The sequence below is a fragment of the Sinohyriopsis cumingii genome, chromosome 2 (assembly GCF_028554795.1).
Source record: "Sinohyriopsis cumingii isolate HCF-2022 chromosome 2, ASM2855479v2, whole genome shotgun sequence".
In the NCBI taxonomy this organism is placed as follows: Eukaryota; Metazoa; Mollusca; class Bivalvia; order Unionida; family Unionidae; genus Sinohyriopsis; species Sinohyriopsis cumingii.
In genome coordinates this window covers 112,758,573-112,902,751 of record NC_142962.1, presented here as the reverse complement: position 1 = coordinate 112,902,751, position 144,179 = coordinate 112,758,573, and the positions used below count along the sequence as shown (strand labels likewise).

The 144,179-nt window shown below is 36.1% G+C and overlaps 1 protein-coding gene across 1 annotated transcript; it reads right to left on the bottom strand.

Annotated features, from left to right (window-relative positions):
- Window positions 1–46,939: 46,939 nt before the first annotated feature.
- Window positions 46,940–104,746, bottom strand: LOC149805625 (uncharacterized). Its single transcript, XM_089950263.1, has 29 exons — window positions 104,631–104,746; window positions 103,958–104,200; window positions 83,375–83,530; window positions 82,701–82,895; window positions 81,993–82,241; window positions 81,443–81,647; window positions 80,623–80,795; window positions 79,688–79,852; window positions 79,034–79,156; window positions 76,515–76,640; window positions 75,791–75,922; window positions 75,307–75,423; window positions 73,513–73,767; window positions 73,130–73,258; window positions 72,206–72,331; window positions 71,106–71,231; window positions 69,069–69,194; window positions 68,390–68,638; window positions 67,316–67,435; window positions 66,417–66,665; window positions 64,405–64,683; window positions 64,106–64,141; window positions 63,510–63,622; window positions 62,849–62,913; window positions 62,025–62,185; window positions 61,190–61,301; window positions 60,883–60,899; window positions 60,239–60,375; window positions 46,940–47,276 (listed from the first exon to the last, which is right to left on the bottom strand). Exons 1-29 carry the CDS (start codon window positions 104,731–104,733, stop codon window positions 47,259–47,261), a joined length of 4,305 nt encoding a protein of 1,434 aa, XP_089806389.1. The 5' UTR covers window positions 104,734–104,746; the 3' UTR covers window positions 46,940–47,258.
- Window positions 104,747–144,179: the final 39,433 nt, after the last annotated feature.

The window sequence follows — 144,179 nt, the reverse complement described above, 5'->3', positions numbered from 1 at the left end:
TCAATAACTCGTCCCCTATTGTCCTGCTATGCCACGAAAAAGATATTCGTTAACAATAACCGATCCCTGATTGCCCTGCTATTCCTAGATATTCCTTATCAATAACTCGTCCCTGATTGTCCTGCTATGCCTAGAAATATACTCCTTATCAATAACGCGTCTCTGATTGTCTTGCTGATTGTTCTTCTATGCCTAGAAATATACCCATTATCAATAACTGCTCCCTGATTGCTCTGCCATGCTTAGAAAGATATTCCTTATCAATAACTCGTCCCTGATTGTCCTGTTATGCCTAGAAATATACTCCATATCAATAACGCATCCCTGATAGTCCTGCTATGCCTAGAAAGATACTCCTTATCAATAACTCGTCCCTGATAGTCCTGCTATGCCTAGAAAGATACTCCTTATCAATAACTCGTCCCTGATTGTCCTGCTATGCCTAGAAAGACACTCGTCATCAATAACTCGTCCCTGATTGTCCTGCTATGACTAGAAAGATAATCCTTATCAATAACTCGTCCCTGATTGTCCTGCTATGCCTAGAAATATACTCCATATCAATAACGCATCCCTGATAGTCCTGCTATGCCTAGAAAGATACTCCTTATCAATAACTCGTCCCTGATAGTCCTGCTATGCCTAGAAAGATACTCCTTATCAATAACTCGTCCCTGATTGTCCTGCTATGCCTAGAAAGACACTCGTCATCAATAACTCGTCCCTGATTGTCCTGCTGTGCCTAGAAAGATAATCCTTATCAATAACACGTCCCTGATTGTCCTGCTATGCCTAGAAAGATAGTCCTTATCAATAACACGTCCTGATTGTCCTGCTATGACTAGAAAGATAATCCTTATCAATAACTCGTCCCTGATTGTCTTGCTATGCCTAGAAAGATAGTCCTTATCAATAACACGTCCTGATTGTGCTGCTATGACTAGAAAGATAGTCCTTATCAATAACTCGTCCCTGATTGTCCTGCTATGACTAGAAAGATAATCCTTATCAATAACTCGTCCCTGATTGTCCTGCTATGCCTAGAAAGATAGTCCTTATTAATAACTCGTCCCTGATTGTCCTGCTATGACTAGAAAGATAATCCTTATCAATAACTCGTCCCTGATTGTCCTGCTATGCCTAGAAAGATAGTCCTTATCAATAACACGTCCTGATTGTCCTGCTATGACTAGAAAGATAGTCCTTATCAATAAGTCGTCCCTGATTGTCCTGCTGTGCCTAGAAAGATACTCGTTATCAATAACTCGTCCCTGATTGTGCTGCTATGCCTAGAAATATACTCCATATCAATAACGCGTCCCTGATTGTCCTGCTATGCCTAGAAATATACTCCATATCAATAACGCATCCCTGATAGTCCTGTTATGCCTAGAAAGATACTCCTTATCAATAACTCGTCCCTGATAGTCCTGCTATGCCTAGAAAGATACTCCTTATCAATAACTCGTCCCTGATTGTCCTGCTATTCCTAGAAAGACACTCGTCATCAATAACTCGTCCGCTATTGTCCTGCTATGCCACGAAAAAGATATTCCTTAACAATAACCGATCCCTGATTGCCCAGCTATGCCTAGAAAGATAGTCCTTATCAATAACACGTTCTGATAGTCCTGCTATGACTAGAAAGATAATCCTTATCAATAACTCGTCCCTGATTGTCCTGCTATGCCTAGAAAGATACTCCTTATCAATGACACGTCCTGATTGTCCTGCTATGACTAGAAAGATACTCCATATCAATAACGCGTCCCTGATTGTTCTGCTATGCCTAGAAATATACTCCATATCAATAACGCATCCCTGATAGTCCTGCTATGCCTAGAAAGATACTCCTTATCAATAACTCGTCCCTGATAGTCCTGCTATGCCTAGAAAGATACTCCTTATCAATAACACGTCCTGATTGTCCTGCTATGACTAGAAAGATAATCCTTATCAATAACTCGTCCCTGATTGTCCTGCCATGCCTAGAAAGATAGTCCTTATCAATAAGTCGTCCCTGATTGTCCTGCTGTTCCTAGAAATATACTCGTTATCAATAACTCGTCCCTGATTGTCCTGCTATGCCTAGAAAGATACTCCTTATCAATAAGTCGTCCCTGATTGTCCTGCTGTGCCTAGAAAGATACTCCATATCAATAACGCGTCCCTGATTGTCCTGCTATGCCTAGAAAGACACTTGTCATCAATAACAGGTCCCTGATTGTCCTGCTATGACTAGAAAGATACTCCTTATCAATAACTGGTCTCTGCTTGTCCTGCTTTGAAAAGAAAGATACCACATACACGCGTCTATTGAAGCGATTAGCAAGAAGGCCTAATGGTCTCTGTTAAAAATCAGTCCTTTACCATTCACTAACTGTTATCGAAGTTTACAATCTTTCAACATGTGATGGCATCTGACATCAGATTCCGCATGAAATACAGAATATGAATAAATAAGATAGATCACGCATTTGCGGAGCATACTCATGACCGCTAAGGTTATTGAATTCGAGCTTCTACTCGGGCGGGTAAAAAAATGGAAATAAAAAACTTTGTGGGCAATGATCATTATCTGTATTTGGGGGTGGGGAATATCTAAATAATTCGCATGCTGAAGTAAACGGCGACGATTTTACTAGTTATTGTCATATGCGAGTATTCAGCTGCAATGAAAGCTTTCAACTGTCCTCAGAAACAAACGATCAACACATATGCTATAAAGGTTACAAACATTGTTATAAATGACACATACGCTAGAAAGGTTAAAAACTTTATCATAGATGACACAAACGCTAGAAAAGTTACCTATTTTAACCTTCGATTATAAATTTATCAAGTAAAATATTTATCTAGTGACTTATTTCGCCTTGCTGTAAAGCTATGTTGAAGATCGGAAGAGTTTAAATTCTTAACATCTGCATATGTCTCATATTTTGGGAAAGCAGTTTGGGGGAGAAAGAGAGAGTACCAATTTAGCACATGCAGTGTCTCATACGTCTTTTATTTGTATCTTGTATCATCGAGTGTGTAATCGTTGACTTGATATCAATAAGACGACACTTATTTATGTGCCATTTTGTTTCTATACTGTATATTAGAGCGCGTTGCAAAAGTTTGCTCTTGAAACATTTTGTTTATTGGTTAGGTATGTTCGATGACTACGGATTGTGCTACACAAACTCCACTAGAATGCATATAAAGTCTGTGGTCCTTTAAGATCACCCTCATTCAGGCCAACAACTTTTTAGAGCACTGTCACACTGACTGGATTCTTCCCTCGTTTTCATATATAGTAATGAAATCAAACAAAAGAAAGAGGGAGAAAACACCAAATCAAACTAATATGTATAGCGGCTCGGATACTCTTCTTTGTGATGCTATTTGTATTTCGTGACATCTGGCGAATGATGTCTTATGACGGCCTCAGCCCTATGCCCCATCTCTGCAAATAAAGAATTCCTGATGAATCTTCACATTCTTCAATAAAGTCAACGTATAAGAGGTACAGCATGAAATGCATTATTAACTGAGAGCGTTGAAGCAATGAAAGTGTACAGTTGTAACCAAGTGGTATGCAACCATCACATTTACAGCGTCAGTTGCATTGTCATATAAAGGGAGGTTACCCACTTTGAGGAGCAAGCCTAATGTTAGGTTAGAGTATGATTTATTGGCCTTGAGCCACCCACAATCAATAGTAGTAATTTACTGGCAAAAACCAGTAAATGGTAGTTCTCTGAAGGACACACGTTACTAATGATATGGAAAAATGGGAACCAGCCTGGAAATGGGTGAACATAAAATTGAGTATATATGGGTTAGGCTGACCAGGATTGGTTAATAATGTAAGTTATGTTTTAGGAAAAAGAATATTTTGAGAGTCTATCCTAGCTGTAAGTGAAAAATAAATTAGAGACATTGTTTTATTGATGGAATTTCAGTCCTTTAATAGTCTTAAGTTTGGAACACTCATTACTAAAATTAGCACTTGACTCTTTGGTGCGGAATTGAAAGCACATGTTTCGAACACATACAGGTCCAGAAAATGCGTCGGCTCATATCCTTTCCTCAAAAAGAAGCTGGCATCCAGGTTTCATCTATACTAATAACTATAGGCTTGATCATGAGCATTCAAACATTTTAAGTTATTGATTTTTTAATATCATGGTGTTTGCATAGGTTTACTATGGGAACTGAATTAGTACCGTGAGTCATGAAGGATACATCATACTGAGATACCATTCGTCAACACATTCTGTGATCCTTTCCATTGTTTCTCGACTCTAAACTAGATTCTCTGATAACTTTAACATACTATTTCAGCACAATTGATACATCAAACACAACCTCGTCAAAATGGAACAAAATCTGTAACGTTTGTATCGTTGTGAGATTCCGTACGTATTTACTGTATAGAGGAAAAGTGAATATAAAGCATTTATCGGTGTGACTTAACGCGTACTTAATGTGAAACGAACAATAACTATAAGACGTGTATCGGTGTGAGATTTGCAGCGAACTTATTTTACAAAGGAATAATATCTATGAAGCATCTATCAGTGCCAGATTGGGGACGTGCGTACTGTAAAAAGTGGAATAACCAAACGATATAATTTCATAGCACCTAACCAAATCTCAAGTTGCATTCATGATTGCGGATCCCATACCGAAACTAAAGCGGGTTAAGTTGAATAGTTGAAAGTACTTTCTATTTTCCACTGAATAATCCAAGCAAGTCATTTTCCTCTCAAAAAATATCTAAGTACAACATAAAAGACGTCTACAGACTTGGCGTTACAAGAGGAACACAAGAAATAAGAATCAGAAAATTGTCTGGCCCTAGCTACTTATGATAGGGTAAAACATGCATATAATCACTAATTTTTACGTGACAAATCGCAAAGTTCCAACATCGTAGACGAACTCACTCGACTTAACCCATCCAATGAGAATTAACTTACGTCTTCTAAGACACCTTACCGACCTGTTCGATGGAAAAAAGGCCGAATCTTGTTAACATACTTACTAATAATGGAATTAATAGTAACTATAAACACATTTATAGATTCTATGCAATTTTACGTTCTTGATATCTTAAAAGAGACTATGCACGTACAGAAAAACCGGCTATATATAATCATCACAATTCCCAATTAGGAATGAAAATGACAAAATAATTATAGATATACATTTTTTTTCATCAAACGGAACAGAGATTTGCCGAGTTTGATTTCAATCATACAGCGTAATACTATACATACATTTTATTTTTTGGATATAAAATACACAAATTTGCATTTTAAACGGAGATAAGATTGATTACGGCAAACTGTGTTTTGAAGGAGGGAGTTTTAAACTCTTCATATACATGTTCAGCGTGTCCATTGCAAAATGTTGTTATACAAGAATTGCTACTGTTCACAGTCCTCTTTTTTGCAGATTGATAATTTCGTCCTTTTTTAGCTTCTATACCCACTCATATTGCGTAAATAAATAAATTGTACTCATGAAATTGGTTTAAATTAAGAAAGTAGAGTTGTACGAACATGGCATTGTAAGCTTCTCGAACAGCAAATGCACTGTCATTCAACCACTGGCGACAATATTGAGACGAGTCTTGAATAGATTAAACAAAATAACAGATCAATAAGAGGTAATTCATACATTTAAATTGATTTTCAGCTGATTTAAGTCATTAAGTTCCTCTCCGTGTCATTACTCCTTGCCACAAGATTGCGTTTATCATCCACATCTTTCTCTCATCGTTGGTCCGATTGTCTGTTGGTGTTACTGGCATTGATCCATAGGCATCGTGGCATGACGTAGGCAAAAAGATCCGCTACGCTCGTTATTCAGGCATTTTAGCCTGTAGCGTGCGATGATAGTCCTGAGATTATTTGATGGAAAACTGATATAGAAATTGACCAAACAACACAAGTATGCGGGAAAGGGACAACGAATGAGTCTGAGGTAATTTAAAACATTGCAATATTTAAAAATGATATGTTTTAGAACCTTTTTAAAGTTGAAAACACACATGTAAAACAAAGATACAAAACTCATTACGTTATGTGTGTGCCGCCTTAAACAAGGAATTTTTAGTACATGCTTCTTCCTCTTGACATGTTAAAAATGTACGCATACCACGAGACCGACTCTGGATCCTCTAGGCTACTTGGTGTAAATTCCTGCTTAAGGGTTTCATTCGACTCAGGCGCTTGTTTGCTCTCTCTCTCTCGACATTTTCCTTCACATTTCAATTCTTTATGGCATGTGTGTACGTCTGCATGCGTGTGTTGTGACAACTAATTGATATTAAAAAAAGGAATATAATACAATCGAAAACCAAGTTTAGTAAAGTGCAACAAAATAATTTAATGAAAATGTGAAAACACCTTACAGTTTTGTGAATTAAATTAAATATTCCTAAAAATTATGTCATAAATCGAAAAGTTAAGACTGTTCTGAATGAATTCCAGTATTGAAGCAGAGTTCCGAATGATGACGATGTGATAATTTTTTAATAGCTTTGCATTTGCCTATGTGTTAAATGTCTTGATATATCTTTGTGATATATTCTAGAATGCTTTTGTAAGTGAGTTAACAATAATCCCCAAATAGTCATTTAGTCGAAATATATCAGTGAGCAGTTTGTAATTCCGATGAATAATTTAAATAAAATAAAGCCTTTTCTTTACAAGACCTTAAATAAATTTTGCTGGCCGAAAATACAAAATTATGTTTCTAAATACTGTCGATCTTGACATATTTGTCACATACTAAGAAACCCAGTCCAAGCTCCTCGAGGCTAATCTGCAAACTATTCCTGCATTTCACTAACCATTTAGCAGAATAATGGTAGAATGAGTCAGGCAACCAATACTAGATGTCCAACCCACAATTATTTTTAAAGCTTACGCTAAAACTCTAAATCAGACAAACACACACACACACACACACACACACACACACACACACACACACACATATTCTTGTAAAACCTACAAAACGGATACGTATGGTTTTTACCATGTAAACGAGGAAATTTTTATTTTAACATATTATGAGCGATACAGATCTATTTTAATATGTATTTGATACAATAATGTCATTTCTAATTAACCTGTGGTTGATTTCCAAGAAACACTGTATGAGAATCTTTACCATCAGAATGGGGACACACACATATACACAGTGTTAGACATTATACAATCAAATAGGGGACATTCAATAAGTATGTGTTTTGATTCTAAATGGAAATCAATTCAATCTAAATACTGCAGTAATCTCACCTGATATATACAGTACCCATCCATATTAATAAACGAAATTAAAATTATCATGTTGAATCTTTATATAATGATTGTTTTATATATAAGTACAAATGGTGTCCAGGAGTTTGAAGAAGTTGAATTGTCAGAAATGTGTGAAAATACAACAATTCAGCTTCTTCAAACTCCTGGACACCATTTGTACTTATATATAAAACAATCATTATATAAAGATTCAACATGATAATTTTAATTTCGTTTATTAATATGGATGGAGCCAAAGAGTCCCTAATAAAATCTGATTGTCTGGATTGATCGTGTGACACCATGTGCATTATTCATGATAGAGACTGGTAAATCGTACAGTTGAATGATCGATAAGGGACTGTCCCGTTATCTGGAGACGCCTTTTTATTCTTACTATGATGGTAAATATGGTGTAGAGTTACAAGCGAAATGAGGCTTCAAAGTCATGATTTCACTCACTTATGGTAGCGTAGGAAAAATAGTTCCCGGTATTTGGTGTTTGTATTGTGATCTGTATTTTATTTTTAGTTAAGAACGGGCGCTACGTTGCGGACATGTATTCAGGAGAAACAATGCATTTAGGAGGCAGGCAGGCAATTGAGAAGTTGTGATGTAAATGTGTGTTGTGATATTGGTGGTCGTGCATTAATTAGAGGAACATTATTATAGTTTGTTTCATTCGTTCACTTAAGGGACCTCTTGTATGTAACATTATTAATGTTCTGCCTTTCGCTTAGTAAAGTTAGTTGCGAATTTAATTTTGCGTATGTGTGGTCATTGATTGATTAGAGAAAAACTGACGACTGTTAACATCGGGTCCTTAGAAAAAGAGGAAAACAAGGGACTTACGGCCAGAAAGAAATGAAACTAGAAAGAAGGAAGAACGACATACAGAAATAACGAAGCAGAGAGAGAGAGAGAGAGAGAGAGAGAGAGAGAGAGAGAGAGAGTATATAAAAAGGTACTGACTAAACGAGAACAGAATGTGAAATATTTGATAATTTACCTTTGCGTGAAACAAAATTGATCTGATTGTTTTCTTTCATATTATTAATACTCCAACCGGCATGCACATTGATATGGTACATCCAGAAACACTAAATTTGAGTATAAAAACTTGCATTTTCAGCCTAGTGACTGGTGCTATGTACAAGCACTTACAAAAGTTATTTTTATTTCCTACTGGCTCAATCTTAACTTGTCCGATTTACCTCTAATGCGATTAATTGTAAGAAAGAAATGGTATTATGTTTTGGTTACCATGTAGACTGTTCGTTATTATGCTTCTAACCACATTTGAATGAAATAAAATCTATGTTGATATTTTCCAGTGTATTTCTTATCTAAAAGTGCATGGCTCAGAGTTAAATAGAAGATAAAATTTTCAAGCACAGATGAATTGCTAGAATGTCTCGTCCATCGTAAAAACCGTGCATATTATATGCATGAAACATTATTCAGTTTTCTTGGTTCTCAATCTAATTTGGCGAAATGTATTACTTTGGACTACCCATCAATAAACATGTATATCGATATTGCTCTCTCTATAAATGATTTAAATCCTGTTAGCTCCTCTTGATACCATCTTCGGTCAGTAATTCGGAAGCAAAGTGCGCAAGCCGATGACACAACAGTGAATTTTTACCGCTTAAGCGGGGATGCAGTTTTCCTATTGATACACACGAGGTTTTGAGTCGAGTGGGACGTGTGTATTGTTGTGTATAGCATGACGTGAAAACAATACCAACAAAATAAGGACATGCTCAGATATGCGTATCTTAAGGTTGTATCATTAAATAAGGCCTTTTCCATGTAAGCCGACATTACAAAACGGGGACGTCCCCGTTTCGAGGTGTGTCCCCGGTCTGTTGGTGTGTATTCACAACGATATCCCCATTTCTCGCCTTTTACACACACACACACACACACACACACACACACACACACACACACACACACACACACTGTCTGTCTCTGTCTGTCTGTCTTTCTGTATCTATGTTTACTTCGGGTTGTCTTCGTTGTCTCATAAGAACCACGTGTTTTGCCAAAAAATGAAACAAGTACTTTCGTGGATTCATATAGCCCGCCGATAAAAAGAAGATCTCCGAATCTGGCTCCTGTTCGACAACAGGTGATTACCATTTGTTACCCCACTTAGAACAAAGAGAATACGAAGTAAAACGAGGATAACTGTGACCAGTTCCTCTTCATTGATCCATACCAGGAGCAAAGGCTCTCTCAACAAAAAGTCTGACCATTAAATATGTTAGATAAAGGAAAATGTACCTCATTAACATCATTCCTTAGACTTCGTTTTCCTACAGCTCAAGTAATTACACATGCGGGATATAAATCTGGGATTTTACTCTTAGCAGGAGCAACATGTTTACACAATTAAGGCTTGTTAGATACACGTGTGTTAAGGACAACCGTATATCCAGTAAGTACTGCCTGGTAATAAGTGAATACCCTATGTGGGTGAAGAAGTTACTGCTCCCTCTGTCACGGTTCCTGAATCCTATGACAAACTTACACAGTGTAGAGGAATACTAACAAAGCCGAATTCTGCTCCATGAATAAGAAAACATATACCACAGAAAGACTTCTCAGTCAATGACAATGTACCTGAAATAAACACTCTGAGAAGCTCGTAAGTACCTTACTATTTTCAAGGTGATTTGCATAGCTGAATTATCAACAATTGATAGAGTAAAATCTACATGACTGGTTCATTATTTGCCATAATGAAATCAAACTGGTTTCTTTTGACTCAACAAATATTTGTTTACAATACATAACCGTGAATTTGACCTCTTAGAACTAACAGCATTTGGAATATCTTTGCCTTTATTATGTTGCTTTTTTACCTGGCATCATCATCATCATCAGTCTCATGACCTAGTATGGTCGTTGAGGCACTGTGCTGCTGAACATCTGACCAGTTCCCTCCACTTGTCTCGATCATGTGCCAATGCCTGTGTCTCCGCAAAAATTTTCCTGGTCCATTCTGTGATGTTGTCAGTCCACTTTTTTCTGTCTACCTCTCCTTCTGCCATCCTGGACGCTGCCCTGCAGGACTGTTTTGGATAGACTGTTGGCTCTAGTGACATGGCCATACCATGTATTTTACCTGTATTAATGCGAAAAAAAGGTGAAATACTTTTATATAATGAGTACACTTAGAAATAAGGATTTCTTTTCAGTCGTAAAATAAGTTCGATTCCTAAAAGATTTGTCAGACTGAGATTGGAAATTGAGTCTCGTATGACACTGAGATAGTTTTATTCTTTAAGCAAATAACTGTGGAGAGGAAGACTTACTGACAACTGAATCGTTGTGAGAGAAGGAAAAATCATTAGCTGTACGAGCTGCATTTTCTAAAGTTTCGACCTCAGCAAAGTAGGCCTTGAAATCACTGGACATCATTCTTGAACTCGTCAGCTGATTATACCTCTCAGAATTTGATTAATCATTCCAGATCAGAAATTGTTCTTTTCCCCCTGCAAATTCTACATCGGTCTGATCAGTTTCTTTTGCACAGTTCCTGAACCTTTGTCGATATGCTTGTTATTGTATGGACAGTGAATTGGAAACATCACCAGCATTGCAAACACGTACATTCACTTAAAAGTGCAAATTTTCAGCAATATTAATCAAATTAAGAATGTATTGATCAATTCTTTTTCTTTATATTAACCTAACATTTTTGGTTACTTCAAAATCTCAACATGAGTGCAAAAGGGGAGGCATGCTTACTTCTTGACAGTTCTATTTCATTCAATTTCAGTTGCAGCTCTTTTTTCTCACTGGACCTCTATTTACCTCAATTCTTCGTTCTCTTTGCATCAGTATTTACACTTGTATCTCTTCTTTTTCCTGTTTCTTCTTTCTAATTTTGAATTTGAATTTGGATATATTTGCATTTCTTGTCTTTTTTCTTTCTGCAAATTTATTTATCGTTCTTCGTTCTTGAATAACTTTTCTTTTTCCTCTTTCTACTTTTGATTTCCATCGTTTGTTTTTGTAGTTAGCGTTTTCTTAACTCTATTTCCATCTGAGCTTTGATTTTCAATTATTTTAATTTCCTTTTAGAGCCAGATAGAGACTAACTAATCGAAGCAAACACTTTTTTACAAAATAATTTCTTTTCAACTAAATACTGTATCCAGATGTTTGTTATTTCTTATTTACCAAAGATGCATTTACTTCCAAAAAATAATAATGTCTAACAAATTTAAGCAATTTATCCCTTTACAAAGACTCTAACTCTCCCTTGGACAGATGAAGGATTGATAGTTTCACTAAGAATTTCTTAAATATGTGAAATATTAATACAAGGGATTAGGAAACAATGTGCAATTATATTTCAAAAACTAAATGAAATATTTTTAAAGAATTTGCATCGGGCATGGGGCCACGGTTTTCTGTTTAAACTCAGCATTCTTAAACTCAATAATAGAAAATTAAACGAAAACCAACACATTTTGTAAAAAAATAGCGAATAATGTATTTCCCGAGAAAGGAAAGTGGTATCTTAGCGCTAACTTACATTATTTTGAATAAATCCAAAAGTTGTCCGAAAAGTCCAAAATAAGTCGTGTTCCGTGTGAATTTCAGTCATGAATGTATAAACGTGCTTGATGTATGACAATGATGTAATCCAGATAAATGTTAAACGAATCTACTTTAATCACAAAATAGTTATCTAGTACAACTATATGATTTAGATCATGTAGATCACTGAGCAATTTCAATTTCGAATGAATAATTAAAATAAATAAATCCTCTCGAAATCAACTCAAAGACAGATTCTACTTCAGATGTTAAGATAAAAATACATGATTATGATGGAAACAACCTTAATATAAAAACCACGACCGCAATAAGAGGACCAGGATGAGGACCAAAATGTTACTTCAAAACATTCTACGTTGTAACCATGGCTAGGTTTTGTACTTAACGTTTAGTAAAGAATATCATGAAGACCGGTAATTTCCGAGGGTAAAACCAATGTCCTGAACTGAGATCAAAGGGAACATGTTTACAATAATTAATATTAGTCTGGTAAACCCAAACTGATATCCTCAATTATAAGCAAATCTCAATCACACAATACAAGTTAAATATATACAACAGTGTGTGCATGTGTGTGTATGTGTGTTTGACAGAGAGAGCCAGAGCGAGAGAGAGAGAGAGAGAGAGGACAAAAAGAGATATTTCGACCAAACGGAATTACCTCAGGTGATCTCAATTTCAAACGATCAGGGTGCACATAAAAAATGATACATTGTTTGACGGTACTTAATAAAAGTCAAATTCGTTGCGAAAGCAATCATATTTAATCCATATCAGTGAACTACTTGTTGCTAAATCCAGCTACCTATTTTTGTTTATTAAAACAAATCTTGGGCTAAAATGATTTCATTAGCTGAGTTTGCATTCATCACTGCAAAGGTATTTCTAACTGTCTTGATTTTATAATAGAAGTTACTGACTTTGATAAGGTCAATATGTGGTTCCATGGACCTTAGCAAAAGCGATATCGATCTCAGACCTTGTCCTCAATATTGATGGAAACACATTTTAATAACATGCACATGCGTACGGACCGCCCCGGTTGACTAGTGGTTAGGGCGTCCGTCTCGTATGCGGGAGGCCCTGGGTTCGATCCAAGGTCGAGACATACCAAAGACTTATTCAAATGGTATTAACAGTTGCCTGGTGTCAGGATAATGTACCTGGGTGGGTTATTATGCTACATGTTTGCGGCATGATGCCCCAGTGCAAGACAGCACTATAAACTGCCACACTGCAGACATCGTAGCGATATGACTGAAAAAGTGTTAAAACGACTCACTCACATACTTGCACAAGCGTATTGTTTGGCACACCACCTAATGGAGTCATCTATACAAACGATACATCTGGTAATTTATGATATCATGGTTGTAGGATTGGACATTTTTGTACTGGTTGCTTACATTTGTTCTCAAGTTTAAACAATTAAATGGCACACTATGTCCAGTCGAAGCATTATCTGCATATTCACCATCGCAAACTTCCAACTGCTATAGCTGTGATCCCCTCATCATTTTCTAAAGTTTTCAGTTACAAAAAATGATATATATGTCACAATAATCCAAACTTCCAACTTCGAAAACTGTTATCCAATGATCACAATATAAAATCACTTGCACGCACCATCTTCCTTAATATGACTGGGTAGAAAACGGTGATAAAATTAATATTCAGGAATGCCTCATGAGGAAGCAGGTACACATGTTTGTCACGCGTATCTATATTTCGATGCGTGATCGCATTGAGACTGGTGATGTTCGTGTCCTGATACTCTACGTACTCGTACTCGGTCGTGGAATCCTCGACGGGAGTATCATCGTTCAGACGAAATTAGTCGGGAATGCATGAGTCCCTATAAAATTATCCACGCCGTTAAATAAAATAAAGCCTCTTATTAAAGTGTCATTCAATTATTTTGAAAATTCTTACCATAATCTTTTTAATCAATAACCAGACATGATGACGCCAACAGGTGCAGTACTGGACCTGTCTCTCAAGATCCTGTAAAATCTTTTCTGATTATGCACTGAGAACCACCGCCTTTTTTTGAAGACCTTGATTTGCTTACTTGTAGAGATTGGACAGCTGCTTTGACTGTGATGTTGTGATCACTGTTAATGAAGGTGTGGGCAACGATGTTGTCGGTGGCATCATTTGCTGCCTATTTTTTTCCCAACGGCATTTTCAACGGCATAGGCAGCTCCAGTAGGTCCAGCTTCGGCTTCTTTGAGAGTAACCGGCGCTGCTTTTGCGGAATAAAACAGCATGAAAAAAAATCCACTCACGATTTTGCGTCGTTGCACTCATGTTTACTATACTATCTGTGGACATTTTTTGATCACGTGTTTGTCGCAGATAATAAGTAATTTTCGTTATTATTATCGACAGAATTTCCGGACTGATAGGTAAGTCGCATGATGATATTCGAGATCGCGTACGTGTTTAGAATGGGACAGTAAGTGAAGGGATTGTGACGAATCAGCATGAGTGAGTCTGGGGGAACGTTAATCGACGTGTAATAAATTACGTTGGTAGCCGATCCTATCGACGACAGTGAACCTTGAACTATCAAGCAACTGATGAGAATACTGTTTACGTGTGCTATGTTCACGGGAAGATCTCCATGGTACATTCCATTTAAAGTTAGGTGGTACCAATAATAAATTCAAGGATCCGATGAAGTTATTGATGTCAAATCGCACGAGGTAATTTCCCCATAGTATGATTCTAGTTCTCAGGGTGAAGTAATTGGGTTCAATTTTTATGTTTGCGGAGACGTCCCCGTTGTCAGTGATTAGTCTGGACATTTCGGCGCCGAAGTTTGTCATGTTTTTACCCCCTGGCAGATCGTGATCGTTTTTCGCTGATTATACAGCACGAGGTCACGTACGAGAACCGATTTTTGTTTGCGGTGACGTTAAAGAAGCTGTTCCAGATTACATCAGAGACGAAAGCGATCTCGTAATACATCTGCTGATCTAATTCCAACCTCAGCGTGTAAGTGACCGAATATGAATCAAACAGCAATATGGTATCGTCGAGAGCCATGTCGGAAAACTTTGTTTTCTATATCAGGTCCTCGTAGAAAATCCTAGACTAATCGGACGTCAACAGCTTGTTGTCCAGAAGATGATTGAGCATCTCCACTATGTCGTTATCGATATCCATACCGACATTTTCCGCTTGTTTAGAAGTAATCAGCAGCTTGAGTCGCGAGACGATCTCTGTCGAGTTATGATAGTAGCGGATTCCACTTCCTTCTATTTCAACCTCTTCTTTTGATCCTGAAAGCCATGATCTTATTCAGACAATTAATCCTGGCCGGTGCGATGTTTGCGCAGTCTATTTTTGCTGTTTTTTCTGTTTCTTCTCTCGCTTTTTACAACTTGGGTACAAAGATCCTTGTTTAAAATTTTCAACTTTACAATTATTTCACTCATCATAATCGCTTCCTCCTCCTCCACATCCGAAAGATTCTTAATAACTTTTCAATAGGTATTGTTTACTTTTCCTATTATGTTGCGTGAGACTACAATGTCGAAAAAAGACTCTTCCAAAGTTGCCCTCCTAGATAAATATTTTTTGCATGGCTGGAATTTTTCATTATCAAAATCAACTAACCATTTTAATGTCGAATTTGGTTCTGAATAATTAATATCTTTGGTTAGTTTCCTCATAAACTGATTAGGCCTTGCAGCCTCATACTCACCACGTTTAGCAACTTTTGCTTCCTCCTCATACTGCTTTTCTAATCTATCTTTGGTCTCTGACTCCTTTTGTCGCACCTCCGCTAACTTTGATTTCATAAATTCGTCTTTCATCTTCTCCAGCATGGCTTCTTCCTTTACATCCTTAGTTTCAGCCTTTTTCCCAAGTAGTTTTAGGAGTTTATTTTGGAATGGCTTGTGAAGATTCTTTCCGCATTAACTCCTCCAACAAATGTGAGCGTGTCCAAAAACTGACCTTGCTTGATATCCTATGTCGTTTTGGCCTGGTCGATTTTTGCCAGTATCAGCTCAGATATCTCGCTGGCAATATCCCGCAGCAATGACTGATGGTCTACCTTGTCATCGTATACACTCTGACGTAATGCTGCCCGCTGGTGGATAAACATTTTGAGAACATCCTCTCGCTGCTGATATGTGCTGACCTTTTCAAATGGCATGTGGACAACACAGTTGGTATTATACTAATCAGGTATGCAAAATTCGTCAAAACCTTTTCAATAACATTCCAGAATCGTGCATCACGATGAAAGGTCAAAAATCGTGCTTTGAACTCGAAGTCACCTCAACATAACAGTCTTTGAATTGTTTGACGGTGATGCCACCGCAGTGATCTCTCGTGATCGCTTCGACGTCGAGTTCGGTAAAGAATACAAATTATCCTATGTTCCGTCGAAAGTATTTAGGCACATCGAGGTACTACTGAGCGAGATAAATACTGCTACAGCGCTTGTGTGTCGACAACAAAAAATACTCGGAGATTTTACTGTCATTAAACACGATGGTCTTATGCTTGTCAGAATCCAGTTCTTCTACGGGTTGAATTTAGTCCGGATCTGCTATGGTGAACGAATCGTCAGCAACTCAGTTGTCGAACTCGTGCAGGGTGCTGTATTGGTCCTGATGAGGATTGGTGTATAAATGATCACGCGATCGTATTATCAGCATGCATGTTATTTGAGGAGCATGTTCATGAGAACATTTGTTTTGCTACAGCCGATGCGACCCACAACCATGTAAAAGAAATTCGGTTACAAAAAATGATGCGGATGCCCTTTCGTTTTGTGCCGCGTGTCGAAGTTAATGGTGTTCGTTTTCTATATATAATTTCTCTTGCGAAATGATTCGTTTTGTGAATCACGTGTTACACGTCCTTTGTAACGCTAATACGGTCTGGAGGTAATTCATCGACGAGTCAAAATGTGCTGGATAAAAAAGGCAACCGAGCCGAGGGTTCCATGTCGGATCATCTCAACTTGAGCGAGAATGGCCTCACCATTCTAGAAGACGTGAGTTATCCACCACCGAACGCCACTGCTTCACGATGGTCTCATGGAAGTAGACTCACGCAGACCAAATTGTCGCTGACAGGTGGAAGTCTCTTGCAGCACCGACCGGACAATCTCTGGTATCGTCACAGGCCATATCGCTAGCGGATTTCGAGGTGAATAAGTATGATTAAACGGGTGGAACTGTCACCAGCAACTCAAACAAGCGTGAAAATCCTTTAATCGGGTTCTCAGCGACATGGCTGATCACCAATAACACCCAGGTGATTTCGTACTCGCAGTTGAACTCATTTGGTGGCACGAAATTATGAACGACGGGAGGAACACTCACAGGAAATCTCATCGAGGCATATGGGGCTAAAATTGCAGTAAGGGATTATCTGCCCACGATTATAAAAAGAAGTGTCCACCGAAAAGTACGTGGACATTGAACACATCAGAAATATTGTAGGGTACATTCCAACTCTCACAGAAAATATGGAAATCAATGTGGCGTAGTCGTATCAGCGTTAACAGAATTTTCTACAGCTTTTAAAGTGTATAATGTATTTGCTTATCACACCAACAACCACGAGAGGCAAGTGGGCGACTGCAGGAATCACATCAATTTTTGGGCTGAAAATACAGTTACCACAGGCAGTGCCACTCTGAAAATTTCAGGTGCGTGGTACAGAGAGAATTTCCACGTATAGACTCGATGGCATTAGACCTCACATCATCGCAGATGTGTTTTACAACGGTATAGCAGCGGTCGGGCAACACTTGAAATTGACATCGTCAGCACTTACACATAGTATCCCTCATTTAAGTTTACAACGCTCATAGCAGAAAAACCCAATCAAGAGTTGAGTTCTGTTCAGATTTCTACTTTGGATGAACTAATTTAGTCAATCATGCCGGAAATGTTTCGAGTGGCCATCGAACTTTACCAGCTGTTGTTCGATGATACTTATAGACAGGATGCGTCGTATGCTGGAAATGCTAATCACATGCTCAAGCATACTAAAGGAGTTCATGCCGATCCCAACCAGGTGCGAAACGCGAGTAAATCATTGCTGAAAACGGCTCACGAACGATGGAAGCACGATGAGGTGAAATAGTCTCATATTTCCGAGGAGAGCTTGCGTCAGCAGCATCTTAGAAAAGCCATTGATATATATTTTGCCGTGTTCAAATTTTGTAAAGATCGAGGATCGGTGCGACTGGTCAAAACCATCAAGGGCATCATTCACGAGATCATTAACGAATTGTATCTAAACTTCTTGGATGCGATTATAAAAACAGGATAGGTCAAACGAAGACGGTTTAGTCGAAAGAAAGACGATTACGCACACACAAAAGATCATGACTGCAAGGATAAAGTGGTATCACGAAAACTCTTTCGCGATAATCGAAAACTTTCTGATGCTAATGACAAACAGAAAAGGAATCTGTCGTTTATGATACCGATTAAGCATGGCCTCACCAACGAGTTCGACGATAGAACCATGAAAGTGGATCAAACGCATATTAAAGTCCTCAAAGATTACCTGTCACAACTTGAAACGCTATTTAAGAGTTCAGGAGCATGAAGCCCATCACTAACTTCAACCACATCGCCGAGAATTTGTCGGCGGAGCAGCGTCGCGAACTAGAATTGTATTACCGCTAATATCACTGAAGGGTCTACGTGGATAAACATGCGTATGGACGTTACAAAGGCATACTGAGATTCATATCCATGATTCCGCTTGTCGTAACAGCCACTGGGGTCATTTCCACGATATCACTCCGATGGCTAATCCGCTGATGCTCATTGTGTCCGGTGATGGACTGACCATGCAGACCGTGATGAAAAATCCACAACTGGAGGCACTAAAAAATGATTCACCAAGAAGGTCATGTTGTCGTATTAAAAAATGATCAATAAAATCCGATCGTATCTACGAGGAGCTCAACTTGACTTGCCATGGCTCATTTCTGAGAACCGTCGACGATGTCATCGTGGACATGGTGAGCAACAAATGCGGTTGACGCAACTAAGCCGTTTCGAAAAGTATTATGACCAGAAATATGAGACCTACTCCTATAAAACATTGTCTGACGACGGGTTCTTTGTCTTCGACATTATCTTGCATCATCACAATGATCTCCATGAAGCCATCGCGACATATTACGAACAAACGTTCCTGTAGTGCTCGAGCTGATTCTGAAAAAAAAAAAAAAAACAAAGAACAACGCGTGGAAAGATGTTACTCACGCGAGCTCAAAGTGTGGAGTTATTCAGAAACCGTGTCTTCAAAATCTATTTCAATGAAAATCTGATCAGACAGCATTGCATGAAATGTATGAGTGCAAAAACGCTAGAAAATATCTTAAAATTATCTAAGTATATAATACCATGGATGACGTGGACATGGCTGACGGAGTAGACCAGAGCGACAAAGCGAATCATACTCGATACATCACGTACGTTATGCTGGAAAATCGAAAAGATCTCGAGGATGTTTACGTGAACGCTCTCCATCTCAACATAGACATCAACGTGGCTCTTGCGACCACCGAAATTGCTGGGATAGGAAACTGTCTCGTATTGCTCACGGCGGCAGAGCAGAAAGAGCTCTACGACAATGGAATGCTCAACATCTTCTACGATACAGAACTCCTTTTCAAGCATCGCATCTCTTGCACGCATCGAGAAGAGCTCCTCAAGTTGTTTTATATAGCCAGCTATGCGTAGATGACACACAAAACAATTGTGAAAACATGGTGTTCTGAAATATTTTCTTGCTATCCATCAGGTCTTATCTCCAAGTTGCACAGACTGTTATCAAAGTTTTCTCTGTTGTGATGAACTATTGAATATCCGATGGGAACAAATCCTGGGTGAGTCAAGCACAAAACGATGACGGTACATCGTAGCCCTGATCCCACCTGCAAATAGATTAACAATCGAGTATCCGGTGGTGCTGAACCTAACTTCTATTTCCACGTTAGCGTCGTAACGACTAAACACGAGATCAACTTTCCACGACTTTGTTAACTGTGTCATGCTTAATTTTTAGTCAAAAATTCGTCCAACACCGCTGAATTTTGTTTGGATCTCTCGGTAGTTCTCGATATTTCGTAGCAATATTTAATCGCCCTGATGATTCGACCACTGCAGCGCTGACACACTTGGAGCTGACCTAGAATACTTTCCTGACAACCCGGGCAGGGTGTCATCCCTGGACTTCCAAGCTTGATAAGGGTATTGTGCTGAGCGCAGTACACTCTCATGCATGCCTTGTTGCACTTTTCCCTGCTGCCCTGTTGTAACCTCGCACACTAATTTGTTCCACGAAGAAGCATTTTGCTATATAATAAATTCTATTTTACCAATAATAAGCAATTAAAGAAATAACCAATGAACAAGCAATTAAAAAAATTAAAGACGGAACTATGCTTTATTGCATCGTTATCATCGCAAGGATAAACTATAAGTTTGCCAAATATAAATGTAATCACGTAAAGCAGATCTAGGAAACGATTTTATTCATCGACATGATATTGCTCACGTACTCAGTCCTGGATAAAATGTTGCTCTACACGAGTAAATTGAACGAGTCAGAGGAAACCTCAAGACAATGCCGACAAGATAAACCTCCCGTCGCAAGCTCATCAATGAATACAAAGCACTGGCGGGACGAGAAATCCTTACCACGCAGCAGTACATTAAGCAACTGCGAAGCAAGTACAAAGCACTCACGGGAAAAACAGCTAAGCCTTCCAAACTTCTTCGACTTCAGCATGAAATCATGAGTCGATCACGACGAGCTGATATCGAGAAAAAAAAACCCTACCTAAAATTGATCTACGAGCCCTTCAACTACAATATGATATGATTACGCTTCGACATGACACAACGACCCAGCGCCACTACTACTTTCGACAAAGACTTCTTCAAACTAATGAACAATATAGTTTTCGGAAAAAACATAGAAAACATTCAACATCGAAAGAAAATCGAAATCGTCAATGACGTTCGACGAGATGATAAACTCGTGGCCAACGATGCCTTTCTCCACATTAAAATCTTCAATGAAGAACTCGTCGCCAATGGATCTAGAAAAAACAACCTCAAGCTAGACAAACCCACATACGTTGGGGCTCCCATATTTTCCAAAATGCTCCTGCTTGAATTTCATTACGACTTCATCAATGACACCTACGGAGACAAAGCCACGCTACTCTTGACCGATCCAGACTCGCTCGTTTATGAAATTCATAGATACGCAGATCTATATCAATACAAGCACCTTTTCGGTCTTAGCAATTATCCACAAAAACGGTCCATTCCACTGTGACGACAATAAAAAAGTACTCGAAAAGTTCAAAGATGGAACTCATGGGATACCCAACACGGAATTCGTAGGACTTCGAGCTGAAATGAACTTCATTACTCTTGACGATGGAAGCGTCATGAAAAAGGCGAAAGGAGTAATAAAACCCGTCACTGCCAAATTAACTACCCACCAACATTACACATAGGCAATACACGGACATACGCATTACTATTCATTGAGAACTTTCCGATCACAGCATCACGAACTATCTAGAATGCTCATCCACAAAAAAGGATTCTGTCCTTTTCATGATAAACGTCACTCCATCGCTGTAATTCACACACGTGTCCAGATACACAAAATGACGAAAAAATAGTGAGCCTCAACCCATGGGAAATAGATGAGCAAGAAATAAGTGAGCAAGAATCCCCACAACCGAATAGTATAGTTACACGGGGGTCTTCTGTTCACTATTTTATAACGCAGTGATACAAACTGAGCGAAAACCCCATTTTTCAATACTACTTTTATACCTTTAGTAAATTGACTTTTGTCGTCCGTTAAATACCCACGGTTCAGTATCAATGAAGGAACAATCTTGTAGATGGCAGCCATAATGCACAGGTATATATTAAGTTTCTTGAGTTTCCATCTAACTTTCATTAGAACAGGTAACAAACAGTAGAATTGTTTAAAAAATATTCCCGCTTTGATGGTTTGGTTTCGGGGTTTTACAATATTGCAAAGACAGAACGCGTTTTAGTGTAGAGGGAAGTGGAGAAAAGTACGTTGCAAATGGACACACCACTGTAGCCGGTCAAGAATGATCAGATTCAAACCCACAACCCTCATTTGCGAGTCGTATACACTAACCTCTTCGCTACTCGGGCTACTGCTTTATTAGTCACATCCTACTACATACAGGAGGTGCATGTGATCTATTCAACATCACCAAGCACATAGAAGGAATCAGTCCCCACTGAATGCAAGTTGCAAATGCTACAATAGCTGGGATTCAAGATGATCGTTCATGAACAGCCTTGGCATTGAACTGTCTCAAAGTTGATATTTGTGCATAATGTAAGATCCATATAATCCAAAATTAATGACGATATATAGGTTGGTGCACATTTTCATGCACTAATCCTCGATAAATATACAAATGTAATGGTCACTGCGCTGGAAAGTATGGTTTAAAAAACCCACCTTGTTAGTTATTTTCCATATAATAATAACTCAATGAATATTTAAAATTCATAACGTTTTCACTAGTTGAAAGTGATAGACAAAGCAATCAGATATATAATGCCAGACGTGCATGGACGAATTAATTTTGATTTTAGAATCAATGCAGTATCACTTCCATAGATTTCCTTATTAGATACATGAAATGTTGGTTTGCAAGTCGAGAAATATGAGTATTTTTCCACAGTGTATGTCTCCGCCCGCCATCCTCTACCCCCTCCAGTTTTTTAAAGTATTTTATGATGAAGACAAGACAATTTGTATTTCATATTGTACAGATTGTGATGATTATGTTTAAGAGTATTCAATCTGTACAGATTGTAATGATCATTGTTACGGGTATTCAGTCTGTACAGATTGTGATGATTATTGTTAAGGGTATTCAGTCTGTACAGATTGTGATGATTATTGTTAAGGGCATTCAGTCTTTATAGATTGTGATGATTATTGTTAAGTATTCAGTCTGTACAGATTGTGATGATTATTGTTAAGTATTCAGTCTGTACAGATTGTGATGATTATTGTTAAGTATTCAGTCTGTACAGATTGTGATGATTGTTTGTAAGGGTATTCAGTCTGTACAGATTGTAATGATTATTTGTAAGGTTATTCAGTCTGTACAGATTGCGATGATTATTCAGTCTGTACAGATTGTGATGATTATTGTTAAGGGTATTCAGTCTTTATAGATTGTGATGATTATTGTTAAGTATTCAGTCTGTACAGATTGTGATGATTATTGTTAAGTATTCAGTCTGTACAGATTGTGATGATTGTTTGTAAGGGTATTCAGTCTGTACAGATTGTGATGATTATTTGTAAGGGTATTCAGTCTGTACAGATTGTGATGATTATTGTTACGGGTATTCAGTCTTTACAGATTGTGATGATTAGTGTTACGGGTATTCAGTCTGTACAGATTGTGATGATTATTTGTAAGGATATTCAGTCTATAGAGCTACACAACAGCTGAACATGTTAATATTAATGATTCATAAAATTATGGTTCTTTTTCTTGAATTTATTATGGAAAAAAATTAATTCGTATAAAGTTCAACCTTTACTGCTTATCATTATAAAATTGTTTTGCTACTGTTCTTAATACTATTTTACATAGTTTATGAACACAGGATTGACGATTATCATTTATTCTATATGTAGCCTCTTTTTCACCTCTCCATCTTTACTCCCCTCTCCTTTTAAATAAGAAGTTTACAATAACGAAGTTAACTCGATATGACGTCTTTAAATACAACGTTGTAGAAATGAGGGTTATAGATTTTGTATAATTTTGATAAGCCATACCATGCATGCTTATTCTATTAAATGTAATTGGTGAATTTGTTTTATTGGCCTTTTTTAAAAATAAAAATATATGTCCTATCCTCTAAATATATCTAGAAGAGTATTTTATGCTATGCCATGAATTTCAACAGTTCCCCCGAAATTTACAACCCATTTTCTCGGCAAGCTCTGTAACAGCAAAGATAAATAAGCATTTGATAAAAAATATCTACCTATGTGGCGATGTCCACATTATGAATTAAAACTGTATATGATCTAATTATTGGTACATGAGATATCTCTTAATCCGATGGACAACTCAACTTCGCACTTTCGGGCCCAAAAATTACGGGCAAGGGAGGTCATAAAAAGTTGATTAAATATTCTGCAAGAGTATTGTCCCGTCATTAGCATGCAGTTCTTTGACTCGTGGAGCGAAATAGTTATCAATGATTTCTTCCCCCATATCTTACGTCTCTAGTTATTTATTAGCAATAAATGAAAATCGAATCTGATGAAATTCAGTCAGTGTGTAGCTTTGTCTCCTCACAGTACGTATGCATAGGATTAATTAAAATAAGAGTGCATTGACCCGGATTTAAAACTTTGTTTATTTCGGTTCATACCTCACTGAACTGAAACAATAACAAATACATTCTTAAGTGGACCAATGCAAAGTGTAATTCTTGAAGAATTACATAATGTAATTAAGAAATTTTTTAACATTAGTTACCTTCAGGATCTCTACAATTAGACACCAAGGAGTTCTCTAAAATAGACACCAATCAGTTCTCTAAAATTAGTCATTAAGAAGTTTTCCAAATTTAGACACTAAAACGTTTTCTAAAAATAGACATTAAAAGTTCTTTAAAATTAGAAATTGAACACTAATTTGCACATACTTCCATATTCAAGTTATTTTGTCAACATACAAAGAACTAGAAATAAAAAAATATAAGTTGATTTATTATAGTACCTGAATTAAGTCGAATGTACCCAATGTCGCCTCAACATTTTCTTTTCGAACTCCATCTTTATCATGTTAATAAGCTTTGTTTCAAATTGTCCCATTTGGAATGTAACCGCTCTACTCCAGTCTCCCTTATGTAAAGTAGCCGACGAGTTCCAACCATTTGTATTTCATTGTTGACACTGTTAAAACCGTAAGTATTTTATGTGAGTAAACATCCATCATGACTACGTCATATATTTTATGATTCAACAAAAACAGAAATATAATTTATGAAGAAGAAAGTAGGTCACGATCATTTAGTATACGAGCTTAGTAGAGCCAACACTGTGAATGGCCAAATTTGACTTAAGTTAGGAATCAGTGATACAACTGAAATCATCAAATAAACGTCGCAGAGAAGAAATGCCGCTTGAAAAGATTGAAAAATAACAGTATTACAGATGGTTTTAGAATTATTATGAAAGATCTGTAGCACACACTCATATCAATCGTATTAAATCAAACAAGGCAAAATGAGTACAAAATACAAGTACGTTGAATTGAAAATATGTTTAACCAGACTGTATACCTACATGTTAAACAAGCATGAGTTTAAAAGATTTCCCTACAAAATTATTTATGTTAGCCACTGGTAGGATGAGAAAGTTGACATGCAGGCATATGAAAAAGACAACAAAAGAGACAAATACAGTGATATATACTGTCTTGAAATACCCTGGGATTGACAAGTGGAAAGAAGAATAGACTAGCACATACACAATTATATCTGGGAAATCTTCAAAAGAAACGAAAACCTTTGAAAGATATTCTTTGATGAATGAAAAGAGAATTTCACCTACAAAGTTAAGGATTTGTTGTAACAAGAACTACCTGAATACGTTTGCACTTGGTCAGAAAAAGAACGCAGTGCAAAAGTTTAAAAGCACCTTAAAACATATAATGTGGTTGTATTTCACTCAAATTGAAATTAAAAATGGATTGGCGTTTTATCAAATGATATAATCAAACTTATCACAGATCAAAACACATGACTCCAACTGATGCTTTATATCGGAGAGAAAGAAAATTGAAAGATAAACATATACTAGAGAATGGAAACTATTCAAGCTGAAAGAAAATCTATTATGTCTAGGCTGTTTAAATTTTGCTTATACGAATTTTTATCGCTAAATAAATAAAGTAATATTTGTAGAGCAGAATGGAAAGCTATATTACATTCGACGGTCTCCTCGAGAAATAGAACTATTTTAGCAAATGAAAAACTACATTACAATTGACGATCTCTTTGAAAAATAAAATAACTTTATCAAATGGAAAGCCATATTAATATCGACGGCCTCCTGAAAAACAAAACTACTTTATTAAATGGAAAGACATATTACCACCTTTTATTAAATGGAGGCTATATTATAATCAACGGTCTCGAAGAGAAATAAAACATCGCTATCAAATGGAACGCTATATTACAAACGACGGTATCCCTGAGAAATTAAACTACATTATCAATTTAGTTGATAACATAAATGTCATACTATCCATATTATTTCAGATAATAAATTCAATTAGTTAGAATTTACACTATTTTATTCCGACTATATGGTCTTAAATTTAGTAACAGACAAAACAAAACTAACCAGTTTTATAAAATTCAACAAATAATTTAATTCTCAAGGTTACAAAGCGAACTTTTAAGAGAAACGTATAGTATTTTGAATTAAATTCCAAAGTTTTGATAAGCGATTCCATTGACTGTTGAGATGAGGCGCGACGTATACATTGATGTAGTTCTAGACAAATTTTATTCGAGTCACTGTGCACTTACAAAATAAGAAACATTAGCACATTAGATACATTTTATTAAACAACATAACAGTTGACCTTAACAATCATCCATCCATCTCCCTACATACATACATACATACACACACACACACACACACACACACATACATACATACATACATACATACATACATACATACATACATATTGTAGTAAATTTAGAGTATGTGCACTTGGTTGTAGTGCCCCGTTTTAAGCAATTCTTAGATTTGTGTGATTACTTGTTTGATTATTGGAATTAGGCGCCATGGAAACATTCCTGGCCCGAACTAATGAGCTAATTAATAGGAGCAAACGTCACAGAGTGAAGTGTTAGTGTGTTTCTATGATGTCCTGGTTCACTAGTAGTGAATTCCGACCAAAACCGAATGAATGTCCCAGTCGTAAAATAGTCCATATTAAAATCTAGTGGTATACATTGGTAGCGTGACTGCAAGGACAGTACTTACGGTATTAAACAGGTAAATTACACAATGGAATAAATAAAAAGGGACTTGACAGACACCGTTGATGTCGCCATGTGGGCGAATATGGTGCAGTTATATCGGCGAAATGTGCCTGGAAAACGTACATTGACTGGCCTAAGGTGGCGGAGTTAAAATAGTTCCCATTGTTAGGGAGTACTCATATATGTTCTAAGGCGTGAACGGTTGGTGGTACGGAAACATAATGAAGCCAAAACACACAGATGTACGGTTGATAGATAGTTGGCAGTTTGGTTTATCTGTGGTCTTGCATTAATTAGAGGAAAATTTAGGTATAGAATGGACACGTCGGGCTTTCTGATTTACAACTGAGGTTGTATGGAAGTCTTTGGAAAGTCGGGGTAAACTTATGACTTCTAGCGAGAATCGCGCCAGGGTTTGACAACCGCTCGGTCAAGTAAATACCCGTGTGCGTGTAACAATACATACATACATACATACATACATACATACAGACACACATACATACATATATACATACACACGCATACATGCATACATACATGCATGCATGCATACATACATACATACATACATACATATATACACATGCATACATACATACATACACAAAAACATATATACAAACATACATACATACATACACACACACACATCCATACATACATACATACATACATACATTTTAAATATTTAAGCAGTTAGCACAAATCATGTATCTAGACTAAAAATGCATACCCCTTCTGTCCCCTCTCTTTATACCATATCCTTCCCCCACACACCCATCCACCCATGCACAAAATGTGAAATTTGTATTTAATGATTCAAGGAAGAGAGATCAGTTTAGATGAATGTATTTTACTCTAAAATTACACGTAGTGTTAAGATATGAATATGTAATGGCTAGATACCTTATAACATTAAAATATGAATATGTAATGGCTAGATGCCTTATAACATAAATATGAATATGTAATGACTAGATGCATTATAACATTAAAATATGAATATGTCATGACTAGATGCATTATAACATTAAAATATGAATATGTCATGACTAGATGCATTATAACATTAAAATATGAATATGTAATGGCTAGATGCCTTATAACATTAAAATATCAATATGTAATGCCTTATAACATTAAAATATGAATATGTAATGGACAGATGCCTTATAACATTAAGATATGAATATGCAATGACTAGATGCCTTATAACATTAAAATATGAATATGTAATGGCTAGATGCCTTATAACATTAAAATATGAATATGTAATGACTAGATGCCTTATAACATTAAAATATGAATATGTAATGGCTAGATGCCTTATAACATTAAAATATGAATATGTAATGACTAGATGCCTTATAACATTAAAATATGAATATGTAATGGCTAGATGCCTTATAACATTAAAATATGAATATGTAATGACTAGATGCCTTATAACATTAAAATATCAATATGTAATGCCTTATAACATTAAAATATGAATATGTAATGGATAGATGCCTTATAACATTAAAATATGAATATGTCATGACTAGATGCATTATAACATTAAAATATGAATATGTCATGACTAGATGCATTATAACATTAAAATATGAATATGTAATGGCTAGATGCCTTATAACATTAAAATATCAATATGTAATGCCTTATAACATTAAAATATGAATATGTAATGGACAGATGCCTTATAACATTAAGATATGAATATGCAATGACTAGATGCCTTATAACATTAAAATATCAATATGTAATGCCTTATAACATTAAAATATGAATATGTAATGGATAGATGCCTTATAACATTAAACTATGAATATGTAATGGCTAGATACCTTATAACATTAAGATATGAATGTGTAATGGCTAGATGTCTTAGAACATTAAAATATCAATATGTAATGCCTTATAACATTAAAATATGAATATGTAATGACTAGATGCCATATAACATTAAGATATGAATATGCAATGACTAGATGCCGTATAACATTAAACTATGAATATGTAATGGCTAGATACCTTATAACATTAAGATATGAATATGTAATGGCTAGATGCCTTATAACATTAAAATATGTATATGTAATGGCTAGATGCCTTATAACATTAAGATATGAATATGTAATGGCTAGATGCATTATCACATTAAAATATGCATATGTCATGGCTAGATTCCTTATAACATTAAAATATGAATATGTCATGACTAGATGCCTTATAACATTAAAATATGAATATGTAATGGATAGATGCCGTATAACATTAAAATATGAATATGTAATGACTAGATACCTTATAACATTAAAATATCAATATGTAATGCCTTATGACATTAAAACATGAATGTGTAATGGCTAGATGCATTATAACATTAAAATATGTATATGTAATGGCTAGATGCCTTATAACATTAAAATATCAATATGTAATGCCTTATAACATTAAAATATGATTGTGTAATGGCTAGATGCCGTATAACATTAAAATATGTATATGTCATGACTAGATGCCTTATAACATTAAAATATGAATATGTAATGACTAGATGCCTTATAATATTAAAATATCAATATGTAATGCCTTATAACATTAAAATATGAATGTGTAATGGCTAGATGCCGTATAACATTAAAATATGTATATGTCATGACTAGATGCCTTATAACATTAAAATATGAATATGTAATGGCTAGATGCATTATAACATTAAAATATGAATATGTAATGGATAGATGCCGTATAACATTAAAATATGAATATGTAATGACTAGATGCCTTATAATATTAAGATATGAATATGTAATGGCTAGATGCATTATAACATTAAAATATGAATATGTAATGGATAGATGCCGTATAACATTAAAATATGAATATGTAATGACTAGATGCATTATAACATTAAAATATCAATATGTAATGCCTTATAACATTAAAATATGAATGTGTAATGGCTAGATGCCGTATAACATTAAAATATGTATATGTAATGGCTAGATGCCTTATAACATTAAAATATCAATATGTAATGCCTTATAACATTAAAATATGATTGTGTAATGGCTAGATGCCGTATAACATTAAAATATGTATATGTCATGACTAGATGCCTTATTACATTAAAATATGAATATGTAATGACTAGATGCCTTATAACATTAAAATATCAATATGTAATGCCTTATAACATTAAAATATGAATATGTAATGGATAGATGCCTTATAACATTAAACTATGAATATGTAATGGCTAGATACCTTATAACATTAAGATATGAATGTGTAATGGCTAGATGTCTTAGAACATTAAAATATCAATATGTAATGCCTTATAACATTAAAATATGAATATGTAATGACTAGATGCCATATAACATTAAGATATGAATATGCAATGACTAGATGCCGTATAACATTAAACTATGAATATGTAATGGCTAGATACCTTATAACATTAAGATATGAATATGTAATGGCTAGATGCCTTATAACATTAAAATATGTATATGTAATGGCTAGATGCCTTATAACATTAAGATATGAATATGTAATGGCTAGATGCATTATCACATTAAAATATGCATATGTCATGGCTAGATTCCTTATAACATTAAAATATGAATATGTCATGACTAGATGCCTTATAACATTAAAATATGAATATGTAATGGATAGATGCCGTATAACATTAAAATATGAATATGTAATGACTAGATACCTTATAACATTAAAATATCAATATGTAATGCCTTATGACATTAAAACATGAATGTGTAATGGCTAGATGCATTATAACATTAAAATATGTATATGTAATGGCTAGATGCCTTATAACATTAAAATATCAATATGTAATGCCTTATAACATTAAAATATGATTGTGTAATGGCTAGATGCCGTATAACATTAAAATATGTATATGTCATGACTAGATGCCTTATAACATTAAAATATGAATATGTAATGACTAGATGCCTTATAATATTAAAATATCAATATGTAATGCCTTATAACATTAAAATATGAATGTGTAATGGCTAGATGCCGTATAACATTAAAATATGTATATGTCATGACTAGATGCCTTATAACATTAAAATATGAATATGTAATGGCTAGATGCATTATAACATTAAAATATGAATATGTAATGGATAGATGCCGTATAACATTAAAATATGAATATGTAATGACTAGATGCCTTATAATATTAAGATATGAATATGTAATGGCTAGATGCATTATAACATTAAAATATGAATATGTAATGGATAGATGCCGTATAACATTAAAATATGAATATGTAATGACTAGATGCATTATAACATTAAAATATCAATATGTAATGCCTTATAACATTAAAATATGAATGTGTAATGGCTAGATGCCGTATAACATTAAAATATGTATATGTAATGGCTAGATGCCTTATAACATTAAAATATCATTATGTAATGGCTAGATGCCTTATAACATTAAGATATGAATATGTAATGGCTAGATTCCTTATAACATTAAAATATGAATATGAAATGACTAGATGCCGTAAAACATTAAACTATGAATATGTAATGACTAGATGCCTTATAACATTAGGATATGAATATGTAATGGCTAGATGCATTATAACATTAAAATATCAATATGTAATGCCTTATAACATTAAAATATGAATATGTAATGGCTAGATGCCTTATAACATTAAAATATGTATATGTAATGGCTAGATTCCTTATAACATTAAAATATCAATATGTAATGACTAGATGCCGTATAACATTAAACTATGAATATGTAATGACTAGATGCCTTATAACATTAAGATATGAATATGTAATGGCTAGATGCATTATAACATTAAAATATGAATATGTAATGACTAGATGCCTTATAACATTAAAATATCAATATGTAATGCCTTATAACATTAAAATATGAATATGTAATGCCTAGATGCCGTATAACATTAAAATATGAATATGTAATGGCTAGATGCCTTATAACATTAAAATATGTATATGTAATGGCTAGATGCCTTATAACATTAAAATATGAATATGTAATGGCTAGATGCCTTATAACATTAAAATATGAATATGTAATGGCTAGATGCATTATAACATTAAAATATGAATATGTAATGGATAGATGCCGTATAACATTAAAATATGAATATGTAATGGCTAGATGCCGTATAACATTAAAATATGAATATATAATGGCTAGATGCCTTATGACATTAAACTATGAATGTGTAATGGCTAGATGCATTATAACATTAAAATATGAATATGTAATGACTAGATGCCTTATAACATTAAAATATCAATATGTAATGCCTTATAACATTAAAATATGAATATGTAATGACTAGATGCCTTATAACATTAAACTATGAATGTGTAATGGCTAGATGCATTATAACATTAAAATATGAATATGTAATGACTAGATGCCTTATAACATTAAAATATCAATATGTAATGCCTTATAACATTAAAATATGAATATGTAATGACTAGATGCCGTATAACATTAAAATATGTATATGTAATGGCTAGATGCCTTATAACATTAAAATATGTATATGTAATGGCTAGATGCATTATAACATTAAGATATGAATATGTAATGGCTAGATTCCTTATAACATTAAAATATGAATATGTAATGCCTTATAACATTGAAATATGAATATGTAATGACTAGAGGCCTTATAACATTAAAATATCAATATGTAATGCCTTATAACATTAAAATATGAATATGTAATGGCTAGATGCCTTATAACATTAAAATATGTATATGTAATGGCTAGATGCCTTATAACATTAAAATATGAATATGTAATGGCTAGATGCATTATAACATTAAAATATGAATATGTAATGGCTAGATGCATTATAACATTAAAATATGAATATGTAATGGATAGATGCCGTATAACATTAAAATATGAATATGTAATGGCTAGATGCCTTATAACATTAAACTAGGAATGTGTAATGGCTAGATGCATTATAACATTAAAATATGAATATGTAATGACTAGATGCCTTATAACATTAAAATATCAATATGTAATGCCTTATAACATTAAAATATGAATGTGTAATGGCTAGATGCCTTATAACATTAAAATATGTATATGTAATGGCTAGATGCCTTATAACATTAAAATATGAATATGTAATGGCTAGATGCCTTATAACATTAAAATATGTATATGTAATGGCTAGATGCCTTATAACATTAAGATATGAATATGTAATGGCTAGATGCCTTATAACATTAAGATATGAATATGTAATGACTAGATGCCTTATAACATTAAGATATGAATATGTAATGGCTAGATGCATTATAACATTAAACTATGAATATGTAATGACTAGATGCCGTATAACATTAAACTATGAATATGTAATGGCTAGATGCCTTATAACATTAAAATATGAATATATAATGACTAGATGCCTTATAACATTAGGATATGAATATGTAATGACTTATATCATTAAAATATGAATATGTAATGGCTAGATGCCTTATAACATTAAAATATGAATATGTAATGACCAGATGCCGTATAACATTAAAATATCAATATGTAATGCCTTATAACATTAAACTATGAATATGTAATGGCTAGATGCCTTATAGCATTAAACTATGAATATGTAATGACTAGATGCCTTATAACATTAGGATATGAATATGTAATGGCTAGATGCCCAATAACATTAAAATATGAATATGTAATGACTAGATGCCTTATAACATTAAAATATGAATATGTAATGACTAGATGCCTTATAACATTAAAATATGAATATGTCATGACTAGATGCCTTATAACATTAGGATATGAATATGTAATGACTTATAACATTAAAATATGAATATGTAATGGCTAGATGCCTTATAACATTAAAATATGAATATGTAATGACTAGATGCCTTATAACATTAAAATATGTATATGTAATGGCTAGATGCCTTATAACATTAAAATATGTATATGTAATGGCTAGATGCATTATAACATTAAGATATGAATATGTAATGGCTAGATTCCTTATAACATTAAAATATGAATATGTAATGCCTTATAACATTGAAATATGAATATGTAATGACTAGAGGCCTTATAACATTAAAATATCAATATGTAATGCCTTATAACATTAAAATATGAATATGTAATGGCTAGATGCCTTATAACATTAAAATATGTATATGTAATGGCTAGATGCCTTATAACATTAAAATATGAATATGTAATGGCTAGATGCATTATAACATTAAAATATGAATATGTAATGGCTAGATGCATTATAACATTAAAATATGAATATGTAATGGATAGATGCCGTATAACATTAAAATATGAATATGTAATGGCTAGATGCCTTATAACATTAAACTAGGAATGTGTAATGGCTAGATGCATTATAACATTAAAATATGAATATGTAATGACTAGATGCCTTATAACATTAAAATATCAATATGTAATGCCTTATAACATTAAAATATGAATGTGTAATGGCTAGATGCCTTATAACATTAAAATATGTATATGTAATGGCTAGATGCCTTATAACATTAAAATATGAATATGTAATGGCTAGATGCCTTATAACATTAAAATATGTATATGTAATGGCTAGATGCCTTATAACATTAAGATATGAATATGTAATGGCTAGATGCCTTATAACATTAAGATATGAATATGAAATGACTAGATGCCTTATAACATTAAGATATGAATATGTAATGGCTAGATGCATTATAACATTAAACTATGAATATGTAATGACTAGATGCCGTATAACATTAAACTATGAATATGTAATGGCTAGATGCCTTATAACATTAAAATATGAATATATAATGACTAGATGCCTTATAACATTAGGATATGAATATGTAATGACTTATATCATTAAAATATGAATATGTAATGGCTAGATGCCTTATAACATTAAAATATGAATATGTAATGACCAGATGCCGTATAACATTAAAATATCAATATGTAATGCCTTATAACATTAAACTATGAATATGTAATGGCTAGATGCCTTATAGCATTAAACTATGAATATGTAATGACTAGATGCCTTATAACATTAGGATATGAATATGTAATGGCTAGATGCCAAATAACATTAAAATATGAATATGTAATGACCAGATGCCGTATAACATTAAAATATGAATATGTAATGACTAGATGCCTTATAACATTAAAATATGAATATGTAATTACTAGATGCCTTATAACATTAAAATATGAATATGTCATGACTAGATGCCTTATAACATTAGGATATGAATATGTAATGACTTATAACATTAAAATATGAATATGTAATGGCTAGATGCCTTATAACATTAAAATATGAATATGTAATGGCTAGATGCCTTATAACATTAAAAATGTGCCTATACAAGGACGAGGAGCTGGACAACAAATATATATGGTTAAGACTCTAGGAACTAAGTAACAGAAAAGAGCGAAAACCATCAGGGTTTTGGAAATTCAACAACTAATTTATTTCCCTAGAATACAAAAGAACTTACGGCATTGTGAATTAAACCCCACATATTCCTAAAAGTTCTACCACAAGTGCAAATGTACAAAGTTCCAATTTAATTCCAGTAACATTCCAAATAAATTCCGATATTGAATATGTTGATGTGTCTGTAGTGTCGAAAGTGCTAATGTACCAATGGCCTGGAATGTGATGATGTGTTAACATTCTTTTTTTTTGAGGTATCACAATAATAAAATAAAAAATGTTCTTGTCTGAATTCACTATAGTTCCTTATATATATATATATATATATATATATATATATATATATATATATATATATATATAAACTAAATGGGTGCATATGCGATTAGTGTTAATGAACTTGAATCATGTATATCATCAGACATATCTATTAGGAACACAAACAACAGATCATGCAGGGAAACATATATGAAATCATTTAAGAACACTAACATTAGATCATGCAGGGAAGCACATATGAGATCATTAAGAACACGAACAGCGCATGCAGAGAGACATATGAGATCAGTGTACAGGAATTAAAAGTAACTGAAATCAACAAGCAAGCTAAAGAAGGAAAACCAATTAAAAGCTATAAACAATACAACTAAAATATAAGCACTACACATAAGACAGAGCTAAAGTAAAGTATTTAAGATATGCATCTGCACCATAAATCACACTGAATCTACCTAGAAGTTACAAGTAAATATGCCAGACACAACACCAAAAATTGCACCCGATTATGGGAGCATCAGCAACGTCTTTACATGTATTTACACACATGGCATTTACAAAATACGTTTCAGACCAGGTCTTCAAGAGGGATAGAAAATTAAAAAAAAAGAAGTGAGGTTGTTCGAAAATTTTTTAGGGAGAGACTCATCAATGTAAAAATTAGATGACGTAATATTTGTAGTAAACACGGACAGTTTCAATGGACGGAGAATCGATACAAAACGATCCTTACCGTATGCATACTATTTTAGTCTTCAACAGTCATGAAGAATTATTATCAGTTGCTTTGTTATTCTGTAAAAATATAATCCACCTGAAACAGCATTTGCAGTCACAGGCACTCATGTTTATTAGTAAAAACGAAAATGATTATTTGAGAATACCCACTAGCCGTCTACCATTTAATACAAAGTGACATCGTTCGTAATCTGCCCCCCCCCCCCCCGCTTTCAAGCTAATTATCTTAACCCAGAATTATGTTCCGCATATACTAGACATTCAAACATGTATAATGAAGTACTTTAATTAATAACCACTTTCACGCAAAGTTTTTGCTTTGAATAGTATCTTTACTTCTTTGGTCGATTTGACAGCTACGCTACCGGTGTGTTGTACGTTGAAATATGTTACACTGAATTCTCATTTGTTGTTATTGCTTGATCCGCTCTAGGTTAAACAATAACCACCAATCAGAAGTCAGTCTAGCATATTATCGTCGTGACAAACATGAAGTGTTAGCCGAGAAACAGAGACTTCGCGGGAAAGTCATTAGATATGTCAAGTACTTAAGAGGAGATGCTGTCAGTGTGTGCCGTTGCGCGAATCGTGCAAAATTTGTATGAATTCGAGCGCATGGAGAACAGTGAAATGGAGAACTCCCTCATTCGTTGAATGTCCCACATATGAAAATGCGCTCGGCGAAGTATAAAATTGCTATTTAACCGTTCTTGTCGAGACATCTGTTTTTCGGGTAGCAACTGTTCAACATCTGGGTTCTTCAAGCACGACTTAAATGGTTGTGAAACTAAATTTGATTAGATCAACGTGCACACGAATAAAACTTACCGCGTAGTTTGAACCATTCCTGAAGAAAGTTTTACACATGTGTGTTTACAATACGGGCTACCTAGGAAACCCCAAATAGTCATTACGATTTCGTCTGGCAAATACTTGCTGATGATAGTGATGCTGACAATAATTTTTAAAGTTATGAAGTGTATCAGGTTATTGGAGCTGGGAAAGTGTTAACGGAGACACTAGTGACTGATTTTAAAAGTGAGAGTTCATTTGCATTAACTTTAAAAATTCAGAAACTTTTTATGACGATCTTCGTGTGTTTGCAATGTACATTATATACTCTATTTACCTTTCTTGCAGACATGCTAAACGAAACACAATCAATTTAGAAGATGTCAAGCTACTTGTGAGGAAGAGTCCAAGACTAGTAGGTAAAATGTGATAAGAACCAGGTTTTGAAGAAATGAGGAAAAAAAGAGATGGAAGGTGTAATGTTAAGATCAAAGGCATGATGGCATGAGTCTGGTGAACAAAAAGTTCCAAATATTTTCTTCATCTTGAAAATAGCAATTATGCAAAGTAATATAAGAATTATGGATTATGGGATAATGGTGTTAGGTCAAAATTATATATAAAATCAATCTGATGATCTTAATAAAAAAAATTTCTACTAAAGCAAAAAAAAATAATTTGCAAACTCAGTGAAATTTTTACTCATGACAAAAAACTTTGATATCTTAAAAGAAGCTTGTGTGAAGGCAAGTTAATGTATGAGGAATGAAACTATCCCTGTTTCTGGTAAATTTATGGTCGAATTCTACAGATACCTTTTGAAAACTAACCCTGGTCCTGATGGATTTACAGTTTAATTCAGCAAATTGTTTTTGAAAACTAGCCTTGGTCCATCAAAGTTAAATTCTACAAATTCTGTTTGAAAGAACTAGGGAGTTTGCTCTTTTGGCCTATAAGCAATGGGTACAATATGCAATATTTGTTAGAATTTCAGTTTTGGGGAATCATTACGTGCATTTAAAAGAAGATAAAGACAAAAAAATTATTTTAAAAAACGGACTCTAATCTCACTGTTTAAAATAGGTTACAAGATTTGGCTTCTAGGGTCAAAAAGTCTTCCCTTTTGTCATTAAAGGCAACCAAAAGGGTTTTATGAAAGGGAGGTTTATTGGTGAAAATAAAAGAACTTTGTGTGACCTGATACCCGATCTTTAGGGAAAATAATCAATCTGGTCTCCTCATATTTTTAGACTTTGAAAAGGCTTTTGGTTTGGTTGAATGTAAAATTTTGGAAAATGATCTGAAATCATTAAATTTTCAGACGTGATCTTTCTCCATTTTAAAGCAGAGTTCCGTTTTTTTGCTGACAAGAAAAATTGGATTATAAATTTAGTCTGTTTTTTTATATCATCTCCAATCGAGTTTTTAAAAGACAGTCTGTTTGGTCCCATTCCGCAACGATTCTTGTAAAGTATTCATTCTGTATAATTTATACATGATTGGTCAAAGGTTTGTACTCATCCAATGAATCTTGCATCTCAAGGTTTTGAGAAAAAACAAGACACAAAATGTTTGGATAAAGGTTTGAAAAAATGTGTGAAAATGAGGATGGGTCAAGCAGAAAGTCGATGGAAATGTAGTTGTTCAGTTCATAAGAAAACTGAATGCCAGAGGACTGTCATTTTGTGATCTTTGCAATAAAGATCTGAATTACGCTAATCGTGGTGGTTAGAGTTTGGAGCAGCAGCCAGGACATCCAAAAGAAGCTGGAGAAAGAGAAATTTAGTGTCAGAAGCACAAATTACAGCCAATATAAAGAGGTGCTTGAAAGGCAAATTACAGCCAATACAAAGAGGTGCTTGAAAGGGAACAGAAAACTCTTTCTGAGAAAAAAAGAAAAGAATGAGCACAGCCAAGAATGTCAGTGGTGACAAAACGGAAAACAGATTAAATATTCACAAAGGCTGCAACAAGAGCGAGAGGGGCATATTAGTATCATCAGGTTGTGTTCATTGGGGAAAAGATAAGTGAATTTATGTGATTATTTGTATATAGTTGATATATTTGGGTGTTTTATTTATCAGATTTATTTTCTTGAAAGAGGAATGTGTAGTATATTTGTTGTAAAAATTGACAAATTATTGTGACTGAATTACTTTGTGAACACTGACATGCACATATAATAATTTCAGCAATAATATTGTTGGAGAACAGGTTGATTTGACAACGAACATTGTGAAATTCATCAAGTATTGTTGGAGAACAGGTTGATTTGACAACGAACATTGTGAAATTCATCAAGTATTGTTGGAGAACAGGTTGATTTGACAACGAACATTGTGAAATTCATCAAGTATTGTTGAAAGTTTACTTTTTTTTAGATGAACTTTCTTTGGAATGAAGTAAAAGTTTTGCAGTATATTATGATAGGTCCCATCAGGATCGGTTTTGCATGAGTGTACAAATGTATTTCAATCCAGGGGACACTGGTCACCATTAGTAGTATAGAAATGATTTCAAAAAGTTTGTTTTGTCAATTGAAGCACATAAGTGAATTAAATGATCAGCTAATGGTGAAGAAGGGAGAAACAAAGCTGAAAGGAAGGAAACCCAAAATCTACATCTTTAACTGTCACATAAGTTGAGGAAGAAAATAGCAGATCATAGTGGACGGAGTGGGTCAGATTCACCTTTCAGTCAGGGCTACTGTACAGATGAACTGCTGTATATACATACATATGGGCTATTGTACAAATAGGCTACTGTACAGATGAACTGCTGTTTATACATACATATGGTCTACTGTACAGATGGACTGCTGTATAAACATACATATGGGCTACTGTAGAAATAGACTACTGTACAGATGGATTGCTGTATATACATAGAGATGGGCTAATGTTGTACAGATGGACTGCTGTATATCCATACATATGGGCTACTGTACAAATAGCCTACTGTATAGATGGACTGCTGCACAGAAGAATCCTGGCTTTATTTCTACAGCAGTACCGGAAGCGGATCATGGATTATGCAAGTATATTTTTAAATCTTCATCACACCAGTTCATATAATCATAAGGACACTTTCTAGGCATGCTTTTCCCATGGAATCCAGCTCAAGTAAATCCATTTATGAAGATGCAGAATGTGGCTTGAAAACATTTATTTGTATTGTTTTAAAAATTGATTTCCACTGCATGCAGTAATCAATTTGCACAGGAAGCAGATGAAGATGCTCCAGAGGAGGTAACACACAGTCACATGTAACTTAATCACCTCATTTCAACATGAATTTCAAGCATTGATTTTGAAATGGGGGAGCCTTCTTAATCACGTAAATGATTGAGTATTAAAAATAAGCTTTCATTGTTTCCCAACTGATAGCATTGAGATGCTTTTATTTTTTCATTAAAAAGTGTGACATCAGCCTGAATGAAAGTAACATGATAATTTGGTCCTACGTTAAAACTATTCTGCTATCATGTCACGCATGAAACATTTAAATCAAAGCTGGCCTGTATCTTCAAACGATTCCATATTATTAATTCAGTACTGTAAACTATAAGTTACCTTTGCAAGATGAATTAATAACAAGTTTTAAGTTTACATCAAATCCTTCAATAATTGGAAGACATCATCTGAGTAGGGGCCCCGAGTGGCCGAGTGGTCTAATGCGCTGTGCGTTACGGATCACTGCCATCTCACCTCTGCCTGCGTGGGTTCGAGTGTCTCGGATTCAGCCAATGTGGGTATGTGAGAAAGCTTGCCAGTAGCTTCTCGTGGGTCAGTGGTTCTTTCCGGGGGTTTTCCCGGGTTCTTCCTCCACCATTAATACTGGCCGCCATGTATAGCCTATCTTGTGCTGAAAAATTGCGTTAAACTCTTCAACAACATCATCTAAGTAAGTTGAGCAAAACCACATGAACTTGGATACTGGATGGTAAATTCAGTGTAATCATGAACTTGGATACTGGATGGTAAATTCAGTGTAATCATGAACTTGGATACTGGATGGTAAATTCAGTGCTCTCATGAACTTGGATACTGGATGGTAAATTCAGTGCACTCATCTGATGCAAATCTAAGGTATCAAATTCATGAGGAGAAAATGAATCAAATTAAATCCACTAACACTTGACCTATTAAACCTTTTATAATGAAGGAGTTGCCTCTCCTTGCCGTTCCACTTAACACTTCGCACAGTAACACTTTTGTAATGACGGAGCTGCCTCACTTCACTAAATGCAAATGGCTCAAGTAAATAAAAGGTGTCAAAGACATGGGAAGTAATCATATTAATAACCCTAATGCTTCACACAGGAATGCTTTTGTACAGAGAACTGCTTGCAAAGGTTGCCATTTTGATTTGTGGATCTATTAGTAAATGACGGCATACACAGACAGGTAAACTACTAATTCAGACTGGTATCGTTGCTTGTCAATTGTTAAAATTTAAGGAGATTTAAGATTTACAGCTGATTTTCTATAACCAAATTGAATGTTTATTCACATAAGGTGATCAAAGCAATAACTTTTTTGTAGCTAATGAAGTTGATCTTTTTAATTTTGAAAGAAGGTATAAGAAAAAGCTAATGTCGGTCACTCTAAACGTAGGAATGACTCGAGTCTGAAACTGCATACTTAATGCATGCAATGAAAAAGAACAAAGTCAGATTCAATGGTTTATTTCATAAGCAGTGTAAAATTCTGCATTAAATAAAAAGAGAAGCGATTCATTCTGGATGACTGCAGTATATATTTGTATTTGTATGAAAGTTCAGAACTCAGATCCATAAAAGATAAGGAGAATCTGACAATTACTGCTTATACTTTTTTGGGTTTGAATTAGTGTTTAGATCTTAGCTTGTGTGATTGTGATGCTCTGATCTTAGCTTGTGTGATTGTGATGCTAGGATCTTGGCTTGTGTGATTGTGATGCTAGGATCTTAGCTTGTGTGATTGTTATGCTAGGATCTTAGCTTGTGTGATTGTTATGCTAGGATCTTAGCTTGTGTGATTGTGATGATACGATCTTAGCTTGTGTGATTGTTATGCTAGGATTTTGGCTTGTGTGATTGTTATGCTAGGATCTTAGCTTCTGTGATTGTTATGCTAGGATCTTAGCTTGTGTGATTGTTATGTTAGGATCTTGGCTTGTGTGATTGTTATGCTAGGATCTTGGCTTGTGTGATTGTAATGCTATCAGCTATTATATTAATATTTTCACAGATCCATTCTTGGCAATTGGTTGTTCCAAACAGTTTGATTCCTGATAGTCGTTGCCACATTTGGTAATATTAATCATCTTTAATGCCATTATGAATGCATTTAATTGTCTATAATGTCATTATGAAGACATTTATTTGTCTATAATGCCATTATGAAGGCATTTAATTGTCTATAATGCCATTATGAAGGCAATTTAATTGTCTATAATGCCATTATGAAGGCATTTAATTGTCTATAATGCCATTATGAATGCATTTAATTGTCTATACTGTCATTATGAAGGCATTTAATTGTCTATAATGTCATTATGAATGCATGTAATTGTCTATAATGCCATTATGAAGGCATTTGATTGTCTATAATGCCATTATGAAGGCATTTAGTTGTCTATAATGCCATTATGAAGGCATTTAATTGACTATAATGCCATTATGAATGCATTTAATTGTCTATAATGCCATTATGAAGGCATTTAGTTGTGTATAATGACATGAAGGCATTTAATTGTCTATGATGACATTATGAAGGCATTTAATTGACTATAATGCCATTATGAAGGCATTTAATTGTCTATAATGCCATTATGAATGCATTTAATTGTCTATAATGTCATTATGAAGGCATTTAGTTGTCTATAATGCCATTATGAAGGCATTTAGTTAACTATAATGACATGAAGGCATTTAATTGTCTATGATGACATTATGAAGGCATTTAATTGTCTATAATGCCATTATGAAGGCATTTAATTGTCTATAATGCCATTATGAAGGCATTCTTTGACTATAATGCCATTATGAATGCATTTTATTGTCTGTAATGCTATTATGAAGGCATTTAGTTGTCTATAATGACATGAAGGCATTTAATTGTCTATGATGACATTATGAATGCATTTAATTGTCTATAATGCCATTATGAAGGCATTTAATTGTGTATAATGCCATTATGAAGGCATTTAATTGACTATAATGTCATTATGAAGGCATTTAATTGTCTATAATGCCATTATGAAGGCATTTAATTGACTATAATGCCATTATGAATGCATGATCCCAGCAGTCATTAGATCCCTGCCTGCTGCTGGAACACATGTATGGGCATCTTTTATGGGTCAATAGTCTACTGCATTTTAAAAATAGAACTAATGTTTTAATACAGACTGGAACCGAAAGAGAAAATCATGTACTATAAGATAATAATATCAAAAATAATAATGATAATAATGATGATAATAATAATGTGGACTTAATACAGCACTGAATCTTTTACAATAGTAGATAATACAAAAAAATGTACAACGACAAGATTGAAAAAACAAACACCATGAAATTACAAAACAAACACATGCTGACAATAATTAAGGAAGTAAACATTAAACTTTTAAGTCTGTTATTGTAGTCAAAATAGGTGAGTGCTAAGAGTAGTCCTTGCGCCTAAGATCTTTGGGTAATTCATAATTGGTCCTTCGTAAGGAAAGGAATGTTGTCCATATGATTTCGTTTTAACAGTGGGAATGATGCGAGTGTCGAAAGAGGAGTGTAAGTTTCTAGATGGAGTGTACACATGTGTGTGGTCAGATAGGTATACTGAACTGGAGCCAGTCAATGAAATGTAGCATAGTGGACATATTTTATACTTGGTTGTTATGTGTAAAAATTGCAACATTTCGTGAGTTATTTTGTAAATCTTGATACTGAATGGTAATTTTATGAATTTCTATCAAGAAATAATGTCACATCATTGTCAGATGAGAATGCATCAAACAATGGAACCAGGAAAATTTTCCCGCTATGTACAGTCTTGATGGTATTTGAAATGCTTGTTTTGAACAAGAGATCGCCAGTGTTGGTCCCACATAAGATTTTCAATAATTAATCGTGTATTAAAAATTATGAGTCTCAAGGTTATTGCAGACTATAACTTGACTTAATTTTACAACATAGAATCATTAATTATGATTGACGTATAATATTGAACTTTCTTTACACTCATTCAGTATTTTTTTCCTTAATAAAAATTAATACTACCTCTATTTGCAGCCATAATATATGATGGCTCTTGCAAAACATGCACATATTTTGTACAAAAACGTGGAATACGTTTGGGCTTGAAGCTGTATGCTATACATGGTGGCCACTGTAACTGGAAATATTCGGGGAAAACCCTGGTAAGAGCCACCGACCAATGGGGATCTTCTGGCAAGCTTTTTCACTTACCCACATTATCTGAGCCCATGAAGATTAGAATATAAGCAAATAAAACAATTCTGTTATTTAAAGAAGTCTTTAAGAGGACGTAGATACTAGGTATAAAAAGAACTTATAGGAATGAAATGAAACCTAACAAGACTTTTTCAAAATATTAGGACTGATTTATTTACAGATGGCCAGCAGCAGATAACACATTACAGATTGTAACCATGCCATTTACAAGTTATTGGTTGCTGTTGTGATTTATTTATTTTAGTACATACTATTTTGCTTTTAAGGTCCCAGTCCAAATTTGACAACTTACATCATGTTTCTCAATCCATATGTAGTATTTTAATAACTTTATTTTGACCTGATTTCCATAAGCCAAGTTCTTTTTCTAAGCCTGTTTTACAATTATTACAAGTTTCACACATTGCATCGTTTTGTCTTTTGTATATATCCTACATCCCACTTGTGTAGTGGCCTCTCTTAAAGCTGTATTGTGTCATTTCTTTATTGCAACATTAAAATGTTTCTATGAATCAAACTCTACTTCATTCACTGAAATCGCTGTATATTTTAATCTCAAAAAGAATAAATTAGAAATTAGCAATTTTTTGGTACATATTTAGTGGCAATTCCATGTAAGGAATCATGTCTTCCCCAATGTTAAAATACAGTTCCTTTTTTTAATTTAGTCACTATAACAGACTGGTCTGTTTCCTTTCTTTAGGCATGTATAATATCTTCATGCTAGCTATTTTGAAATAATAAGTTGGAACTAATAGGTCAAGTATGTATTTCAGTACTATATGTGTGTGTGATTTGGATTTTTAACGTAACTTTAACAATTTTCCAGTGATATCGCTACGATGTCTGCAGTGTGACAGTTTATAGTGATGTCTAGCACTGGGGCATTATGCCGCAGACATTTTGCATGATGTCCCATCCAGTCACATTATCCTGACACCAGGCCGATCAGTCCTAACACTAACCTCTTAATGCTGAGTGAGGCAGTTGATATGTATTTCAGCTCATTATTATTTTTAGAGACCTAGATATTCAACAAATAAATATTTTGAAATTTCGTGTCATATATTATTTCGTGTCATATGTAACTTATTTCATGTCATATGTAACTTATTTCATGTCATATGTTACTTATTTCATGTCATATGTAACTTATTTCATGTCATATGTAACTTATTTCATGTCATATGTTACTTATTTCATGTCATATGTAACTTATTTCATGTCATATGTTACTTATTTCATGTCATATTTCATGTCATACGTTACTTATTTCATGTCATATGTAACTTATTTCATGTCATATGTAACTTATTTCATGTCATATGTTACTTATTTCTTGTCATGTTACTTCTTTTGTGGGTCAATATATATCTTGGTAAGTCACTGTAGAAATATCCCAATACATCTGCTTGCAGTGTGAAAATGTGTGATTGATAAATTACTGACAAATTTTGGCTTGGACAAAGGTACATGTAAGTAAGGGAATTTGTGTTGCTGTAGGGTTTAGTGCCATTTTTCAGCACACGATAGGCTTTACATGGTGGCCAGTAATTTAGGTGGAGTAAGAACCTGGGAAAGCCCTTGAAAGAACCACCGGCCCACGAGAAGCTACTGGGAAGCTTTCTAGCATGCCCACATTGGCCGAATCTGAGACTCGAACCCACGCAGACAGAGGTGGGATGGCAGTGATCCGTAACGGAGAGCGCTTTAGACCACTCGGCCACACAGGGCCAGTAACGGAGTAATATATTCACAAAGGATTTTCTTCGTATGTTGAAAATTTACATAAAGTGCATAAAACGTAAGAAATTGAAAAGTTGGAGTAGAAAGAAATATTACTCTTTTGCAAAGTATGTATTAAATCATTGGCAATTTCTTGACATTTATTCATATCCTTGCCCATACCCTCTTCTGACCTTCCTTTTTTGAATTTTAGTTTTAAAGTTCGTCTGGAATTCAGGACATAATAAAAAAGGGACATAATCCTAATTGTATAAATACAATAATATATAAAACTTTTGAAATTAACTTGGCTATGGACAATTAAAAGTATCGTAATCTGGTGAAGGCATCAAAACGAAATTGTGTTGCCAACATTCACATGTAATGGGCATCAAAAAAGGACTAACATTTTTCTATTCTTTGATGTGCTTTTTATTGTAGCTAAGCAATACCGTTGGGTACGCTGTAGTTCTCTAAAGTACTTATCATAAACTAGTTTTATATCATGGACACTTTTATACGTACATATGCAAATTGTACAGTTATGTTGCTATGCTAAATCATTACTATTTGGTTACTACTAAACTATGAGAGAAAAAAGATCTAGTATATTCCAATGTTCTTCCCGAAAGCTTATGTATACAATTTAAAATACTGATTTTCTCGAAATATTGTTTTCGTCTACTACTCCGGATCGTCCGTATTTTCCACTGTCTCACTCACAGCATTAGTTGGTCATTCCTATCTGCAAGTAAAGAAAGATCAGGATGTGATACAGTAGTAGGGGTGGATCTCTATTCTGAAGCCAGTAATTTTGACTTTTACTAAATTACAACTGTGTTCTGGTCAGCATTATAGTATACAATGAAGATCGTATTTTTTCTTCGAGGAGACCATACAATAACAGAATAAAAATGAAATTACACAAATTATACTGATAACATTTTTACTTTGTGTTAGTATTGTCTAAGAGCATAGGGCTGTTTTTAAAGACTTAAAAGATAAATAAAGAATCATCGTGAAATAGAAAAGTGAGAAATTGGTTTAATATGATAAACGTCTACGTTGTCACGTGTAAAATACAAGGAATAAAGTCATAATTTGCTATTGTATCATTCCCATTGAGATGATCTATATATTATTCCAGCGTTAACCTGTCTATATAGACAGTATTATTATTATTATTATTATTATCATTATTTTCTTCCTAAACTAATTAAAATGTTTAACTAGCAAAATACTAATTATGCCTAAAGCTACCTATCGAAAAGTTACAGTTTGTTGGACGATGACGCAAGGTGTGACTTTAACATTTAGTTAACTGTCCTGTTGGTAACATATAACGCTGCATCTTGTCACTTATTGTTTTCTACTTTAATGATTGGAAGTTCCATAGTTATGTGCTGAATAGATATATTGCATTGGTTGCATTATTTTACTCAGATGATTGTTTAGCTGCAGAGATAAGTTGATATTTGCTGTAACTGGAGTTAGCTACAGAAATTGTTCAATATTTGTTGTAGCTGGAGTTCAGCTACATTAATTGTTTGATATTTGCTGTAACTGGAGTTCTGCTGGAGATTATGTTTGCTGTGACTGGAGTTCAGCTACAAAGATTACTTGATATTTGCTGTAACTTGATATATTCAAGAAGCACTGCAGTACTTGTAAACTGAAGATCAACTGAGGAAATACAAAAGCATTATAATTCGAAATGTGGGATATTTACAACAATACGTAAAGTTGGTGTTTTTTCGAGGATGGCCAACTAGTGATATCTTTCTTTTTTAAATTTCTTTTCTGTGTGTTCTATATGTGTCATGAAATACTATCTTCACAAGCGGCAACAGTACTGTATCACATGAAATCCAAAAATACATCGCTTTTATTCATAGTCTTCCGAATGTTTTCAAAATTGTTGATAACAAAATAGCATACATTATGTACTGTAGGTCAGAGATGTGAATTCTGTACTATAGGTCAGAGATGTGAATTCTGTACTATAGGTTAGAGATGTAAATTCTGTACTATAGGTCAGAGATATGAATTCTGTACTATAGGTCACATATGTGAATTCTGTACTATAGGTCAGAGATGTGAATTCTGTACTGTAGGTCAGAAATGTGAATTCTGTACTATAGGTCACATATGTGAATTCTGTACTATAGATCAGAGATGTGAATTATGTACTATAGGTCAGAGATGTGGTCATATCGAAGATATTGAAATGTGTTAACTGGAAATCACTGGACAAACACCTAACGTCTTTATCTGCCACCAACCTGGGAGAATGCCATTGCAAATAGCAAGGTATGGTATAACAATAAAATACCGGTTTAAACGTCTAAAGATGCCATCCACTAGATTTCTAAAACAAAGCTGTAGTTACAGTTAACATGGGTTGATCACATGTTGTGTAAATCAAGTCGAACATTTACTTTTTCATGTGGCATGATAAAACCTTGGACTGCTTAGAGTTAGGGTGACAAAATTAGCTTTATTGGTGTCAAAGTAGAGAAGTAGATATATTTCTTGCATGAAATGAGTTCTAAAATGAGTGGAAAAAACCACGATTTTATAACAGGATATGATATGATTTCTGCAATAATATAAATAGTTTGAATACGAATGCATTGTATATTGTTCGTTTAGTGTATACATTTGAAAGTGGAATCTTCCCTATCATGGTCAATTTAGGTAGATATAAAAATATATATCTACAAATACTTTGACCTTTTAAACAGCTTGAGAAGATCTTGTACACACACACACACACACACACATACACACACACGCACATATGCTAATTATTACAGGCTTTACACAACCGCTCCGGTGGCCTAGTGGTTAGAGCGTCCGCCTCGGATGCGGGAGGTCGTGGGTCCGATCCCCGGCTGAGTCATACCAAAGACTTACAAAAATGGTACTAGCAGCTGCCTCGCATGGCGCTCAGCATTAAGAGGTTAGTGTTAGGACTGGCATGCCTGGTGTCAGGATAATGTGACTGGGTGGGACATCAAGCTACATGTCTGCAGCATGATGCCCCAGTGCTAGACATCACTATAAAATGTCACACTGAGACATCGTAGCGATATGACTGAAAAATTGTTAAAGCTACGTTAAAAATCCAAATCACACACACACACAGGCTTTAAAACATTACGCAAAACTAGTGTCATAAAAATAAAATATTGCATACTTTTGGACTATTTCTGTTGCAATCATTGCATATCAAGGAATCAGTATGTAAATTATAACAATCTACCATGCTGTATATTTACCAGTAATGTAATACTGTAATTTGAGGCCACATGTTAATATTCCAACAATAAATGTCGGTGTTATTATTATTGCCAGTAGTGAAGGGGGGCACCCTACGGACAATGGGAATTAGCATTACAGGGACCCCTGGGTCAATCTACGGACAATGGAAATTTAACATGGAGAAAAATCGTGGGTCAATCTACGGACAAGGGGAATTAACATGGGAATAAATCGTGGGTCACTCTACGTACAAGGGAATTTAACATGGCAATAAATCGTGGGTCACTCTACGTACAAGGGGAATTTAACATGGGAATAAATCGTGGGTCACTTTACGTACAAGGGAAAATTAACATGGGGAATAGATCGTGGGACTGTCTAGGGACAATGGGAAATTTAACATTACGGAAACCCCTGGGGGATATAGCCTCAAGGGAATTTAACATATGGAAATTGAACATGGTGGATCTGTATAGCGTCAAGGGGAATTGAACATGGTGGGACTATCTAGGGACAATGATGGTAGAGGGTCAAACACAACAGAGACAGAAACATACATACACTAGTACAAGCGTGGGATTTATATATAAAGCATTACCAAGACCTGAAATCTTGCTGGGGTGTTCAAAAATTTGCATAATTGTAATGATGCTATAAATAGCTATAATCAAGGAAATGCTCAACGACAAAATGGATGTGACTAAAAGTAACGTTAAAATGACGAAATTGTCCCAGAATTTAAAGGAAAATAAACATATCCCCGAAAATTAAGTTACAATGGTTTAGACTAAAATGGATAAAATTAGTAACTACTTACAATATCAACTTCTGTGACGATCGTGGATAAATACCTATGTATCTATAATCAGCTGAAATTCCTATGAAATCCCACTATCTATTTATAGCTCCAACTTGTGGGTTTTTCCTTTGGAAAATCCCACTATCTTTTTATAGCCTCAGCTTGAGTGACGTTCCTGTTTATGAATTCTAGTATATATGTATAGCTACAAAATGTGGAAATCCCCAAGTCGATATTTATAGTCTCAAAATTTCCACAAAATGTGGAAATCCCCAAGTCGATATTTATAGTCTCAAAATTTCCAGCGTCAGTGACGTCACTGTACTGAACACTAGAGGCTAAATGGCAACAGTGTTGCAAGTGGCTGACCTGAATACGCGCTACTGTAGGTAGGTAGGTAGAGTGTATCTGATAGGTATTAAGTGAGTTTTATAGGGACAAACAGAGACCAATACACACACACACACACACACACACACACACACACACGCGCAGACACACTCACACACACACACACACACACGCACACACACACACACACACACACACACAACATACGCGCAGACACACTCACACACACACACACACACACGCGCACACACACACACACACACACACACACACACACACACACACACAGAGGGAAGAGGAAAAAACAAACCCCAAATATACTATCCACACTCGGGCGGAAGAAAAAAAACAACCAAATATACGATCTACACAACGTACGCGAACACACACACACACTATAAAATGGATAAAATTAGTAACTACTTACAATATCAACTTCTGTGACGATCGTGGATAAATACCTATGTATCTATAATCAGCTGAAATTCCTATGAAATCCCACTATCTATTTATAGCTCCAACTTGTGGGTTTTTCCTTTGGAAAATCCCACTATCTTTTTATAGCCTCAGCTTGAGTGACGTTCCTGTTTATGAATTCTAGTATATATGTATAGCTACAAAATGTGGAAATCCCCAAGTCGATATTTATAGTCTCAAAATTTCCACAAAATGTGGAAATCCCCAAGTCGATATTTATAGTCTCAAAATTTCCAGCGTCAGTGACGTCACTGTACTGAACACTAGGGGCTAAATGGCAACAGTGTTGCAAGTGGCTGACCTGAATACGCGCTACTGTAGGTAGGTAGGTAGAGTGTATCTGATAGGGATAAAGTGAGTTTTATAGGGACAAACAGAGACCAATACACACACACACACACACACACACACACACACACACAGAGGGAAGAGGAAAAAACAAACCCCAAATATACTATCCACGCTCGGGAGGAAAAAAAAACAACCAAATATACGATCTACACAACGTACGCGAACACACACACACACTATAAAATGGATAAAATTAGTAACTACTTACAATATCAACTTCTGTGACGATCGTGGATAAATACCTATGTATCTATAATCAGCTGAAATTCCTATGAAATCCCACTATCTATTTATAGCTCCAACTTGTGGGTTTTTCCTTTGGAAAATCCCACTATCTTTTTATAGCCTCAGCTTGAGTGACGTTCCTGTTTATGAATTCTAGTATATATGTATAGCTACAAAATGTGGAAATCCCCAAGTCGATATTTATAGTCTCAAAATTTCCACAAAATGTGGAAATCCCCAAGTCGATATTTATAGTCTCAAAATTTCCAGCGTCAGTGACGTCACTGTACTGAACACTAGGGGCTAAATGGCAACAGTGTTGCAAGTGGCTGACCTGAATACGCGCTACTGTAGGTAGGTAGGTAGAGTGTATCTGATAGGGATAAAGTGAGTTTTATAGGGACAAACAGAGACCAATACACACACACACACACACACACACACACACAACATACGCGCAGACACACTCACACACACACACACGCGCACACACACACACACACAACATACGCGCAGACACACTCACACACACACACACACACACACACACACAGAGGGAAGAGGAAAAAACAAACCCCAAATATACTATCCACACTCGGGAGGAAGAAAAAAAACAACCAAATATACGATCTACACAACGTACGCTAACACACAGACACACACACACACACGCGCGCGCGCGCACACCACAGAGGGAAGAAGAAGAAAACCATTATACACTATCCACACGGAGTGAAGAAATAACCCTTTATATATACTATCAACAGAGAGTGAAGAAAATAACCCATTATATTCCATCAACACAGAGTGAAGAAAAAGTTTTTTGAAAGCACCTAAGCCCTCACCTGCAATGACCAACTCTGCCAAACACCTACACCCCACCCCACCCCCACTACCAACACTACAAAACCCATTTAACCCGTTATTTTATGGCATCAGTGTGTGCTTTAGGAAACATCAAGACACAAAAATGATGGATGAATAGACTGACTATTGTTTACGGACTTGCATGCCTAAAGAGCGTGCGTGAAGGAAAACATCCTTCCATTTCAATTCTAACTAAAACATGATCCAGAGGGATAGAGAGAGGTGAAAGAGCACAATTTCATAAAGTGTGAGTAAAAACAAAACACGCCATCCTTATTATACAATGTCAAGACCAAGAGACACTTACGTTTTCTTTCTAGTCTATTCTCTTTTAGAAGGTAGCATGAAATTTCACATCAGGGCCAACGCATCGGCTCACATTGTCAATTTTTCCATTTCCATGTCTTTACTGGTACAAGTTCTTCATCATCTTCAATTTCTTCTTCTTCTTCTGAATCCCTCTTCTCTGTTTCGTCTTGTATTTTGTTTATTCTCTTTTCTCGTAGGGCACTCTGAATTCCAGTGTCCTTTCTCCTGACAACGATATTAGGTATCTTGACTTTTGTCTCTCTTTCTTAGACGAAGCAGGTATTTTGGAGACAAATACCCATTTACCTTTGCAGATATAGCAAACTTCATTAGCACTTACACACTTTCGTATGACTCTCATCAAATCAACGACCAAAAGAGTAAGTTTTGTTGTCACTTTCGCATGTGAATTATGCTTTCGTATGACTTTTAGCAAATATTTGACCAGCAGGTCGATCTATGCTGACTCTTCCATCTTTGATCGTTTGAGAGCGGAATGAATACTCTGACGCTAAGACACTCTCCTTATATACAGAGACCTGCTGCGTATGAAACCTAGTCAAATGTAATTTTGCAATAAGATGAAACGATTTCATTGAGGAAGTAAAAGGCAATGATGTACCGTATCGCCTCACACAAAACCTGAAGTGTTAGTTCAAATCCGTGTCAGCGATTTCGAAGACGACATAACTGGGCTTTAATCAATGCTCTCCATTTCTGCCACAAAACCACGAGTCCTGATTCATGCCAAAAGAAATTTCGTTCGGTCCATACAAAATAGTATCACATCTGATAAACGCAAAAACGAACTTCCAGAAAACTGAGAACGACGGCTTACACCTACAACGTAAATGTATGAGTTCAAGTAGTGCGTAAAACTTAGTCAAATTAAATTTTTATAGTCAAGACGAAACGATCTCTTTTCGAAGAAGAAAGTAGACACCAAACGACAATGGCGATCCGTGTCACACAACACTTTTCAAAATGTGTATGATCAGAGGTTTGTTTAGCGATCTGCACGGTTAAATTAAATGTTGATGTATTTTGCAATAAGACGGACACAATTTCCATGGGATCGCCCATGGTACGATTGTCCGTGCATTAGTTTAATTTTTAAAAATATTTTTTTATATAAATCGCCTTTAGGATAGACCCAGTAAAGCATGGCCATTCTCGTCACTGTGTGAATAGCTACTCAAGTCAATTCGAAGCGAACGCGGTAAGAAAATAAGTATAGCCAATGAAATGGCTTACAACGGGTGATGCATTGTTTTGTTCTAGGACTGTGTGGCATAATAATCCCTATGTTCTTGCGTTGTTACCATTACAGTACAGACACTGAAATGTGAACTTACAAGCCCTCTTTGTGTGTGTGTGTTGTACCATTTCCTCTTACCACATCAAAATACTGAGCGTCACAGTATTGGTTCGCGTTTTCAAGCTGACCATTTTTTTATATCTCACTTAAACATTTCGACATAAACACTCACACTCACATCGGTAGAATCAGAACAAACGTGTTACAGTATTGAGGGGCATGTTATCTTTTTTTTTCAAACTAATAAATTTGGGGTTTGTATGAAGTAAAGAACCGAAAGTACAGTGAAACTCAAGGATGATGACCCAATCTGTCTGTCTATTGATGCGTGTATTTACTTAAGAAGAAATATGACCTCTAAAACACAAAGAGATACGGCAAGCATGATTAGATTAAACACAACGATGTTTTTCCTTCACGCCTGTGTAATTTAGAGTTTCAATCGTCTTTGAAGACAAACTTGGTCTCCTTTTGTAGGGCTTGAAATAATAAAAAAAGCTGAAAAATCTTAAGCACTTTGCTATAGATAATTTCATCAACAGACTAAACAACATAAATACCGTTACAACAATAGAAAGCCTTAAATCTTCTATCAAAAAGAAATGCATGAAAAAAATTAAAGATTAACGATAACTAACCAATGAAACCGAATTTAACAAAGGCAATGACATGTGAAGAAATGCCTCTCACTTTGGAAAGGTAGGCGAATGTACTCTGTCATGCACCATCAACTTGAAAAAAATTATGAACAGAGAGAAACCTGAATTCAAAATTTAGTTGTTTTTTTTTTTTCTTCAAAATTATTTCGTTTCTTTTTGTTTTGGAACAAATCTAAGCACTAATATAGAGTGGAAAAGGGAAAATGCACATACAAGCTTTGATATTTCTGAAAAAATGAGGGGATATTCCTAATGTTCATAACCACCTATATATGCTTGGACTTGTCTGTGACTTATCCACAAAACAAGATGTACATATTTCTGGTCAAGCTGCAAGTGTGTGCGTGTTTTTGAAAATGGTAAAAACTTGGATATACAATTTTCTCGTGACACTTATAAAGTGAAGAGTCTGTGCAAGTGTCAAAAGCCAAAGTCATATAAGTTTTGTATTTTGTACGGCTTGTAAAGATTTCCACTTTAGGAAATGTGAAGTATCACAAGTTATTATCACAAACAGAAGTGGAACATAGGGGCTTGCAAGAAAGAAAATAACCCAGACAGTTGGTGTCATCAAGAGTGCTAGAGACGGTACCCGAACTTGCTTGCTTGCTTACTTGAATTAAAGTGATTTTCGCTCTAATGGAGCATGTATCACTGGTTCAATAACGCACCGCGTGATTTTTAATTACTCCTGGGGAAGGAAAGAGAGCCTCATCCCCCAGGCTTTTATGTACTCACAGACTATTTTTAAATTTAGCCACTCAGGTGTAGGACTAACTAGTCCTTAACAACCTGACTGAAAGGCTTTACACATGAGTGGGAATTGTCTCACCACACACTCATTTTTCTGTCCGAGCGTGGTAAAGGAGGAAAAAGGTGCTCAGCAAGACAGCCATGGATGTTAAGTACTCACCAAAACGCTAGCCCGTACTTATTTCAAATCAAGTCGTGTCACCAAAAAAAGACAACGTGTACGACATCAAAGGCATTGTCAAACGCAGAATGCCTCATTGCTAACTGGCTAGGTCTGCATTTCTTGCTCCCGCTGCTGTTGCGTATGTTTCTTCCCTCCACACCGAGTTCTGGGCCTAATTCTTTTAATTTCGTTGTACCCGAACTTACATTATCCATATTATCACCAACAAAAAAAAACAAAACAAAAACGCACAGACCTAAAAGAAACACTCACTCACTTTTTTACAGAACATTACTATTTTTAAAATTTTGATAAGCGACGGAAACGAACAACTTAGAGTCACACTTTCTAACCAAGATAAAGAAATCATGTGCTGATAGACTCACTTCTGTATTTTTTCTTCTAACTGACTAACATATCATAGGCAATGCAATGTTATTTCTTTTCGAGAGTATGGGGTAGCCCTGAAATGTTTTTGGGAACTTGAAGCTATGGCGATCGCTTAGTGACGAGAATGGCCATGCTTTACTGGGTCTATCCTAAAGGCGATTTATATAAAAAAATATTTTTAAAAATTAAACTAATGCACGGACAATCGTACCATGGGCGATCCCATGGAAATTGTGTCCGTCTTATTGCAAAATACATCAACATTTAATTTAACCGTGCAGATCGCTAAACAAACCTCTGATCATACACATTTTGAAAAGTGTTGTGTGACACGGATCGCCATTGTCGTTTGGTGTCTACTTTCTTCTTCGAAAAGAGATCGTTTCGTCTTGACTATAAAAATTTAATTTGACTAAGTTTTACGCACTACTTGAACTCATACATTTACGTTGTAGGTGTAAGCCGTCGTTCTCAGTTTTCTGGAAGTTCGTTTTTGCGTTTATCAGATGTGATACTATTTTGTATGGACCGAACGAAATTTCTTTTGGCATGAATCAGGACTCGTGGTTTTGTGGCAGAAATGGAGAGCATTGATTAAAGCCCAGTTATGTCGTCTTCGAAATCGCTGACACGGATTTGAACTAACACTTCAGGTTTTGTGTGAGGCGATACGGTACATCATTGCCTTTTACTTCCTCAATGAAATCGTTTCATCTTATTGCAAAATTACATTTGACTAGGTTTCATACGCAGCAGGTCTCTGTATATAAGGAGAGTGTCTTAGCGTCAGAGTATTCATTCCGCTCTCAAACGATCAAAGATGGAAGAGTCAGCATAGATCGACCTGCTGGTCAAATATTTGCTAAAAGTCATACGAAAGCATAATTCACATGCGAAAGTGGCAACAAAACTTACTCTTTTGGTCGTTGATTTGATGAGAGTCATACGAAAGTGTGTAAGTGCTAATGAAGTTTGCTATATCTGCAAAGGTAAATGGGTATTTGTCTCCAAAATACCTGCTTCGTCTAAGAAAGAGAGACAAAAGTCAAGATACCTAATATCGTTGTCAGGAGAAAGGACACTGGAATTCAGAGTGCCCTACGAGAAAAGAGAATAAACAAAATACAAGACGAAACAGAGAAGAGGGATTCAGAAGAAGAAGAAGAAATTGAAGATGATGAAGAACTTGTACCAGTAAAGACATGGAAATGGAAAAATTGACAATGTGAGCCGATGCGTTGGCCCTGATGTGAAATTTCATACTACCTTCTAAAAGAGAATAGACTAGAAAGAAAACGTAAGTGTCTCTTGGTCTTGACATTGTATAATAAGGATAGCGTGTTTTGTTTTTACTCACACTTTATGAAATTGTGCTCTTTCACCTCTCTCTATCCCTCTGGATCATGTTTTAGTTAGAATTGAAATGGAAGGATGTTTTCCTTCACGCACGCTCTTTAGGCATGCAAGTCCGTAAACAATAGTCAGTCTATTCATCCATCATTTTTGTGTCTTGATGTTTCCTAAAGCACACACTGATGCCATAAAATAACGGGTTAAATGGGTTTTGTAGTGTTGGTAGTGGGGGTGGGGTGGGGTGTAGGTGTTTGGCAGAGTTGGTCATTGCAGGTGAGGGCTTAGGTGCTTTCAAAAAACTTTTTCTTCACTCTGTGTTGATGGAATATAATGGGTTATTTTCTTCACTCTCTGTTGATAGTATATATAAAGGGTTATTTCTTCACTCCGTGTGGATAGTGTATAATGGTTTTCTTCTTCTTCCCTCTGTGGTGTGCGCGCGCGCGTGTGTGTGTGTGTGTGTGTGTTAGCGTACGTTGTGTAGATCGTATATTTGGTTGTTTTTTTTCTTCCTCCCGAGTGTGGATAGTATATTTGGGGTTTGTTTTTTCCTCTTCCCTCTGTGTGTGTGTGTGTGTGTGTGTGTGTGTGTGTGTGTGTGAGTGTGTCTGCGCGTATGTTGTGTGTGTGTGCGCGTGTGTGTGTGTGTGTGAGTGTGTCTGCGCGTATGTTGTGTGTGTGTGTGTGTGTGTGTGTATTGGTCTCTGTTTGTCCCTATAAAACTCACTTTATCCCTATCAGATACACTCTACCTACCTACCTACAGTAGCGCGTATTCAGGTCAGCCACTTGCAACACTGTTGCCATTTAGCCCCTAGTGTTCAGTACAGTGACGTCACTGACGCTGGAAATTTTGAGACTATAAATATCGACTTGGGGATTTCCACATTTTGTGGAAATTTTGAGACTATAAATATCGACTTGGGGATTTCCACATTTTGTAGCTATACATATATACTAGAATTCATAAACAGGAACGTCACTCAAGCTGAGGCTATAAAAAGATAGTGGGATTTTCCAAAGGAAAAACCCACAAGTTGGAGCTATAAATAGATAGTGGGATTTCATAGGAATTTCAGCTGATTATAGATACATAGGTATTTATCCACGATCGTCACAGAAGTTGATATTGTAAGTAGTTACTAATTTTATCCATTTTAGTCTAAACCATTGTAACTTAATTTTCGGGGATATGTTTATTTTCCTTTAAATTCTGGGACAATTTCGTCATTTTAACGTTACTTTTAGTCACATCCATTTTGTCGTTGAGCATTTCCTTGATTATAGCTATTTATAGCATCATTACAATTATGCAAATTTTTGAACACCCCAGCAAGATTTCAGGTCTTGGTAATGCTTTATATATAAATCCCACGCTTGTACTAGTGTATGTATGTTTCTGTCTCTGTTGTGTTTGACCCTCTACCATCATTGTCCCTAGATAGTCCCACCATGTTCAATTCCCCTTGACGCTATACAGATCCACCATGTTCAATTTCCATATGTTAAATTCCCTTGAGGCTATATCCCCCAGGGGTTTCCGTAATGTTAAATTTCCCATTGTCCCTAGACAGTCCCACGATCTATTCCCCATGTTAAATTTCCCTTGTAAGTAAAGTGACCCACGATTTATTCCCATGTTAAATTCCCCTTGTACGTAGAGTGACCCACGATTTATTGCCATGTTAAATTCCCTTGTACGTAGAGTGACCCACGATTTATTCCCATGTTAATTCCCCTTGTCCGTAGATTGACCCACGATTTTTCTCCATGTTAAATTTCCATTGTCCGTAGATTGACCCAGGGGTCCCTGTAATGCTAATTCCCATTGTCCGTAGGGTGCCCCCCTTCACTACTATTGCCATTATTGTTTTATTACAAATGCTATTATTACTTCTATCAATATTATACAACAATACCTGATACATTATATTTTACCTCATAAACCACTTTGGTAAGTCACTCCATTTTCTGTAATCTTGTTAATTGGTTAATTTATTAGTTACTTATATGAAATGTCATAATTGTACATGTACAGTGCTTCTGTATAGATGTGTAGATGCCTTAGCCAGCTGTTTATTTCTAAACAAAGTCTTGAAGTAAATCTTTAGAAATGGGTCATTTGGTGACGTAGCTGGCATTACTATTTTCAGCGAAGAGAATCGCTGTATTTGGTACATGGTTTTCTTCTTGAAAGTTTATGACAACTTTGAGATAAACCAGGGTTAAATTATGCCATAATGTGGTATATAAAAGGTAGTGTAGAGACTATCAAAACATGACAAGGCAATGGATTAGATTTGGTACATATGAATCTGATAAATAAAGCTATGCAATGATTTGTTGAATGTTCTCAGATACCTCTTCCTATAGTAAACATAAGTGAGATGTTGCATACTTCGATTGTAAGTAGTTGTAAACGTAATACCTTCGGTAGATTGTCTTGTTTGAAAACATATTTCTGTCTTAATTTCCTGGCACGTAAAACCATCACGGTAACAACGAGACATAGCAGGGCGAAAAATGCCGTACTTATTCCAATTGCTACGAAGAGGAGGGTGTTATCTGTAAAGAATAAAGTTTAATTTAAATATGTCCTCTGATAAAAAGTGTATTTAAGTATTCGAGAGTCTTCTTCAACCCTTTCAAATTAATGCAAGCATAAAGTACATATACTACAAGATTAACCCATAAAAATAAACGTTAACTTGAGATACTTCGAGATTAACTCTTCCAAATTAATGTAAAATAAATATACAAGGTTAAAGATAAAGGGTTAAAGGTTACAGTTTAAAGTCTATATAAAATAAAATATATTTGTAAAAGCTAAAAACTCCATAATAATAACATAAATGTACAAACTATAAACTCCGTAATCTAAACTCTTTGTTATATAGCCACAGTATAAACAGTAAATGAGATCATTACCACTGTACTATTATGACTGGTGACAAATTCACAGCAGTGTCTTTGATATAGATTTTATGTCAAAATATGTTTAAGCAATATTAACTAAAAGTGAAAGGTCAGTATTATTTTAAAGTGAAATGTAAAGGATTTTGAAATATTTACCCTCTTGCTTCTTCAAACTGAAAGAGAAACACACAAACAGGAAATTATTGTGGACATAGAGCAAATAAGAAAATATAGTATAGTGCCTATTATAAAGACAAAATAAATTCGAACGAAAATAAACTTTCTAAATTGAAGATATAGGAGATTAATAAAGACTGAATGCTCATGAGTGTTTAGTAGATTGCTTATTCACTTTTAAGTACAGCATTCCATAACATGTTCATTTGTATGTATGTATGTATGTATGTATGTATGTATGTATGTATGATTGCATGTGTTGAATATTTATGTATTCCATACTCACGTGCATATTGGTCGTTGGTCGATAATGACACATTCTTTGCCAGAGGCACAGTCTCCTATCACTGACAGGTAACTCGCGCACAACAACTTCTCCGTTGTGGTATCAGTAGGCACTAAGAAAATAGTTGTACGTCAGTCGGTACTAATAGGCAATAAGAAAAGAGTTTTACGTCATTTGATACTAAGTAAAGAAATTTACGTCAATTTGTAACTAAGAAAATAATTTTACATCAGCTGGTACTAATAGGCACCAAGAAAAGAGTTTGACACCAGTTGGAACAAGTATACACTAAGGAGAGTTTTACATATATTGGTACTAATTAATACACACTAAGAAAAGAGTTGTATGTCAATTAGTGCTAATAGGCACGAAGAAAAGTGTTTTACATCGATTGGAAGTAATAGGCACTATGGGAAGAGTTTGACGCTCATTGGTACAAATAGGCACTAAGAAAATAGTTTTACGTCCGTTGGTACTAGTACATCAGTGCCAAAGCATTTTTCTATGTTTCCGTTATATAGTCAAATAGAAAACACAACCTCATAAATATTTACATAACCAAGATTCTCTTAATAGGGGAGACGAAGTGATGAGAAATTGATAAAGATTATTATCATTTTCACTATGTCCGTATTCGTCATCAGCAGTACGATGAACAAAGGCAATAACTACTGCTGCCTCATGTTTTAAATATAACTGAGAACAAGTAAAGACATTGCTAATTATAAATCTTATAAAAATGTGATATTTTCACTCAGAAATGTGACTCATGTTTTTCATTCAGAGATATGGTTCATATTTGTTCAAACAAAAGAAGTATTTTTGAGGTTTTTACATTCGTTTCCTTCCACAACAAGTCGAAGTGTTGAAATCTCATCCCCTGCTAATTGGATCTTCTCTCCTGATGCCAAGTTTGCATTGGCCTCTGCTAACTTTCGGAGGGCCTCATCTGAATTCTTTGTGATGATGCTGTAATCCAGAATCAAGCTGCCTCGACTGGTATCAAATACAAAGGTAAAAAGTTCACCACCATTGAGCAGTTATTTCTCCAGAGGGATATTATATATTAATATATAAAATAGAATATTGTACTTTTGACCCTTATCCATGGTCTCTTTTTATGTCTTTGTTCAAAATGTAAATCTTGTTATTTGAAAATTAGTCAGTTCGTGCATTAAGATCTTAACAAAGTCAGTTGTGTTATTGTTGTGTCCATAAATTCATTTGGGCTGGAATTTGTTTATTCAAATTATTTTATTGAAGTTATTCTTCTCTGAAAATATAATGTTCTTTTCAAAATATCATTCTTGGAAATAGAAGCTTCAAGTTATAATGACGTTTCAAATAAGGATTTAATTCTTTTATAGTATTTAAGACCAACAAAAGACTGTTGGCATATCAGCATTATACGGGTCACCACACTCACATCAACACCTTCAGCGTTGGATTTAATTTGGATGTTCACTAAAGTTTATTCAGAACTTTAATTATTAGGACTTGTGTCTGTAATTCTAGCCTTATTTGAGATCCAATTCCCAATACCGCAAGTTCATGTTGCTTCTAATTCGTTTCTATAACGTATTTTAAGACAATTGAGTCGTAATACAAAATATATTTCAAAACTGCTTGCTTAAAAGATGCAAGGATGTAAAATCTTACCGAATTGCAAATATGATGATTCTTACAAACATCTGAGCCATCTTGCGTCGGTAGAAATCACTAAGCTAAAATAAAGTAAATGTGTTGCCATATGTTTTAATTCTCCGTATATTCCAAAAGTATGGATTGAATACTTGAATGAGTCAATTTAAGTTCTTTGTGGCTTTAAATAACTTTTATTCGATGACAGATAAGCTTACTCCGAAATAATTAGAATATAAATATAAAAGAGAACAAAACAAGCAAAAATGAAGAAACATGGAAGGGTACCCAAATCGTATGAGTAATGTACACTATAATCTTGTAATATATTCATTTTACAACGACCTAATTTCTATAATCTTGTAATATATTCATTTTACAACGACCTAATTTCTATACTTTTATGATCATATTGTAAAGCCCAGATAAATTAAGAAAACAAACATGAAACCTATGAGACTTTAATTTCTTTTACAAATATTATATTTCATCCTCCAAATCGACTTAAGGCAAGGAAGGAAGTTCTTAAGTTGCCTTAAACTCAGTGAATGAATTCGTAGGCCAGCGTATCTAAAATTGTAATGTTATAGTACTTTGGTAAAGGTATTCTATAGCCGGTAATAAATGTTGAGAGAGGAAATAATTATATTTGACTCTTCGACTCGTATTACCAACTTACCGCATCCACAGAATCAGACTCTATTCTGGCATAGTTCTCTGGAACTTTAATATCGATTGATGGAAGAAGCGTTAAGTCCACAGTGATACTACACATAATGGAGGTATATTCGGCTGAAAGAATGCATATACATTAAAACTGTAAAATTTTGCTGAAATTAACTAGGTATGTACAACAAACTTCAAAATATTATTTCAAAATTCAATGTTACTTAATTGATTAGGCATCTCCTGGAACGAGGGGATGGACTCCCCACTTAATTGCATAAGAAAATAAATGGTACTTATTCTATTTCGTGAGATTGTTTAACACATCACTGCTTGCTTCCAATCCTACACTGCAATTATACGTTTGAATGGATTGCACTTAGGTGCATTTGAATTGGTTTCATTCCGATTAATATTATTTTCATTTAAAGACTTCTAATTAGCTACTTTAACTTTGTACTTTCAACTCGTTTTTTCGAATTTTGAAGGAAAATTGTTGCGCCTGAGAAATAATTTTCTGCGACACAGTTGGTGTATGAAAGAGGAATCGGTCCGAATAAGTATTTTGAAACAATTAGTGACGATGGAAAGGAAATTATATACACTTACCCTCTATTGCTATTGGTGTTGTAGTTTTCAGCAAATCTGTTTAAATTGAAAACAGAGTATAGATACATCTACTATGAACGTTACGAAACGTTTAAATTCTTGGGACCGGAAACAAATATGAGGCAATGTTTACATCTCTATTACTCTCATTTTGCATTGAAACTAGTTTGGATAACAATAATATAATAAGGATCTAGGTTCACAGATTTCATTACATTCTTCCAGTTCTTGAAGATAATATTTTCTTACCAACTGTATAGGACTAAGTAGGTAATGGTAAAAGGCAAAATATGTGATACCTTCAACACACTCGCTTCCGTTAGGTTTATACCCAAAATGGCACGAACAGAGGAAGGATCCCTGCATGTTGTAACATCCCGAATTGGAAATATTATGACACACTCCTGGTTCCAATTCACATTCGTTTATGTCTTGAGAACAGCTAGCCCCCATCCAGCCTTTTTTGCACAGACAGATTCCGTTACCAGGATCACATGTCTGCTTTTCATTGAATGAATTAGAGATATTACAGGTACACAAAGAACTACAATTGATTCCAAATGTGTTGTCTGTGCAAGCTGAAAAAGTCAGATAAATTTCGATGCAATGGGTAAATCTCATCATCTAGGTTACTGAACCATTAATCATTAGACAATTAAAATGAAATATAAATGTAGATCTGGGTAAGACAACGCAGTACAAATCGAAGTTAATTACATATGTAACTTTACTAGAAAACACATTCAGTTACTTTAAGATATATAACGTTCGTTTTGCAGACAAAATGACTACAGATTACATGCACATAAAAGGAGATTTAGCTTGCAAATCTTGTTACCCAAAATCGTTCAAAAACTAGATATAAACAAAGGAAATGCTGCCTCGTGGACAATACGAGTCTCCTTGCAAATTTTAGCATATAGAAACAACATGTGATGCACGTTTATCACATATAGCTACTGAACATTTATGAGCGAAGTTCCTGTCGTTGTGCTTTATATCGATGCTCATAATCGTCGTCATACACTTAGTTAACATGGAAGAGTTATACATATTAACATCCTGGTCACATTATGTGCTAGCCCTTTCGGGCTTACAGAGAGACTCTATTTTGTGACAGCACCAATACTACAGGTGTTCTGCCTGGAACAATTAGGGCCATAATGAAATACATCGCACACTGTTATGAACAAGAGCATTTGGATTTAATCCTTCGCAGTGACAATATTTCTTGTAAATTGAAAAGTACGGAAACCCATTTAGCTCCTATCAGCACCAATGTTACAGTTGCAAGGTATGGAACAATTAGGTCTATAGCGAAATGTATTGCAGATTAGATAAACGGCATAGAGTCACACTATAAAAGACACTAACATATACTATTAGAGAGTTATGCCATTAAAAAAATGTATAACATAATTAACCGGAGAAAGATAAGATTTAAATGCAAACAAAACAATATTTTATTGGATAGTTTTAGTACCAAATATCGGATGATACAAGTCCAGAAAATGTAAATAAAACTTAACAATACTTTTCCCATGTAACCCTTTACTGTTCACTGACAAAAAGGAATACGAACCTCTACTTAAGCGAAATAACTATATGATACAATTAACCTCTAACTACGAGATTTACGACTTAGTGTAAACTGCAAGATAAATGCCATGCAAGTCATCCTAGTACCAACGTTGGACTGTAAAACCCCCAAAACTAAATACAAAAAACCGACTATAGCAACAAAATTAGAAAAACAACCAATAAAATATACTGACCAGAAATACAAATTATAAATTAACCGCGAGGAATTACCGGGCTCGCTGACACCCATCTTGGTTGAGTAGACAGGGTAGATATGTCTTTGTCATTATCTATCCAATATCAAAGAATACCTAACAATAAACATTCAGATTTAGAAAGGGCACAACAAATGCTAGTTTTCAAATCGACATTCTCATAGCGCTGTCTTTTAAAAACCAAAATGTATCATATACCAACTTAGACTGTATCGGCACATTCTTATCAACTGCCTTTTTGTCAAAGAACATTAACTCTAACCATATTATTTTGCAGGATAATTCCTAAAAAAACATCTCGCCCAAGATAGTTGCATGGGAGATTAAAGAGTCAAATTAGTACGGTACATCTCTCTCATTATATTTATGCATTAGCGTTAATATTGAAGAGTTAACCATATTTAGTTTACTTGAAAGCCTAAACTAACTAGGACTTTGGTTATACGTGGAAGTATAAACTTCCATTTCACTAAACGAAACAGATTGATTTAAAATGAATTAACCAAGATACTAACCTTGGCAAACACTACTCACGTTCCTGAAACCCGGCAAACATTCACAAACGTAGGATCCCATTGTGTTGTTGCACGTGGAATTAGCACCTTTGCATGGATGGGAGGCACATTCGTCTATATCCTGGTCACATTGTGTGCCAGTCCATCCGGGCTTGCATAGACATCCTGTTTTATGATCGCACCTGTCGGCACCAATACCACAGTTGCACGGTTGAGAACAATTAGTTCCATAGTGAAATTCATCGCACACTGTTAAGAACAGGAACATTGAGGTACGATAAAAAATAAAGATAACATTTTGTTATTTAACGTATCGTAAATTAGCTTGAAAAGTGATTCACATAAAATAGTAGATACAACTCACTCAAGTAAAGGTAAGTACATTTAAAATCCAAACAAACAAAACGCTTCATTTAGATGATTTAGCACCAGGTATGGTATGATCCAAGTCCGAGAAATTTCATTGCAAATTCAATATACTTTTTCAATACAATCCTTTACGGTTCTTTTAAAAAAGAAGATATCCACTAGCTGAGTGAAAGAAGTGTATGATAAAATTGGCTTCAAATATGAGATTTACATCTTACCATAAACAGCATGAGCCAAATGTATGCAAATCGTCCTAGTACCATACCCGAGGATTTAAAGAAAGGCAGAAAGGAACAATAAAAAAGGGGGAAAAGCCAAACAATAGAAGAAAGAAAAAAAAACCACTAAAGATTTTTAGGTATTTCGAATGTACAAGAGCTTTTAACTAACATGGTCACCAAAGCTTGTTCAAGAAGCTAACACATATTGGAAAAATAACTTCGATAAATATCAGTTGGATTTAATTGTTCGCTGTGACGATACTTGTTGTATAATGAAAAGTAGAGAAAACCATTATTAAAATCAATTACCATGACATGATGTTCTGTTTAAGAAAAATCCGTCATGACAGAAACAGCTGTAACTTCCAATACTGTTATTGCAGATTTGAACACAATCGTTTAGCCTTCCGTCATCACATTCATCGATATCTGTAGATAAATATAGTTATCTATTAAGTGGCGAGAAAGTATTTCATTATATTATAAAAATAAAAACATGTCCTACAAAAAGTATAATCTTAGCTGGAAAATATAAATCATGCACAAATTAAAAATAAAGAAAAAAATAAACGAACAAGCCACATAAAACGAACTGAACAAATTAAAAAGTAGAAGCACTTAAAATATATGTCTTTTGTTACGAATGTTTTTGCTGATATCCATCTTTATTGAGTAAATATAGATGACATAACTATGTCATTATGTCATCAATACCAAACTATTTGAATTTTGTTTGATACTCATGCACGTTTGAATTAAACAATGTACATTCAAGTCTTGAAAGGGTACAATAAATGATAGTTTTCACACCAATATTCGCCGATATTTACTAGCGTCTTCTAAAATCCAAAACAAAACTGCTTTTAAGATATACAACTCAGGTTCTATCAACACGAGTATCATTTGCCTTTTATTGACAAATAAATGTTGACTCAAGCCAAAGTATTTACACAGGTATAATTCGTAATGATATGTCCCATCCAAGATATTTGTATGGCATTGTTCGTAATATGTCCCATCCAAGATATTTGTATGGATAGTTCGTAATGAATTGTCCCACATCCAAGATATTTGTATGGGATAGTTCGTAATGAAAAGTCCCACATCCAAGATATTTGTATGGGATAGGTCGTAATGATATCTCCCATATCTAAGATATGTGAATGGGATAGTTTGTAATGAGTATGTTCTATCATAGATATTCTAGAGTCAAATTAGTAGCTCACGTACCTCTTATTATGTTGATTGGTAAATGTAAACAAATACTAAAGAAGTAAACTTATTTAGTATACTTGAAAGCCTAAGCTGATAGAGACCGTCATTGTCATAGATACCATTCGACTTAAAGAAACATTTTGATATAAAATAAATTAATATGCAAACCTTGGCAAACACTGCTTACGTTCTTGAAACCCGGCAAACAATCACAAACATAGGATCCCATTGTGTTGATGCACGTGGAATTAGCACCTATGCATTGATGGTAGGCACATTCGTCTATATCCTGGTTACAATGTGTGCCAGTCCATCCGGTCTTACAGAGACACCCTGTTTTATGATCGCACCTGTCAGCACCAATACCACAGTTGCACAGTTGGGAACAATTAGGTCCGTAGTGAAATGCATCGCACACTTTGGGAAAGACAGAATAGAGGATATTGAGAAAGAATAACCCCCGCAACATATGCTAAACATATTTAAATTCAAAGAAAGGGAATCTTCGGTTAGATACTTTACTACCAGAAAAGGTAGATAGCAAGTCCAGAAAATTTCAACTATAATCTAAATATACTTTTTCTCTACAATCGGTAACTTTTCCCTAGGAAGAAAGAAGACTAACCTCTATCTAGACGACTGGACTATAAAATTATGTTTTTCATCTTTTCCCCAGACAGCTTGGATTAATCTCAACATTAAATATATTTCAGTGGACATACATGTATTGTACAATATTTGCAATGCTGTGCACTGAGGCTTACATGTTCCTGATTTTGCGCGAATTTACTTTCTTTACTTGATTTACATCAGAATTAATCGTCTATGCTGGAGAAGTTATGCATACCTATGCATGTTCGTCCGTCGTTGTCCAGGTGGAAACCATCTGGACAGGAGCATATGTATCCACCCATTGTATTCTTGCAGTTGTTACTGCATTTATTCAACATCCCGTCTTCACACTCATTGACATCTTAGCCATGTAATTATAGTTGAAAACAATGGAAATATGTTGCTTCTACTAGCAGAATTAAGATGATACAAAACATTTGAAGAATTAAAGATATATAAATCAAATGTAGTATAATAGGACACATTATGTTCTGACATCATTTTAAGATAACGTATAAAGAGGTACAGTAAATCGTATATATATATATATATATATATATATATATATATATATATATATATATATATATATATATATATATATATATATATATGTTGGGGTTTGGACCAAGACAAGGAAATGCCAGTCAAGGGGTTAGATTATTTGTCTCCCCACTCGGGCAAGCCTCGTGGGGAGACATATAATGTAACCCCGCGACTGGGATTTCCTTTTCTCGGTCCAAAACACCAACGTAGATTATTTTTCTCACCCAATATTTTCCTTTAAAGCAAAAAGAATTCTGCACTAGTGTTCTCATCCAATGTTTACCTTACCTGCGGCGCATGAATATAAATATATTAATGAGGGTTGTGGTGTGACCGTTACGTCCGAAGTATACAGTTTATACGCGTGGGCAAAAAAAAAAATAACAACATAAAATGTCGCATAGTAATGAGATATTATCACATTTAATATATGTATGTTATATGAAATTGCCAATAAATAATTCATATTTATTACAAGAAATTTTGTTTCTTAGTTCAAATTTAAAAAGTTATATTATAAATAATAAAACGATATTGGCTACTCAGCTCTACTGTAGTTATACGCGGGCTTATATTATATGTCTCCCTACGAGGCTTATAAACCCTTGACTGGGATTTCCTTGTCTCGGCCCAAACCCTAAAATAGATACTATTTAGGTATATAGTCTATGTGCATGGATCAGTGTTTTCTGTCATAGTTCATTTCACACAGCATTGAGAATTTTATCCTATCTGTAGCACAGGGGCTCGTTACAAAAAACATTTGGAGTGTCCGTCCTTGAATCAAGGGATGGGGGTTCTAACCTGTGACAATATAATTACAGGTTAGAACCCCCGTCCCTTGATTCAAGGACGGATACTCCAAATTTTTTTTGTAACAAGCCCCTGTAATATGTAGCAGTCGTTTTTCAGGTCAGCGTCATTAAATGTTGCTAACAGTATGTAATTTGTTTCACATGAAGTATTTAAAACTAGTTAGGTAGCTTTAGCTACATTAATGACGTTGACCTGAGAATGTACTGAGATAGGCCTGTATATAGGATAAAATTGACCATGCTGTGTGGAACGAACTAGCATAATACCAAAGAGCTCGACATGTTATGCGTTTGTGTCTTTGTCTCTCTCGAAATGTTTTCGCATGGTGTGTTCTCAAAGATGGATTTGCCTTAAGTTACTATGTTTTTGTTATATATGTGTTGTTGCTGTTGTTGTTTGACTCTAGTACAACTACGTCAGGCACAGCAGAACACAACAAGGGTTTCTTTGTTTTAAAAAGTAGTTCTGAGCGCGTGGACACCTTGAGACGACTGGTCGGAGATGACTAGACTGAGATAAGAAAAGTAAGGTTCGCAACACACCTAGATTTCTCTGTCTCATGGGTGAGAAATATATATATATATATATATATATATATATATATATATATATATATATATATATATATATATATATATATATATATTAGGGTAATGCATATCAGTAAAAGTAAGGGTAATGTATACATATGCACAACAATTATTAAGGTACACATTTTAATGTTAAGGTCATATATCGATAGGCATTGATACTTAATTATACATTGTTGTTCTATTTTAGTGTAAAGCAGCTGATTGTTTTCGAAATTCTTTTTTTCTGCATCATTATCGTAACTAACGCAATTATTTTGAATAGTTGAATAGACTTAGTTTGCTGTTCATTAATTTCAAGCATGTAATATATTGCTTACCTTCACACATCTGGTTATCAGATTTTAATTTGTATCCAATAAAACAGGAGCAGAAAACTTGATTATTTTCCAGGACACAGATCTGACTGCAGTTTAAATTCGCAAATTGCGAACACGGATCTTCGACTATAAAAACAGAATTAATTGAATATATGTAATGAGCAAAATGATAAAAAAATCCTCTCACCATCTACCAATACAAATCATGTGACCGTGTGCTCGTATACCCTATTTTCCTGATTCAAAACAAAGTTATTCTCAAACAGCATGTTAATTACTGTAAGATGTTTTTGAGGAACTAAAGGTATTTATGATTCATATTCTCATCTGTTTTGGAATAAATACAAGCACGTCTTGATATCACCGTGATATTGCATACAATTAATGCATGCCCTTAATAGCTATTGTAATAATCATATTATGTTATGTCATGACCTTCAAGATAGCAAAGTCTCTCAATGTTTCTTATCTTAATGGCATAAGGCCTTCAAGAGAGACTTATTTACTAGACAAGATTTATTGCTGAAATGTTTGATATTGACTTTAATATTTAGATTGATGTGTCATCTAGAAGTAAAGAAAATAAATTAAAGATAAACTTGAAAAGCGGAGGTGTTTGAGATATTGCGATTCACATTATCTCTATACGAATGAATTAAATTAAACACTATTTATTTATTTCAACTGCTTCCCATTTCTGTCTTGTATCAGACAATTCCAACTTAGTCAATCGGAGTCAGCGAAACGCATTTATTTACTATAAAACGAGATAAAGTCAAGATACTATAAAAATGTTTTTTGGGGTGTTTCTTTTGTAACGTTTGCTCTCATTTGTCACTTGATTTATAGTTATTTGCTCCGGTTCTCGGACTGGCTAATTATGTGCGTCTTTGCTTTACCATTTGTGGTTTTAAGAATTTTTTATGAGCAATAGGAAAATCAACTCATCATCACAGAATAAATCTGATCTTTAACATCGAGTTGATTGGGAAATAAGAGTTTCGCTATATCCTTACAGCCAAATTATGTCTTACATCAATCTACATCATACGCGCATGCTTTAGTAACAAGCTGTGGTATGTATAATTAAACCTGCATACCTTGCATACATGTCTTTCTGTCGTTGTTTAGAACGTATCCGAAGTAACAGTTACAAGTATATCTGCCATCCCCATTTTCGCATATCTGCTGGCAGCCAGCTTGACCTACCAGGCACTCGTTTACATCTACATTAAACAGAGTTTTTATTTAATATCTCATGCTATTTTATGCATACTTGTGGGGATTGTGTCATTCTATGCATGACGGTATAATCAAAGGCCTCATGGTATTCTATACGTAACTGTATGCTCAAAGGTCTCATATTATTCTATGCGTGACTTTATGATCAAAGGCCCTATGTTATTCTATGCATAACGGTAAAATCAAAGGCCTTATGTTATTCTATGCATAACGGTATAATCAAAGGCCTTATGTTATTCTATGCATAACGGTATAATCTAAGGCCTCACGCTATTCTATGCGTAATTGTATGCTCAAAGGTCTCCTATTATTATATGCGTAACTGCATAATCAAAGTCCTCGTGCTATTCAGTATAATCAGAGACCAAATGGTCTTTACTAAATTTTACTCTGTAGAATTGGTAAGAATCATATGTGCACTGGATAAAATTACCACTGATTATGGTCTCACGTGCAAAACTATTTTAGTGGTTCATGAGATGACAGTTGGTGATCTTAGTTTTCTTTGATTAGGCATATCGTTATAACCTCAACAACAATCCATTAATGCAAAGAAATATCCGATTCTCTTAGCATCTTAATGGCTTGAATAAAGAAAATGATGAAAGGATATTTTTTATATATTCATTTCTCATATTCAGATACAATCGAATTTGAGTATATCAAATAACACGATTTTCTTCCAAATACGCAACTGATGGAAATTCCAATTAATTTATTATTAATTGTAACACTATTGTATGACAAAGATAGGGAGGAGAATAAAGTTTATATTATTTTACCTTCACACAGATTTGTAAAGTTATTGCTTTGTACATAACCAGAATGGCAACTGCATGAGAAGCCGCCAATCTCATTGTTGCAAACTTGCTGACATGTATTTAATTCAGGATCAATGCATTCATTCACATCTGAAATATATTTTACAGAGAATAAAACAATATCTTCCATAGAAATGTACGATTTGTAAATATCACCAGTTTTACGCATATTAAAAGTAAAATTATGCATTGAAGAAATTTTACTTTACGATATATTATTTAACCTTAATGTAGTAGGCGATGTATATCAACTCTTACTCTGGGCCTTATTTCAAGGTTGATATGGTTAAGCTAATACTTTTCTTTGATTTATCTACTCAGTATTTGATGAAAATACAACTTACCCTCGCATGATCCATGGGCATTTAACGTGTACCCATTTATACAATGGCAAGTGTACGATCCATTTGTGTTTGCACAATCTTTATAACTGTCGTTGCATATGTTTGGGATTTTGCATTCATCTATGTCCTCGTCGCAACTTTTCCCTGTCCATCCCTCTGAGCAGATGCAACCTTTTATATGATCACATCGGATTCCACCTTGTCCACAGTCACACGTGTTGTTGCAGTTTTTACCATATGTAGGAATTACACATGCTGTCGGGTGAAGAAAGTAATTATGTCAATTATTATTACGGCATATATCGTTCGATTATGCTTGCCCCGTTTTAGCTAGGATATTTGGCCACCTATGCAAAGCTTACCGATGAGCCCCTGGCTAATCAATAGTGTAAAAAAATAATCCGTGGGCCCCTATACTTTGCATACTTTTGCTATATGATATCTACGCCCCTGCCCCGTTAGTCACACGAGTACCTCCCAAAGCCTATGACCTCTCGATGTAGCGTTTGAAGAATTCATGATTATTTATGTCCAACAGTGCAGAACTGTAACATTTGTTAAAAATATTTTTACAGTTTTATCAGTATTCCAACCAAGAGCATTTGCGACGGAGTTTCTATTACGGATCGCCTTTCGAATACGGGTGACCTATATTAAAAGTTAAATATGGTCCAGATGAACTGGTACGGATTCGATGTTCAAGAAGCTGATGTTCAGTGCAAACGAAACTGGAAATCAGTGTGCTGTCGAGGGAGATTATTACTTTCAGCTGGCAATGACGGGAGAAAGGGGAATATTATTTTTTGTTTCAAGTATGGAATAAGGTCGAGGTGGCGCGAAAATAAAAAATTATTAACTTTATATCATTGTTGTTGCAATATTGTATTAAATAATGTCGGTGAAACATAAAATCTTGAGAAATACTAGATTTATAGCCATCAGCTTCCTATCGATATGCAACCTTTTTGTGAACATATAAAGAATTTTTTGTGTTCATGGGCCTTGGTACTTTAGAACATTTGGTCTCTGTGGGCCTTGATACTTTAGAACATTTGGTCTCTGTGGGCCTTGGTACTTTAGAACATTTGGTCTCTGTGGGCCTTGCCACTTTGGAACATTTGGTCTCTGTGGGCCTTGGTACTTTAGAACATTTGGTCTCTGTGGGCCTTGGTACTTTGGAACATTTGGTCTCTGTGGCCTTGGTACTTTAGAACATTTGGCCTCTGTGGGCCTTGGTACTTTAGAGCATTTGGTCTCTGTGGACCTTGGTACTTTAGAACATTTGGTCTCTGTGGGCCTTGGTACTTTAGAGCATTTGGTCTCTGTGGGCCTTGGCACTTTAGAACATTTGGTCTCTTGGGTCTTGGTACTTTGGAACATTTGGTCTCTGTGGGCCTTGGTACTTTGGAACATTTGGTCTCTGTGGGCCTTGGTACTTTAGAGCATTTGGTCTCTGTGGGCCTTGGTACTTTAGAGCATTTGGTCTCTGTGGTCCTTGGTACTTTAGAGCATTTGGTCTCTGTGAGCCATTGTACTTTAGAACATTTGATCTCTGTGGGCCTTGATACTTTAGAACATTTGATCTCTGTGGGCATTATTACGTTAGGTCATTTGGTCTCTGTGGGCCTTTGTACTGTTCAAACGAATCATTTTGACGTTTTGCTTTATTAACTACATCACTTGGTCAATAGAGCTTAACACTTAGTTTTAAATTCAGACAAATATATGTAAAAAAAAGTCATGTAGTTTATGGTGACATGTAAAGCAAACGTTAAAATCATACAATATGCTTACGTATGCACGATGATTTATCGGTTTCCAGGCTGTAGCCATCAAAACAAGAACAGTAGAAGCTTCCTTCTGTGTTTGTACAGTGCTGGTGACACAGTCCCAGTTGACATTCATTTATATCTAATTAAAACAAATGTAAGCTTATTTACACTTCTATGTGAGAAACCTACTTCGATAACGACTGTCGCTGGCGAGTCAGAATAATTTTAAATATTACAAACAGCTACATTTAACTGAAGAATTTATCCATGCTATACTTTAGTAACTTGGGAATAAAGATAATGGAGGAAATGTCAAATTATGCATCTACATATTGCAAATGTTTCGAAATTATTTACGCAATAAAAAGATTTTGCAGTCATATTCGTAGCCTAAGATAGTTATTTTTTCATGTAGCGAAAAAATGATAAGATAGCAATCAAATAACTTTTTGAATACAGGCTAAGGAAGATCTATTTCTTTAATGGAGAGTATCTGTGATACATGCCAACACATTTTGTTCCATCTAAACTCAGTTGAAATCCTTTTGCACAGAAACATATGGCATTTCCGTGTTCGTCCGTCGTGCAACCATGCGTGCCACTGCAGTCAAGAAACAAACACCCAGCAGGAATATTTCCTGTATGAATAGAAAAGTTATGGGTGATCAATCTTCCATCCTTAAAAAGTCAGGGGCAGTTGTCAGTTGCCTTGCTATATTTTTTTTTCATAATATCTGTATTAATTATATTACTTTCCTTAGATAAATATATGAATATCGAACCTTATCTGAATGATAGAGTTTGTCAACGATAATTTAAGAAACAAAGGAAATACTAATGCGCACAAATGTTAACAATCGGATTCATATAAGTACAGCCTGTAGACGATTTCTATCTGCATACGACATTGGAAATGCGAAAATATCATTTGTCTGAGACATATGAAGGCAGTAATATAGCGCTACATGTATTTATGCTGTCCGTCAGGCAGTGCGTCATAAATATGGTTGACATCTAAGTGTAAGTTATTTGCACGACAGTTATCTGGTGAATCAAATATATTTTATTAATTTGACCGATGACTTTCGAGAGTTAAGGTATGATGTTCAAAAGAAACCAAACATCTAACAACAGCTCAAGCCAGTGCCAGAAACACTAACAGGCAAAGATGAGAAATAGACCGCGTGTCGTTCATAATACTGGTACAAATTGTAATGCCAAAATTCTTACCAACTTCACACTTGCCCGCCATGCTGTTATACAAAAATCCTTCATAGCAACTGCAGTTGTATCCACCGATAACGTTAGTGCACATTTGGTCGCAATTATTCGTCCCATCCAAGCACTCATTGATATCTTAAACATCAGATATTTCAAACTGTAGCATAATTTCTTTATGTTAATAGAAGAATATAAAATAAAAATACCGTATATATATATATATATATATATATATATATATATATATATATATATATATATATATTTAATTTAATTGTTTGTTTGTTAGTTTTAAATTAGTATTCCATTACATGGTATTGTAATGTAATCTAAAATTAATTAACGGACGTGACCTTGTCCAAAACTGAGTAAAGTTCTGTTTGACCTGATCGACTATTTTTTTTATTTCATTGATGTAAACAACTAATGATAGAAACATTATATCTAGCTTCTGACCTTGTTGCAAAATCAGTGACAGTTTTGGTAAACAATTTTTTTTGATCTTTCTCAGAGAAAGAATCATTAAGTTGAGTCAAGGTCATACCTGGACTACATGACGAGTATCATGTGCCAGTTGGTAACAAACTTCTATTTTTTCCAGAAGAATGAAATTTTGACCCTCATCCGGGAATCTGTTTTGCATCTTAATTGGTTGACACGTTAAATTGTATTATGTTGTGACCAGTTTAGGCTGAATTTTATTTTTCTTCAAATTGTTGAATTCAAGTGATTGTTTTCATTGGAAATACAAAAGTGCTCTGACAAAATTTTTGGACAAAGACATCCACTGGAATTTATACTGAATTCAAAATTGGAATACTATTTTCTGTGATTCAATAAGAGACTGTTGACACATCTGCACTTTGTATGCTATTACAGACGTCATTGCCTTCAATCTTGAATTTCATCGGGATTTGAACTGAGATTCACTTAGAACGTTCGTTGATAGGACTTGTGATTTAATTATTGGATTAATTTTGGATTTAATTCGTGAAACCGTAAATTAAGATTTTCTCATTTATTCACTTTGTATTCCAGGGAAATAAATTATTTGTTAAATTTTACAAAGCTTGTTGTCATCACTCTTTTCTGTTACTTATTTTAAGAACATAGACTCATAACAATTTATATCTATATCTATATCCATATCAATATCTCTATCTATCTATCTATCTATCTATCTATCTATCTATCTATCTATCTATCTATCTATCTATCTATCTATCTATCTATACACACTGCTGTCCGGCATTTTTGTACACCTAAGGTTTTCGTTTCCAATATTGAAGCAAAACGCACACCGAATTCGAGTGATTGACAAAAATAAAATGCAGCAATGCTTACCATTTGAAAAGACGCAATTGTCACCAGAATATTCGGCTCAAAATAATATTAATTTTTGACACAGGGGATACCAACCCCCTGTTTCCTGACTGAAAAGATGTAATGTTCATCCATCTGGCTATGAAAATGAAATACAGTACTTTGGACGTTTTCTGTCAGCAGTTCAGTCGATTAATTAGGTCAGGTTTATAGCTAGTTTTACAAAATTCAACGTAAAAATGCAAATTAATGGCAAGATATATTAAGCCATCGAAACCGATCTTGTTAAAAAGTTAGTAAAGTTCAACATTTTATGAAAAATAAGCTATTACGTGGAATAAAAACAACATTGAATAGGATGTGATGTGTTTACAACGTCGTGTTGATTGGGAAAATTACTACATAATTTAGAAACAGACTATACGCCGGGGAATTTGTTGAAAATGTTTGTTCTAGAGGCAAGTAGACACGTTGGGTAGCAGACGATTTAGTACGTGTGGGACAACTTCTGGCAAAATTGGAAACTTGGATTAAAATACAGTTTTGTTTTAAGGTATGCATTTGCATCTTTTATATAATGTATTTAATTGTATGATTCTGAAAGATGCATAGTAAATAGAATTTTCTGGGTTACAGGTTCAAGAAGGTCATGGCGGGTCTTCACGTTCCCAACATGGCGATATATATATATATATATATATATATATATATATATATATATATATATATATATATATATATATATATATATATATATACGTGAGTGATTGTTTTTGAAGATAGGAAGTACAACCAAAAATTTCAGTCTTAAATCAAATATCCAGCTTGTTATTTTATTTCGAGATATTAGGATACTAATGCTTGCCTCGATCGATGTATTCTCTTAATAAAAATAAGTTTCTTTATATATTCAAGTTCGCATCATAAGGCACCCATTTTCGACTGTTAGAAAGTATAAATTGCATTTATTGTGTACCTCTAATAATCTTACTTCCTCCTTTCAAGTCATAGGAAAAATCCACATTTAAGAAGGAAGTGAACTTAATGGGAACAAATCGGGCATTTATTTGCATTACTTCAGATTCAAATTTTATTGATAATGGTATTTTACTTTCTAATAGTAGGTCATAGTTATTCAATACAACTATTAACATGAAAATGTACAATAATGAATTAAAATGTACATTAATTAATGAAAATGGTACCTTGACATATATTTGAGCCAACTGGTTTTCTGAAACCCTGAAAGCACGAGCAAATGAAGCTTCCATATGTGTTGTTACAGCTCTGCGAACACCCTCCATTGGTAGAATTACATTCATCGATATCTGTGAATATGGAACGGAAAATGCACCACTAAAAAATAAGTCTTGCGCCATTATTTGGGCTCTACATTATAATCATACTGTGAGCTGATGCCGTTGTGGATCATTAGCATGTTTTGTTGGGATATTTGTGTGCTATCATGCATCTAAAATCTCAATTCTTAATTATGAGTTTAAAAATAAATACTATTAACATTCCCAGGTAGCAAATATTGCGCAATGTCTTAAATAGATCAGTTCAAAGTGGTACCTTTAAAGGGGACTAAAGCTCCTTGTAGCAAAATGCACGATTATGTTTTACTGGGAAAGTATAAGCACAGTGGAAAACCATAATTTTATAATTGGAGTTTAATATTTTAGCTCACGATTTTTCATTACACTTGTGCAGACCTCGAATTTGAAGCTAACAAATATATCTTGGACACAAGTGTTTAATGACGTTTACTTAACAATGGTACAACATGACTAAACTTAATTTTTAGAGGAGTGTTTTTCACGACAAATTATTTTGTTTCTGGACCAATAGATACCAACCTTCACATCTGCCATCATCCATGGACAGAAAACCTGCTGGGCACTCAGAACAATTGTATCCAATCCCAGAAGACTGGTGGATATCTGCTGGGATATCGGTACACTGTCGTAATGGCGAACATGGGTGTGAAGCACATCCGTTCTTATCGAATTCACACTCCGGGCCTGTCATTTGCACATATACAATTATGATAATTAAATAGAACTGTAAAAGCTTGCAAGAAAGACACTTGAAATTCATTAAGCGAATTAACTGATATTTGTATCAAGATTTGTTTCTAATGCATCACATACCGTCTTAATGAATGAAGGTATGCCATTTTTATAATACACTATCCCCGTATTAAATCGCGTGAAATTGAAAACTTACTTACTCTGACCAACAATTGCCCCATCCCCACCCCTTCCATATTACGAGGAGCTGTGAAAACGAAACTGAAGACGTTAAAAGCGAAAGTCATTTACACATTCCCGTGAGGACCACGGTGCAAAAACGAGAAAAGGAATCACATATACTATGCGTTATGTAAGATTTATCTTAAATAAAATGTTCGGTTATTTTTATTATGTGTATAACTTGTATTTTATGCTTGACCTTTGTCCGTGATTAAGGATATAGTTTGGGCCTACCTGATTAATGTCATGTTTTTAAGTTATTTACTGATATTGGAGTTCAAGGTCTGGTCTTATCTACAAACTTAAATTATGTGCGTGAACATGTGACCCACATTCTGATAATTTTATGGTGTCTTTGCTTTTTAGATAAGGTTGAGGTAGAAAAATTATTATTTCCTACTTTAAGTTCAGTATCTGAATTATTTTTAACTGTGTACATATATAATTTCATAGCATTCATTTACATGAAACTATAGTTGTATAATGATGCAAAAAAACCCATTAATTTTTTTAAATAGATTTATTTGATGTATACCCACCGTCCCAATACGGGTTACAGTTACATGTGGCATATTTGAATGTGTCCGAGGAACGATCGTCATCCCTATACTCTGCAAAGTCGCAAGTTCCTTTTTGATTGCAAGTTGAGCAGAACACCACAATGGGTTGGTGAGGAGTTGCTTGTACACTGAATTCATCCATAACTGTTACACTAAAACACAATAATTATATCGATGTAGCGTCGACAACGAAAATAAATTTTCGCATTCAAATGAATACGATTCGTCGAATATTTTTTTAATTTCTTCAAAATAGCTGCTGTCAGTAATATACATTACTTTATTTAATTCGCGATCGGATACATAATTGTCAACAGCTAAAACATTTTACCTTTATGACATATTTTACCTTTATAACATATTTTATCTGCATGACATATCTTACCGTTATGACATATTTTACCTTTATGACATAATTTACCTTTATTAGATATTTTACCTTTATAAGATATTTTACCTTTATGACATATTTTACCTTTATGAGATATTGTACCTTTATGACTTATTTTACCTTTATGACATGTTACCTGTATGACATATCTTACCTTTATGATATATTTTACCTTCATGACATATTTTACCTTTATGACATATTTTACCTTATGAGATATTTTACCTTTCTGACATATTTTACCTTTATGAGATATTGTATCTTTTATGACATATTTTACATTTATAACATATTTTACCTTCATGGCGTCTTTTCTTCTTTTTGAAGAACTACTAGTTTCAGACGAAGATATCTCTTTAGATTTGTCAAAATATAAAGATATCAGATATTCTAACATGTAATACCTACATGACGTTGATTGGATAGTCCTCTTTGAGCAAAAGAGTAACAAGTGCTGTACTGTTATCTTGGTTGGTAATATTAACATGGCCATGGCCGTCAAGGAGATGAAACCGAAGTACACCATCATCTGTTGCGTTCACTTGATATGTGACGGATTGGTTGGCGGAAACATTGACTATCATGGGACCGTTGATACTTGGCACTTGATTAGCTTAAATCAAGCAATAACGCTTTGATAGGTGCATGCATTTCTAAGGAATCGATATTGTTTTTAAATTATCTGAAATTGTAGGCTATAGCAAATGTAAAAGTTGAATGTTTTAGTTTTAAAAAAATGATTTTTTAAAATATTTATGAATGAAGAGCTGGAAAAACTGTTTTTAAAGCCATACAAATTCATTCATATTGCTTCTGTTGGTGCAACTGATAATGTTCACCTTAACCGCGGCATTCACCTCCATCGTTAAATATTTTCAGAATCACTAATTTTATTGCCATTTACATTTTAGGTTTCTAATAAAGAAAATACATACTTCAATAATGGCATTCTTTTTACCTAGTAACTTATTCATCTCGACAGAGACTTGTAAGAGTCTTTTGGTCTCATTTGCAACAGCTTCGTTGTCTGTAAAAACCAGGTCAAAAATGCACTCATTTTCCTGTGAACCACAGAAATTTCTTGCATATGCCAATTTCGCTCCATCTACGTCGGCAAGGAACTTTGGCGTATAATTGAGGTAAGAGTAATCATTGTAGCCTGTTCCACGTGGATACCAGAACGCAGACTTGTTAGGATCAGCAGCCCCTTTAAAATGAAGGAATTGTTTGTTTTAAATAACCATTCCTTTGCAGAATCACTTTCTCACATTGAGGCGATTTAAATTTGCTGACTTTGCATGTTTTAGTTGAAGTAATACTTTCATAATACTGTGAATAGAAATAGACTAATGTGTGGCTCTTTATTCAAAGAAATACATTTCAATAAATAAGACAAAAGGAACATATTATTATTATTATTATTATTATTATTATTATTATTATTATTATTATTTTAAATTACAACAAAAATTATATAGGTGAACATCAATTGACCAATCAGTAATTCAGTTTGATATTACTAATAATGAAAGGTAATATTAATAAAGTGTACGAGATGCATTACAATACATATAGTGCAAAGTGGATTTGGCCACTTAGAAATTTGATATATACACACCATGTATCAAATACTAAACTAATCTTACCTTTATAGAAGAGTACTTACATGTCTTTCCGAATTCAAATATTTCCTTGTCAAGTATTTTTTCTGATAGAGTTGTACCGTTTTTAAACTGGAAGTCATTCGCAGGATTACCGTCAAAATTTCCCATTAGACCTGCAGTCTTTCCATGAAACGTACGAGGTATCACGACATCGATGTTGAGCATTCCAAATGAAACTCCGATAGTAAAAGCGATACCTGAAGTTATTTTGTGAAATATGTTAATAATAATAATAATAATAATAATAATAATAATAATAATAATAATAATAATAATATTATTATTATTATTATTATTATTATTAGTTTTATAATTTTAAAATATCTCACGTATTAAGGAATCAAATACTAAAACTACCTTAGTACAGAAAATACATATGAAAAACAGTTTCTAATTATTCGTACAGCATTAGCAACGACTCAGTTCCTACAAACGATTGTATATTGCCAAAATTATGGTCTGCGATAAGTAAGCCTGTCATATAATGCAAAGAATATTGCATCTTATTCAAATACTGGTATGAGAATGAATTGATCAATTTCGAAGTGGTCACTTTCTGACGACTTAGTATTGGCTATTCTTTATATCAATCTCCACTTTCAACGGGTTTTTGTCTTAAGGAAAGAAAGCTCAACCTCTATACTTTATGACGTACTTTTAAAAAAAAATGTATTACCAGAGGGAAAAACAGCTCTTAAATCTTTGCTTTCGCTGTTTCTAGAAAGTGAAAGGTACTCTGATGCAATGGTGAAATTTGCGCTCATATTCATGTAGTCTGCTGTATAGTCGTTGAGCGTCGATCCTGGGACCATCCTAGCGTAAACGACGAGTCCTGAAACAAAGATATCGACATTATCGTGAATTAATATGTGTAAAGCAATATTAAATACAAAAGCTGGCAAATGTGGGCTAAGACTTCAAATGAATTAAAGTCTTTTGGTGAATATAAAAGGTACTTAAATGTAATTTCTTTAAATATACATTTGCTTTGAACTGTATTTTGTCATAGGGTCTCCAATGTTTCACGCCCGGAAAGGCTATTTTAATCTACTGTAGTGTATTCACTGTTATCACAGAAGTAGTGAAGGGGGTTAGATTAGCGACAATGGGAATTAGCATTAAAAACACCCTTGGGTCAGATTAGCGACAAGGGAAATTTAACATGGAGAAAAATCGTGGGTCAGATTAGCGACAAGGGAAATTAACATGGAGAAAAAAAAAATCGTGGGTCTGTCTAGCGACAAAAAAGGAAATTAAACAGGGTGGGTCTTTATAGCGTCAAGGGAAATTGAACATGGGATTTTTTTTATTTTTTTTACAAAAAATAAAAAAATAAAAAAAATAAAATAAAATAAAAAAGGGGTAGGCAATGGAAAGGCTATCTCTTTTCGAGAAATATGGCTGGCCCTGAAAAGGGCCTTTGGGTTTATGTTAATGTATTCATTAACATAAAGGGCACCGCATTGGTCTTCTTCTTGTCCTTAGGCTGCGTCTCACTGTTGGTCCGTAAATCAGCACTCTTTTCAGGCATCCTTGTCTTTCGACGTAGATCCTACGTATCCACAGGCTGGTGTTTGTCCTGTGGACAACGGTCCATTTGGATCGGACATACATGAGCATGTCCGTCCGGAACATCATGGAAGACACAAGCGTAGAAGATTGCACATCGGTCCACATCTTGAAGCGACGAGAACAGGTGAATCAATGCACTGAACTGCGCTTATTTATAGGTACAGGTAGGATTGAAACGGATTGAGTTCATTCACCAGTCCGAACACGCGTTACAAAATTCAGTCAGCCCGCATCCAATCCGAAGAGAGCAGTCTGTGACGTCTGTTGGTCTATATAGATTCGCTAGCGCTTGTGTGCAGTCAATCTATGCGACAGTGATTCAACATGACGGAAACTCAGAAAACGATCCATTGGGCTGCACCAACAAGGGAGACTGCCCAAGGGAACCCGGACTTACTTTCAGAAGAGGTGAATTGGGATTTTGTGGATTTTATCTCCTCGCAAGAATTTGTTCCGGAACCTGCGTTACCTTCTTCATTACCGCAAGTGGAGAATTTTAGACAGAGACAGAAAGAAGAATTGGAGAAATTTATACAACGACAAAAGGAAGCGGAACAAGCTTTTCTCCTACAGCAACAGCAAGAAGAAGAGGTAAGAAAAAAACAACAGCAGCAACAGCAAGAAGAAGTAGCAGCAAAGAAACAAGAGGGTGAAAATCAAACGGTCACGGTACTGTTGGACATTTTAGTGGAGTTAAGAAGTCTGAAACAAATGTATCAGACTTCTTTATTACGACCGAAGAGAATACGACCTTCCCGAGCTAAACACGTCAACCCTGTGACTAAGCCTACCGTACCACCCTTAGTGATTTCAACCCAATCATTATCATCATCATCAACATTACGCAGTCCAGAAGTAGGCCTTGGCCGTGGCAAAGGCTTAAGGCAGTTAAAGTCGATTGCTTAAACTCACCCCTTCACCATGAAGGAAAAGGCCCTTTTCAGGGCCACCCACATTTCTCGAAAAGAAATACAATTTCAATTTGCCAATAACTCAAAAAAAAAAAAACCCACCCATTTTACCCTTATAGTACGTGTCTGTGTATGAGTGCGTGAGTGTACGTTCTTATTTTAAAATCAAAACTCAAAGACACTTACCTTATATCATTAATTTATTCTTTTCTCCATTTTTTACAATCCAATTCACAATTCACAACACAACACTTTAATAAAAAGTTCATTGACTTCTTCTTTCTCCTTGTTTAGTCTCTCTGTTTTTTAAATTTCTTCACCGTCTTTTCCTCATTTTCTTCCATTCTTCTTTTCTTCTTCTCCTGTTTCTTTGCCTCTTGTAAATAGAATTGTCTTCTTTCTTCCTCTTCTTCCTCTGAAGAATCCCTCTCTTCTTCCGAAGAATCCCTCTCTTCTTCCGAAGAATCCCTCTTTTCTTTTGACTCCTCTTGTTTCTTTTTTGGGCAATCTGGAGACCAATGTCCTTTTTCTTTACAGTAATAACAGGTATCTTGACTTTTGTCTTTTTTAGTCCCTGTTTTTGTTCTTTTTTGACGGTCTGGACACTCTGAAGACCAATGCCCTTTCTTCTGACAGATATAGCAAGTATCTTGACTTTTATCTCTAAAGGAAGGAGAGTAGTCCGTAGGCTGGTCTGAAGAGAATTTTCTAATGACCCCTCGCAAAGCTCTGACGAAACGTTCCATCTGGTTAGTCTCTTCCATCGTTGTGCCCGGCTTGAGAGTGAAATGAATAGTGAAAGTACAAGACACACACCCTTTTATATACGCTGGTCTGGTATGACTATAAAGTAGCTCATGGTGTTTGAACTTGAGTCATTTGACTTTTTGCTTTCAAGATGAAACGATCTAATTCATTCGAGAAGAAAGAAGAAGAAGAAGAAAGTAAGAGGCAGAAACGTGATCTATCGCCTCGTACAAGGGCTGAAATCTTGGCACAAATTCATGCCAGTGATTTTGAAGAGGACATGAGTGAACCAGAATCAGAACCCTCTAAACCAAGTTCACCACCCTTAGTCAACCCTGAAAAGTACTATTCCATTCGAGAGACGGAAAAGCGCTCCTCTAGAAAATTTAGAACCACGACTTACAAATACACAGTGAAGTTTAAAGATTTCAAGGCTGAAGTGCCGTTAGAGAAAGCAGAAGTGTTCATCACTGAGGTGTGGGATTCTTTGCTCACTTCACTCAAGCAACAATGTCAACCCAAAGAAGACGATCGCTTGAGACTTTCCATACAACACGACGGTTTGAAATCCCCTGTTTGGATCGAGTTTAGCACCCCTGCAGAATTGACCGCTTCCAAAGTAATGGACAAGATTCAACACGTACAACAATCCAACGACCAGTTTGACATCACCGATGGTAAACCACACTGGACATGACCCACGTCTCTCCTCCTCAAGGGACTGGATGCAAAAAGATGTTATTGGTGAACGACCTTCGCAGCACCAAAAAGAGTCTCGTCCAAGTTAACAACCCTCAGGATCAGATTTGTTTAGCCCGTACCATCGTGGTGGGACGAACCTATGCCAACAAGAACGACACGGTAGAATGGAAAAGAACCTGGAAAACTATTCAACGATGCGATCGAGCCAAACAACGAAATGAAGCAGAACTCCTGTTGCAACAAGCTGGCCTGTCCAAAGACGCACCCTGTGGCATTCCTGAAATGCAAAAATTGCAAGATGTCCTAGCTCCACGATACACCTTGAAAGTGCACCCTCAAGAAATGCGCTGGCCTCTGTTGTTTCGAGGCCAAGATTTTAAGGACGGAAAATACATTCACCTTTATCATCACGATGAACATTTCGATACCATTACCAGTATCACCGGATTCCTGGGATATGTTTATTATTGTGAGAAATGTGACCATGGTTATAACAATCGAGAGCAACACAAGCATTGTGGATTGAAATGCTCAGGATGTTTGGCCTCTTCACCCTGTCTGAGCGAAGAACCAGTGCCTTGTTCAACTTGTCTGCGCACGTTTGTCAGCCCTACCTGTTACCAACAACATCTGAAGACGCAAGGTTCACAGAAGAAATGCGCTTGTCAACTGCTGAGATTGTGCCCCGCGTGTGAACAAGTCATACGTACCAATAATACCAAGGCACACGTATGTTCAGGAAAGAAAAAATGTCACATTTGTCACCACATCGTGGACTTGGAACACCAATGTTACGTGCAAAAATACCAACCCCCACCAGAGAAAGAGGACGGTCACAAGAAGAAAGGCAATTTCATCTTTTTCGATTTCGAATGCATGCAAGAGACTGGCATTCACATTCCTAATTTCTGCGTGGCTCATCGAGCGTGCGAGAAGTGCATTCAAGAACCTATCTTCAGTCATTGCCCTCACTGCAGCAAGATTCCTGGAGGGCGTGAAAAAATCTTTCGAGGACCGAACACGTTAGCCGATTTTGCCCAATGGGTCTTAGACCCCGTCGACAAGACGTGGAGCCAAGAGGACATCGAACGTTACCGAGATTGTCATCGCCATGCCACAGTGATGGCTCACAATTTCTCCGGATACGATGGACAGTTTCTTCTCAGATACTATACGGAACAAGGCACCGAGCGTCCTAAAGTCACTTTGAACGGAGCCAAAATCATTTTCATGCAAGTGGGACAAGTACAGTTTAAAGATTCGATGAGCTATTTGGCCATGCCTTTGAGTCGAATGCCTAAAACGTTTGGAATGACAGAAATGGCTAAAGGGTACTTTCCACACTTTTTCAATACGGAAGCCAATCAACACGCCGTTCTACCCCATTTGCCCGAGGCTCACTATTACGACCGCGACAACATGCGTACCGAACAACGAGAAGCTTTCTACGCTTGGTACCAGGCTCACGCTTCGGACCCTTTCGACTTTCAGGAAGAAATGCTAAAGTATTGTCGTTCCGACGTGGACATTTTACGGCGTTGCTGTGGAAAATTTCGAGAACTGTTCATGGAACACGGAGGGGTCGATCCTTTGAAAGAAGCTTGCACCGTTGCCAAAGCGTGTTCCTTAGTGTATCGACAACGATTCATGCCTGAAAACACCGTGGCTGTCATCAGTCCTCAAACGACCCACTATGTCAAACGTCAATACTCGGTCAAAGCCCTACGTTGGTTACATTACTTGTTCGACAAGGAAGACAAATGGATTCAGCATGCCCGCAACGGAGGGGGCGAAAAGACCATCGGAACGTATTCGGTCGATGGCTGAGACTTAGAAAACCCCAAGATCGTGTACGAGTTTAACGGTTGCTTATTTCACGGATGTCCCGTCTGTTACCCTGACCGTGGCACTAAAAATCAGTTTTTGCAACGAACCATGGAAGACTTGTACCAGGACACTTGTCAGCGGCGCCTAAAGTTAGAACAGCAAGGGTACCAAGTGGTGGAAATGTGGGAACACGAGTACGATCACCGTATGAAAACCGATCCCGAGTTTAAACGCCTCGTGGAAAGTTACCAGTTCATGGACCCGCTGAACCCGAGGGATAGTTTGTACGGAGGAAGGACCAATGCCACCTGTTTGCTGTACCAAGCCGACGAAGAGAAAGGAGAAGAAATCAAATACTTGGACGTGTGTTCGCTGTATCCCTACGTGTGCAAATATTGTCGCTTTCCTGTAGGGCACCCGCAATTGCTGACGGAACACATCGACCTGAAAAACATTCGACAATACGAAGGCTTGATCAAGTGTAAAGTTTTGCTCCCACGAACCTATACCATCCCGTCTTACCTCACCATTGTCAAGGCAAACTGATGTTCCCCTTGTGCCGTACTTGTGCCGAAACGTGCAACCAAGACCAACCTTGTCATCACAGCCAGGAAGAACGGGCCTTGACGGGAACCTGGGTCAGCGCAGAATTGTTCAAAGCTCTGGGCATGGGATACCAACTGTTAGAAGTGTACGAAATTTGCCACTTTCCCAAGACACAACAATACCACAAGGGTGACCCTACTCAGAAAGGCATTTTCGCCGACTACGTGGATGCCTTTTTGAAACTGAAGCAAGAAGCCAGCGGCTATCCTTCCTGGTGTCACACTCCCGAAGACCAAATAAAATTCAAAGAGAAATACTATGAACAAGAAGGCATCACTTTAGACCACATCGATAAAAACGAAGGCAGGCGATCGTTTGCCAAAGTGATGTTAAATTGCTTGTGGGGTAAAATGGCACAACGACCGTGTTTACCCAAGACGGAATATTTGACAGAACCTTCCCGCTACTTCCAGATGATTCACGACAAAACCAAATACATGAAACACGTGGACGTCGTTCGAGAGAATTTGATCTTGGTCAATTACGAAGAAGATCTGGACTTTGTACAAGACGTCCCTTTTGGAAACGTCATCATTGCGGCTTACGTGACAGCTCATGCTCGCTTAAAATTGTACGAAGCTTTAGAACTGTTAGGGGAACGCGTCCTGTACTTTGACACGGACAGTTGCATTTACATCCATCACCCGATTCAACATCACCCTGACATCGAAGGAGACCGTTTAGGAGCCTGGACAGACGAGCATCCCGACGACAAGATTCTAAGTTTCGTCAGTGGCGGTCCCAAAAATTACGGCTACGAATAGCGGGACGAACAGGGAGAAGTGCACACGACGTGCAAAGTGAAAGGACTGACTCTGAATTATCGTACCAGTCGAGTGGTCAACTTTGGGGTATTGAAAGAAGCCTTGCAATCGGGAGAGGATGGAAACTTTAAAGTGACCACCTATCAACCGAACAAGATTGTACGTTTACCCACTCACCACATCGTCAGTCGACCCTTGGAAAAAGTCTATCAAATCGTGTACCAGAAGCGAGTGAGACTTCCCAATCACTTTACGTTGCCGTACGGTCACGTCGGTATTGGTCTGTATATAAAAAGGAACCCTAGGCAAGATCGATAGTTCATTGGGACTACCAAGACCGAGCGAACAAGATGAATACTTTCAGAGAAACACAGAACAAGTGTGAGGCTTCGGAAGTGGAATGCGATTGTGAGCCTTGCGATGGGTACGATGCTGTACGTTGTGACCTGAGCGATGGCGTAAAGCATCATGGGAACTTTAGTGTCCCTACCCCTATCATGGAAAGTGATGCTGTGCGTGTCAAACCTGAGGGATGCGAAAGTGATGCCGCTCGTCCTCTTGGACATTTTACTGGGTTTCGTTTTAAAGGGGAATGTTCACCTTCACGTCTACCCCCTTACGGATGTCATCCAGCCCTGAGCAAACTCCTGTTCCTGTCACCCAACCCTCATCGAAACGAACCTGTGAAAAACGAATATTCGTTTCCTGTGCGTTTGTCGGAATACTGCGACTTTGAAAATCGTCTTCAATCGTTCAAAGGAAAATGGCCTAAGTATCTGGGAGGACCGACCCCCGAAGAATTAGCCAGAGCCGGATTTTTCTACTTGGGCGAAGGAGATAAAGTCAAGTGCTTCAGTTGCGGTGTGTCACTTCACCACTGGGAACCGCAAGATTCGGCCTACGTTGAACATGCTCGATGGTCACCGAATTGTCATTACTTACCCTTAGTGGGACCGAGACATTGAAGTAACTTCTTACCATAATAATCTGTTCATGGATACTTTACAAGAGAACATTCGTGCTTTGCCTGTGGAGTTGAGAGAACGCATTTACCGAGAGTTGGTCAAAATACAAGTGAAACGTAAAGAACAATTGCATCCGTTACGTCACCGGTGTTTGAACCACTGGTACCTGAAGGCTATACAAGGATTGATTCAATTGAAAGTGTTCCATCGGACAGACATTGATCAACGATCCTCTAGTTTTAAAAAGGATTGGTTTGGTATGGACGATTCTACCTACATCATTGTAAACGTACTGCATCGAATTCCAGAGGAAGAGTTAACGAATTACCAACATCTTGAACACAATGTCAACTTGGTGAAAGAGGAAACTTCTGAACGAATTGTAATGTGTAGATTAGTGACTCAACGATTTAAATTCGACACTGAAGTGAAACCATGTTTGTGCAAAGAGTACATTTCTTGTGTCAGACCAAAGAGGATTTAGTATGACCTATTCATGGATACTTTGCTAGAGAACATTCGTGCTTTGCCTGTGGAGTTGAGAGAACGCATTTACCGAGAACTAATCAAAATACAAGTGAAACGCAAACTCAAAGTGATTCATCCGTTTTTAAATTATGCTATGTTCCAAAGTACAAGAAGACTGATTATGAGTGGATATTACATTAGGCACAAAGTTAAACGAGGCTATTGGCCACCACCCAACGATTCCAAAAACAGTGTATATACTTATGGATACTTTACAAGAGAACATTTTGGGCTTGCCTGAGGAGTTGAGAGAAAGGATTTACCGAGAGCTGGTCAAAATACAAGTCAAATGTAAAGAACAATTGTATCCGTTACGTCACCAGATCTTTAACCACTGGTACTTGAATGGTATAAGAGGACTGATTCGTCAGAAATTTTTTCACTGGTCAGACCTTGTTGAACACTTTCAGTGTATGAATGATGATGATGATGGACCAGACGTTCGTAATTTTGGTTACTTGGAGATTCACTTACTGCAACGTATTGAGGAAGACGAGTTAAAGGATTACCAACATTTGTTACATGGAATCTGCTTAGAAAAGACGAAACATCTAGACAAACTCTGACGTTTCAGTTACAGTATGTAACATTTAAATTCCCTACTGGAGAACGAACGTGTTTGGTTAGAAATTACCTTTATTGCTTCCGAAACAAAGACACTATAAAATCAAGTTGCCATGCCACTGATTATGTCACATATCATTCAACAGATTCCGTGGAAGGAACTCAATGACCATATTCAAACCGTGGATCATTACCATCAATTATTCCTAGAATTTTATCCATTCAATTTGGGACGACAAGTGGTGTGTCTTAGTGACTTGTTTTCTGGGATTTCGTTTACCAGCCGATTCTTTGTGGACTCTTTACGATCAGTACTTACCACCTCAATGGCCTTAAATGGTCACGAAAAACTTCTTTTGCTCAAAGCCTTGCGTTTTCATCTGGATACTTCTCGACCTCAACAGGAAAAAAAGATTCGTCAACTTTTAGCTACCCAAGACGTGTATGACGATGTGTGTGTAGCTTGTGACTTACATCCCCACTGGACAGATGTCCGTGCCTGGAAAGAATGGGGTTTTGAGGCTTGGACCCAAGAAGTGGCCCAGTATGCACGAGAGTTGTTCAAGGAAAAAAGTTACTTTTCAACCCGTGTTAGTGACGGTGCCAGAAGAACCCGTCACCCAGGACAGGACTGTCGTGGACAGACCTGAAAGACCCTTTCGGGAGGACACTTGTGTGACCTTACCCCCTACTATAGAACTGGTTAGAACATTACCCAAAACATGTTGTACAGACACTTGTGTTTATTCCACGTTAATGGTTATCATGTGCCTTTTATCCTTGTACTTACGCCTATGGCTTTTACGTATTTTTGTCTTTCGTATTCATGTTTAAAAAAAAAAAACATTCAATAAACGTGTTCTGAAAAAGTATATAAACTCTTGTCTTGTTTGTTTTCGTGTCACAAGTGACATTTCTCACACCATGGCTACCTCTGCTGTCTCTGCTCCCTCTTCCTCTACTGTCAAAGTCATCGACGAACACTTAGATCGTGCCAGTTGGGAGGCTTTGTATCTTCGCCATCCCTTTAACATGCTCATTGCTGGACCTAGCGGTTCAGGCAAAACCGAATTCGTCAAACGTTTGATCGAACATAAACATCATTTGATCGATCGGCCACCTCAGCGGATCGTGTGGTGTTACAAAGAGTGGCAATCGGCGTACAACCTCTTGCGAGAAAGTCATGGCGATTCCATCGTGTTTGTGGAAGGCATTCCTAAAGAAGACGACGGCATCGTCTCTGACTCCCGTCAAACCCATTTGGTCATTTTCGACGACATGTTAGGAGAAGACGAAGAAGAAATTAAACTGTGGTTCACGCGCAAAGGGCATCACCGTAATGCCAGTGTCGTTTACATCACCCAATATTTGTTTCAACAAAGTAAAGCCCATCGCACCATCAGTCTCAATGCGCATTACGTGGTCTTGTTTAAAAGCCCTCGAGATAAATCGCAAGTGCAAGTCTTAGCCAAACAGTTAGGCACGCCTTGGCTGACTCAGGCGTACGACGATGCCACTCAAACGCCACACGCCTATTTACTCGTCGATTTGAAACCTACGACCCCCGAGGATTTGCGATTTCGTACCCACTTGTTTCACCACTGGTGCCAAGACGAAGGGCCTGTCCTGTACACGTCTCCGTCCTCGACTTCATTTCACTCCCCATAAAAAATCTATAAAAACCTCAGACCCTTTTTCGTCTGTCTCACACATTGTGAACATGACGTCCCTTCAGTCGCATCTTCCCGTTAAATTGATTCGTGCCTTGTATGGCATCAGTCGAGAAAAAGATCCACAAACACGAGCTCGTGTCTTAGAAGCTAGTCTCAAAGAAGTCTTACGATGGTTCACGGTGACGGCACGTCAAATACTCCAAGGAATCATTCAGATTCCTCATCAAACCCAACGCTTTTTCGATCGAAACAAAGTCGCTTTGGTCCAACTGGCCGATCCCCGCATCGACACTCAAACCAAAAAACAAATCATTTTGAAACCTGGAGGGAGCGGTACTCTAGGAGGGGTCATCATTCGCTCACTCTTAAGATGGGATCCTAATGACCCCAAAGTTATCACCGAGACAAAAGTCCAACGAAGCCCCAAGAAGAAAAAGAAAAAGACCAGGTCCCCAAGAAGAATAACTTCTCCAGTGGCAGGACCCTCCTCTTACCAGACACCACCACCCCGGAAAAAGAAAAGAAGCCCCCAGAAAAAGAAACAGAGAAAAAGACCCCAGAAAAAGAAAAGTCCGCAGAAGAAAACTAGTCGCAAGAGAGGCACTTCGGCGAGGACGCAACCTTACACTCGCAAACCACGACCTGCCACAGCGGTGACTGCGTCTCCGGCAGCCTCACGTTTGTCCACTTCTCCGTTGATGTCACCAGGAACTGAAGAGTACTTGGAGACGTTGATCACACCAAGAACTTCTCCGTTGATGACCCCCAAAAGAACTTCCCCAGTGGCAGGACCCTCCCATTTAGCGACAGTGGCTGCTGCTCAAAAAGTACCTTCTCCCAAAATCAAATTCCATGAAAGATCGGGCATGTTACAAAGTTTACTGGATTTGCCCAAGCAAGAACTGGCTCGATTTAGTCCGTTGCGTACCCCTGCACGACGTGTCATGCCTGTCCTCAAACTGATACGACGTAAAGACAATCAGTGGCGACGCGTTCCAGTATAAAAAAGACCTGTGACCAAGTAGGGTATAAGTGTTTTTTTGGTGCTCCTGAAGACTCAAAGATGTCACCCTCCAGAAAACCCCAAGGAAAGAAAAGGAAAGGACTACCACCACGTTTAGCCAAACATGGGGACATGTTATCTGTCCTGTCCAAAGCTTCTCCACCCCTACGAAAAAAACTCATTCAAACGGCCTCCAAAGAGGTCATCGATACCGTGTGCGAATGTTGTTTGAACGTTTTGAAAGGCACGATCCCTTTGTCCAAACACCAGAAACAATGCTTAAGCAAGCATCGTCACGTTCTTCGCCAAATGGTTCGAAAGAAAGTTCCCATTCGTCAAAAAAAGAAGATGTTGGTCCAACGTGGAGGCATTTTACCTCTCTTGTTAGGCCCCATACTGAAAGGAGTCTTAGGAACCATGTTGGGAGGACTGCAGGTTACGCAGGAGTTCAAAAATTGTATCGTGCTGCCAAAACTCGACTGAAAAGTCTCCGTTTACCTCAAGTGCAACGATGGTTACAAGAACAAGCTACCTACACTTTACACAAACCCATTCGACGCAAGTTTGCCAGAAGTCGCACCCGAGTGGAAGGCATCGATCATCAATGGCAAGCCGATTTAGCCGATGTCTCTCATTTGGCCAGCTACAATCGTGGCTACAAATATTTGTTTTGTGTCATCGACGTCTTTTCCAAATTTGCCTGGGTCGTGCCCTTGACTTCCAAATCGAGTAGCGAGTTAGTGCGAGCCCTGCAACGGGTGTTGAAACAAAGCGGTCGTCACCCTCTTCGATGGCAAACGGACAAAGGCACCGAATGTTTGAACCAAGCTTTCCAAAAAGAATTAAAGAAACGTGACATTCATTTTTTTACCACCGAGAATCCCGAAACCAAAGCCAGCATCGTGGAACGTTTTCCACGCACTTTGAAAGAACGCATGTGGAAATATTTTACGCATCACCACACTCTGAAGTACATCGACATCTTACCGCACCTGGTGCAAGCGTACAACCAATCTTACCATCGAAGCATCGGACGTGCCCCGCAAGAAGTGACTCCCGAGAACGAAGTGTTGGTGTTTGAGCGCCTGTTTGGTACGTCCCCGACGAGGGCTGTCCCCAAGAAAAGTGGAGAGTTGACCGTAGGAGATTGGGTGCGCATTGGCAAAACCAAACGCACTTTTGACAAAGGTTACTTACCTAACTGGACGACCGAATTGTTTCGTGTCACTGGACGAGTGCATGGCCGTCATCCTGTCGTCTATAAATTGGAAGACATGAACGGAGAAGTACTCAAAGGAACGTTTTATTTACCCGAGTTACAACGTGTCACCAAAAAAGAAGACGACTTGTACGACATCGAAAGCATTCTCGAACGCAGAACCCGTAAAGTGGGCAAACGACGTATCAAAGAAGTCAAAGTACGTGGAAAGGATATCCACCCAGTTTCGATTCTTGGATCGACGCTTCGCAAGTCATCGACTATAAAAAGAAGTGACCATCATGCCCTTTCACGCAGCAGACGCAGCTACGTCGACCACTCCTTCTTCACCTAGTTCTTCTGTGCAAGATTTACAAAAACAACCCTTGTTGGTGTGGTGTGGAGAACGTGTGCCTAAAACGCAAATCGTCTTTTTCTGCCAAATCTTCGTGGTGTATTGTGTCATCGGGACAGCCATCGCCAATTTGAGTTTGCAACAAGGAGACAAACAATTGTGGACCATTTTATTGAGCAGTTGCATCGGTTACCTGCTTCCCAATCCCTCCCTGAAATTCTCCTCGAACGGGAACCTTGTGTCCAGTGCCAGTGTCAGTCACCACTCCAATAACAACCAGAACCCCATTTTGGGCGGAGACACGCCTCTGACGTCCAGTAATATCCCCTCGGACAGCCACAGAACTCTGGAATTATGAGTCACGAAAACCAATTTTACTTGACCTTACCCAGTGACAGTTCCATGGAGGTGTTTCCCAATAACACGTTGTGCTGTTACACGGCCAAATTACCTCAAGCCATCCCCTTAGATCACGAAGCCCATTGGGAAGTGGCTTTAGTAGAAATGATTCACCCGACCCAAGTCCTCAATGTCCTTCCCAATCAAAATTATTTTAAGGTGGAAATTCATGACCCACAATTGCAACATGAGTTGGATAAGATTGGCACATATACCAATAAAACCTATGATGACAAAACTAAAACGTGGACCTACAACTTGGTGATTCCCGCAGGCTATTATTTCAGCGGTTAACATTTGGTCAGCACCATAGCCACCAGGTTTAATGGCGTGTTCCATAAAGCTTTGGAGCTTGTCAATAAAAAGATCACCCTGGAGTACCACAAAACAGCTCGTCGCTTTCTGATGAAATTTCCTGAGGGGTCCAAAATCATGTCTTTCTTATTTTGTGATGGATTGTTTGACATGTTGGGCGGTGACATGGAGATGAGGAAGAAAGTAGAACAAAAAAAAAACAAACCCCGAATTATCAGTCATTTTCGACAACGAGTCTTTTAGCACGTTCTTTCGTACCCCAGTAGAACTGAATCAAGGACTGAATTTCATGTTCGTGTATTCTGATGTGGTGGAGTACAACATGGTGGGACACACCTCCGTGCCGTTACTGCGTGTCATTCCTTTCAAAGTGGATTCTGCCACGAACGCTGACGAGGAAGGTGGAAACACTTACCACGTCCACCGCGAATTTGTCCATCCTCACTATTTGCCGGTCAGCAAGTCGTATTTGGACACGGTCAACATTACTATAAAAGGAGATTTGGGACAAAATATTCCATTCACCAAAGGAAAAGTCACGGTGAAACTCCATTTTCGAAAACGGTTCTCTCACGATTCGTAAGTAAGTCATGTATCCAGTGTACAGAGGGGTGGCTCGACAGCGAGGACACGGTTTAGGAGATATGTTAAAATCGGCCTTTCGTTCGGTGGCCCCGGTGTTGAAACCGATGGTGACACGCGGATTGCACGCCTTGAAAGATGCGGCACTGACGCAAGGCAAAGAATTTCTCCAAAATGTCATCATTGACAAACAAAACCCTAAAGAAGCCTTCATGAGGGCAGGCAAAAATGTCTTGCTGCAAACGGGCAAAGACATTTTGGGCCGACGAGAGACACCTATAAATGCCCTGCACGCTACCGAGTCAGGCATTCAGCAAGGACAAGGCAGAAAGAGACGACGCAGAAAACACCCTTTCACCAGACTTCAAGCGAGAAAGGCCAAGAAAAGAAGAACCGTTCGAGACTTAGACGTTTTCGATTATTGAGAAAGAACAGAACAAAATGATGCACCGAGAGTCTTGCGCTTGTTCCAAGACGGAACTGGATATGTTTGCCATGCCCCCCACGATGATGACGATGCAAGAATCCCAGTGGGTGGAATTTCATCCCGTCTCCTCATTGACCGATTCCGCTCCCATCGAGTTTGAAATCAAAGGACAGCCCGAAGATTACATCGATCTGAATAGCAGTTACTTGTACTTGAAAGTGCAAGTGAAGGAAGGAACAACACCCCCCGCTAACATAGACGATGATGAAGCAGTAGCTCCCGTCAATAATTTCATGCATTCCTTGTTCAGCGAAGTGGACTTGTACTTGAATAACAAACTGGTCAGCAGCAGCATGGATACTTACCCTTATCGAGCGTACCTGGAAAATCTCTTGACGTATGGAAAAGAAGCCAAGAACACTCATCTGGATGCTTGCGTGGTATGGAAACCTGACCAAGCGACTAAGTTCAACGGCATTACACTTGCTGGGGATGCTTCAAATCCAACAGGATTTGTAGAACGACAAAAGAAAATTGCTGGAAGTCGTAGTTTAGAACTGATGGATCGCTTGCATTTGGACATGTGGTTACAAGAAAAGTATTTGTTGAACGGGGTGGATATCTGCCTGAGACTAAATCGCAGTAGTGCTGCTTTCCATTTGATGGCTGCTGCTGATGCCACTTACAAAACCATCATCCAAGAAGCCAGGCTCTACGTGCGTCGTGTGGAAGTGTTGCCTAAAGTGGGAAACGACATCAGTCAGACGTTGAGCAGAACGACCGCCAAGTATCCGATCCGACGCGTGGAAGTGAAAACCTTCACCATTCCTGCTGGACAGCGATCCATGATCGAAGATCATCTGTTCCAAGGACAGTTACCCAAACGTTTGATTGTTGGTATCGTCAAGAATTCAGCTTTCAATGGAGTCTACAACGAAAATCCTTTCTACTTTAATCATTACAATGTGTCCAAGATTGAAGTCAGTCGCGATGGCAAGACCTTGTGTACCCGACCTTTTGAGCCTAACTTTGGTGCAGCAGCGAAGAATTATTTGAGATCGTACTTGTCCCTGTACGAAGCTACCGGACAGTTAGGAACCAACACCAGTCACGGCATTACGTACGACGATTATGCAGGAGGCTACGCTTTGTGGGCTTTCGATTTCACTCCAGACCAAGGCAGCGACGAGGGACATTTCCACCCTATAAAATCCGGCCAGATTCGTGTGGAAATTCAGTTTGCGAGTCCACTGGATGCAGGGAACACAGTGAACGTCATCCTGTATGCAGAATTCGATAATACCATAGAAATCAACAGTTTGAGAGAAGTCATTCTAGACTATTAGAAGCCATGGAAGACTGTTATCCCTCTTTACCTAGTGGAGAAACTTTGGACATGGAATGTAAGGAGACTGTAGAAAAAGAAGAAGAAGTGATCATGATGAAGTCAAGATGGCCAGAACAAGAAGCCCATTTAGTCTCCTGTTTTGCCAAACACTTGGTCGACAAAATGACGGAATTGATCAAGAAAAATTGCTATGGATGCCAAAACGATCATCCCAGTCAAATTCAACACGATAAATGCATGATGTTAAGTCAAGAAGAAAAATTGGACGAGTATCTGGACGAAGCTTGGAGTCTCATCTCGAACAAAGACGTGTTGCACCAGTGGTATAAAGACTTGCGTGAACATTCTTGTCCACCATTAACCACACAAGAGATCCATCGTATCGAAGCTCTCCTGAATCAGAGTGAGGAAACAGAACGAATAACCGTTTATTCGTCAGACATTTTCAAGCAAAAAGTCAGGATCGAATTGACGACTTATTATTACCTGTGAAGAAGAAAAAAAGCACACACAAATCAATGGATACCTGGGAACTTTATTACCTTTTGAACCACAGTTCGTATATGGCTTCTTGGAATCCTGTCGTCTGTGCTAAAGATGAACTCCCTCATCGCAAACCTAAAGACCATCAAGCTTACGTGATCAACACGGACGACAGTCATCTCCCAGGAACCCACTGGGTAGCCGTCTACTTTCCTCAAGAAGGGTGTGTGGAATATTTCGATTCGTACGGATTGCACCCTTTGGAAGACGATATCATCGACTTTATGAGAAGAAATGCTCAGACCACCCGATTCAATAACGTGAAATTACAAGGCACAGATTCCTTGGTGTGTGGACAATACTGTGTGTATTTTCTGCATCATCGCAGCCTAGGCTATTCCTTAGAACATTTAGTGACTCATTTCGATCCTCGTTCTTCTGCTAGAAACGATGTGAAAGTAGATCGATGGTTTTGTGACCATTATGCTTATCTTTTGTCTCAAGCTAGGAAACGTAGTGTCCATCAATGGCCTAATGATTTCCAACAATGGAAATCACAATTTCATTCACAACGTTGTCAGCCCTGTTTAAAGTAGATTGTCAATTGAGAAAAAATGTTGTGTTTTGAAAAAAAATTGTTTGATGTTATCATGTTGGATTATTGTTAAAAAATGTTAGAGTTGTTGTTTAGTGTTAAGTGATTTTTGAATAAAAAATGTTGTGTTTTGAAAAAAAATGCCTTTGTGGTTTGTTTAGCTATAAGAATGTTGGATTGATGCTCTTTCATTTCTTACTATCCCTCGCATGACACTCACTGAACGTTGCGGCTCGAAAACCGTGTGGGGGGATGTTTTCCTTCACGTCCGCGCTTTGACTTTAAGAACCGGGGTTGTTTCCAGTCTAACCATCCATTGTCGACTCATCCTCCTAAGAAGATGTGCTCCAAACTAGCTAAGCTCAACGAAGCCTACGTGAATTTGCATAGGGTCAGACACAGTCTGATACCGAAGCCAGAAGAAATAGAGAATGTGAGAATGTTAAAAATCACTGAAGACCTGATAGAAGAACTCTTCAGAGAAGAAATGAACAGGGAAAAAGAAGAATGGACAGAGAAGTACAGACTTGAGAGACAGCAGCAACAGCAGCAGCAACAACAACAACAACAGCAGCAGCAACCTGAAGCTGACAGAGGCTTTGTCGATTGCCGTATCGACACCAAAGAGTTCTTCTTCTCTTTCCGAAGAAGCAGACCTATCGCCAGAAAGTCTATCCTCAGAGGACATCGCATTCTTAGAAACTAAAAAAGAATGCCATAGCAAACAAAAAAAACCCAGCCCTTTTCAGGGCTACCCAAATACTCTAGAAAAGAAATAACGATCGATTTGCCAATGTGTGTAGGTAGAGTAGTGTGAAAATAAACACTAACTCTTTTTTTAAAAATGTGAGGGTATGTGTTTGTGTGTTTGTGTTTGTAAGTGCTTAAGTAAGTTGGTGTGGATAGTAGATTAAAATCATGTTTTTTTGGTGTTAGAGGTGTATATTTGGGGTTAGATTGGATTGCTTTGCGTATGTGGATAGTCAACTGAAGTGATTTATAAAAAATTTTAAAATAGTGATGGGTAGCATAAAAAAGTGAGTGAGTGTTTCTTTTAGGTCCGCGCGTTGTTGATTTTTTGGTTATGATCTAGGTAAGATCAATTTTATGTTTTTAGGGGGATGTTTTCCTTCACGTCAATGCTTTCACTATAAATTGAAACTCGTTCGGCAGTCTAGCTACCCTTGTTGATTGATCAACACAAGAATGAATAGTAGCAGAATAAGCAAACTTCTTGAACTCCAGATACATCTGGAATATGTAAGGCGCCTGGTAAATGAACTGGCTGCGGAGGCTATAATAGAAGAAGAAAGAATAAAGAAGGAAGAGGAGGAGAGAAGACAGAGGGAAGAGGAGGAAAAGAAAAGAGAAGAGAGGATGTCGTTCAATATTCCCGAGACAGAGGATTGGGGTGATGAAGCGAATCATCCTCCCTCTTCGCTCCCCAGAAGAAAGGTGAAAGGAGACTGGGGAAGAAGATGCGTGTGTGGCGCCAGGCCAGGAAGGTGCAACCATTAGATAGGTGCATCTGGAGTTCAAAAAACAGCCCTTTTCAGGGCTACCCAATACTCTAGAAAAGAAATAACTATTAATTTGCCAATGTGTGTCGGTAGAGTAGTGTGAATATAAACACTAACTCTTTTTTCATTGTGTGAGGGTATGTGTTGGTGTGTTAGTGTTTATAAGAGCTAAGGTATGTTTGTGTGAATAGTAGATTATGGGTTTATTTATTGTTTCTTAGCGTATGTGAAGAGTATAGTTAGGGTTTTATTATATGAAATGAGAAAGTAGGGGATGTTTTCCTTCACGTCCGCGCGTTGTTGGGTCATGATCTAGGTAAGATCAATTTTATGTTTTAGGGGGATGTTTTCCTTCACGTACGCGCTTTCAGTATAAAACCTTCAGTGTTGGCCATTGGAGCCCATTCTACGGAATAAGCAAACAAGAAGATGCCAGCAGCTTCAGCTTTATACAACGATCTTATGGGAAGTTGGTATTGGATGGTGGATGGATTGAGTGTAGTAGAAAGGGTTGAACAGGAATGGAGGTATGCAGTGACAAAAGACTTCGTCTCAAGACAAGTAACCAGCCTCCACTTATCCGTAAATATTGCAAAAGAAATGATAGAGGATGAGGAGAAGAGAATCAGAGGTTTAATTAACCCACCGTATGTGAAAGTGGGTAAGTTAAAAGAAGCAATAGATCATGTGACGAGTGCAAGGTGCTTTCTAGAAGACATTGTAGAATGGACAGATTGGTGTTTCGCGAAGTGGGGGTTAGAAAAACTTAAGAAAGCGGAAGAACTAATGAGGAATGTGCTGACCGAAGAGGTCAAGAAGATCAAAGAAAAGTGGTCAAAGGAAAGAAAAGAAGAAGTAAATAGAAAAAAAAAGGATGAATTCGAAAAACTGAACACAAACTGGATGAAAATCCAAGAGAAGTTCCGGGCCATGGGCCACCCGGACTGGCTGCCGGAAACAGAAAAGAAAAAGAAGAAAGAAATGATGGAGAAAATAAGAGGATGGTGGAAAAAGTTAAGAAGTTAAAAGAAGAAGAAGAAGAAGAAAAAAACCCAAAGGCCCTTTTCAGGGCCAGCCATATTTCTCGAAAAGAGATAGCCTTTCCATTGCCTACCCCTTTTTTTATTTTATTTTATTTTTTTTAAAAAAAAATCCCATGTTCAATTTCCCTTGACGCTATAAAGACCCACCCTGTTTAATTTCCTTTTTTGTCGCTAGACAGACCCACGATTTTTTTTTCTCCATGTTAATTTCCCTTGTCGCCAATCTGACCCACGATTTTTCTCCATGTTAAATTTCCCTTGTCGCTAATCTGACCCAAGGGTGTTTTTAATGCTAATTCCCATTGTCGCTAATCTAACCCCCTTCACTACTCACAGACATGAGATGATATTTGACTCTGATTCAGTTTCTTCACTGTTATCACAGCCATGAAATGATATTTGTCTCTAATTTATTGTCTTCACTGTTATCACAGCCTTGATGGATATTTGACTCTAACATAGTGTTTCCATTGTTATCACAGCTATGATGGATATCTGACTCTAACTTAGTGTTTCCACTGTTATCACAGCCATGATGGATATTTGACTCGTAGTGTTTCCACTGTTATCACAGCCATGCTGGATATTTGACTCTTATTGTTTCCACCGTTATCACAGCCATGAGAGGATACTGTACTCTGTTTTCTTGTCTTCACTGTTATCACAGTCCTGAGAACATATTTCACATTCAGTGTCTCTATTATCAGGAGTGAATACTGTACCCAACTCATTGTCTCATTTTGTCACCAAGGACAGGAGTGAATACTGTACTCGTACTTAGTATCTGTATTGCCAAACGGGACAAGAGAGAGAGAGAGAGAGAGAGAGAGAGAGAGAGAGAGAGAGAGAGAGAGAGATTTGTTTTAACTCCAAAAGTGTACCTTTATTGGGCTAGGACATTACTTAAGATATCGAATAATATTCTTCCTTTTTAATGTACATGTTTTGGCTGAGTAGCAAATTGTGGATATCTTTTCTAACATTCTCATGGGTCTTTCTGCGCATTTGTGAGATTTTGTTTCATGGTATGCATTGACTGACTGCCAGCTAATAAATAAGGTTTTATAATAAAAGGAACATATAATATGAAATATGTTACATTACAGAGGATACAAAACGGAAAACATTTCACCATTCTTTGCTGCATTCATTTCAGCATGGACATTTGCACCAGATTTATCCACCGCAGCAAAAGCCGAGAATACTGTGGCGTCACTCATGTTACCGTCTTTCTTGACAGCCCTGGAAGTTCTGGCCTGGAGTTCGAACTCCTCCGTGGACGAATTGATTCTGAGCAGTGTAAACTCTCCCCAGCCGTTGAATGTGTAATTCTGTCCATCAAGGGTCGTTATATGCGGATCACCACGTGCAGGTGCTGATTTGACGAAATAAATGTTTTTTGTACAGTTCATGCATTGAAATTTTAAATGTAATAATGTCTGCATTATACACGCCATATATATATATATATATATATATATATATATATATATATATATATATATATATATATATATATATATATATATATATATATATGTAAAACAAATACTGCATTCGATGAAAAAGTATACATATGTAGGTCTATACAAGTATAATATTGCATTCTTTGAATATATATATATATATATATATATATATATATATATATATATATATATATATATATATATAATTTCGATGAAAAGTGTACATATGTATAAAAGTATTGTAATCAATGAAAACGTGTACAAACGTATAAACATATTGTATTCGATGAAACTGTACATATGTAGAAAATGTCAGAATGATTATGTTTTGCCTACCGTGCCATGGAGGGAATATGATATAACACTGTCCTATCGGTCGGACGCTGTGGTAGAGGGAACAGAGCTGATTTTCCACGCAGCAAACTTTTCTCATATCCATGTCATATCTAAGATGTTTCAGCAGCTGCCTGTATGGATGGTACCTAATAAATCCTCCAGCGTCGGTACCATAACCAAGGAAATAATCGTTTGTTTTGTGATAGCAACAAGTCTGAAATTTGAATTTTATGTCTCGTGCTATTACTCCTCATGTGATCTGGATATTTAATAAAGGCGGTATTCTCTGTCTTGAAATATAATTTGTTATGTCACAACCTGGAGTACGTAACATATATACAGTTTTTTTCCCACAGGAAAGCATACAGATGATACAATGCGTTAAATAGACTTGATTTACATCAAAAGTACCCAAGATAACCTTCACCTTTTAGCTGTTAAATTATACTACTACTTCTACTACTACAACTACTACTACTATTACTGCTACTACTATTACTAATGCTGTTGCTGCTACTACTACTACTACTTCTACAATTATTAATAAGATGAAGAAGAAAATCAAAATGTTCTCAAGGAAGGTTTAATATCTCTCTCTCTCTCTCTCTCTCTCTCTCTATATATATATATATATATATATATATATATATATATATATATATATATATATATATATATATATGAAACAAAATTACAGACATTTCATACTCAGTACAATGGTTTAATTAAACCATACTTTTGTGAATCTAATCGAGCTGGAATAAATGAATAGGCCATAACGATATATTTTTATAGTACCTTTCCAGATTCCCTAGGTTGAAATTGCCAATTAGGAAGAATGTACGTGCAGATGGCATCTCCCTGATAGAAGTAGTCGGTATCACTGTAAAACCGGTCCTGTCTAAGATGGAATGCATTACATGGACACAGAGGCATTCTATTTAAACCTTTCTGAAATTCTTCTTCGTGCGCTCTTTCCTTCAAGTACCAGTTAATACACTTTTCACGAGAGCTTTGTGGGCCGAGGGATGGAAACGTGAGACGATAATGTAATACTCCTGTATAACCTGAATCAAAGTAAAACCAAAACATTTTTATATTTTCAACATGTGTTTGCCTCCATTACGTAAACAAAATGAGGTCTACTCGTTGTAAACAAAACGAAGACAACTCGTTGTAAACAAAATGAAGACTATTCGTTGTAAACAAAATGAAGAATACTCGTTGTAAACAAACGAAGACTACTCGTTGTAAACAAAACGAAGACTACTCGTTGTAAACAAAATGAAGACTACTCGTTGTAAACAAAATGAAGACTACTCGTTGTAAACAAAATGAAGACTACTCGTTGTAAACAAAATGAGGTCTACTCGTTGTAAACAAAATGAAGACTACTCGTTGTAAACAAAATGAAGACTACTCGTTGTAAACAAAACGAAGACTACTCGTTGTAAACTAAACGAAGACAACTCGTTGTAAACAAAATGAAGACTACTCGTTGTAAACAAAACTAAGACTACTCGTTGTAAACAAAACGAAGACTACTCGTTGTAAACTAAACGAAGACTACTCGTTGTAAACAAAATGAAGACTACTCGTTTTCGCTGCAAAATTATCACTGGCACGCCTTTCTGACATCACTTAATTTAATACTGACTTCAGCATATGATGATATGTACATCAGTTTTCAAATTTTGATGACACAAACGAGTCAAGTCTTTATTGATGACACAACCGTGTAAAGTCTGTATTGATGACACAACCGAGTCAAGTCTGTATTGATAACATTTAACTGTAAAGCAACAAATGAAGACATAACAAATCAACATCATTTTTTTGCACTTAAGGCATTAATCATAAAAGAGGTAAACTACATATGATAGTTCTTTTGTAGATAAGACACTCATTAAAGCGTAGAATTACCGAAAGATATTGCAGATGAATCGATGCTACGGACAGGTGGGGCAAATGAGCGATAGTCCATGTAATTTTGACCGTCTTTAGTCGTGTATCCAATGTAAACTTGATGACTTCTTAACTTCATGGAATCTTTAAAGTACACATAAAAAGAGAACGTGTACACGCCATCCGTTACCAGAGCAAGTTGAAAGCTCATCCTCTACAAATATAAGAATACACCAAACAAAGACTGTCATTCGATATATGCTATAATAATTTGAAATTGTGAAGACTTATATGCAAGTGTCCCTAGCAGGCGAGGTGCCTAAACGTTTAATTATATCTTAAATGCATATATATATATATATATAAAGATGTAGAGATAGAGATAGAATTGTGTTTTTCTGTTTTGAACAGGTTTCGAACAGGTTTTAACATATATATATATATATATATATATATATATATATATATATATATATATATATATATATAAACTGCGTCCAGGAATTAGTTTAGTAGACATAGGCATTTAATGCTTGCCAAAATAAGTATTCCCTAGCTCTTTATGTGTACAATATTTTCTCTTACCCTCATTTGTACATCAGAGACCATCCGATTCTTAATTTATCCCCCCCCCCCCTTTGAGATAAAGGTTTGTTGGTTATCATGTCTGACATTTTTGAGATTATTTAGTCTCTGTCTCTGACTGTTTGTCTGTCTGTCTCTTTCTGTCTGTCTCTGTCTTTCTGTCTCTGTTTCTTATATATATATATATATATATATATATATATATATATATATATATATATATATATATATATATATATATATATATATATATATATATTGCTATATAAATATTGAAAGAAGGAACATTTTCTCTTAGCATTTTACTCATTCTTTGCTATTTACAGTCATATGTGCGATGTTTTTAGAATATAAGTGCCGTCGCATCGAATCTCTCTTGGACCAGAGTAAGAAGTCGGATCTAAACGCCTTTTACTTGTCAGACATTTTCAAGCAAAAAGTCAGGATCGAATTGATCACTTATCATTACCTGTGAAGAAGAAAACCACACAAATCAATGGATACCTGGGAACTTTATTACCTTGTGAACCACAGCTCGTACACGGCTTCTTGGAATCCTGTCGTCTGTGCTAAAGATGAACTCCCTCATCGCAAACCTCAACACCATCTAGCTTATGTGATCAACACGGACGACAGTCATCTCCCAGGAACCCACTGGGTAGCCGTCTACTTTCCTCAAGAAGGATGTGTGGAATATTTCGATTCGTATGGATTGCCTCCTTTGGAAGACGATATCATCGACTTTATGAAAAGAAATGCTCAGACCACCCGATTCAATAATGTGAAATTACAAGGCACAGATTCCTTGGTGTGTGGACAATATTGTGTGTATTTTCTGCATCATCGCAGCCTGGGCTATTCCTTAGAACATTTAATGACTCATTTTGATCCTCGTTCTTCTTCTAGAAACGATGTGAAAGTAGATCGATGGTTTTGTGACCATTATGCTTATATTTTGTCTCAAGCTAGGAAACGTAGTGTCCATCAATGGCCTAATGACTTCCAACAGTGGAAATCACAATTTCATTCACAACGTTGTCAGCCTTGTCCAAAATAATGTGTGAGTTGGAAAAAAAATGTTTGTCATTTGAAACAAAATGTTTGATGTTATATTGTTGGATTATTGTTAAAAATGTTAGAGTTGTTGGTTAGTGTTAAGCGATTTTGAATACAAAATGTTGTGTTTTGAACAAAATGCCTTTGTGGTTTGTTTGACTATAGAAATCTTGATTCATGCTCTTTGACTTCTTACTATCCCTCTCATGACACTCATTGAACGTTGCGGCTCGAAAACCGTGGAGGGATGTTTTCCTTCACGTCCGCGCTTTGACTTTAAAGCCGGGGCAGCCTGCAGTCTAACCATCCATTGTCGACTCATCCTCCTACGAAGATGTGCTCCAAACTAGCTAAGCTAAACGAAGCCTACGTGAATTTGCACAGGGTCAGACACAGTCTGATACCGAAGCCAGAAGAGATAGAGAATGTGAGAATGCTAAAGTCACTGAAGACCTGATAGAAGAGCTCTTCAGAGAAGAAGTGAACAGGGAGAAAGAAGAATGGACAGAGAAGTACAGACTTCAGAGACAGCAGCAACAGCAACAACAACAGCCGCTTCAGCAGCAACCTGAACCTGACAGAGGCTTTGTCGATTGTCGTATCGACACCAAAGAATTCTTCTTCTCTTTCCGAAGAAGCAGACCTATCGTCAGAAAGTCTATCGTCAGAGGACACCGCATTCTTAGAAACTAAAAGATTGCCATAGCAAACAAAAAAACAGCCCTTTTCAGGGCTACCCAATACTCTAGAAAAGAAATAGTAATCCATTCGCCAATGTGTGTAGGTAGAGTAGTATGAATATAAACACTGACTCTTTTTTATAGTGTGAGTGTATGTGTTTGTGTATATGATTGTGTGTTTGTAAGTGCTCACGTACGTTTGTGTGGATAGTAGATTATGATGATGTTTTTTTTTGCTGTTTGACGTGTGGAGAGAGTAGATTTGGGGTTTGATTGGATTGCTTTGCGTATGTGGATAGTATATTATTTGTTTATTAAATTTTTTTAGAATAGTGATGAGTAGTATAAAAAGTGAGTGAGTGTTTGTTTTAGGTCCGCACGTTGTTTGGTCATGATCTAGGTAACACTGGACAACAAATTTTTACAAAAGTCATGTTACTGAAATAAAATTAGTCAATTCTTATCAATTTTTATGTGCTGAACACGAATATGACAGTCAAATTGCAAAATTGGCTCTAGTTTTTTTGTAATCTGCAAGAAATTAATGTTTACATAACGAAATGCATTCCAATAGTAAAAGGTCAACTATAATAGCCTACCTATAAAAAATCAAGTCATTGACTACATCTTAGATTTCTTCGCCTGTCTCTTGTACAGCTGTTCGGGAGCATCTCTGAGGAGTGTCCAGCAGTAGTCAGCCAGCATTGTAGTGGACCATTTTCCCTGGTATCTTTGTTCCATTGTTGCGATATCTTGATGAAAACGTTCGCAGTGTTCATCACTAACAATACCACAGTTGCTAGGAAAGAAATCCAAATGGGAATGAAGGAAGTGAATCTTTAGAGACATATTGCAGCCAAGTTTCTTATACTTCATCAACATGTCTTCTACTAGTTCCTTATAGTTTTCTGCCCTAACATTTCCGAGGAAGTTTGTAGAAACTAGGCGAAAAGCATTCCATGCTTGTTTCGCGTCACCTTCCAGCAAGTTGTTGAACCGGTCATCTTTGAAAAGCTCTCGAATCTGAGGACCCACAAAAACTCCCTCTTTAATCTTTGCTTCGCTGAGTCGAGGGAATTTTTCATGCAGGTATCGGAATGCTGGCAAAGTACGGTCAATGGCTTTCACGAAGTTCTTCATCAAACCTAGTTTGATGTGAAGGGGTGGTAGCAAGATTTTCTGAGCCTCAACCAGAGCTGGGTGTTGGATATTCTTCTCTCCAATGGCTACATTCTGCCTGTGAGTCCATTCCTTCCTCATGTAGTGCATTTCCCTTGCTCGGCTATCCCACTCGCATAAGAAACACATGTATTTTGTATATCCTTGCTGCAGTCCCATTAAAAGGGCAACTACCTTCAAATCACCACAGAGGTGCCAGCTGTACTTGTTATACTCAATGGAATTCAGTAGCTGCCTTAAGTTATCGTATGTCTCTTTCATGTGGACAGCATACGCTACTGGAATAGATGGAAGAATGTTTCCATTGTGCAAAAGCACAGCCTTGAGACTCAGTTTCGAAGAGTCCACAAATAGTCTCCATTCTTGTGGGTCATGAGTGATTTTTAAAGCATTCATGAGGCCCTCAATATCGGAACAGAATATCAGATTACTTTCCTTTCTGAAGAAAGGCTCCAATTGCTGGTGGCGCTTTCGATATGCAGTAATTGTGACATCTTCTTCTAGAAGATTCCATTGTTGGAGTCTTGATCCTAGCAATTCTGCCTTGTTCTTTGATAAGTCCAAATCACGAATCAGGTCATTTAGTTCTTCCTGTGTTATTCTGTGTGGGGTTGATGATGCACCACAGTGAAAATCTGGATCACTGCATGCTGATGGACCAGGAGAAGAACAGGTCGACTCACCTTTGTCTTCGTCAGATGAATCAAGAGAATATTCTGCTGGAGGTTCTGGAATAGGAAGTCCCTCACCATGTGGAACTGGTCTCAATGCAGACGGAATGTTTGGGTAGACTATTCTCGACTTCTTTCGCTTCGTTATTCCGCCGGAAAGAGGAGGAACCAAGCAGAAGTAACAGTCATTTAGGTGGTTGCTTGGCTCTCTCCACACCATTGGGACTGCAAACGGCATTGATGACCTTTTGCAATTCAACCACTGTGAAAGCTGTGTTGTACATGTAGCACAGCATATATGCGGAGCCCAAGGCTTGTCTTGGTCACCAACCTTGCATCCGAAGTAAAGATGATATGCCTTCTTCACTTGAGAATTGATACTTTTCTTCTGGTTGGCAAATGTCACTTCCCCACAAATATAGCAAAAATTGTCCGCGGTATTAACACACTTTCGAGGCATTACTGTTCTTTATTGTACGTAAATGGATAAAATAATAAGTTTTATGTAACAGTAGCTTGAACTGTCTCGCACAACGTCTAAAATATTTTAAATGCTGAACCTATCTGATTGGGCTTTATATAGTACACTGCTTACGTCAGCTTCAGCAGCCGCCTGGCATTAGTATAATAGGCCTACACATGTATAGTACACTGCTGACGTCAACTTACTTCAGCAGCCGCATGGCATTAGTATTGCATTGCATCAGAAAATGATGCAATCAACTGTGGATGATGTGAGCATGATGGTATTATGCAATGTTACATCATTATTCCGGATGTTGCTGCAGTCCTACTGGAGAAATTTACACAGTGAAACATAGAAAATGAGGTATATGAATATCTTCAAAACGAGAGCCAATACAAATTTTTCACGGTTATATTCGTGTTCGGCACACCAAAATACTACAGATTAGGGCCTTTTCAAGTCAGTAATGATTTCACTGTTGACCAGTGTAATATAACTTTAATCTTAGGGGATGTTTTCCTTCACGTCCGCGCTTTTAGTATAAATTGAAACTCGCTTGGCAGTCTAGCTACCCTGTTCATTCGTTAACAAGACAATGAATACCAGAATAAGCAAACTTCTTGAACTCCAGATACATCTGGAATATGTCAGGCGCCTGTTAAATGAACTGGCAGCGGAAGCCATAGTAGAAGAGGGAAGAATAAAGAAGGAAGAGGAGGAGAGAAGACAGGGAAGAGGAGGAAAAGGAAATAGGAGAGAGGATGGCTTACAAGATACCAGAGACAGAGGACTGGGGTGCTGAAGCCAATCATCCTCCCTCTGCGCTCTCAAGAAAAAAAGTAAAAGGAGACTGGGGAAGAAGATGTGTGTGTGGTGCTAGGCTCGGAAGGTGCCATCATTAACCAGGTGCCACTGGAGTTCAAAAACAAACGGCCCTTTTCAGGGCTACCCAATACTCTAGAAAAGAAATAGCAATCGATTTGCCAATGTGTGTATGTAGAGTAGTGTAAATATAAACACTGACTCTTTTTCCGTGTGTGTGTGTGTGTGTGTGTGTGTGTGTGTGTGTTTATTTGTAAGCGCTCAGGTACGTTTGTGTGAATAGTAGATTTGGGTTTCATTTTAATGCTTTGCGTGTGTGAATATTAGATTGTGGGTTTGTTAATTGCTGCTTCACGCATGTGGATAGTAGATCATATGAAATGAGAAAAGTAGGGGATGTTTTCCTTCACGTCCGCGCGTTTTAAGTGATAATCTAGGTAATATCAATTTTGTTTTAGGGAGATGTTTTCCATCACGTCCGCGCTTTAATTATAAATCTAACAGTGTTAGCCATTAAAACCCATTCCACGGAATAAAGACAAAGAAAATGGTGGTAGCAACAGCGTTACTGAATCATTTGATAGGTATTTATTATTGGATAGTAGATGTTACGTTTGTCATGGAAAAGACAGAGAAAGAATTCAAGTTAGAAAAGTGTCTTGACTGTTTTAATACTCTGAAGGAAGCAAAGGAGATAGTAAAAGGAATGATGGAAGAAGAGGAAAAGAGATTGAGAGGATTGATTGACCCACCTTATGTAAGAGTTGGAAGTTTAAAGGAAGCACTTGAAAATGTCATCTAAGTCAGGTGCTTCTTAGAAAAGATATTGAATTGGACGGAGTGGCGATACGTAAAATGGGTTTGGACTAGCTGACACAAACGGAAGAAGTAATGAGGAAAGTGATGTAAGGAAGAGGTAAAGAACATCAAACAAAAGTGGACTAAGGAAAGAAGAGAAGAAGAAAATAGAAAGAGAAAAGAAAGCTTTGAGAAACTCAACAATAACTGGATACGAATACAGGAGAAATTCCGAGCGATAGGTCATCCTGACTGGATGCCTGAATCAGAAATAAAGAAGAAGACAGGAATAATGGCAAAAGTTAGAAGATGGCTACAGAAGTGGAGGAAATAAAAGAAGAAGATGATGATGAAACCAAAGGCCCTTTTCAGGGCCACCCACATTTCTCGAAAAGAGATCGACTTTCAATTGCCTACCCCATTTTTTTATTTTTTTATTTTTAAAAAAAAAACAAAAAAAAAAAAATAGAGACCCATCAGGTCGGGGCCGTATTAAAATAGGGTCCCGACCCTGTTCCATTTCCCCAAGTCCCTAGACAGGCCCAAACTCTATTCCCATGTTAAATTCCCCTTGTCCCTAGAATTGCTTTTTATCTCCCATGTTAAATTTCCCTTGTCGCTCAACAGGCCCAAAATATATTCCCATGTTAATTTCCCATTTTCGCTAATGTGGCCCAAGGGTTTTCTCCATGTTAAATTCCCCTTGTTGCTAGAGTGGCCCAGGGTTTTTCTCCATGTTAAATTTCCCTTGTCGCTAGGGTGGCCCAAGGGGTTCTGTAATGCTAATTCCCATTGTCGCTAGATGGCCCACTTCACTACTGACGATAACATTCTGTAGTGTCTCATACGCTGATAGAAGTGTTGACAAAGTTCATAAATTTGGCTCTATACGAATGTTTGACCAAAATGCCTTGATTATAATAAGAAATCGTACCAATTCTCAATTGCGCGCTTTGGGACACATTTCCTTTGTGAACATTATCTCTAATATGATGTTTTCGTTATAATTCTCTCCGTCTGACATATTTGATTAAGACTAAATAGGTGACCAACTTAGTTCAGCTGGCTCATTGATCGCTCTGTATATCAGAATTCTTGAGTTCGAATCCAGCTTCATTTTTTTATATATTATTTAATAGCTTTCGAATATGTCAAAATCAAATTCAATCGTTTGATTTTTCAAAACTCATAAAATGTTTCTGAATTTTCTGTATATGTTCGTTTTAAAAGCATACAAGCAAATACCCGTATAATATACATACAAATGCCATTATGCTCAGACATCTTAGTAGGGGTATAGCTAGTTCATACAGATAGGGAATGTTTAAAAAGGTGCTTTATCGAGAACTTTATATTGCTAAAGAGTACTATATATTGCTAAAGAGTACTTTATATTGCTAAAGAGTACTTTATATTGCTAAAGAGTACTTTATATTGCTAAAGAGTACTTTGTCCTTTTACTTAAACATCAAATAAATATCGGCATAGTACTGATTTAATTTTTGGCTTTTCAGGTGTTATCGTCAATTTGGTTATATATAAGACTTGTTTATTTTCTCTCGCAAATTCACTTGAATCAAATATGTCAGGACTGTTTCGCTCTAACAACGTTCATGACTAATAGATTTTATGGTCACGCTTGATGTTGCAGTTAGGAGGGGAATGCTAAAGGATGAGAGAGGAGTACTCTAACGCGGAGCTGATGGAGATAGTCAGTGGCAGAGGAGAGATTGGAATGGATATGTTGTCCAGCTCTTGAAGCCCCTGCGAGGCATACAATTCTCTGTTTATCAAATTTTATGTAATTTTGTACATTAAAACAATGTACCATAATGCCTTACATCCGTTATAAAGATGATGATATTATTCAGAAAGTAGGAAAGTAAAAGCTGTTTAATTATTCTTGGCAAATATTACTGGATAGAGTAACTGTGCACACTATTTTTCTACGATTTCATGCGAAGTCAGTTAAGTTTATTGCTTTCATTTTTCTCATAGTTTGAAGAAAACAACTACATAGGAACTGTGATATTAGTACCTACTAATGCGCGCTGTGTGTATGTGTCTGTATGTGTGTGTGTTTGTGTGTGTGTATGTGTGTAGACGAGTAGTTGCTGACGCACGTGGTGTAGCGTTGGGGAAGAAGAGGAGATCACAGTCATTATTATGAAAGTCCCGGGCCAGACGATCGAGATCGACAAGCGTCCAGACCTGATGTAGAGTGCAGGGGTGAGAAGACATGGTCAAGATTGTATGTTTAAGAATGTGACAGCAGTTGTCAGTCCCTGCTATTAGGAGATCGCATATTCAAGACCCCCCAAAGGAACTAGGAACTTCCTGTTATTCTACAGCATAGTTTTAGTGAGACTATGTTATCATAATGAACTATAATTTTGGCATATGTTTATTGCCTTCATCTGATTACGTTAATTTTAAAACAAAATCATTTCCCGGAAGAATGTTACAACTCCAATATTCCATCCATAACACAGCTATAAATACATACATAATGAAAGCTCCATCATAAATATTGAACTTGTTAAATAATATTTAAATATTTAATAACTAAACGTCATTTCACATCAGGATACATATTTAAATGACAAATTGCAGATGGCTCTATTTATGTAACCATTTAAATTATTCTGTTACAGTTTGTGCAAATAGGCCTTAAGGTAATGACGTTGCACTCTGAAAACGGTTTGCATTCCCTCTGAAGCCTGTGGATAAAAAACTGACACACTATATTGCTAAATTTTTATTGTTACGGGCTTGAAACACTTTTCTATCAGAAAATGCACACATTAAGATATAGAAATTTCATGTCATAAGGTCGGTTTTCCCGAAAACCGGCTCTTTGATAGATAGATTGATTGGTAAATGGATGGATTAATGGATGGGTGGGTGGGTGGGTGGATGGATGGATGGATGGATGGATGGACAGACAGACAGACAGACAGATAGATAGATAGATAGATAGATAGATAGATAGATAGATAGATAGATAGATAGATAGATAGATAGATAGATAGAGATAGATATATAGATAGGTTGAAACTATATACCTATTACTTATATATTCATTTCATATTTATGTCAGAGGATTGGTCAATAAATCCGAGTATCAATTATATGTTTAAATATAACATTTGACTTACTCTTTTCTCCATTTTGTCTCTTGATTATCAGATATAGAAAAAAGACCACGATTGTCCATAGACTTAATCATCATACTAGTGATTTGCATAAACAGAAGTTCTACATGTACATTGCGTTTACTATGTGTATTTATAGGTTACTGCATTTGTATGGGAACATATGAACGAGTTTTTCTGAAAAATACTGCACGACCTTGTGGAGTGCAGTATTTTCCAGAAAAAAGAATAGTTAATATTTTCACATACAGACGCAGTAACCTTTATTATTAGTTAGTATATGCTCGTTTTGTTTAACTACCTAAGGCTTAATAATAACATACATTAGGAGAAACAATGTAACTGAATTTATGTTTTATTCCAAATAAATTCACAACCGTATAATCATCAATACACCTTAACAGTATTCATGTGCACATAGTTCCGGCAAACAACCTTTTAACTTAGTCGCTCTCTGAGTCGGTTTAAAAATGAATTATCGTTTTGGTCTACTTAAAATTAAAATTTAGAGTCATACTGTGAATGAGTGTGCGTGGAATTTGTTTCTGTGTTGATTCTACTTAATTCTGCTTTTCTGATTATGTTGGGCTGGATTATTGGGTCAATTCAGTGCAGTAAGTTGAATGGATTTCAGCTGGAATTATAGGACATGTCGGTCGGATTGGAAGACCTAACTAAGAAATTATAAATTGGGGAAATTCAAGATGCATACACGTACGTATATTTATTACCATTCTTATTACCAGATAAAGAAAACATGTTTATGTCCTGTCACTTGCATCTTGCATCTAGTTCGTATTAAAATCTAATTTTGTTGATTGATTGTGAAGTATTTATGATTATTACTGCTATTTTGTAGAAGAGAATAAAAGAGAAGGGATTGTTCCATTATCTACGGACGTTATTTTTCTTATTGCTGTGATGGCAAATTAAGAGAAATGAGGCTTAAAATCATGATTTGGCTGACGTAGATATTTTAGAGTAGCTCCTTGTATTTGATGTTTGAGTTGCATTTTTATTTCCACGGCGTGAAGCAATGGCTCTCCGTCAGCTAACAAGTAGATACCATGCAGTTGTGAGGATGCCACGAAGTTGTGAAGTTGTGATGCAAATGTGTAGTTGTGATAATTGTAGTAATTCACTGATTAGAGGAACCGTATTAATAGTCTGGGTGCGTTGTTAGAATTTCCAGTAGACAACGTTTGTAGTTGGGAAGTCTTTGGAAATAATAGAAAAAAAAGTGACTTCTAGTAGAATTCATGCCAGGGTTGGATTCGCTCCTTAAACATACACCTTTCGCTTATTACAATATTTTATGTGCAGTGATAATTATATATAAGGTCAAATTTAGTTTATTTCTTGATATGTAAAGAAATATTTATTAATAAAACAGCAATGACACAAAGTTTGAATGGATGTGAAGTGCAAAACAGGACTATAGCAACGAAATATATTTTGAAAAGGCGTATTACACATTTCTATTTTGCCGTAAACATTTTATAAATAAGGACTTAGAAACTTGCGTTACCAAAGAATTTTCAGAGTCCATTACTAATTGGATTTAAGTCTCCTAGAGAGATCCATACTAAAAAGGCGAACTCACACAACCCCATTTGTACATTAGAGACACTCAACGTTTTGATTACATATCATAAATTAACTTCAAAACTATAAAAAACGATAAAGTACTGCCGGGTACTTGAAGGCAGATCCCAAAATATGATAAAATATTGCGCTGCCTGATATAAAATCTAATCATACAGTACTATGATCAACTTTTCACTTTATTTATTTTAAATAAAGTTCTTCCAGCATTGTCAAGTTGTTTTACAATGCTGATTTTATTGCCATACGTAGTCTACGAATAGCAACTCATGTATGTCTTCTTTATGAAAATCTGTTATCCAGATAACGAGTCAGAAAACCCCATAGTACATTATTTCACAATTTAACAAAACAGAGAAAAGGGCCCTCATATGTTATATCAAAGTAAAACCAGTACTGCCGATATTCAGAATGTGAAGATAACTTCCGATCGCTTAAATAATGCCAGGAAAATATCAGAAGTGTTCAGAAAGGAGACGGCAATATTTCACGAGTTTATCAGTAAAGAAGCAATTTGAATAATCTTTATTTGTTTACAGTTATCAAATTTCCCTGAAAGCAGAAAAAATAAATATGATACCTGCATAGTGGAATATTAAAAATGGGGATGGCGTAACTAGAGCTGAAATCAAAATATGATTTACTATGAGAATACTGAAAGCCGTTTTTCGACGTGATGAAATCATAAAATATTCACAATCGTTACCGCAAGTCTTGTAAGTCCTGTATCCAGAGGTTGGAGGCACAGTCATGAAGTTTGATTGTTCTGGCTGCATTTAGAGTTTCCCCTTTAGAAAACCGATATGTTGAGGGAAAGGAACCATCTCTTTATATCGGATGAACAAAACTGGCTATATATATATATATATATATATATATATATATATATATATATATATATATATATATATATATAAAATATTAAAATACTCGTCCACCGCTACTCGAAATCTTTTGCAAACAAAATCCAATATGTTACGTTTCCTCTAAATTTAAAATATTAAGCACCCACCCCATAAATCACATCATTCGAATTATAAAAAAACAGTTAAAACAATCAGAACAAAACAAAACTTAAAAGACCTTAATCTGTTATCAAAAATTATTTTTTCAAACCAGACTTACTACTCTTTTCCACCAATGCTTTCGCCAGTGTAAAGTCAATCTCAAAACAGACTTATTCCTCTTTCTGCAGCAGTGCTTTCATCAATGTAAAGTCAGTTTCAGACCAGACTTATCCCGTTTTCTCTAACAGTGCTTTCGTCAAGGTAAAATCAGTCACAGATCACAAATCTGCATAGAAAAACGACACAGTAAAACAGAATGCAAATATTTTACCTGGTAGTGTAGGGTTTATTGATTCAAGGACACAAATTCCTATAAAGTTTCATAGCGTCTTTGCTTGACTCATATTCGATAATACTTGCGGATAGATCCGCATGGTCGATAAACTGATTACGTGACTTTACTGCGATACCACATTTAAGGCGGTGTCAAGCACCATGACCTATACATATCGGGACCAAATGTGATTTATAATAGAAGCCAACTAATGCATGACATCCAAGCAAACAAAACAACTTGGTTATCTCCTACAGCAGAACAACTTGATAACTACCTGCGTTCATTGCTTGACAAACATGCCCCAGCAACCAAGTGCAGAGTATCAATTAAAAAGTGTTCTATGGTGATATAGGAGTGTTAGGGACCAGCTTTGCATTGCTAAAAGAGACCGCCGTAAAGCTGAGAGGCTTTGGCTTTCGACCAGTCTTACTATTCATAAGCAAATCTATGAAGCCGCTAAGAAGAATGTCAAAAACATAGTTCATACAGCGAAATCAGCCCACTACAGTACTAAGATCACGGAAATCTGCAAAGAGCTCTTCGAGATTACCAACAAGCTAATGTCAAGGAACAAAACTACACCAGTTCGAACTACTTTCTCTCCAGTCGACCTTCCGGACCTGTTTGCAAATTTCTTCTGTGACAAAGTACAAATCATTAGAGATAAGCTTGACAGCACAATGTCAATTGACACGTCGTCGCCATACAGTTGGGGTACATAATTTGAGGGGGAACCATTAGCAGCATTTGAACCTGTCTCTATCGATTTTGTACGTACAATCCTGATGAAGAGTGCTCTAAAGTCATGTGAACTTCATCCAATTCCATCATCACTGCTGCCTGAGTGCTAGATCCAGTATTGCCTTCACTAACCGATGTTATTAATACATCTCTCTCATCAGGGGAATTCCCATCATTTTTTCCAAACTGCCATTATAAAGCATCTGCTGAAGAAACCAACACCCGACCATAACGATTTAAAGAACTACCGCCTAGTTTCTAATCTGCAATTTATGTCAAAAATCTTAGAAAAAGTTGTTCTATCCCAGCTTGTATCTCATCTGAATTCAAACAGTCCTTTTAGCAATGTACAGTCTGCAAATCGCCCTTACCACATTAATGAAAATACTCTTCTGAAAGTAGTTAATGACCTCTCTGCTTTGGATAGCGAAAATATTACAGTCCTCACCCTCCTTGACTTGTCTGCAGCATTTAACACAATATACCAAGATATATTACTTCACCGTCTCCATGATGTATTTGGCATTCACGATACAGCCTTAGTGTGGTGTAAGTCCTACTTGGTCAACACAACATAAATCGTGTCCGTAAATGGAAGACACTTTAACCCAGTTGATTTATGTTGTGGTGGTCCACAGGGGTTGTTTTTGGACCTGTTCTCTTCATTTACTACACTCAGGTGCTCTCAGGTGTTATATATCATCATCCAGTGTATGACCAATTGTACGCTGATAACACACAAATATACAAATCTAGCCACCCAAATGAAGTTGGTGCTACCATCCAAGGTGTAGAGAGGTGCATCTCCGATGTGAAATCATGGATGACATGTAACAAGCTGTAGATGAATGAAGATAAAACTGAGGCCATTCTGATCACAACACAAATACTTTCTCATTCACATCCTTTACCTCAAACAATAAATATCAGCAACACCAACATTAAATTCACACAGACTGTACGGAACCTAGGTGTTACTCTGGACAGTTCTCCCTCATTGCACCAACAGGTCACGAACATATGTAAGGCTGCATATCTTGAGCTGAAACGCACCAGCGCCATTCGGAATTATCTTTCAGATGATGCCACAAAAATCTTGTGTGTTCCTTAGTACTTTTAAGATTGGCCTATTGTAACTCAATTCTGTCTGGTTCGTCTCAATATCTACTCCAGAAACTTGAATAAGTTCAAAGCACAGCTGCTCGGATCATCCTTAGAGTATCACGATTAGAGCACACCTCCCCGCTGCTCTGTACCCTACACTGGCTATCCATTCGATCCAGAATAAAACACAAAATGTGTCCTATGTGCTACGTTTCACTGACGGGCTTCAGTCCAACATACCTATCCGACCTCACCGATGTGTACACACCATCAAGATACTTACGCTCCTCTTCTGACAATCGTATACTCATTATTCCAAGTATGAAAACAAAGTCATATGGACAGCGTTCTTTTGCGTACCAGGGCCCAGAAACGTGGAACGAATTGCTCACTGAACTTAGACACAAAGACACAGGGATCTCATTCAAAAGCTCTCTTAAAACTCATCTATTTCGATTGCAAGAACAGACTTAAAGACCTAATAATGTTTCCTTACCTTAAATATTTTCAGCATGTTTTCTGTTTTTTAATTTCATGGTGTTTGTTTTTTGAAACCATATCACACAGTTGTCTTTCAAATATAGATCGTCCCATACACCAGATTATATATCTTATTCCACATATCAACACATTCACAGATTAAGTGGCTCATTCCACATATACACAGAGCAAGTGGCATATTCCACCTATCCACAGATCACGTGTCTTATTCAGCATATGCACATATCACGAGGCTTCTTCCACATATCCACATATCATGTGGCTTTGTCCACATATCTACCAATCAGGTGACTGATTTCACACCTCCATAGATCAAGTGGCTCATTCCACATATCCACCTATCAAGTTGCTTATTCCACAAATCAAAAGATCATGTATCTTTGTTCACATATCAACAGGTCATGTGGCATGTTTCACATATCCACAGATCATGTGTCTTTTTCGCATATCAACAGGTCATGTATCTTTGCTCACATATCAACAGATCATGTATCCTTGTTCGCATATCAACAGGTCATTCACATCTCCACAGATCATGTGTCTTTGTTCACTTATCAACAGGTCACGTGGCATATTCCACATATCCACAGATCATGTGTCCCTGTTCACATATCGCAGATCATGTAGCATTTTCCACACATCCATAGATCATGTCTTTCTTCACATATCAACAGATCATGTGGTATATTCCACGTATCCACACATCATGTGTCTTTGTTCACATATCGTAGATCATGTGACTTTTTCACATGTCAACATATCACGAGGATTTGTTAGCATACCCACATGTATTATAAATGGACTTTTGACAGTAGATATCATGATGATATATTCATAGAACGCAGACAGATCCTTTTGTATCTTCTGATATCTTTAGTGTCAAGATCCTATTTGATATCATGACTGTAAAATAAATGGATATTAAATCATCATTTAGTTTGACCCGAAAAAGTATGCCAGACTGTGTCGCTTGCTATATATTTTGGGCAACTGTACATATCCTCGACAGATTTCGACTATGTTGTGTAAAGAAACTAACGGTCTTAGACTATATTAAAGAAATCCAAACTTGATGTGACCATGTGTATATGACAATAACGTTTTACGCAAAATCCAAGTGGCGAGTGGCGACAATACAGTTATACACCATGCTTTATTTTATCTTGCACAATATTAAGTTGCATAGGTGCAATGAAGAGTGTATGTGACAGAGGAAATGCTTTTGGAAACTTAGGAGTAAGATAGTGTGGATGACAGTTAGTTTTGAATGTTTCAATCCGAGGTGGATTGATTGGGGACAACTTGTGAAAGACTTTTATTGGGTATTGCAGTAGTATGCTTGACTTTAGGAACTTAGAGCGGCGTTTTAAAATAGAAAATAGCTAGAAAGAAAAACAATTGCCTGCAGGACTTACACGCAATCGGCATGTACGATTATACCAAGATAAAATATGACATTTGCGTATTTAAACACATAAATGCAAATTAAATCCATTCCCGCAAATCAGCGTGCAGTTTAGAAGGTTACTTCTTAACTGAAGGCCTAAAATTGCAGATCAGAAGTTTGAGCAATAGAAGGACAAGGTGAACAAGCAATTAAAAGACAAAGTAAAGTAAATTTAGATTAACAGACAGTGATTTGACGTCAGAACCAAATATGTCCACTAAAATTGTGTCATTAACAAATATTGCTCCATCACTCCTAGGCAGTAATGACATTTTATAATGATCTAAAGTTGACAAATAAATGCCTCTTCTATTTAATTCCGTCTTACTGATCTTCACCGATACATTTTTATTTTTTGATAATTCTCCATCTCAACGTTATCTTGAATACGACCATCCTATCCCTGGTTTATTGTGGTAATGGGTTTCAGGGCTTGTGTTGCTTGTTAATAGCCAATTGACATTTGCTAATGGAACTGATCAAATGGAGACCAATAGATTAAAATCAGCAATAAGTCATTAAAATCAGCAATAAGTCATGCGAGAGCAATTCGTTGTTATCTGTAAGAGTTACGATATTTTATTCCAAAAGTAACCAGTTTCTGGAGAGAACTTGATGCTTAATATATTTCTATTTATAAATTGTCAATACAGATTTACTGACAGGTTATGCCCTCGCATATCAAATGAAACATTTCTTATTTGTCCAATGTGCAGCTATACAATAATTATAAATAACTCTTTGTGTTCTGTGCTAGAGAAAAGACAAAATGAAGAGTCAAAACAAAAGAAAACAAACAAAACAAGCAAACACATTGCACCGAAAACGGAATCTTGTGTGTTATATCTACTCCAAGCTTTCCTGTTCACGCTAATGAAATATGGGTCCCAATCTAATTCTGTACTTGTACAGACAGGGCGCAGAACCCTTATGATAAACATAATAAGTAGATAAAATAGAACGTTATCCCCCTCCTCCCCGAAATTCCGATATGTTAAACATCTGTCTACCCCTACAAAGTGTTTAAAATAATTTAGATCACTCAACACTTTACTATTTCACCCATGAAAATGTCTTGTACAAACCTTAAAAGCAACACTATAGTCCAAAAATAAGGTTGTTAAAAAACACCATACCATGCAGTATACGGTAACATTCCTGACCTCAGATCACTATCTACCAAACTTGGAGGTTATACTGCAATAGCTCTAACTCGAGTTTAAACACAAAGCGCGAGATACCGAAACTTAGCTCTGACACATATGTAGTGCTCAGTTAAACAGAAAAAGCAAATTTGGAGCAACTACGGATGAAGATCAAATATCGATAATTTCTTTCCAAACATATATTGCGAGCTCCTTTAGTGGAGAGTATGATAAATGGAGGAGAGTGTGTGATAAATGGAGAAGAGTATGTGATAATTGGAGAAGAGTGTGTGATAAATGGCTGATTGTAATAAACAATTGACTATAATAAATGAGAGCTGAATGTAATGTGACGAAACGTTCCTATGTCAAGTTTACAAACAAATAAAACTAACTGATTTAGTATTTAATCGCAGGTCTGAAGCGCATTGTAGCAACAATTTGAAAGTATGGCTTCCGTTTTCCAGGTTCTTTTGTGGTCATGATGGTCATATAATTTCAATATCTTTCAATATGTAGTAAAGAATCTTGCTACCCAAGGCTATTGAATCGTTAACGCTATATATAGCAAAGACTGCCTACGTTCGCGCTATATATAGCAAACAATGTCTACGTTGATGCTATATATAACAAAGACTTTCTTCGTTGGTGGTATATATATAAAAGACTGTCTACGTTGGTGCTATATATAACAAAGAATGTCCACGTTCGCGCTACATATAGCAAATGCTGTGAACGTTGGTGTAATAGATAGCAAATGCTGTGGACGTTGGTGTTATATATAACAAATTTTGAGAACGTTATTGCTACATATAGCAAATGCTGTGGACGTTGGTGTTATATATAGCAAATGCTGTGGACGTTGGTGCTATATATAGCATAAGCTGTGGACGTTGGTGTTACTTATAGCAAATGCTGTGGGCGTTGGTGTTATATATAGCAAATGCTGTGGACGTTGGTGTTACACATAGCAAATGCTGTGGACGTTGGTGCTATATATAGCATAAGCTGTGGACGTTGGTGCTACTTTTAACAAAGATTGTACGTTGAGGTTATGAATAACAATTACTGTGGACGTTTGTGTTATATATAACAAATAATATGGATATTGGTGCTATATATAACAAAGACTTTCTGCGTTGGTGTTACATTTAGCAAATAGTGTGAACGTTGGTGCTATGTATAACAAAAACTGTGGACGTTGGCGCTATATATAACAAAAGCTGTGGATGATGTGCTATATACAACAAATATTGTGTACGTTGGTGAGATATATAACACATATTGTGGACGTTGATGTTATACATAACAAATACTGTCTATGTTGGTACTATGTAGAACAAATGCTGTGGACATTGGTGTCATATATAACAAATACTTTGGATGTTGGTACTATGCATAACAAATACTGTGGACGTTTGTGCTATATATAACACATATTGTGGACGTTGGTGTTATAAATATAACAAAGACTGAACATTTTTGTTATATATAACAAATACTTTGGACGTTGGTGTTAGATATAACAAACAGTGTGTACGTTAGTGCTATATATAACAAAAACTTTATATGTTGGTGCTGTATAAAATATGAAGTGTAGATATTGGTGCTATATATATCAAATATTGTGGTTGTTGGTGTTATATGTAACAAAGTCTGTCTACGTTGGTGTTATATGTAACAAAGTCTGTCTACGTTGGTGCTATATGTAACAAAGTCTGTCTACGTTGGTGCTATATGTAAAATTGTCTACTTTGGTGTTAAATATCACAAATAATGTGGACGTTGATGTTAAATATCACAAATAATGTGGACGTTGGTGTTAAATATCACAAATAATGTGGACGTTGGTGTTAAATATCACAAATAATGTGGACGTTGGTGTTAAATATCACAAATAATGTGGACGTTGGTGTTAAATATCACAAATAATGTAGATGTTGGTGTTAAATATCACAAATAATGTAGATGTTGGTGTTAAATATCACAAATAATGTGGACGTTGGTGTTAAATATCACAAATAATGTGGACGTTGGTGTTAAATATCACAAATAATGTAGATGTTGGTGTTAAATATCACAAATAATGTGGACGTTGGTGTTAAATATCACAAATAATGTGGACGTTGGTGTTAAATATCACAAATAATGTGGACGTTGGTGTTAAATATCACAAATAATGTAGATGTTGGTGTTAAATATAACAAATAATGTGGACGTTGGTGTTAAATATAACAAATAATGTAGACGTTGGTGTTAAATATAACAAATAATGTGGACGTTGGTGTTAAATATAACAAATAATGTAGATGTTGGTGTTAAATATAACAAATAATGTGGACGTTGGTGTTAAATATCACAAATAATGTGGACGTTGGTGTTAAATATCACAAATAATGTAGATGTTGGTGTTAAATATCACAAATAATGTGGACGTTGGTGTTAAATATCACAAATAATGTGGACGTTGGTGTTAAATATAACAAATAATGTAGACGTTGGTGTTAAATATAACAAATAATGTGGACGTTGGTGTTAAATATAACAAATAATGTAGATGTTGGTGTTAAATATAACAAATAATGTAGACGTTGGTGTTAAATATTACAGATAATGTAGACGTTGGTGTTAAATATAACAAATAATGTAGACGTTGGTGTTAAATATAACAAATAATGTAGACGTTGGTGTTAAATATAACAAATAATGTAGACGTTGGTGTTAAATATAACAAATAATGTAGATGTTGGTGTTGTGTATAACAAATAATGTAGATGTTGGTGTTAAATATAACAAATAATGTGGACGTTGGTGTTAAATATAACAAATAATGTAGATGTTGGTGTTGAATATAACAAATAATGTAGATGTTGGTGTTAAATATAACAAATAATGTGGACGTTGGTGTTAAATATAACAAATAATGTAGATGTTGGTGTTAAATATAACAAATAATGTAGACGTTGGTGTTAAATATAACAAATAATGTAGACGTTGGTGTTAAATATAACAAATAATGTAGACGTTGGTGTTAAATATAACAAATAATGTAGATGTTGGTGTTGTGTATAACAAATAATGTAGATGTTGGTGTTAAATATAACAAATAATGTGGACGTTGGTGTTAAATATAACAAATAATGTAGACGTTGGTGTTAAATATAACAAATAATGTAGATGTTGGTGTTGTGTATAACAAATAATGTAGATGTTGGTGTTAAATATAACAAATAATGTGGACGTTGGTGTTAAATATAACAAATAATGTAGACGTTGGTGTTAAATATAACAAATAATGTAGACGTTGGTGTTAAATATAACAAATAATGTAGATGTTGGTGTTGTGTATAACAAATAATGTAGATGTTGGTGTTAAATATAACAAATAATGTGGACGTTGGTGTTAAATATAACAAATAATGTAGATGTTGGTGTTGAATATAACAAATAATGTAGATGTTGGTGTTAAATATAACAAATAATGTGGACGTTGGTGTTAAATATAACAAATAATGTAGATGTTGGTGTTGAATATAACAAATAATGTAGATGTTGGTGTTAAATATAACAAATAATGTGGACGTTGGTGTTAAATATAACAAATAATGTAGATGTTGGTGTTGAATATAACAAATAATGTAGATGTTGGTGTTAAATATAACAAATAATGTGGACGTTGGTGTTAAATATAACAAATAATGTAGATGTTGGTGTTGAATATAACAAATAATGTAGATGTTGGTGTTAAATATAACAAATAATGTAGACGTTGGTGTTAAATATAACAAATAATGTAGACGTTGGTGTTAAATATAACAAATAATGTAGATGTTGGTGTTGTGTATAACAAATAATGTAGATGTTGGTGTTAAATATAACAAATAATGTGGACGTTGGTGTTAAATATAACAAATAATGTAGACGTTGGTGTTAAATATAACAAATAATGTAGATGTTGGTGTTGTGTATAACAAATAATGTAGATGTTGGTGTTAAATATAACAAATAATGTGGACGTTGGTGTTAAATATAACAAATAATGTAGATGTTGGTGTTGTATATAACAAATACTGTTTAAGTTGGTGCTATATATAACAAATACTGTGTACGTTAGTGTTTGATATATAACAAATACAGTTGACGTTGGTGCTATATATAACAAATACTGTGTATGTTAATGTTTTACATAACAAATACTGTGGACTTTGGTGTTATATATAACAAAAACTGTTGACGTTGGTATAATCTGTAACAAATACTGTTGACATTGGTGCTATATATAACAAATATTGTGGACGTTGGTGTTGTATATAACAAATAATGTGGACGTTGGTGTTATATGTAAGAAATACTGTGACCATTGGTGCTATATATAACAATACTGTTGACGTTGGTGTTATATATTAAAAATACTTTATACGTTGGTGTATATATAACACATACTGTGGATGTTGGTACCATATATAACAAATACTGTCTACTTTGGTGCTATATATAAACATATACTGTGGATGTTGGTGTTATATATAATAAATGCTGTGGATATTGGTGCTATATATAACAAATAATGTGGACGTTAGTGTTATAAATAACAAATACTGTGGACGTTGGTGCTATATATAACACATACTGTGGACGTTGGTGTTATATATAACAAATACTGTGGACGTTGGTATTATATATAACATATATTCTGGACGCTGGTTCCCAACGTATACCATTGTTATTATTGCATGTATGTTTTTATTTTGCTTCCCAACGTAGATAATTGTTTTAGCTACATCTACGTTTTTATTTTGCTTCCCAACGCAAGCCATTGTTATTATTGCATGTATGTTCCAACTTGGTGTTAGTGTTTAGTGATGGCGATTATGTTTTTTCTACTGTGTTATGGCCTATAGCCTTAAACTCTCTGATCCAAATGACCTTTAGCCCGAGATTTCGTTAAAATAATTGTCTTTTATTTTTAATAGTCTCATTTCTAAGAAATTATCAATATCTGATGTTAATACGTCATTTCTCAGAGGTGTATATATATATATATATATATATATATATATATATATATATATATATATATATATATATATATATATATATATATATATTGCTTTTCAGCTTAGCACTTCAAAGTGAATATATTATAAAGTTAAAGCACTCAAAACCGAACTAACTTCATAACATATCAAGTTTATAGTTTGCAGAAAGTCGTTCCGTATCCGGAATATTTGTTCTCTTAAATGTTCTATACTGTAGTGCTGTTTGAAAAAAGTTATAATTTAGGTGAGTATTGTTTTAAGGACAATATGTTGATGGTGCGACGGGATATGGATCTTGTTCCAGAAATTTGCTGAAAATTATTGGTGGTATGTTTGCGATATTTGATTGGCTATTTGTTTACGACTTTGATGGTTCTTTTTATGGTCCGAGGATTCTGTGATCTAGAACTTCTCTATTAAGTCTTTGGTGTACGTTTGACGTTGTTTTGCAGAAATGTTTTTTGCTACGATAGCAACTGGTAAGGTTAATGTGGCCATCGGTAAGATTAATGCGGTCTCAGTAATGTAAATGTGGCCATTGCTAGGGCCAATGTTTCCAATGGAAGGTTTAATGTGGCCATTGATAGGGCCAATGTTTCCAATGGAAGGTTTAATGTGGCCATTGATAGGGCCAATGTTTCCAATGGAAGGTTTAATGTGGCCATTGATAGGGCCAATGTTTCCAATGGAAGGTTTAATGTGGCCATTGATAGGGCCAATGTTTCCAACGGAAGGTTTAATGTGGCCATTGATAGGGCCAATGTTTCCATTGAAGGTTTAATGTGGCCATTGATAGGGCCAATGTTTCCATTGGAAGGTTTAATGTGGCCATTGATAGGGCCAATGTTTCCATTGAAGGTTTAATGTGGCCATTGATAGGGTCAATGTTTCCATTGGAAGGTTTAATGTGGCCATTGATAGGGCCAATGTTTCCATTGGAAGGTTTAATGTGGCCATTTATAAGGATAATGTGGCCACTGGTAGGGTTAATGTGTCCATTAGTGAGTTTACTGTGGGTATTGTTAAAGGTAATACGGTCATTGCTTGGGCTAATGTGGCCACTGGTAGGTTAATGTGGCCACTGTTAAGACTATTGTGTCCATTAGTATAGTTTATGTAGCCATTGACTGTGTTAATGTAGTAGGGTTAATGTGGCCCTTGGTAGAGTTAATGTGGCACTTGGTATAGTTAATGTGGCCCTTGGTAGATTTAATGTGGCCCTTGGTAGAGTTAATGTAACTCTTGCTAGGGTTAATGTGGCTCTTGGTAGGTTTAATGTGACCCTTGGTAGAGTTAATGTGGCCCTTGGTAGGGTTAATGTGGCCCTTAGTAGGGTTAATGTGGCCTTTGGTTGAGTGAATGTGGTAGGATTAATGTGGCCCTTGGTCGAGTTAATGTGGCCCTTGGTAGGGTTAATGTGACCCTTGGTAGGGTTAATGTGGCCCTTGGTAGGGTTAATGTGGCTCTTGGTAGGTTTAATGTGACCCTTGGTAGAGTTAATGTGGCCCTTGGTAGGGTTAATGTGGCCCTTAGTAGGGTTAATGTGGCCTTTGGTTGAGTGAATGTGGTCCTTGGTAGGGTTAATGTGGCCATTGGTAGGGTTAATGTTGCTCTTGGTAGACCTACTGTGGCATTTTGTATTGTTAATATGACTATTGGTTGGGTTAATGCGGCCACTGCTAAGTTTATTGTAGTTATTAGTAGAGTTAATGTGGCCATTGGCAGGGTTAATGTGTTCATATGTTGGGTTATTGTGACCACTGGTAGGGTTAATGTGGCCATTAGTAGAGTTGATGTGGTCATTGCTGGTGTTATGGTAGCTATTGGTAGGGTTAATGTGGCCTTTAGAAGGTCTAATGCGGCCATTGATTGCGTTAATGTGGCTATTTGGAGGGTTAATGGGGTCATTGGTACGGTTAATGTTGTCACTGATAGGGTTAGTATGGCTTCTGGTAGGGTTCATGTCGCCATTGATAGGGATAATGTGATCATATAAATATAGTTTACCTACTAGTAATGTAGGATGCATTCATTCTAGCAGCGGTATCATTGTGTATTTCTGTCATTCATTTCTTATTTTTCTTTATCAAACTTTGGCATTTGCTCTATTTATTTGCAGGAACGATGCAAGATATTCCCCATTTTCATGTCTAATTCAATGTTGTTGCCATACGTTCATGATGCAGATATGTTAATCTTACCGTACTTACCTTTTAGGAATACAATGGTTAGGAAGTGGTTTGTGGGAATAAAATGGTTAGGAAGTGGTGTGTGGAAATAAAAGTGTTAGGAAGTAGTGTGTGGGAATAAAATGGTTAGGAAGTGGTGTGTGGGAATAAAAAGTTTAGGAAGCGGTGTGTGGGAATAAAATGGTTAGGAAGTGGTGTGTGGGAATAAAAATGTTAGGAAGTAGTGTGTGGGAATAAAATGGTTAGGAAGTGGTGTGTGGGAATACAATGGTTAGGAAGTGGTGTGTGGGAATAAAATGGTTCGGAAGTCGTGTGTGGGAATAAAATAGTTAGGAAGTGGTGTGTGGGAATAAAATGGTTAGGAAGTGGTGTGTAGTAAAAGTGCTAGAAAGTAGTGTGTCGGAATAAAATGGTTAGGAAGTGGTGTGGGGGAATACAATGGTTAGGAAGTGGTGTGGGGGAATAAAATGGTAGGAAGTGGTGTGTGGGAATAAAAGTGTTAGGAAGTAGTGTGTGGGAATAAAATGGTTAGGAAGTGGTGGAAGGGAATAAAATGTTTAGGAAGTGGTCTATGGGAACAAAATGGTTAGGAATTGGTGCGGGGGAATACAATGGTTAGGAAGTGGTGTGTGGGAATACAATGGTTAGGAAGTGGTGTATTTGTCTAAAATGGTTAGGAAGCGGTGTTTGGCAATACAATAGATTCGGAAGTAGTATGTGGGAATAAAATGGTTAGGAGGTGTTGTGTGGGAATACAGTGGTTGGGAAGTGGTGTGTGGGAATACAATGGTTAGGAAGTTGTGTATGGGGATACAGTATTTATGATGTGTGGGAATACAGTGGTTAGGAAGTGGTGTGTGTGAATAAAATGGTTGGGAAGTTGTGTGTGGGAATACAATGGTTAGGAAGTGGTGTGTGGGAATAAAATGGTTAGGAAGTAGGTGTGTGAGAGAAACAATGGTTAGGAAGTGGTGAGTGGGAATACAGTGGTTAGGATTTTAGTGGGTGGGAATACAGTTGTTAGGAAGTGGTGTGTGGGAATGAAATGGTTAGCAAGTGGTGTGCGGGAATAAAATTGTTAGGAAGTGGTGTTTGGGAATACAATGGTTAGGAAGTGGTGTGTAGGAATACAGTGGTTATGAAGTGGTGTGTGGTAATAAAATGGTTAGGAAGTGGTTTGTGTGAATACAGTGGTAGGAAGTGGTGTGTGGGAACATAATGGTTAGGAAGTGGTTTGTGGAAATACAATGATTACGAAGTGGTACATGGGAGTACAATGATTACGAAGTGATTGGTGGGAATACAATTATTACGAAGTGGCACGTGGGAATACAATGATTACGAAGTGATTTGTGGGAATACAGTGGAAAAGAAGTGTCTTATATGAAAACAGTAGTTAGAGAGTTTTTTGTGGGAAGACAGTGGTTAATACATTTTGTGTGGAAATGTAATAGGTAGGAAGTGGTTAGTGGAAATGTAATAGGTAGGAAGTGGTTAGTGGAAATGTAATAGTTAGGAAGTGGTTAGTGGAAATGTAATAGTTAGGAAGTGGTTAGTGGGAAAACAATGGTTAGGAAGTGGTTTGTCGGAATAAAATGTTAATGAGGTGGTTGTGGGATTACAGTGCCGAGGAAGTGGTTAGGTTTGTACAAATACAATAGTTAGCAGTTTTGTGTGGGAATACAGTGGTTAGGAAGTTGGGTGTTGGAAGTATTTTGTGAGATCACAATGCATAGGAAGTGATGTGTGGAAATACAATGGTTGGGAGGTGGTTTGTGTGATTACATTGGTTAGGAAGTTATTGTGGGATTACATTAAATAGGAAGTGGTGTGGTGGAATAGAATGGTAAGGAGATAGTTTGTGGAAATACAATAGTTAGGAAGTGGTTTGTGGGAATACAATGGGTAGAAAGTGGTTTGTGGAAGTACAATGATTAGGAAGTGGTTTGTGGGAATACAGTGGTAAGAAAGGCGTGTATGGTAATATTTTGGGCAATATTTTGACAGTGAAAATGTTGATCACATTTAGGTTGCATTTGCCTTAATTTTACTTTAATGACTACATTAGGTTTTCACTAACTATTTACCAAATAACTGTTTGATTGTATTGCATGCAAACTAGTTTAACACAACTGCATCTGTCTGCCCAATATAGACTAGTTATTTTATATTGACACAACTGAATATATCTGTCCAATATTTGCAATCAACATTGGTTGGCAAATTAAACATCATTTACTTTGAACTAGAGGATTGCAAATATGACTCAGAAGTTGTCATTATAGAAAACTCACCACACAAAACCTTAAGAGTGTAAGAAAATACTCTTATAAGACATCGTGCAAGCTATGGATCGTGTCTTATTTTAGCATACAATGGATCTATATTGTTATAACTGTCTTGAAAAAACCCAAGTGTCAAAGAACTATGTATTCTAGAAGTAAAGGGTGCACACAGTTAAAGATTATTGATTCGGTGTGTCAAACCGTCGTTATCCATTACGGATCATCAAGCGGTTTGAATTTATTAATTGCCGTTTCGTCTAAAGTACGATGTGTCTCTCTGCAAGTTTACTAAGGTACTTGTTGCCAATTAACGCTTACTAATGCGTACTCTTCATAAATAAACGGACTCTGATGGTCTCGCTGTGCCACGAAATATACTCCACATCAATAACCGGTGCTAGATGGTGCCTTGAAAGATACTGCTCATCAATAAATGGTCCCTGACTGTCATGATATCCCTAGAAAGATCAACTCATCAATAACTCGTCCATGATTGTCCTGCTATGCCTAGAAAGACACTCGTCATCAATAACCGGTCTCTGCTTGTCCTACTGATTGTCCTGCTATGCCTAGAAAGATGCTCCTTATCTATAACTCGTCCCTGATTGTCATGCTGTGCCTAGAAAGATATTCCTTAACTCGTCCCTGATTGTCCTGCTGTGCCTAGAAACATAATCCTGATCAATAACTCGTCCCTGATTGTCATACTGTGCCTAGAAAGATATTCCTTATCAATAACTCGTCCCTGATTGTCATGCTGTGCCTAGAAAGACACTCGTCATCAATAACGGGTCCCTAACTGTCCTGTTGTGCCTAGAAAGATACCACCGACACGTGTCTATTGAAGCGATTAGCAAGATGGCCTAATGGTCTCTGTAAAAAATCAGTCCTTCACAATTAACTATCTGTTATCGAAGTTTACAATCTTATCTTTATAGTCTTTCAACACGTGATGGCATCTGACATCAGATTCCGCATGAAATACAGAATATGAATAAATAAGATAGATCACGCATTTGCGGAGCCAGCAATAGCAAAGCACATAAGTAACATGTACCAAAATGTAAAATACTTAAACATTAGGACTAGTCTATGTTTTGGAAAGACGTATACTCATGACTGCTAAGGTTATTGAATTCGAGCTAAAAAAATGCAAATAGAAAACTTTGTGGGCAATGATCATTATCTATATTTGGGGGTGGAGAAGATCTAAATGATTCGCATGCTGAAGTAAACGGCGACGATTTTGCTAGTTATTGTCATATGCGATTATTCAGCTGCAATGAAAACTTTTAACTGTCCTCAGAAACAAACGATCAACACATATGCTATGAAGGTTGCAAACATTATGATAAATGACACATACGCTAGAAAGGTTAAAAACTTTATCATAGATGATACATACGCTAGAAAAGTTACCTATTTTAACCTTCGGTTATAAATTTATCAAGTAAAATATTTATCAAGTGACTTATTTCGTCTTGCTGTAAAGCTAGGTTGAAGCTCGGAAGAGTTTAAATTCTTAACATGTGCATATGTCTCATATTTTGGAAAAGCAGTTTGGGGGAGAAAGAGAGAGTACCAATTTGGCACATACAGTATCTCATACATCTTTTATTTGTATCTTGCATCATCGAGTGTGTAATCGTTGACTTGATATCAATAAGACGACCTTTATATATGTGTCATTTTGATTCTATACCGTATATTAGAGAGCGTTGCAAAAAGTTTGCTCTTGAAACATTTTGTTTATTGGTCAGGTATGTTCGATGACTACGCATTGTACTACACAAACCCCATTGGAATGCACATAAAGTCGGTGCTCCTTTAAGCTTACCTTCGTTCAGGCCAACAACTTACTAGAGCACTGTCACATTGACTGGATTCTTCCCTCATTTTCATATACAGTAATGAAATCAAATACAGGAAAGAGGGAGAAAACACCAAACCAAACTAATATGTATAGCGGTAGGATGATGTCTTATGACGTCATCAGCCCTATGCCCCATCTCTGCAAATAAAGAATTCCTGACGAATCTTCACATTCTTCAATAAAGTCAACGTATAAGAGGTACAACATGAAATGCACTATTAACTGAGAGCCTTGAAGCAATGAAAGTGTACAGTTGTAACCAAGTGGTATGCAACCATCACATTTACAGCGTCAGTTGCATTGTCATATAAAGGGAGGTTACCCACTTTGAGGAGCAAGCCTAATGTTAGGTTAGAGTATGATTTATTGGCCTTGAGCCACCCACAATCAATAGTAGTAATTTACTGGCAAAAATCAGTAAATGGTAGTTCGCTGAAGGACACACGGTACTAATGATATGGAAAAATGGGAACCAGCCTGGAAATGGGTGAACATAAAATTGAGTATATATGGGTTTGGCTTACCAGGATTGGTTAATAATGTAAGTTATGTTTTAGGAAAAAGAATCTTTTGAGAGCTTATCCTAGTTGTAAGTGAAAAAAATAGAGACATTGTTTTATTGATGGAATTTCAGTCCTTTAATAGTCTCGAGTTTGGAACACTCATTACTAAAATTATCACTTGACTCTTTGGTGCGGAATTGAAAGCACATGTTTCAAACACATACAGGTCCAGAAAATGCCGCGGCTCATATCCTTTCCTCAACAAAGAAGCTGACATCCAGGTTTCATCTATACTAATAAATATAGGTTTGATCATGAGCATTCAAACATTTTAAGTTATTAAATTTATAATATCATGGTGTTTGCATAGGTTTACTATGGGAACTGAATTAGTACCGTGAGTCCTGATGGATACATTATAATGAAAAACCATTCATCAACACCCTCTGTGCGCATTTCCATTGTTTCTCGACTCTAAACTAGATTCTCTGATAACTTTAACATACTATTTCAGTTCAAATGATACATCAAACACAACCTCGTCAAAATGGAACCAAATCTGTAACGTTTGTATCGTTGTAAGATTCCGTACGTATTTACTGTACAGAGGAAATGTAAATATAAAGCATTTATCTGTGTGAGACTTAACGCGTACTTAATGTGAAACGAACAATAACTATTAAGTCATGTATCGGTGTGAGATTTGCAGCGTACTTATTTTACAAAGGAATAATATCTATGGAGTATCTATCAGTGCCAGATTGGGGACGTACGTACTGTAACAAGTGGAATGACCAAACGATATAATTTCAAAGCACCTAACCAAATCTCAAGGTGCATTCATCATTGTGGATTCCATACCGAAACTAAAGCGGGTTAAGGAAACCTAACGAGCGGTGGCGTAATAGTTGAAAGTACTTTCTATTTTCCACTGAATAATCCAAGCGTGTCCTTTTCCTGTCAAATAATATCTAAATACAACATAAATTACTTCTGCAGACTTGGCGTTACAAGAAGAACACAAGAAATAAGAATCAGAAAATTGTCTGGTCCTAGCTACTGATGATAGGGTAAAACATGCATATAATCACTATTTCTTGCGTGACAAATCGCGAAGTTCCAACATCGTAGACGAACTCACACGACTTAACCCATCCAATGAGAATTAACTTATGTCTTCTAAGATACCTTACCGACCTGTTCGATGGAAAAAAGTCAGAATCTTGTTAACATACTTATTAATAATGGAATTATTAGTAACTATAAACACATTTATAGATTCTATGCAATTTTAAGTTTTTAATATCTTAAAAGAGACTCTATGCACATACGGCAAATCCAGTTATATATAATCAACACAATTCACAATTAGGAATGAAAATGATAAAATAATTATAGATATTCATTTTTTCATCAAAAGGAACAGAGATTTCAATCATACAGCGTAATACTATAGATAAATTTTACTTTTTGGATATAAAATACACCTATTTGCGTTTTAAACGGAGATAAGATTGATTACGGCAAATTGTGTTTTGAAGGAGGGAGTTTTAAACTCTTCATATACATGTTCAGCGTGTCCATTGCAAAATGTTGTTATACAAGAATTGCTACTGTTCACAGTCCTCTTTTTTGCAGATTGATAATTTCGTCCTTTTTTAGCTTCTATACCCACTCATATTGCGCAAATAAATAAAATGTACTCATGAGAATTGGTTGAAATTAAGAAAGTAGAGTTGTACGAACATCGCATGGCAAGCTTCTCGAACAGCAAATGCACTGATTCAACCACTGGCGACAATATTGAAACGAGTCTTGAATAGATTAAACAAAATAACAGACCAATAAGAGGTAATTCAGACATTTAAACTGATTTTCAGCTGATTTAGGTCATTAAGTCATTACTCCTTGCCACAAGATTGCGTTTATCATCCATATCTTTTTCTCATCGTTGGTCCGATTGTCTGCCCGTGTTACTGACATGGATCCACAGACATCGTGGCATGACGTAGGCAAAAAGATCTGCTACGCTCGTTATTCAGGCATTTTAGCCTGTAGCGTGCGACGATAGTCCAGATATTATTTGATGGAAAACTTCTATACAAACTGACCAAACAACACAAGTATACGGGAAACGGACAACGAATGAGTCTGGGGTAATTTAAAACGTTACAATATTTAAAAAATGATATGTTTTAGAACCTTTTTAAAGTTGAAAACACACATGTAAAACAAAGCTACAAAGCGAATTACGTTAGGTGTGCGCCGCCTTAAACAAGGAATTTTCAGTACACGCTTTTTCCTCTTGACATGATGCGGCAACTTTGTAACGTTAGTTCTGTATAGTACCTTATATTCCCTTGGAAAATGGACGCATAACATGAGACCGACTCTGGATCCTCTAGGCTACTTGGTGTTAATTCATGCTTAAGGGTTTCATTCGACTCAGGCGCTTGTTTACTCTCTCTCTCTCTCGACATTTTCCCTCGCATTTCAATTCTTTATGGCATGTGTGTACGTCTGCATGCGCGTGTTGTGACAACTAATTGATATTAAAATAAGGAACAGAATACAATCGAAAACCAAGTTTAGTAAAGTGCAACAAAATAATTTAATGAAAATATGAAAACACCTTACAGTTATGTGAATTAAATTCAAAATATTCCTAAAAATTATATCATAAATCGAAAAGTATAGACTGTTCTGAATTAATTCCAGCACTGAAATAGAGTTCCGAATGATGAAGATGTGATGATGTATTAATAGTCTTGCATTTGCCAATGTGTTAGATATGTCTTGATATATCCTTGTGATATAATCCTGAATGCTTTTGTAAGTGAGTTAACAATAATCACCAAATAGTCATTTAGTCGAAATATATCAGTATATGTGTAATACCAGTGAATAAGTTAAATAAAATAAAGCCATTTTTTTTTACAAAATCTTAAATGATTTTTGTTGGCCAAAAATAAAAAAATTATGTTTCTAAATACTGTCGATCTCGACATATTTGTCACATGCTAAGAAACCCAGTCCAAAGCTCCCCGAGGCTAATCTGCAACCCATTTCTGCATTTCATTAACCATTTAGCAGAATAATGGTAGAATCAGACGTTTCCTTAAATAAGGCCAAGTCAGGTAGCCAATTCTAGATGACCAACCCACAATTATTTTTAAAGCTACGCTAAAAATCTAAATCACACACACACACACACACACACACACACACACACACACACATATTCTTGTAAAACCTACAAAACGGTGACATTAGATTTTTACCATCAAAACGGGGACATTTTTATTCCAACATATTATGAGCGATACAGATCTATTTTACTATGTATTTGATACATACATGTCATTTCTAATTGATTTGTGGTTGATTTCCAAGAAACACTGCATGAGAATCTTTACCATCAGAACCGGGACACACACATATACACAGTGTTAGAAATTATACAATCAAACGGGGACACACACATGTACACAGTGTTAGAAATTATACAATCAAATGGGGACACACACATGTACACAGTGTTAGAAATTATACAATCAAATGGGGACACACACATGTACACAGTGTTAGAAATTATACAATCAAATGGGGACACACACATGTACACAGTGTTAGAAATTATACAATCAAACGGGGACACACACATGTACACAGTGTTAGAAATTATACAATCAAATGGGGACACACACATGTACACAGTGTTAGAAATTATGCAATCAAACGGGGACACACACATGTACACAGTGTTAGAAATTATACAATCAAATGGGGACACACACATGTACACAGTGTTAGAAATTATACAATCAAATGGGGACACACACATGTACACAGTGTTAGAAATTATACAATCAAATGGGGACACACACATGTACACAGTGTTAGAAATTATACAATCAAATGGGGACACACACATGTACACAGTGTTAGAAATTATACAATCAAATGGGGACACACACATGTACACAGTGTTAGAAATTATACAATCAAACGGGGACACACACATGTACACAGTGTTAGAAATTATACAATCAAACGGGGACACACACATGTACACAGTGTTAGAAATTATACAATCAAATGGGGACACACACATGTACACAGTGTTAGAAATTATACAATCAAATGGGGACACACACATGTACACAGTGTTAGAAATTATACAATCAAATGGGGACACACACATGTACACAGTGTTAGAAATTATACAATCAAACGGGGACACACACATGTACACAGTGTTAGAAATTATACAATCAAATGGGGACACACACATATACACAGTGTTAGAAATTATACAATCAAATGGGGACACACACATGTACACAGTGTTAGAAATTATACAATCAAATAGGGGACATTCAATAAGTATGTACTTTGATTCTAAATAGAAATCAATTCAATCTAAATACTGCAGTAATCTCACCTGATACACATAGTTCCCATCCGTATTAATAAACTAAATTAAAATTATCATGTGGAATCTTTATATAATATTTGTTGGATATATAAGCAAAAATGGTGTCCAGGAGTCTGAAGAAGTTGAATTGTTAGAATTGTGTCACAATACAGAGAATGTGTCCCTTTTTTTAAAATGAAATAATCAAAGATCTGCATGCCAATCATCAGTTAAAATAATTTTATTAGCAAGACTACGGTTTAGAATTTAAAATATCTCACACAACAAGACAGTTTTAACTTTGGCGTAAAAAAATTTGCCACTTTAATGCAATCTCCTTCATTAATAAGCCAATGCATGCTAAGATCTCTTCAATTTGAAACACACCTGAAGTTTATTTTGCATGATAACATGGTCAGAGTCGCATAAGTGTTCTTGGAGACAAATAGTCCCTATTGAAATCTAATTGTTTGGATTGATCGTGTGACGCCATGTGCATTATTCATGATAGACACTGGTAAATCGTACAGTTGAATGATCTATAAGGGACTGTCCCGTTATCTGGAGACCCCTTTTATTCTTACTATGATGGTAAATATGGCGTAGAGTTACAGGCGAAATGAGGCTTTAAAGTCATGATTTCACTGACTTAAGGTAGCGTCGGAAAAATAGTTCCGGTATTTGGTGTTTGTGTTGTGATTTGTATTTTATTTTTAGTTAAGTACCACCGCTACGTTGCAGAAATGTATTGAGGAGAAACAATACATTTATGAGGTAGGCAGGCAATTGAGAAGTTGTGATTTAAATGTGTGTTGTGATATTGGTGGTCGTGCATTAATTAGAGGAAAATTATTATAGTTTGTTTCATTCGTTCACTAAAGGGACCTCTTGTATGTAACATTATTAAAGTTCTGCCTTTCTCTTAGTAAAGTTAATTGTAAATGTAATGTTGCGTTTTTGTGGTCATTGATTGATTAGAGAAAAATTGACGACTGTTATCATCGGGTCCATAGAAAAAGAGGAAAACAAGGAACTTACGGCCAGAAAGAAATGAAGCTAGAAAGAAGGAAGAACGACATACAGAAATAACGAAACAGAGAGAGAGAGAGAGAGAGAGAGAGAGAGAGAGAGAGAATATAAAAAGGTACTGACTAAACAAGAACGGAATGTGAAATATTTGATAATTTACCTCTGAGTAAAACAAAATTGATCTGACTGTTTTATTTCACATTATTTATACTCCAACCATCATGCACATTGATATGATACATCGAGAAACACTAAATTTGACTATAAAAACTTGTATTTTCAGCCTAGTGACTGGTGCCATGTACAAGCACTTACAAAAGTTATTTTTATTTCCTACTGGCTCAGTCTTAACTTGTATGATTTACCTCTAATGCGATTAATTGTAGGAAAGAAATGGCATTTTGTTTTGGTTACCATGTAGACTGTTCGTTATTATGCTTCTAACCACATTTGAATGAAATAAAATCTATGTTGATATTTTCCAGTGTATTTCTTATCTAAATGTGCATGGCTCAGATATAAATAGGAGATAAAATATACAAGCACAGATGAATTTCTAGAATGTCTCGTCCATCGTAAAAACCGTGCATATTATATGCATGAAACATTATTCAGTTTTCTTGGTTCTCGATCTAATTTGGCGAAATCTGTTACGTTGGACTACCCATTAATAAACATATATATCGATATTGCTCTCTCTATAAGTGATTTAAATCCTGTTAGTACTTCTTGATACCATCTTCAGTCAGTAATTCGGAAGCAAAGTGCGCAAGCCGACAACACAACAGTGCATTTGTATAGCTTAAGCGTGGATGCAGTTTTCCGACTGATATACACGAGGTTTTGAGTCGAGTGGTACGTGTGTATTGCTGTGTATAGAATGATGTGAAGAAAAAAAATATACCAACAAAATAAGGACATGCTCAGATACGCGTATCTTAAAGTTTGAATCATTTAAAAAGGCCTTTTCCATTTAAGTCACAAGATTTCCATAAACAGTTCTGTTAAGGAACATTTCAAATAAACCATAGTGAAAGCTTTGATAAACCTTTTTATAAATACAATTATTGGCTTTCCAAATCTGTCCCAATCTGATCAAGGGTCAAATGTTCTGTCTAGAATTTCCCAGCATGCATTAGGCATCCAATACCTTATAACCTTGACGAATATTTGTTGGCTACAGAAAAAGATTCGGACTTTGGTGTTCGTTTGCTGTGTTCGCTGTTAAGGAAAAGTTCAATAATTATTGGGTCTTAGGTCTTTTGAACTAGTTCTTTAGCACATACTGTCCGCCGACCATTAAAGTTATTAAAACAGAAGCTTCTTTCAACCGCAGATTCATTAAATATTTCTTTTTACTATTTCTCTGATTTCAAATACAAGTTTTCAAGGGCTTGTGAAGTAGCAAGAACTAATATTCACTTCTTTCCAGTCAGTACTTGAATTAAGGCACGACAGAAATACAAAGGAAAAGGGTTTTAGCCTAGTAATTGTGTTCTGATTTTCTTGCCGATGCCTCAGAATCCTCCTCAGGCTAAGTTCTATGGTCTTTATGCAATTTTCAGGTAATAAAAACGATTCAAGATTTTGTGATGTGTTTTGCTGACTCCTAAATGATCATCCCAGTGTGTCATGATCTAGACTGAGGATTTCCGGTAATGATGACGTGGGAACATATATTTGATATCTCACGGACCAATCGTCATCAACGGCTACCTTGGGTTGTCTTCGTTGTCTCATAAGAACCACGTGTTTTGCCAAAAAATGAAACAAGAACTTCTGTGGATTCATATAGCGTGCTGAAAAAAAGATCTCAGAATCTGGCTTCTGTTCGACAACAGGTGATTACCGTTTGTTACCCAACTTAGAACAAAGAGAATACGAAGTAAAACGAGGATAACTGTGACCAGTTCCTCTTGATTGATCCATATCAGGAGCAAAGGCTCCCTCAGCAAAATGTCTGACCATTAAATATGTTAAATAAAGAACAAATTATCTCATCAACATCATTCCTTATACCTGGTTTTCCTACAGCTCAAGTAACTACACATGCGGGATATAAATCGGGGATTTTACTCTTAGCAGGAGCAACATGTTTACACAATTAAGGCTTGTTAGATACAAGTGTATTAAGCACAACCCTATATCCAGTAAGACTATTGCCTGGTAATACATGAATACCATATATGGGTGAAGAAGTTACTGCTCCCTCTGTCACGGTTCCTGAATCCTATGACAAACTTACACAGTGTAGAGGAATACTGACAAAGCCGAATTCTACTCCATGAATAATAAAACATGTACCAAACGAAGATTTCTCAGGCAATAACAATGTACCTGATACAAACACTCTGAGAAGCTCGTACGTACCTTAGTATTTTCAAGGGAATTTGCATAGCTGAAGTATCAACAATTGATAAAGAATAATTCGACATGACTGGTTCATTTTTTGCCATAATAAAATCAAACTGGGTTCTTTTGACTCAACAAATGTTTGTTTTCAATACATGACCGTGAATTTGACCATTTAGAACTAAGAGCATTTTGAATATCTTTGTCTTTACTATGTTACTTATTTTTCAACATGTAGTAATGCGGAATAACGGGAAATACCTTTTTATAATGAGTAGACTTAAAAAAAGGGTTTCTTAATAGTCTTAAAAGAAGTTGGATTCCTATAAAGATTTGTCAGAATGAGGTTGGAAATTCAGTCTCGTATGACCATGAGATAGTTTTTTTCTTTAAGCAAATAACTGTGGAGAGGAAGACTTACTGACGACTGAATCGTTGTGAGAGAAGGAAAAATCATTAGCTGTACGAGCTGCATTTTCTAAAGTTTCGAATTCATCAAAGTAGGCCTTGAAGTCACTTGACATCATTCTTGAACTCGTCAGCTGATTAGACCTCACAGAGGTTGATCAATCATTCCAGATCAGAAATTTGTTCTTTTTTCCTTGCAAATTCTACATCGATCTGATCAGTTTAATTTGCACAGTTCCTAAACCGTTGT

What these genes read in the sequence shown, in the direction of transcription:
- LOC149805625 (XM_089950263.1), bottom strand. Translation starts at nt 104,733, where the DNA reads ATGGATATGAGAAAAGTTTGCTGCGTGGAAAATCAGCTCTGTTCCCTC. An exon ending in TGCCCATGGATCATGCGAGG is followed by an intron (nt 73,259 to 73,512) that starts GTAAGTTGTATT and finishes AATATATTTCAG; the next exon opens with ATGTGAATGAATGCATTGAT. An exon ending in CGACGGACGAACATGCATAG is followed by an intron (nt 68,639 to 69,068) that starts GTATGCATAACT and finishes TCTTTCCCAAAG; the next exon opens with TGTGCGATGCATTTCACTAC.